At 56.0% G+C, this 138,269-nt stretch overlaps 6 protein-coding genes across 11 annotated transcripts; 3 read left to right on the top strand and 3 right to left on the bottom strand.

Moving 5' to 3' along the window:
• Window positions 1-66,376: 66,376 nt before the first annotated feature.
• On the bottom strand, window positions 66,377-76,963 carry SERINC2 (serine incorporator 2). Its single transcript, XM_068994384.1, has 10 exons — window positions 76,857-76,963; window positions 70,992-71,153; window positions 70,062-70,249; window positions 69,876-69,955; window positions 69,627-69,764; window positions 69,343-69,512; window positions 68,712-68,802; window positions 68,460-68,595; window positions 67,471-67,689; window positions 66,377-67,118 (listed from the first exon to the last, which is right to left on the bottom strand). Exons 1-10 carry the CDS (start codon window positions 76,893-76,895, stop codon window positions 66,980-66,982), a joined length of 1,362 nt encoding a protein of 453 aa, XP_068850485.1. The 5' UTR covers window positions 76,896-76,963; the 3' UTR covers window positions 66,377-66,979.
• Window positions 76,964-97,618: 20,655 nt separating this feature from the next.
• Window positions 97,619-100,576, top strand: LOC138098143 (cAMP-dependent protein kinase inhibitor beta-like). Its single transcript, XM_068994421.1, has 4 exons — window positions 97,619-97,699; window positions 99,421-99,522; window positions 99,784-99,935; window positions 100,494-100,576. The coding sequence occupies exons 3-4, from the start codon at window positions 99,791-99,793 to the stop codon at window positions 100,574-100,576; spliced, it is 228 nt and encodes a 75-aa protein (XP_068850522.1). The 5' UTR covers window positions 97,619-97,699; window positions 99,421-99,522; window positions 99,784-99,790.
• A 3,680-nt stretch (window positions 100,577-104,256) lies between these two features.
• FABP3 (fatty acid binding protein 3) lies at window positions 104,257-107,851 on the top strand. Its single transcript, XM_069035909.1, has 4 exons — window positions 104,257-104,365; window positions 105,071-105,243; window positions 107,326-107,427; window positions 107,554-107,851. The coding sequence occupies exons 1-4, from the start codon at window positions 104,293-104,295 to the stop codon at window positions 107,605-107,607; spliced, it is 402 nt and encodes a 133-aa protein (XP_068892010.1). The 5' UTR covers window positions 104,257-104,292; the 3' UTR covers window positions 107,608-107,851.
• A 781-nt stretch (window positions 107,852-108,632) lies between these two features.
• ZCCHC17 (zinc finger CCHC-type containing 17) lies at window positions 108,633-124,371 on the bottom strand. Of its 6 annotated transcripts, XR_011156300.1 has the most exons (9): window positions 124,115-124,367; window positions 123,886-123,993; window positions 123,085-123,142; window positions 120,172-120,272; window positions 119,999-120,090; window positions 119,417-119,517; window positions 117,334-117,482; window positions 112,841-112,929; window positions 112,343-112,731 (listed from the first exon to the last, which is right to left on the bottom strand). XR_011156300.1 is itself a non-coding variant. In XM_069035904.1 (8 exons), the coding sequence occupies exons 2-8, from the start codon at window positions 123,925-123,927 to the stop codon at window positions 109,192-109,194; spliced, it is 711 nt and encodes a 236-aa protein (XP_068892005.1). In that variant the 5' UTR covers window positions 123,928-123,993; window positions 124,115-124,369; the 3' UTR covers window positions 108,633-109,191. The 6 variants fall into 6 exon arrangements, 5 of the variants coding, with proteins under 5 accessions (XP_068892005.1, XP_068892008.1, XP_068892006.1 ...); XM_069035904.1 differs by lacking the exons at window positions 112,343-112,731; window positions 112,841-112,929 and adding an exon at window positions 108,633-109,359 and having other exon boundaries at window positions 124,115-124,369; XM_069035907.1 differs by having other exon boundaries at window positions 112,343-112,929.
• Window positions 111,355-112,819, bottom strand: LOC138098118 (uncharacterized). The gene is given in 4 exon segments (XM_068994385.1): window positions 111,355-111,557; window positions 111,560-112,430; window positions 112,682-112,731; window positions 112,810-112,819. Coding segments are annotated over 4 exon segments (1,008 nt in total). The 3' UTR covers window positions 111,355-111,480.
• Window positions 124,372-124,518: 147 nt separating the features above from the next.
• SNRNP40 (small nuclear ribonucleoprotein U5 subunit 40) lies at window positions 124,519-137,506 on the top strand. Its single transcript, XM_068994388.1, has 10 exons — window positions 124,519-124,740; window positions 125,469-125,598; window positions 126,024-126,117; window positions 127,213-127,378; window positions 127,927-128,049; window positions 129,301-129,421; window positions 131,047-131,129; window positions 131,523-131,584; window positions 134,467-134,570; window positions 137,096-137,506. Exons 1-10 carry the CDS (start codon window positions 124,519-124,521, stop codon window positions 137,143-137,145), a joined length of 1,155 nt encoding a protein of 384 aa, XP_068850489.1. The 3' UTR covers window positions 137,146-137,506.
• Window positions 137,507-138,269: the final 763 nt, after the last annotated feature.

Genomic DNA, 138,269 nt, shown 5'->3' with positions numbered 1-138,269 from the left:
TTTGTAAGAGGTAAAAATAGAGTTAAAATGTGGCTTGTAAGAGGTGAAAAGTGAGTTAAATGTGGGTTTGTAAGAGGTAAAAATAGAGTTAAAATATGGCTTGTTAGAGGTGAAAAGCAGGGTTAAAATGTGGATTTGTAAGAAGCGAAAATAGAGTTAAAATGTAGTTAATAAAAGGTGAAAACAGAGGTAAAACCCGGTTTGTAGGAGGTGAAAAGCAGGGTTAAAATGCAGATTTGTACCTCTGATGGGTTTTTGAGCTGAACATGGCCGATCAGCAAAGTTTCCGATGCAAACCAGGGTTTCACAACCCCGATTCTGCTCTTCCCGGTGGAACTAAACCCAAAACAGGTGTTCAAAGCCCCGGGAATTGTTGGTTCACAGAGCAGGCTCAAAATCCAGGGGAAAACCATGTTCGGGATGGTGGAGGTGCCCCAAAAGTCATCCCCCAAAAGTGGCAAAGGCCGGGAATGCGAAGCCCTCCTGAAGGAATTTTTCCTGATACCCTTGGAGAAGAGGGCGAGCCCGAAATTTCCTCTGTCTGCAAAAACCACGTTGCTAAACCAGAAAATCCCTCCCGGAGCAAAACCAGCGGAAATTCAGCTTCTGCCGTGGTTTTGGGATGAGGGGAAGAGAGGCAGGGAAGTTTTAGGAACACTGAGAGCTTGTTCAAACCGTTCCTATGGACAGAGGAATAAAAATAATAAATTCCAACCCTATGACAATTATTATATTTTATTGTCTGGGCGACCAAGATTTTTCTGTTTGTATTTTAATATTGGTGTAAATGGTTTATTTAATATTGGTGTAAATGATATAATTAATATTGGTGTAAATTATATAATTAATATTGGTGTAAATGCTTTGTTTAATATTGGTGCAAGTGGTATAATTAATATTGGTGTAAGTGGTATAATTAACATTGGTGTAAATGCTTTATTTAATATTGGTGTAAGTGATTCAATTAATATTGGTGTAAATGCTTTATTTAATATTGGTGCAAGTGTTATAATTAATATTGGTGTAAGTGGTATAATTAATATTGGTGTAAATGCTTTATTTAATATTGGTGTAAATGCTTTATTTAATATTGGTGTAAATGATATAATTAATATTGGTGTAAATGGTATAATTAATATTGGTGCAAGTGGTATAATTAATATTGGTGTAAATGCTTTATTTAATATTGGTGTAAATGATATAATTAATATTGGTGTAAATCGTATAATTAATATTGGTGTAAATGGTATCATTAATATTGGTGCAAGTGGTATAATTAATAATGGTGTAAATGCTATACTTAATATTAGTGTAAAATATTGATATAAATGGTGTCATTAATATTCGTATAAATGTTATCTTTAATATCAGTGCCTTATATTTAATGTTGGTGTAAAATATTGGTATAAATGGTGTAATTAACATTCATTTAAATGTTATAATTAACATTGGTGTAAATGTCATATTTAATACTGGTATAAATCTTACAACTAATATTGGTGTAAGTGGTATAATGAATATTGATATAAATGGTGTCATTAATATTCGTATAAATGTTATCTTTAATATCGGTGCAAACTTTATATTCAATATTGGTGCAAATGGTACAATTAGTTAATTACAGATAATATAAATGTTCTATTTAATATGAGTATAAATGGTACATTTAATATCGCTGCAAACATCATGGCTGACCTTCAGGGCCCAAAAATAACCCCCCATTTTGCTGCTTATTCTGAAAATCTCCCCTTTTTTAATTCTCCATACCAGAAAATCCTGGAATCGTTACGTCGGGAAAGGCCTTTAGCCCCATCACGTCCAGTTTCATCCTGTCTTTCCTGCTACAGGAGATATTTTCTCTTTAAAGCCATCAGAATATTTCATTTTTAGCTTTACAGCCTCAGTTTCCTCCCTGCACTGGAGTCCATCTCCCACCGTGCTCACCGTTTTACCAGCACGGCAAAACCAAGGTGTCCAGAGGTTGGGAATGTAAAATAAGAGGGATTTCCCCTCACTTTAAATACACTTTGTTGCCCATATAAATTTTGCTGCATCCCTCTGAGGTGACTCCTTCCCGCCCAGGCTCCGAGGAGCAGCAGAGAGCTGAGGGCAGAGCGAGGTTTGTGCTTTATTTCCCTGAATTATTTCAACATCTGCTCTGGACAGAGGAATTCGCTCCCATCCTCGGAGGCTTTGCTGTGGCGCTGTGCTAGTCTGAAAACAAACCAGTGGGAGGCACCAAGTCAGAATAACAATTTAATGGAGATTAAAGGAAAGGAAAAGAAATTAAAAGAAAACACTGACAGAGTCAAGATACAACATGAGTCCCTGTTAGGCAGGGTGGTGGTAGCAGTCTGGTGGAATGGTGGCTGCAGTCCTCTGAAGCCATGATCCTGTGGTAGAAGGGGTCTGCTCTTCCTCAGAAGGTCCAGTGGTGGCTGTGTAGCTCCTGTCCTCTGGAAATCCAGTGGAAGGGGTCTCTCTGGTGTTCAGAGCCCCAGATTGTATCCACGATGAGATACTTGGTTCCTCCCTCTGGGTGGAGCATCTCACAATGGAGTAATGAGTCATGAGGCCAAGTGTTGATTAGGCTCGTTAACAGCAGATGGTCCGGAGGGAGTTATCTGGGAGTCATTAACAGCAGATAGTCCGGAGGGAGTTATCTGGGAGTCATGGGGCAGGACAATGATGGGCCATTAACAGCAAGATGGTCTGGGGGGAGGAGGCAAGGAAACACTGCCCCACCTGATTTCCACAGCTCATGAGGATGGGAATAGAACACACTGCAACCCAGGACAGGCGCTCAGCCCCACGGGCTTTGAGTGCTTTATAAAATATTCACGGATTTCTGGGCTTTTCCTTCTGCTGCCGGCTCTGGGTTCCAGGCGGGGAATTCTGGCTGGTCTGTGAAATCGGGAAGCAGTGAAACGGTGAAAGTGGGAAATTTGGAATGGTGAAATGGTTGAAATTGTTGAAGTGGTTGAAATGGGTTAAATGGTGAAATGGTGAAAGGGTTAAATGGCAAAATCGGGAGATTTTAAGTGGTTAAATGGTGAAACTGTGAAATTGTGAAAGGGTTAAATGGTGAAATCGGGAAATTTTAAGTGGTTAAATGGCAAAATTGGGAAATTATTGAGTCGTTAAAGTGTTTAACTGGGAAGTTGTGGATTTTTTCCTGGGCTTCTCTCTTTTTCATGATCTTCAAGTTCATTGAGAGTTTCATCAACACGAGGTAAATCAAAACAAAACACAGAACACCCAACCCAAGCCAGCCCAAAGTTATTTATCTCGTCTATTCCAGGTTGTTCTTTCCCAATTCGAGTTTTCTCCCCAGTGTTGTCCATTATCACAGGATGTCCTGACTGGAATGGGACCCACCAGGATCACTGATCCAACCCCAGGCCCTGCCCAGACACCCCAACAATCCCAGCCCGGGCATCCCTGGCAGCGCTGTCCAAACATTTATTGGACTAATTAATAAAAATTAATTTGCGATTTATTAATAATGATGGGCACTGGGCTGCAGCTGATCCTTCAGCAGTGGCATTCTCAAGTCCTGTCCTTGGGACAGGCCTAAATTAAGGCACAGATTAATTTAGAACTGCCCAAATATTTAATTTGACCCCAAAGGAGCCAGCTCAGTTATTTCCCCCTTCCCACTGTGCCAAACCTGTTCTGTTCCCTCTGGAGCAAGAAAGTTTGAGCAGAAAAACGTGGAAAGTGAATCAGGAATATGAAATTTCCAGTTGAAATCTTGACCCTTGGGACAGGCCTAAATTAAGAGGCAGATTAACTTAGAACTGCCCGAATATTCAGCTTGACCCCAAAGGAGCCAGCTCAGTGATTTCCCCCTTCCCACTGTGCCGAACCTGTTCTGTCCCCTCTGGCAAGGAGCAAGAAAAGCTGAATTTTTTTTTTTTTTTTTTTTTTTTACGTAGCTTCAGCTTGGAAATGCAATCAGAAATATGAAAATTCCAGTTGAAATCCTGACCCACTGGGCAGGAGAATCCCCGAGTTAATTCCTCTCTGCGGTCCCTTCCAGCCTCACCCTCCCTGTGATTCTGTGATCTCCATTCCAGCCTTTCAAGCTCCAAAATGGGCGAAATTAAACTTTCAAAAAGGATCGTCCCGGCCCCAATTCCTGCAGCTGCCGCAGGGAACAAAGCTCCTGATGATTCAGGAGCCGAGGCAGATCCAGCTCTTGGCTTTTGGGGAGAGGGGAGGGAAAAAAGGAAAACCGAACTGTTTGAAGCAGTGAAATCAGCAGGGCCCGGCTGTCAGCGTTTTTGTTTGTTTTCCGTGCAGATTTTGGGGCTGTGAATATCTCAGGAAGCTGCTGGCATCTGGGAATTTTGGGATAAGCTGGAGCTGATGGGGCTGGTTTTGCTTCCTGCCCTCAGTGGGGCTGAAAGCTGCGGGGTCCTGCTGCTCCCAGGGAACAAGGATGGGCTCACCCCTCAAATTCCCCCGGCTCAGCACCCGCCCGCTCCCAGAAACCCCATGAAAACCCCTGGATGGGGAAGAACAACCCCACAAACCCCAGGAAATAAAAGGATGCCCCCTCCCAGCTCTGGGGACGCTCCAGGGGGCTGGAGAAGGGCCAAAATCAGCAGAGGAAAGCAGGAGAGGAGCTGGGGGTGGGAATGATGCTCTGGGATTCCCAATGCCGAGGCAGGAAACGCTTTTGGGTTCTGGTTCCTCACAGGGTCGGCGTTAGAGGGGAAAAGAAATCCCGGTTGTCTGCAGGATGATATTCCCCACGTGCCTGGGGGAGCTGGGAATGGCTGGGAAAGTCGTAAAAGTCACAAAATTATATAAAAAACACCCCTCGGGATCTGGTGCCTTTTATTTGGTGAGGATGGGCAGGAGGGAGCAGGGAGAGGAGGAGGAAGAGCAGGAGGAGGGGACAGGACCCTGCAGTGACCTCATCCCGAAAATGACCGGGACAGAGACAAAAACAGGCGGAGAACTCAGCCCAAAGCCTTTCCTGGGAATTGTCACCCCAGGGCAGCACGGGAATGACCAGAGAGGGGCCGGAGCCTCCCCACCGGGAGATGCCAGGAAAAGCCTCCAAAGTCAGGGGCACGGGGAAGGCTCGGGTTTTGCTGCTGGTTTGAATTTTGTGCTCCTTTGGGGGAGACGGGAGCGTTTTTCTACAGGTATTTGTCACTTTTTTATCACTATTTTTTAAACCGCTGCCACTGCGAGGGAGTTCTTTTATACATATATTTATATTTTTTTATATATATTTATATCTATCTATAGGTATAAATATATATATTTACATATAAAAATATATTTATTACGTATTTTTATGTATTTATATGTTATATATTCAATATATTAATTTATTTTTGATATTTACTTATATACTATATATATAGGTATATATCAAAAATATATAAAAATATATTTTTAAATATATTATGTATATTAAAATATATATATATTACATATTATATCTTATATCTTATATCTTATATATCTTCATATATATTATATATTATATATTATATATTATATATTATATATATTTGCATATATTTGCTATATATTTATATTATATACTATATATAATATATTTTAATATATATCTATATATTTATTTTATACTTTTATATATATAATATGTTCACATTATATGTTATATGCTATATGTTATATATTGTATGTTATATATTGTATGTTATATATTATATGTTATATATTATATGTTATATATTATATTATATATTATATATTATATATTATATATTATATATTATATATTATATATTATATATTATATATTATATATTATATATTATATATTATATATTATATATTATATATTATATATTATATATTATATATTATATATTATTATATTATATATATTCATATATTACATATATTTGTATGTATTTATTATATGTTATATGTTATATATTATATATTATATATCATATATTATTATACTATATATTTCTATTTTTGTCTATTTTTGCCTATTTTTATATATATATATATATTTCTATATTTTATACATAGTTCTATCTTTTTTATATCCAGCCCTGCTCTGCTGCCAGGTCCTGGTCCCAGGGCATGGGGACAGCAGAGCCCAGTCCTTGCCCAGGTCCCAGCTGAGGGCTGGGATGGGTTTCCCTGCTGTCCCCTCACTTCCCCGTGCCCAAGGTGGGCCGTTATTCCATGTTTTCCCTGGATGCTCCATAGCTCTGTCCCCGGGGAGGGTTTTTCTCTGTCTTTCATTTTTCTCTGTGATTTTTTTCTCCTCCCTCCTGTCCTAAATGACCGAGGAGCCACCAGCTGCCAGCCCGTGCTGGTGGCACCTGCCAGAGCTTCTGCTCCCTGAGGGTCTCTGATGCCCCTGAGCAGAAAAATAAAGAGGATTTTGGGTGCTTTTGCTGTCTGGGAGAGCTGAAATGATCAGAATTCCCATTTTCCCAGCCCCTGAAGGTCACGATAGAGATGTTTTTGGGGGATGGCCTCGGGGTGACCTTCCCTACAAATGAAACCCTCCCAGGTCCTTTTGATCATCTTCATTTATTTTATCATTTCTATTTTATCATTTCTATTTATCATTTCTAAACTTTATCATTTTATATTAATTTCTTTTGTCATCTTCATTTATTTTATCATCTTCATTTATTGCCTTTTCTTCCTAAAATGCTTTTAAATGAGGAAGTGTTAATAAATATTTGGATTTCCCTTCTTCCGGCCATGCAGGCTCCCACTAAAACCCTTTCCTTTCCTTTCCTTTCCTTTCCTTTCCTTTCCTTTCCTTTCCTTTCCTTTCCTTTCCTTTCCTTTCCTTTCCTTTCCTTTCCTTTCCTTTCCTTTCCTTTCCTTTCCTTTCCTTTCCTTTCCTTTCCTTTCCTTTCCTTTCCTTTCCTTTCCTTCCTTTCCTTTCCTTTCCTTTCCTTTCCTTTCCTTTCCTTTCCTTCCTTCCTTTCCTTTCCTTTCCTTTCCTTTCCTTTCCTTTCCTTTCCTTTCCTTTCCTTTCCTTTCCTTTCCTTTCCTTTCCTTTCCTTTCCTTTCCTTTCCTTTCCTTTCCTTTCCTTTCCTTTCCTTTCCTTCCTTTCCTTTCCTTTCCTTTCCTTTCCTTTCCTTTCCTTTCCTTTCCTTTCCTTTCCTTTCCTTTCCTTCCTTTCCTTCCCTTCCCTTCCTTCCCTTCCCTTCCCTTCCCTTCCCTTCCCTTCCCTTCCCTTCCCTTCCCTTCCCTTCCCTTCCCTTCCTCCTTCCTTCCCTTCCCTTCCCTTCCCTTCCCTTCCCTTCCCTTCCCCTTCCCTTCCCTTCCCTTCCCTTCCTTCCCTTCCCTTCCTTCCCTTCCCTTCCTTCCCTTCCCTTCCCTTCCCTTCCCTTCCCTTCCCTTCCCTTCCCTTCCCTTCCCTTCCCTTTCCCCTATCCCCTATCCCCTATCCCCTATCCCCTATCCCCTATCCCCTATCCCCTTTCCCCTTCCCCTTCCCCTTCCCCTAAAATCATTCGATTTAAGTGCAAAATCCACAAACTTTGGGCTGAACCTCCCTGGTTTTGGCTGATGTGAGGCTGTGCCAGCCCCAGGCCACGAGTGGAGACTCTCAGATTTCATGACACAACCCCAGCAGTGACTTTTGGCAATTTTTTGGTGGTTTTCCAGCCCCAATCCCACAGGAAAATCCCAGAAAAGGATTTTACAGGAGGTAAACCCCACCAGGTCTCTTTGGCCGTGTCCCTTCTGTTCCCACCTTGGCTGGAGAACCTACCCATTAAATAGAACGTAATCAATATCTATTTAATTAGACTCTAAATAGTGTGAGGCAACCCCAGCTCTGTGCAAAAATCAATGGATTAAAGCCAGGTCTAATTTGAACAGCTCAAAATCAAGCTTTGTGAAGGAAATTCGACTTTTGGGGGGGGGTTTTTTGAGTATCATCAGTGAGGTTTTAGAGTGATCCTCTCAGGGGAGCAGGGCAAGCCAGGAACTGATGGCTGAAATTCGAGTTGTGGCAGCAAAACCCCAGAGCTCAGCCCAGGAAAGTCCCCTCAAATCTTAGAAAAAAACCCTTAAAACGAGGCAGTTTTACAGAACCAGCGAAAGGGTTGAGCAAACCCTGGGTGATTTATTCCTCCTTGCACCATTCCCTTGCTGTTTGAATCAAAGCCCAATTTTCCTGCTGCCCCACGAATAAAGAGCGGTCGGAAAAGAAGAGTGGCTGAATGACCGGGGCAAAGGCCCTGATTAGAATATCCGTGAGCAGAAATTGGGGTGTTCTGGTGGCCCCACTGTGCCAAATCTGCAGCTGCATTCATCCCTTCCACCCTTTCCAGCCGCTAAATGAGGTTACCTGGAGCATCTGTTGAGCAAACGGTGAAAGCGGGAGGGTTTGGCAATTCTCGTTATTTATTTTGTGGTTTAAATCATTTCTTTGTGTGCTCGGCAGCAAATCCAGCATTTAAACACAGAGTGGGGGGAATTGGATGGTGGGAAAATTGCCTTTTTAACTCGAATTCCTCCTCCCTCCGTCTGCTCCGCTGCCAGATTTGCAACTTTTGTGTTGAGCTGAGAGATTTAAAATGGGGAAAAAAAACAACATTTCCATGCTCTGCCTGCTCGGATCAATGCTGACAGCTCGGCTTCCTTGGGATGAGTTAATGCATTCCTCCACCTGCTCACCCAGAGAGGAGCTCGACCCCACAAAATCTGTGAGAAAACCTCCTTAAAATCATTTCCAACTCTTGGGGAAATGTGGATTTCAGTCCTGCTGGTGGCACACACCTCCAGAGGGTGGGAGATCCGAGCTGGCACTGCCGGGGCTGGGGTGGAGGGCTGCTGGCTGGGCTGGAAGGGGTGAAACCCCTCTGGAATCACCCCGGATTTATCGGGATCATGGAATAGGTCAGGCTGGAAGGGACCCCCGTGTGTCACTGCTCCAGCAGGGCCATCCCTTGGTGGCCCAGGACCAAGAGCTGACCGCTCTGGATGTATAAAAGATAGAAATATATATAAAATATATCAACAGATATAAACCAGATAAATATTAAAAATATATTTATATGTCTAAAACATATAAATATATAAAAACTAAAAATAGGTAATATGGAAATAGATACAAAATATATCAATATATAAAACAGACAATTACATAATATATATAATATATATACTATCAAATATAAAAATATATAGAGGTATATAAAATATATATATATAAAAGGTATAGAAATATACAAACTATATCAATATATATAAAATATATACATATATATTAAAAATATATCTATAATAAATGCTTAAATATATATATAATAGATATAATTTATCTATTTTAATATAATTATATTTTATATTTTATATAGAATATAGAATATAGAATATAGAATATAGAATATAGAATATAATAAGTATATGTAATATGTAATATGCAATATATAATATATATAAAATAAAATATATATAAAACATACACACAGATATAAAATATATAAATAGATAAAAAGACATCTATAGATATAAAATACATCAATATATATAAAATACATCAACATATATGAAATACATCAATATATATGAAATATACACACATATATAAAATAAATCAATATCTATAAAAGACTTCCCTTGCAGCAGCAGTGATTTAAAAAACAGTGAGAAAAAAGTCATAAAACCTATCAAAATATGGTCCCATCTCCCCCAAAGAGCATCAAATCCAAACCAGCAAGAAAACCCGACCCTCTGCTCTGAATTTATTGCTGTTTATAGACCATCCCGGGCTTTAATTCCTGCTTTTATTCCCTTTTCTCCCTGATGTTTTTCCCCCTCCTTATTCTGAGGAGGCTTTGGTTTGCCTGGCACCGTTTCACCACCCACCAGCTCCTGCCCTCTCACCCAGGGGAGTTTATTTAAACCCCAAACACCACAGAAGCACTTCAGGGAGTTATTGAAGGTGTTTACTCAGCAAAAAATCGATCACGAGCTCGCGTGGCTGGGCCAGGTGAGAGCAACAACCAGGGCAGGACCTCGGGGGGCTCTCCCATGGGTTTGGGGTAGGGCTGGTGCTGAAATGGTGCCCCAAAATCCAGGTGAGCTCCCCCACATCCGCCAGCAGCAGTGCCCAGCTGAAACACGGCCCAAGAGCTGCACCTCACATGGAGGAGGCTGAGTCTTCCCTCTTCTTAAGAGATCTCAGGTAATTAATTGTCCATAAAACCCACCCTGAAGTGGCTGTGGGACAAAGGGAGGTTTGCACCGAGCCTTGGGCTGCTCTGTCCTGCTGCTTTGCTTCTGGAAAAGTCCCAAGGCAGAACCTGTGGGTGCTCTCTGAGGGACCCATCCCTGGGTTTGGGACAGGGGCAGGGTTGGTGCTGAAATGGTGCCCCAAAATCCAGGTGAGCTCCCCCACACCAGTCCCCAGCTGGAACACGGCCTGAGAGCTGCACATCAGGTGGAGGAGGCTGAGCCTCATCTCTTCTTAAGAGATTTGGTGTAATTAAGTGTCCATAAAACACAGCCTGAAGTGGGTTAGGATTGGAAAAGGGTTGGGGTTGGAAAAGTCCCAAGGCAGAACCTGTGGGTGCTCTCTGAGGGACCCGTCCCTGAGTTTGAGGTAGGGGCGGGGTTGGTGCTGAAATGGTGCCCCAAAATCCAGGTGAGCTCCCCAACACCAGTCCCCAGCTGGAACACGGCCTGAGAGCTGCACATCAGACTGAGCCTTGCCTCTTCTTAAGAGATCTCAGGTAATTAATTGTCCCTAAAACCCACCCTGAAGTGGCTGTGGGACCAGGGGAGGTTTGCACTGAGCCTTGGGCTGCTCTCTCCTGCTGCTTTTCCTCTGGAAAAGGCCAAACATTTTCTTTTCCCCTTACAAAGCCCAGCCAAAAAGGCAAAAAAAAAACCCAGAAAAATTGCTGAGAAGTTAAATAGGGACAGCAGCAGCCCACCAGTGGCTGCACTATTTCTTGCAACGTGTTATTTTCTCGTCTGATTTGTCACAGAGTTTCCTGTTCAATGCAGAAACATCGAATTTAAGTCTGGCTTCTGCCTCCCTTCCCAGGGAGAAGGGAGAGACGGTGGAGAAATATCAACAGAGCCTCCACCAACCCTCGTGGGCACCACCCCACTTCTCTCCACCAAAAAATTCCTTAAACATCAGGAAGAATCAGCCCCATCCTTATGGAAATGATGGGAAGTAAAGAGCATAAAGATGCCCAGGTTTCCCCAAAGGTTGGCCAGAGCCAGAGCAGGAATCAGGGATTCCCCAGCGCAGCACAACTGACTCATTCTCACTTCTAGAAGTTCAAAGGGACACCAAAATTAAATCACTTTTCTGTCTGTGGTGACAGGAAACCATCGGAGCACGAATGACCTGGATTGGGGAAGTTCATCCCAGGAAATGGAAGTCAAGGCTTTGAGTGTTCCACTTCTCTCTTGGAAACAACCACAGCAAATATTGAATGGTGCTTCCTCGTGGAGTTTTCCTCTCAGAGCAGAGCAGATCCCAGGAATCAGAGCCAGGAAAGGCTGGGATCCAGGAGGACGGCAGTGATGCGTGAGGAGGAGGGTTTTTAAATCCCAAATCCGTTGGGACAGCAATTATCCAAAGTTACAACCCACGAGCAGCACACAAAGGAGTTTGCAGACGGATTGGGGGGGTTGGTACCATTCCCACGGCCATGAGAGACCCGGACCCCGAATTTTGCCCAGGGTTCCAGAGAGATTTTTCCATAATTTTTCTATAAATATGCATTTTTCCCACTCAAACACCGCCCTCTGCTGCAGGCAGGGCTGGATGCTCGGGAACAGATTCCCGAGCGTTGCCCTTGGCAACGCAGTTGTTGAAGGCGATAAAAATTCTGATGTCTCGGTGGTTTAGAAAATGCCAGAGCATCAAAATGCAAATGATTCAGCCTCCTGCAAAGGGCATCTGAGGTAAGGGATATGTTTAACTCCGGGAGGAGCAGAGCGCTGAGAGCTGAGCCCCAGCTCCTCGTGGCACCTCGGGCAGCTGGTGTGTTGGCACCTCCTGCCCACTCCTGCCACGTTTGGGAGCTTTTTGCTTCCAGAACCAGGGCAAGCTCACCCCAAACCGGTATTTTTAATCCCTCTTTGTGCACATTCCCTCTTTTCCCTGGAGCTGAGCGCTGCTCCAGCTCAGCGAAAGGCTCTTTATAATCAGCTATAATTGCCCCAAGCTGGCAGGGGAGAAGCGAGGCTGAGCCAGCTGCTGGGGCTGGGATCCGCATTTACCCCTCGCCACTCTCTGCTCCAGGCCGGAGCTGCTCAGGCGTGGCCCGAGAATTTCACAACCAGCTGCAAGAAACTCATCCTGCCCACAGCAAAAATCCTGATTTCACCCTGCCAGCCTGGGTGAACTCCCAGCGAGTTCTGCCCACGCTTGAGCCACAGGGAAGCGTTTTTGTTGGGAACAGCCCTTCCCAAAGCCTGGCTGAGGCAGGAGCAGCGAGAATTGAATTTGCGGTTCCCTGGGTAGACCTGGTGTCCCTGGGGGGCCACTCCAGCTCAGCATGAGGCCCTGAAAATTTGTGAATTCGTGGAATTGGTCCTTTCAAATTCCCTGAGGGAAAATACCGATTTCTGCTCGTCTGCTCTGCCTCCAAATGGATTTAGAGGAAAACACCTGAGCTGGGTTAACATTGGGGGTTGTGTGTTTTATTCAGGATGAGAAAAACGTGGGGTGAGCGCTGCAAAGGGTGCGGGCAGGCCCCGGGATCTCCATTCTTCAGCTGATCTGCCAAAAACGAGTTTTAATGGACTCCTGGAGCTGCTGCTGCTGTGCCTTCCCTCCAGGAATTCCAGGGGGTGCTGGATAAATCCAGATCCTTCTCTGGGATGGGGAATTTGGGGGAACCTCAGCAGCACCACTCCCTGCCAAGCTGTGGCTGCAGAAAGCGAAGCAGAGCCTTCCCAGGAGAGAGCAGAGTCCATAAACTCACAGCAAATCCAGGATTCCCTCCTAGGAGAGGAGCTAAGGAACATTTCAGCTCCAGGGTATCCAGACACAACAGATCCAGAGATTTAAAGTCATCACAGCAGGAAGGGGTTGAAATCCCACTGGAGAAAAGGGGCTTGGTCAGGAAAACATCCCACATTTTCTTTGCTGTTGCTCCTATTTCCTGGCTCCCAAAATTCCACAGCAAGAAAAGTTGTCAGGATGTACCTTCACCAGCAGCCCCCAGCGGGAAATCCAGGGAATCCAATTTTCCAGCATCGGCCCCATGTGCCCAAAGCTCTGCTCCACCTCCCGCTCCATGGGACGTGTCCTAGCACAGAACCCCTGGAAGTGCTTCCCAACTTAGCCCAGCCCAGGGAAAATTGCTCTGAGAGTGGCTGAGGGGAGAGAAAACAGGGAAAGCTTTGTTCTCCCGGGAAAAGGGGTTTTGGAATTCCCGTGCAGCCTTTCCTCCAAGCACTTCCATGGATGGGGAAGCAGCGAAAGCTTTGCCTTGGGACGTTCCCGGCCACCCCAAATCCCAGCAACCCCGAGGCTCCCAGGATGTCCAGGTGTGAGCCTGGCCTGGCAGAAAATGCTTCCTCGAACTCCCAAAATTCCACAACTACAGGAATTATCCTGATGTGCCTTCACCAACAACCACACAGAGGGAAATCCAGGGAAACCAACTTTCCATTTTTAAAAATTTTAACACAATTTTTTCTTCACTCTGAGCACTGTTTGTCCTCTTCCCTATCCGACACTTTTCTCCAAGTTGTTCCATCTTCCAGTGTCTCCTCAATTCCTTTTATCCAGACAAAAAACAGCAAGGAAAAAAGACCCTCAAAAGCCCTCAATCCACGGCTACCGTGTTTTTCCCAAAGTGATCAAATTCCTGCTAAAAATTTGATTGAAATATCCCTGGAAAACCCTCCAGAGCAAAGATATTCCCCACAAACGAACGATTCCAACACACTCTTCCCTCACCGTGGTGAAATCCTGGGTATGTTTTACCCTCTGTGAGATTCTCTCCTCACTCCATGTTCATCTTTAACAGGAATTTCTGTAGGAATAATCTCATGGAATTCCAGTTTAGTCTGGGGCAGGGAAAAAATATTCCCCTCTTTTTGAACACGGAGCGTTTTCCCTTGGAATAACCAACTTATTTCGGGGAAAGGAGAGACAGAGCATATTTTGGCTGGAATTTTATCTTCAACTCCCGATTTAAATTGGCCAAAAAATGTCCGTAACTCGGAACAAGCTTTTAAAAAGGAAAAACAACGAGCCCTGATAGCTGCCCGAGCCTCCAGCACAGTGAGATTTCAAATTCTTGTGGTCTGAAAGCCGCTCAAAGATGAAGATTCCGGACAGGTTTTACGATGTGAGGCTGCCCCATAAATTTGTGGTGGCTCTGCGAGTGCTCCAGGAATTGCTGGAGGCTGAGGGGGAACAGAACAGTGAGAACTTCCCTGTTTATTGCAGGAAGAGGATGCAGGAATAGCTCAGCATCCTTGGAACAGCTGTTTGGGGGTGAAATAAGCTGAGGGAACATTTCCAGTAAAACACTCATGGAATGGTTTGGGTTGGGATGGATCCTAAATCCCATCCCTCCCCCTGCCATGGACAGGGACACCTCCCACTGTCCCAGGCTGCTCTCAGCCCCAATGTCCAGCCTGGCCTTGGGCACTGCCAGGGATCCAGGGGCAGCCCCAGCTGCTCTGGCAATTCCATGCCAGCCCCTGCCCACCCTGCCAGGGAACAATTCCTGCCCAAGATCCCATCCAGCCCTGCCCTCTGGCACTGGGAAGCCATTCCCTGGCTCCTGGCCCTGAATCCCTTGGCCCCAGTCCCTCTGCAGCTTTCCTGGAGCCCCTTTAGGTCCTGCAAGGGGCTCGGAGCTCTCCCTGGAGCCTTCTCCTCTCCAGCTGAGCACCCCCAGCTCTCCCAGCCCTGGAGCAGCTCTGGGGCCTCCTCTGGACTCTCTCCAGCAGCTCCAGGTCCTTTGGATGTTGCATCCCAGTTCTGCAGGTGGGGAATCACCTGGGCAGGGTGAATATCCTCAGGTGAAGGAATCAGGCATCACTTCTGGGACATCACCTGTAACAGTGGCCCCAAGAAATTGCTGCAAAAATCCTTATTAACAACCATGAAAACCAAAGCAAAGCTGCTGCGTTCTCCAGAGACATTGGAATTTTATGGACAGGGTGGGAAAACACTTCTGGAAGCAGCTGGGGCGGGAGTCACCAGGGCAGGGTTGCCTCATTCTTGTGCTCAGCACAGCAATAGGATTTTGCTCTGGGCTGCAGCAGGATTTCATCTGCTTGCGTTTGGGGTTTTGCACAAATCCAGCTCGCTGCGCCCCGAGGGCTGCGCCAAGATTTCCGGGAGCAGCCTTTGCTGGGTTTATGGGATCCACAGAACCTCACAAAGATTTACGTGATGTCTTTTCTTGGTCTTAAAATCAAGACTCAAACACGGTTAGAAGGGAAAAGGGATTTTACCTTGGGATTTATTTTAAGGATCCTTAGGTGCACACGTCCAGGTTGAATGCACCTCAGTGCCCCCCGCAATGCCCACCCCGATAGATCGGGTATATCGTTATAGGTGTTACTAATTAGCAGATCTATCAAAGATTCCCCAATGAGAGGCTCAAGTGAGCCCCCCCTCCCCAAGGAACCTTCCCGGGATGGTTCTATCTGAGTTTACAGAATGTGTTCTGGAGAGGACCTTGGGCTCTGGGGCACACTGATCCCCAGCTACGAAGCTTCTAAAATGTTTAATCTCTCAGCTTGACTAACAAGGCCAAGAATGGAGGCAAAAAGGACTGAAAATACAGGAGCTGTAAAAAGGTATAAAAGGGGTTTAAAAGAACTTCATGGCATCATAGGGAGCTGCTGTCAGGGATAGGATCTGCTCAGCAGCACACAGGGCAAAACCCCAAAGCCATCAATGAATGGGGCAGAAATCTGGGACACCCCTGGGACACCGACGGGGCCAGCAGGGAGAGCTTCCCCCTGCCCTGGCACACATGGAGCGTGAGAGAAACCCCCTGGAGTGAGGGAGAAACCCCCTATGGCAGGGATGTGCCCGGCAGTGCCCGGCACCCCTGGGTGTCCTGGCACCCCTGTGGGGGAAAGCAGGGATGGCCCATCCATGTGGGATTGGGGATGGAAGTTCCCCACAGAGCACAGCAAACCCCATTCCCTGTGGGGGAAAGCAGGGATGGCCCATCCATGTGGGGTTGGGGATGGAAGTTCCCCACAGAGCACAGCAAACCCCATTCCCTGTGGGGGAAAGCAGGGATGGCCCAGGATGTGGGACTGGGGATGGAAGTCCCCCACAGAGCTGTCAAAGCTGTCCCAGAGCCCAGGGCAGCTCTGCCCACACAAATCCTTGGGAATTGCACAGGTGCTCCTGTGCCCATGGGAGCCTCGGGCTGTGTTTGCTCCTCCTGGCAATGGGAACACCTAATCCAGGGATTAGGAAAGGTGGGGGCTGGTACATTGAGATCCCACAGTCTCAGGCCACAAATCCTGGTTGGGGATGGGTGGGACCAACATTTCACCCGGAATTCTCCTGAATCCCTTCCCAGTGCCGGCCTTCCCTGTCAGTCCCACACCGGAGTGCCCGTGCAGAGCCCCTGGAATGGAGCCCTGGGTATTCCTGGGTTATGTGATATTTGTTTAATCTCTGTTTTGAAAACTGACTTTTTTTTTTTAGGTTTGAAAGCCTAATTGGAGCCTCTTCTGGAAATATTTCAGCATTTTCCCTCCTGAGGAATCCATCTCAAATTCTCCAAAGGTGGCTTTGAGGCACCGGGAAAATCGAGGTCATTGAGGTGGGGACAGAAGAGGGGACAATGCCCAAACGTGGTCTCTGCCTTCCTGCTCCTTCCCAGATCCCAGTCCTTCACTTCCTTGGGTTTTGTTCTGCTCAGAATGTGCCACCAGCTCAGCAGGAGAAAGACAAGTCCACAAAAATGCCCATTTTCTCCAGGAATTCTCTGGATCGTTGTCCCCTTGGTGCTTTTCAAGATGGAAAAAAAAAAACAGCTGTTAACAAAAAACAAAACAAAAACAAAACCAAGGACAACAACAAAAAGACCCAAAACAAAACAAAAAAAACCAAAACCAACCAAACAAACCTCCTCCCCAAAAAACAACAAATAAACAAACAAACAAAAAGCCCCAACTTTTAAAAACAAAAAAAAATCCAAATCAAATGAAAAAACCCCAAAACAAAACAACAACAACAAAAACCCAACCAAAAGCCAAAAAAAATCCAGGATAAAGCTTTTAATGAAGACGAGAAAGGCAATTTCCAGTCCAAAATTCCCTTTGCCCAAAGATCAGGGCATCTCAAAACTGCAGAACCATCGAGGGGCTGATCTGGGCCACTCCCCACTTCCCACCAGCTCAAATCAAAACCAGGGATTCAAAACCAAAAGCCCAACAATATTCCGTGACCTCAAAAACCTCCCGGCTCCAAAACACGACCCCAGAGTGAGGAGGGGAGGGTGCTGAGGATGCAGATCCCAAATCTTTGGGGAGAAAATCATTCAAAGGTGGAGGAAATGGGGCTCTTCTTGTGCCTCCCCGCCCAGGATCTGCACAAAATTGATTTGTGGGAGCCTCAGATTTGCAAAGAGTTGTTGAAAAATGGCCCCGTTCCCCAAAGCCCCACTATTATTTGAGAGCGTAAATAAAACCAGCGGCGTTTCCTGATGCTGGAGACCCCTAAAACTCCAGCGGGGGAAGGACAAAATCCTCTTCTGCAGCCCAAAAATGATGATTGACGGGGTTTTTCCCACCTTCTGTGACAGAAAATGGGAGCCTGAGCGTTTGTTTTTCATTTAAAAGGTCTCATTAAGGCCAAACCCAAGCTGCTCCAGCCCCATAATGGCCCTAATATGTCAAACCTAACAGACCCTCCGACCGTGGGGAGCCTTTGGAGGATGTGGAGACATCTGAAGGATCCTGCTGCTTTCCCAGCCCAGTATCCCTCTTTTCTTCCAGGAGCATCATTCCAAGGCCACCGTTGCGCCGAGGAATTAAGGCCGACTCGCATCCCTTTATCTGCTGGGGACACTCCACGATGTGCTGATGTCCTGCTGACGTGAGACCGTTGAAATCCAGGAAAATTAAGGATTTCTTAGCTCATTCCTGCTGCAGGATCAGCGTCCCCTCCCCTGTCCTTAATTAAAAGGTTCTTTCCTTTCACTGATGCTGCATCAGGCTGGGTTTTGATTTCGGGGTCCTTTTGTTGGTTAACGGCGCTTTGGGGATCCCTGACGTCACTTTTCCTACGGATACAGCCCATAATAATGCATCAAAGGTGTGCTCACGCCCGTTTATCAGGGACAGAGCTGGTGGCATCCCCGTGGCTGGAATTGTAAAGCTCTGCCTGTTGGAACTCCCCCAAAATGCTGCTGCTCCACCTGAAATTCCAATCGGGAATTCTGGGAGGAGGAGGCAGGGCTGGATTTGTTTAAGAAGAGAGCTGCTCACACTGAGGGGCTGGGACAGGGGACACTGAGGGGACATGGAGGGGACATGGAGGGGACTTCGTGTGTCCCTGTGTGCAGGGCCCAGCAATGGCACTTGAGGGATGGGCAGGGACTGATCCCAGCAATTCCCCCTGGAAATGAGGGAAAACTTCTTCCCTGGGCAGTGCCTGAGCCCTGGACAGATCCCAGGGAGGCTGGGGAGTCTCCTCACGGGGTAGTCCAGAGCCACATGGACACAATCTTGTGCCCTGTGCTCCTTCTGGAGCAGGGAGGTGACACCAGTGACCCACTGGGGTCCTCCCAGTCCAGCCCATTCCGTGATGAAAAACTGAGAAGGGAACAGCAAATTCGCATTTTAATGCTGCCTCCGTCCATGGAAAGCCCCATTCAGTGAAAAACCCAATGGGAAAAAGCTGGCCTGGAAAAAAATTGGGAATTTTTGACTTTGTTTTGCCCCCGGCTCAACACCACTGAACTGTTTTAAAGGAGCGAGTTTTTGGTCAGGGCGACAGCAAATATCAGCCCTGTCTTCAGCAGCGAAGCCTCTACACATTTCTCCAGTTGGAAATGCTCCATTTTTCCCTTTCCTGGCCTGTCTTCCCACAGCAGCTCCTGCTTGGAATTCCCATTTGTCAATTGTGCCGTTCCTGGCTGCAAAACCTCGGAGGTTTCAAGCTGAGGATGGGAAACTTTGGTGGTTTGGGGTGTTTGGATGTGAAAACCAGGGGATTTTCACTCTGCCCCAGAGTCCTGCAGCATTCCAGCTCTGCTGAGCAGGATTTATGTTGGAATTGAGCCACCAAATACCAGGATAACTCCTTTTTTTAAAAAATTTATTTTTATTTTCTGGCTGCTCCTGCTGCCCACCAGATCCTGCAGGATCAGAGTTGAAGACAGCAACGCTCGAGAGCAAATGCGGGGTAATTCCACAGCAATTCAGCCCTCACACCGCTTGTAAACGTCATCAGCTGGCACTTTTATACTGGATTTCTAACCCAGGGAAAATGCCTGACTAGAGAGAAAAACCCAGGAGTTCCTCACTGGGCAATTATGGGAATGAGGGGGATGAGGGATTTCCAAGAAATGCTTCCGGTTTTCCCCCTTCTGCAGAGATTTCATTGGGGGAGTTGCATTTCTTGCCCTCCCTTTATCAGTTTTATTGAAGGAAAATGTCAGTTTTGGGGTAAAAAATGGGAGCTGATGAAGCCTGATCCAAACACCCCGCTTGGAATTCAGCACCTTTCCCGTTGTCCCACGGAATTCCTCCTTTCCGAGACACCCAGGGCATCATTACCCCGTTCCTTCGATGCCAGCAGCCTGGCATTTGGAATCTGGGACGATGATTCAGGCAGGATATGGGTGAAGTTATTTTCCAGAAGCTGCTCAGGCTGTTTCCCACCCCACAGAAGTGCTAATGAGGGGCTCGGTTACCGAGCTAATTACTCCTAATTGCTCCCGCCTCCCAGATGGGATCTTGGAAATGAGGAAGGAAAGAAGGGACAGATCCGAAGGGGCAGAACCTGGGACATTTCTCAGAGGAGAAATCCCACACGCAAATAGGGATGATATTTTAAGGGCTCTTGAGGTGGGAACACAAATTTGTGTCCCGAGCCAAACCACATCCTGTGCCCGTATCCCACTGAGTCACATCCAAGGTGGGATTTTCCTGTAGCCCGGGTGGTTGGGAGCTCAGATTTTGGCAGGGGAGGTTCTGGTTGTGATATCCACTCTTAAAGAAGGGTCTGGGAGGGGCTGGGAGAATTTGGGTTGTTCAGCCTGGAGAAGTTTTGGGGCAAAATAATTGTGGCCTGAAAGGCAACAGGAAAGATGGAGAGGGAGTGGGGACAAGGGATTCAGGGCCAGGACCCAGGGAATGGCTTCCCAGTGCCAGAGGGCAGGGCTGGGTGGGATCTTGGGAAGGAATTGTTCCCTGGCAGGGTGGGCAGGGGCTGGCATGGAATTGCCAGAGCAGCTGGGGCTGCCCCTGGATCCCTGGCAGTGCCCAAGGCCAGGCTGGACACTGGGGCTGGGAGCAGCCTGGCACAGTGGGAGGTGCCCGTGGGAGTGTCCCTGGGTGATCTTTAAGTTCCCTTCCAACCCAAACCATTCCATGATACCATAAAAGCCCCCAGCGATGAAACAAGGCGGGGTTTGAGCTTTCCTGAGTCTGGGATAAATTTCTCTGCCACATTTGGGCTCCAGCCACATCTGGGCCAAGGCTGCACCCCCAGGTCGGGGTCTGACCGTGACACCGGCTGGGACAGCTCCAGTCCCAGGTTTAAAATCCCCCTTGGTGCCAGGCTCTGCCTCTCTTAGGAAGCTTTGGGCACCTCTCAGGGTTCCGATTTCAGCCCAAGGCTCTGGGCTGGGGCCTGCAGAGCTGCTGCCATCAGGATTTTGGACCATCTGCCTCTTCCCAGCTGGGGACACTTCCTGCTGCAGGAACCAGAGCCCAACCTGGGCTGGTTTCAAGGTTTCCAGATGCTTCTTTGCATTTCCATGGCAATAAAAGCCTTCTCTGTGCTCCTGAGCTCTGTCAGGTGCATCCTGTTCAAGGTTCAGCCTTGATCCAGCGTGTGGATGACACCAAAATCCTTGGATCAAGCTCCAAGAGGAGCATCCTGGAGCTCAAAGGGTGGGAGCCTGGCTGAGCCCAGATGAAAAAGGGGCAGGGGGATACCTGGCGTCATTCCTGTCCAATTAAAGTTGATTTATGGTCCATTTTTCTCCTCGTTGCTGCTCTGTTATTAATTGTTAATGCAGCGGTGCAGTCGCTGCTGGCTGCTGGGAACGGCTGAGGGAAAACAAACGGGAAGGAGAAAGGAACAGGGAAAAGCTGGGTCTGGAAAGGCGGAATCTGTGCAAAAACTGGGAGTGCTCGCGGCTGGCTGGGCTCTGCAGGCGCTGGCAGGAAATTCCTGCTCTGGAGCAAGAGGGCAAAAGGATGGCAAGGAAAAGAAAATGTGTGGGGTCACCGGGTTCCCGGATTGTCGGGCTGTGTCCGTGTGAAATGCCGGAGGGAAGGAGAACCTCAATTCCTGGAAATGTGAATTTGCCAAACCCCATTTAGGAACTGCGCGGTTTTCCCTATAAATAGAAACAGTTCCCTGCTTCACATTGAAACCCAAAAATGCTGCACCTTTGGGTAATCTCCGGGTGCTTTTCCATCCTCAGCCTGGTCATATCAATGCCCTGGGAATTTTTTGATAAAACCCAGCGCTGAGTACCTGGAATCAGAGAGTCTGAGCTCTCAGGAGATGGACAGAACCGAACAAAGAGAGATGAAGGGAGGAAAAAAAGAGTATTTGAACTGGAGCCTTGAGATGATGCTTCTCCTCCTGTGGACCAGCCCTCTCTGTTGCCAGTTTTCCAGAGGGATAAGCTGCTAAAATCCCAGTGGATTGGGAAGGGGAACCCAGGCTCTGTCAGCCCAGCAAGCGCTGCCTGCGTGCTCACACTCACGGGAGGGCTCCGGGCTGGGATTTCAAGAGAAGTGAGAGGAACTGAACTCTTCATCTCCTCTGAGCCGAGCATTCCCACAGCTCCCAAAAACCTCCCAGGCCACGGAGCCCAGAGCTCTGCAGGCTGGAGCTTGACTGAAGGAAACGCCAACATCCAGAGCTGAGGCCCGGCTGCAATCCCGCGGTTGCGTAACTCGGGCTCAGCTTACAGAGCTCCCGCAGCTCCCTGGACTCCTGGAAGCAGCCCCGAGCTCAGTCCTGCAGCTCCAGCTCCAGCAGGGCTCCCACTGCAGCTCCAGGGCGAGAGAAAAGCTCCAGGTGAAGGAGTGCAAGAGGTTCCAACCCAACGGAGCTGAGCGAAGGCGGCTCTGGCGGGTTCAGCACAAAACGTGGGGGTCCAAAGCCTCTCCTGCAAACCAAAGTATTTTCGAATTCAGAAAGACAGCAGAATTCATCCACATTCATCCACAGAATTCATCTGTGCTGCATATCAGAGCAAAGCCAGAGCTGCTCCTGACAACATCTGGCCTGACAACATCTGGCCTCCTGCCACAGCCTCCCAAAACCGCATCCGAGGCTCGGAGAGGTGACTCCGGATGCCTTGTTTTCATTTAGGGGCTGCCCCAGGCCGTGCTGTACATTAAGGTTCCATTTATAGACATTTTACAGAGTGTTAATAAATTTACAGGGTGTTAACAAGTGGGGGGGAATTCTTCATTGGTGTTTCTGATGGAATCCAACGGGGCCAAACCTCCCCATAAAGGATCCCTGAGGCCGTGCTCAGGTGGGCACCTCAAACACATCCAAAGCAGACACATCTGTGAGGGGGGCAGCACATCCCTGAGCCATTAACTCCTCATAACTTTGAAAAACAGGGCTTAAATATGGGAGGGAGGGAGGGAGGGAGGAAGGAAGGAAGGAAGGAAGGAAGGAAGGAAGGAAGGAAGGAAGGAAGGAAGGAAGGAAGGAAGGAAGGAAGGAAGGAAGGAAGGAAAGAAGGAAGGAAGGAAGGAAGGAAGGAAGGAAGGAAGGAAGGAAGGAAGGAAGGAAGGAAGGAAGGAAGGAAGGAAGGAAGGAAGGAAGGAAGGAAGGAAGGAAGGAAGGAAGGAAGGAAGGAAGGAAGGAAGGAAGGAAGGAAGGGAGGGAGGAAGGGAGGGAGGGAGGGAGGGAGGAAGGAATTCGGAAGGAAGGAAGGAAGGAATTCGGAATTCGGAATTCGGAATTCGGAAGGAAGGAAGGAAGGAAGGAAGGGAGGAAGGAAGGAAGGGAGGGAGGAAGGGAGGGAGGAAGGGAGGGAGGGAGGGAGGAAGGAATTCGGAAGGAAGGAATTCGGAATTCGGAAGGAAGGAATTCGGAAGGAAGGAATTCGGAAGGAAGGAATGAAGGAAGGAATTCGGAAGGAAGGAATTCGGAAGGAAGGAATTCGGAAGGAAGGAAGGAATTCGGAAGGAAGGAATTCGGAAGGAAGGAATTCGGAAGGAAGGAAGGAAGGAATTCGGAAGGAAGGAATTTGGAAGGAATTCGGAAGGAATTCGGAAGGAAGGAAGGAATTCGGAAGGAATTCGAAAGGAATTCGGAAGGAATTCGGAAGGAATTCGGAAGGAAGGAAGGAATTCGGAAGGAAGGAATTCGGAAGGAAGGAAGGAAGGAAGGAAGGAAGGAAGGAAGGGAGGGAGGGAGGGAGGGAGGGAGGAAGGAAGGGAGGGAGGGAGGAAGGGAGGAAGGGAGGGAGGGAGGGCCCTGAGGAGGCTGGAGAGCGGCTCCTCATGAGCAGCTCCTCAGTGCGGATGAAACGAGGAATTCCGCGTACATCCATGGAAAAACAGTCCAAAGCCTCTCCTCAGCTTCCATGGCTTTTTCAGGCAATCCCTGACTCCACGTGGTGCTGTGCCTGTGCCTATCCCACTCAGGAGGGCTGGGACCGTGCCCTATTTCAGGTCCCAAGCTGCTGCTTGGAAATCCTGGCAGCTCCCAAACTCCAACAGCTCCAGCTTCGAAACCCCAAATAGCTCCAGCAGCTCCCAAACTCCCACTGCTCCAGCTTCGAAACCCCAAATAGCTCCAGCAGCTCCCAAACTCCCACAGCTCCAGCTTCAAAACCCCAAATAACTCCAACAGCTCCCAAATTCCCACCGCTCCAGCTTCGAAACCCCAAATAGCTCCAGCAGCTCCCAAACTCCAACAGCTCCAGCAGCTCCCAAACTCCCACAGCTCCAGCTTCAAAACCCCAAATAGCTCCAGCAGCTCCCAAATTCCCACCGCTCCAGCTTCGAAACCCCAAATAACTCCAACAGCTCCCAAACTCCCACAGCTCCATCTTCAAAACCCCAAATAACTCCAGCAGCTCCCAAATTCCCACCGCTCCAGCTTCAAAACCCCAAATAGCTCCAGCAGCTCCCAAACTCCAGCAGCTCCAGCTTCAAAACCCCAAATAGCTCCAGCAGCTCCCAAACTCCAACAGCTCCAGCTCCAAAACTCCAGTAACTCGAGCAGTTTTCAGAGGGATGGAGCACCCCAGCATCCCCAGGCAGCACCGTCCCTCCTGCTCCAGGGAAATGTGGTCCCAGGGAAAAACAGCTGCCTTTAGCAGGGAAAGGGAACAGCCAAAGGTCAGGAGATCTCGGGGAGTCTCGGTGCTGCTGCTCACTCAGGGCTGGGGCAGCTCGGGGTGTCACTGGTGGGGTGCTGGGGGTGACACAGAGCAGCTGGGGACAGTCCTGGCCACCCTGAGCATCCTGTTGGATAACTCCATGGCTGCAATTCCATGGCTGCAATTCCATGGCTGCAATTCCATGGCTGCAATTCCACGGCTGTAGTTCATTCTATGGATGTAACTCAATGATTTTAACTCATTCCATGACCATAATCCCATGGCTGTAACTCCATGGTTGTAATTCCACGGCCATAACTCCATGGCTGTAACTCATTCCATGGCAGTAATTCCATGGCTGCAATTCCATGGTTGCAATTCCATGGTTGCAATTCCATGGCTGCAATTCCATGGCCGTAGTTCATTCTATGGCTATAACTCAATGATTTTAACTCATTCCATGGCCATAATCCCATGGCTGTAATTCCATGGCTGTAACCACTCCATGGCTGTAACTCCATGGTTGTAGTTCCACAGCTCTAACTCCATGGTTGTAATTCCACGGCCATAACTCCATGGCTGTAACTCATTCCATGGCAGTAATTCCATGGCTGCAATTCCATGGCCGTAGTTCATTCTATGGCTATAACTCAATGATTTTAACTCATTCCATGGCCATAATTCCATGGCTGTAATTCCATGGCTGTAACCACTCCACGGCTGTAACTCCATGGTTGTAATTCCACGGCCGTAACTCCGTGACTGTAACTCCATGGCTGTAACTCATTCCATGGCAGTAATTCCATGGTTGTAGCAACTCCATGGCTGTAATTCCACGGGTGTAATTCCATGGCTGTAACAAGTCCATGGCTGTAATTCCATGGCAATAATTCAATGGCTGCAACTCATTCCATGGCTGTAACTCCATGGTTTTAACTCACTCCACGGCTGTATCTCCATGTCTGTAATTCCACCGCTGTAACTCAATTATTTTAACTCATTCCATGGCTGTAATTCCATGGCGGCAAGAACTCCATGGCTGTAACTCATTCCATGGCCATAATTCCATGGCTGTTACTCCATGGCTGTAACTCATTCCATGGCCATAATTCCATGGCTGTTACTCCATGGCTGTAACTCATTCCATGGCCAAAATTCCATGGGTGTAACTCCATGGCTGTAACTCATTCCATGGCCATAATTCCATGGCTGTAACTCCATGGCTTTAACCATTCCATGACTAAAATTCCATGGGTGTAACTCCATGGCTGTAACAACTCCATGGCTGTAATTCCATGGTTGTAACTCCATGGCTGTAAGTCCATGGCTGTAACTCATTCCATGCCCATCATTCCATGGCCATAATCCCATGGCTGTAACTCTGTGGTTCTAGCAGTGGGTGTAAATCCACGGCTGTAACTCATTCCATGGCTGTAACTCCATGGCTGTAACTCCATGGCTGTAACTCATTCCATGGCTGTAACTCTATGGCTGTAACTCCATGGCTGTTACTCCATGCCTGTAACTCCATGGCTGTAACTCATTCCATGGCTGTAACTCCATGGCTGTTACTCCATGGCTGTAACTCATTCCATCGCTGTAACTCCATGGCTGTTACTCCATGGCTGTAACTCATTCCATCGCTGTAACTCCATGGCTGTTACTCCATGGCTGTAACTCATTCCATGGCCATAATTCCATGGCTGTTACTCCATGGCTTTAACCATTCCATGACTAAAATTCCATGGTTGTAACTCCATGGCTGTAACAACTCCATGGCTGTAACTCATTCCATGGCTGTAACTCACTCCATGGCTGTAACTCCATGGCTGTAACTCATTCCATCGCTGTAACTCCATGGCTGTTACTCCATGGCTGTAACTCATTCCATGGCCATAATTCCATGGCTGTTACTCCATGGCTTTAACCATTCTGTGACTAAAATTCCATGGTTGTAACTCCATGGCTGTAACTCATTCCATGGCTGTAACTCCATGGCTGTAACTCCATGGCTGTAACTCATTCCATGGCTGTAACTCATTCCATGGCTGTAACTCTATGGCTGTAACTCCATGGCTGTAACTCATTCCATGGCTGTAACTCTATGGCTGTAACTCCATGGCTGTAACTCATTCCATGGCTGTAACTCTATGGCTGTAACTCCATGGCTGTAACTCACTCCATGGCTGTAACTCCACAGCTGTAACTCATTCCATCGCCATCATTCCATGGCTGTCCTGCCTCCTTCCTGCCCAGCACAGAGTTTCCTCGGAGCCGGTGATGTCATGGCAGCTAATGGGCTTTAATTGTGCCTCTGCCCTCAGGAACAATCAGCTGAAAGCTCATTAGGCACCAGCCTGTGGCTGCTGAGGGCAGCGCTGGCTCCTCTCAAACTCTCCGCTGGGTGGAATTTTCCTTCGGAGCACAGCAACAGCGGTTTGGGGTCAGCTCAAGGGTCCTGCAGCAGGGTGCTGAGCCAGATCCAGCATTTATGGACTGCAGGAGGTTTTCCATGACTGGAATTCATCCCAGGCAGCTGTGGGTGCTTGGTGGGTGAACAGGGACAGGAGGGAGCTGGTTCCAGATTCATTTCCCCGCTGGTTTGTGCCTCTGGGATTTGCTGGGATAGAATCAGAGAATGATTTAGGTTGGAAAAGACCTCCAAGGTTGACCAAACACCACTTGTCAGCTAAACCAGAGCCCTGAGTGCCACGTCCAGGTGTTTCTTAAGGTTTTTCCAAGTTGAAGGAGGAGTTTAGCAATCAGCAACCCTAAAAACCTTTTCTTTTTGAGAATTTTTTCAGTTGCCCTCTGAATCCCTGCAAATTTTCAGCATCCCACTCGTGCTTAGAGCTTTCCCAGCCGCTCCTGGCTCAGGCTGGGAGCTTTTCCCCTTTATTTCCCTCTGCTGTCATCACCTGAAGGATCCTCTTTGAGAGGAAGAGGGTCAGAGGAAGGACTGCAGGGACGCCGGACTGAGGCAGGGAAATGTGGAGCATCTGATGCCAACCCCAGCAAAGGGGCGTGGGGGATCCCAGGGAATATGGGAAGGGCAGGAAAGCCCTGGGACAAGTTAAAAACAGGGAAACTCAGGTGGGGAAAATGTCTTGTGCTGCTTCCTCGTCCCCCTTCAGTGCCTGGGGTTGTTTCTGGTGTGAGATCCCTGGAAAAGGCCCTGGGAAGCCTCAGAGGGCTGGGATGTGCCCCTGGAGCAGCCCCATGGACCAGATCCAGCATTTATGGGCTGCAGGATGTTTTCCTTGGCTGGAATTCATACCAGGGCAACCATTCCCCTGCTGAGGGCTGCGGGAGAATTCCGGGAAGGGCTTGGGACACCCCCCTGATGCTGGGCCAGCCTTTGAGGTGCTTCAGCCTGGACTTTGGGGTACCCCCAAGGGGGTTTGGAGCTCCCTGCTGGCGCAGGAGGATGGAGAAAGTCCCGAGCTGCCTCTCCAGCCTGGTTCCCACGAGTTCCGATGGTTCCCAGCCAGAGCTGTGGGATTTGATCCCCTCTCTGAGCTCCTGGACATGCTGTCCCACCCTGCTGACCTCACAGGTGCCTTACAAGCTCGACAAAAATGTGGTGTTCGCCTCTTGACCAGACAGAAGAGGAGAAAAATCCTTGGAAGTGGAGAAAACATGGAATTCCTGACAAATGACCTGGATCTTTAAGGTGGTGCCATGGCATCAACAGCTCCCCGTTTGCCTGCCCCTCCCCAGGGATGCTCTGGACACCAGGAAATGGATACGGAGCCTCCTGCTCAAGTATCCCACGGATTGCTCCATGCTTTTGTGGCTAATTGGATTAGAGAGAAATAATTGAATGATCTGGAAGTGACGAGGGACGAGATGGCTGATCCTGTGGTGGCACTGTGCCAAGGGGAGCACGTTCAGCCAGAGAAATCCTGCTTGGAGCTTGACAGGGAAGCAGGGATGAGCCTGGGGCAGGGCAGGGAGCTCCAGGGCTGGTTCTGATCTCATTTCACGCCTTCAGAGCTCCCGATTTGCACAGATCTCACTGAGGCTCCGGGAATTTAATTGTTCATCCAGCTTTTCCCAGAGCTCCGGAGCCCTTCTGTGCCTGTTCCACCGATAAAGATGGATCAGGAATCTCTGCCCCAGGAATATCTTGGTTTCTTCTTGCCTGAATTTCACCCTGAGGTTTTTTTGAACCGACACTCCTGAATTTGATGTATTATGCTGAGATGTGAGGCATTTGGAAGTGAAAAGGGAATTTTTAGGCCATATTCCTGGGAAAAGGGCTTGGATACCTGGAGTGGTTCTTTCTCACCTTGCAGGTGCCTCCCTGCAGCTCTGCAGGGAGCCCAAGGATTTCTTGGCATTCAGGGCTCTCCCAGCCTGCACAGCCACTCATTTCTTGCTATTCCTGCATCTGACAACCTTCAATTCCATGGAAATCTGAATTTCTGTTGTGATTTTTGATGGGTTTCCTCATCCAAGCTGGATTTGTGCACAGCAAGAGGCGCCCTGGCTTGCTGAGACGAAACATGGGGTTGAGCTGCGTGGGAAAAAATCCTTGTAAAGTCCAAGAAAAGGGGATTGACCCCACTGGGGGACTGGAGAACCAGGGAAGAACCCAAAATCCTTGGGCTGGGCTGTTGCCTGGATCAGTAACTGCAGATAGAGCTCCCAGGACAGGTTTCCTCGTTGCCACAAAGAAAGAGTTGCTGTTATCCACCAAATAAGGTAAAACAACGATCAATTCCCTCCAGGGCTATAATTAACTGCGTTCCCTGGGTTGTGCCAAAACCAGGGAATAACAGACAACCAAGGACAACAAGTCTGGAAATGTCATTTCCTTCATCCACCCCTCCGAGCGGGGTCAGCTGGGAATTTCTGAGACCTCTGTCCTTGGAATCCTGTGAGACGGGGCTTCCATGGCCGCCCCAAGCAATTCCCTGTGCCCAGAAATACTCTGTCATTGGATTGTTTTCCCAAATCTCCACTCCAGCCACCCCTCTGCAGGATTGTCAGCTCTTGTCCTGCCTGCCCTGCTCATGGAGCATCTGCTCCACCCTTCCTGTTCCCGGAAATTCTCCTTGTGCTTCCCTCAATCTTCTCATTTTTGGATATCTCAACCTTCCCTCAACCTCCTCATTTTTGGATCTCTCAGCCTGTGGTCCTTCTTGCTCTCTCCCATGCTCTTTCCCATCAGCATTATATTTTTTTGGGGACATTTTTCCAGTTGACCAAGGTCACTGGAAGCTCGTTTTGCTGCCTCCATGGAGTTATTCCCTGGATGCCTGGCTGTGGTTGTCCCTGGAATTTAGGTAGGAACTTGTGCCCTTTGCTTGGGAAGCTGCTCACACGGAAACTTCACAAGGAAACTCAGGGCAGAAACCAAAAGGTCCTGGAAGAGCCATGGTTTCTCCAGGGTTGCAAATTCCAAGGAATCTTGATTATAAACAAAATTTGCATCAATGAGAGAAAAAAAGAGAAAAATCTGTGAATGAACTCCACCCCTCCTTGGGGGGTGCAGCTGCCGGATTGTCCCAGGAATGTTCTCCTGGAAGGAAATTCAAACTTGTTCTAAAGAAGTTGCTTGGAAGGCCTGGATTTGGGAATGCTGCTGAGTCCTCAGCCCTGTCCTGGTGGTTTTGGCCATATGAGGAGCATCAAATTCCTTGGAGCTGCCCCAGGGACGCTGCGTCCGTGCCCTGCTGCATCTCCTTGCACAGCAGGAGCCACCTGATTCCCATTCATGCACCACTTATGGAACCCTGAAAATGTCACCAGAGAGAGGCAAAGCAAAGCTCAGCACCACGTTTGGGCCAGGATTGTGTGGGCTGAGCCTGAGCCAGGCTTGGGACAGCCCTGGGATAACCCTGGGAGCCACAGGAAAGCCAAGCACAGCACACATTCGGAGCGGCCAATTTCAGAAGTCTTAAACTTCTCCATGATGGCACATCCAGCTGGCGGAAAATCCGGGAAAACCGACCCAAAAGGAGAAGAATGGAGAGGAAAGAGGAGAAGGGAACAACAGAGCAAATGTGCTCTTGGGCCCAGGCCCTGGGGAGTGACAGGAGGAGCTTGACGGGGCGAGAGCAGGACACTCCCAGGACTCGGTGTCCTCCTGCTTTATCTCTCGGGAATGCTTTATCTTCGGGAAGTGTTGTCTCCTCTGGGAATGCCATTTCCAAGAGTGCAAGCAGGAACTTTCTGTGCCTTCAAACAACCCTTCTGGTTACCATCTCAAAACTCAAGTTCCACTTCCATTAATTTTAGAGGGGTGGGAGAACTCCCCATTCGGTTTTCCTCCTTGTGATTTCCAGGGAAGAAAGCGGAGTCAGGAGCTCTGTGCTCTTGGATCTCCTCCATGGCCTCGTGCGCATCATGGTGCAACTTCCCAGTGCAGGAATTAATGAGGAGAGACTCAGTTGTGGAGTCCCAGGAGGGCCATTCCCTGCCTGGGGAGCTGCTGGCACGTTTATCCATGGATGCACACTCAGCTCAGGAAAACAGGATGTGCTCTGGCCCTGCGTTTGGAGAGGCTTTGGATGCACAGTTCGGGATCAGGGCTCGGCACAGACTCATTCCCCGCGCTCCTGGAGCAAACTCCTCCATGGGCTCCATGTGTGGAGCACAGAAATGCTCTGGTTTTTCACTCAATACCAAGGGAAGGGGCCAGGATTGCTCCTTGTGGCTGGACCCAAACAGAACCTGGCAGGAGAAGGGTTTTCCTCACCTGAACCCAGAATTTCTGCTGATTTAAAGCAAATTAACCCAGTGGAAGACTGGAATTCACCCTAAAATGGGGGCTGAAGCAAGGGAAAACACGATTTTTGATATCCCTGGATTTGCACCAAGCCTTTACCCAACAGCACGAATGATTCACCCTCTGAACACAGATTTGTGCTATTTGCTGTTTACCTTCACCTACCAAAGAGCTGAGCTGGTGATGCTCGAGGTCTGTTCCTGCTCTGGACTTGCCGGAAGCTGTTTTGACTGAGTTTTTCAAAGCTGTTCAGCGAGCCTTTCATGTCAAATGAACAAATTAAGCAAGTTTTTAACTACGCTGCTGCATCAGCTCTCGTCGCGCTGGGAGAGCCAAAACTTTACAGCTTGGCCTGGTTGGTGGATTAAAGGATTCCTGCTCGTTAATTCCTGCTCTGATGAGCTCCGAGGTCTTTTCTAACCTAAATTATTCTAGGATTCCACAAATATTTCACTTTGGGGGCCGAGGGAAGGCCTGGGACCATCTTCACCCTGCCCTGGTGGTTTCAAAACACGACTCTCACTTTTAACATCTCCTCATCCTTAAATTGCATGAAAATACCAGAGTTCCGCCCCCTTAGGAATTCATCCCTTCATTCAGGGCATCAATGGGGTGGGGAATCTTTGGGAAGGGACTTTCTGGATTGTCACTTGAGCACTTGGGTGCTATCAGCTGAGCATCTGTGTGTCTGCAGCTTCTTCCTGGAGGAAAATCGACCCAAATTGTCATTCAAGAATAACCCCCAGGAGCAGCTCTCTGGCTTCTCATCATCCCTAGGATCAGAACAGCTGAAGTTCAGAACATTCCTGCACCCTCAGCAGCACTGGGGTAAATTCAGGCATCTTCACTCCCAGTTCAAAAATATCTCTGAAGGAAACTGCAGAGAGCTGAGTTCCCCTAGAGGTGTTTTCTCCCACATGACAGGGCCAATTTCAGAAGTCTTGAACTTCTCCATGATGGCACATCCAGCTGGTGGAAAATCTGGGAAAACTGACCCAAAAGGAGAAGAATGGAGAGGAAAGAGGAGAAGGGAACAACAGAGCAAATGTGCTCTTGGGCCCAGGCCCTGGGGAGTGACAGGAGGAGCTTGACGGGGCGAGAGCAGGATGGGTGCTCCAAACCTCCCTGGGCAATTCCAATCCCTGAGCACCCTTTCCATGAGGAAATTCCTCCTGATGTCCAACCTGAGCCTCCCCTGGCCCAGCCTGAGTTCGTTCCCTCCTGTCCTGTCAACAAAACCGCCTTTCCCAAGGCAGCTGGAGAGTTCCTGCGCCTCAGGCATTCCCATTTCATCCCTTCTTCTCCCACCCTGATGGATTCGGCTCTCCGGAGCATCCCGGAGAAGAAAAGCTCTCCATCACATTGAAATGCGGAGCTTCCTCATTAGAATTTAATTTGCAGCGATAGAGAGGAAATTATCCTGTCAGTGCCGAGAAAAGAAACAGACACTGAGGGCAGGAGCTGGTTGATAAATCACACCGAGGGCTTTCAGAGGCTTAAAAAAAAGATTTGGCTGGTGGAGGTTGGAGCGGGGCTTCGAAATGACCCCCCATGGAAGGGACAGATGGCCCCAGCGACAGTGGGAGCCTTCCCGATTCGTTCTGAGTAGCTGGAGTGGTTGCCATGGCAACCCCCACCGCACCAAACCCCAGAAATGTCTTTGCAATTAATTCCTGAAAAACCTGCGGAGTGGGACGCGTTTCTTGAGGAGACCGAGACTCCTGCGTTGGCATTTTCCTGGTGGGCGTTGTTCTCCTGCCAGACGCTCCACGAGAGCTGTCCCGAGCTCTGAAACGTCTCAGGAATGGGGAATTTGTCAGCTGGGAATGCTGTTAACCCTTTCCCAGCCCTCCTAGTGGGAGATGCACATCCCACATTCCACAAACACCTCGGGAGTGGAAAATCTCCATCCCCACCGCCCTCCAGAGGGACAGAGGCAGCACTTCCTTAGCAGAGGTGCCAGGGAGGCCAAACACTGAGCCAAAAAGGCGTTTTGGTGCCTGGTTCCCACCTGGAAGCTCTGGAATGCCACAATCCCACGTCCTTTGGCTGTGAGTGTCCCAGAGGTTGAGGGGAAGGCACCTCCACAGGCAGCCGAAGCTTGGGCTGGAGCTCTGACTCATTCCAGGCTGTGGGAAACCATCTCCCCTTGGGATTTTCCATCTTTCCCACCTGGATTTCTGCAGTGCCATGTCCAGACCTGAACTTTTCGCTCAGTGCGACTGCATTTTGCATATTAATTTCTTTTTAGTCATTTCCTTCTCTTTTTCAAATCCTCCGCTGCCTTTGAACCTCTGATTCCTCCTTGGGGATGCTTCACAATTTTTCCACATCTTCCCAAAGTTTCCTCCTTGCACTGCTCCTGTCCTCCTCCATCTTTTTGGAGATGGAATTTTTCCTGTTTTCCCTGAGCCTGAATTCCAGAGCTCCCTCACTTTGATGTCTCTCTGGGCTTTGTTTCCCCACCGGGAAAGGATTATCTCATCCGAGGGGTGGGGATGTGGAATGTTGGGGAAGGAATTTTGGAGTTTTTGAAGAAAAAAGTGCAATTAGTGGTGAGAGAGCTCCCTGGGGTGAATCAGAGCACTTTGATGTTGTGGCTGTCCACACTGGGCACCTCCGAATTCCCAAATCCCGAGTGCAGGTCAGGACTGGACCGAGGCGTGTCCCGCTCCACGCCCACATCCCCACGGATCATGAGGAGCCTCAGGTGGCCTGGATTATCCACACCTGGAAAGGGATGGTGCAGGTGGCCTGGAGATGCTCTTCAGCCACCAGGAAATGGTGGCATCAGGGATGAGGGCATCATTCCTGGGATGAAACCCTCGGCCAACCTAAAACCTGGAAGAATTTCAACATTCCTCGTGCTAAACCACCCAGCACCACCAGCAACCCCCAAAACCCTGCTGGGGGAGGCTGTGGGTGGCTTGTGGGAGATTTGGTGGATCTGGAGCCCGACTCCAAAGGAGGAGTGGATGCTGGAATGCTGATGGAAGCAGGAGAACCTCGTGGAGGGTGAAGGTGGCCCAGTTTTGACCAATGTCCCACAGCTCCAGGGCTTCTTCTTCCAGAGGAACTCCAGCCTCACCTGCTGCCACCTTCCAGCCACCATTCCGAACCCCTTCCGTCTATTATTCCTTTTCCTTGATAACAAGATATTAAAAATATTCCATCCAGGAAAAAAATTAAATTTCCTTGCCCTTCTTGGACTTACTCATTCCCGAGGGTTTTGTCCCAGAATAAACATAGCCGTGGTTTGGGGCTTGTTGTGGAAGGAGATTAGCTCCAAAATCTGCTTCAAAATCCACTTCCTGCCTTTGAAGTCCGCAGCCCAGCGTGGATTTCATTGGGAATTCTTCCTTAGGCTGAGTGACACACGGGAGGAATTGTTGCTTGCCTGAAAAACATTCTTTAAGAAGGAAAATATTTGGTTTTCCAAACAAAGCGATCCCAGGGTTGGGGTTGAGCTCGCTCTCTGGGATTTGGGAATGTGGGAGGCTGGAGCAGCTCCGGTCCCACCACTGTGGCCGCATCCCTGGGCTGGGCAGAGTCCCTGGGAGGTGGAGAGAACCCGGGAGGAATTCCATGGGAGCATGGTGGGGTGATCCCAGCAGGAATTCCACGGGAGCAGGCTGGGGGTTGGAAGAAGCTGCAGGAAGCAGGTTCAGCCTGACTAAAATCCACAGGAGTAAAAACGTGTGGAAAATGAGGATCTGGAAGAGTGGCCAAGCCAAGCCCTTCACTCAACAGAGCTGCATTAAGGATCCCAGAAAGGAAATAAGGGGTGATAGCCATGAAACTCCTCTGGAAATCAATATTAGATCCCTTTAAATTTAAAATAATTATTATATTGCATTTTAAGTTTAAAATAATTATTATATTGCCTTTTAAATTTAAAATTATTAAGTTGTATTTTAATTTAAAATAATCATTATATTGACTTTCAGGCTTTATTATTATATTGCCTTCTACATTTAAAATAATTATTAGATTGCCTTTAAATTGAAAATTATTATTGCATTGCCTTTTAAATTTAAAATAATCATAATATTGCTTTTTAAATTTAATCTTTTTGGTCTTCCTTTAAGTTCCCATTCAAAAAAAAGGAAAAGCTTTTCTGATCCATCCTTTTCTACTTCCCAAGGCCCACGTGCCTCGATTCATCCCAAGTTGTTTTCCCAGTTCAAACCATCCCAATCTTTGTTCTCCTCCCAGGTGGTGCCATTTCCACCTGACAGACGGGAGGTTGTCTTTGAGCTGAGCCCTTTTTGTAGATCCTGAGCACACTGAGTCCTTCCAGCCTCCAAAAAAACCAAATCCCTGGAGGAATTCGCTGCAGTTGCTCAGCACCACGTTGCTGATGAAGTGCCTATAAACAGATCCACAGCATTCCTGGCGAGCAGAAGGAGCTGGGAAACAACGGGAACGCTGCAGCTCCGAGCTCTGCCCCAAGGGCTGGGATTATCCACGGCCATTCCCACTAAAGCTGGGCAAAGGTCCAACATCCCTGTCCCGACAGAGGTTCCCATATGGATTCTGTATGGACAGGGAAGGGATGGAAATCATCCCCTACGTGGCCACCTTTTTTTGGTGGCCCTGGGGCTGAAAGTCCACTCACTGCCACATCCAACAGGGACAACTTTTCCCTGGATCTGGATCAAGCTCCCAGCAAGCTCCTTTGCTCCATGGGGTGACACTTTAAGTCTGGTTTGCAGCACTCGCCCTGGTGTTGGAGTGACAGTGCCACTGTTGCCATGACAGCTGCTCCCCATCCAGGGATGGCACATGGAACAGAGCCTTTGGTTTCTCCCATGGCAACCACGGGAACAGAATTCCCTGTGTGATCCCATCAACTGCAGGGTCCATCCAGAACAGAATCCCAGAATCCCAGAATCCCAGAATCCCAGAATCCCAGACTGGTTTGGATTGGAAAAGACCTTAAATCCCATCCAGTTCCTGTCCAGCAACACCTCCCACTGTGCCAGGCTGCTCCAGTCCCAATGTCCAGCCTGGCCTTGGGCACTGCCAGGGATCCAGGGGCAGCCCCAGCTGCTCTGGCAATTCCATGCCAGCCCCTGCCCACCCTGCCAGGGAACAATTCCTGCCCAAGATCCCATCCAGCCCTGCCCTCTGGCAGTTTAAAATGGGAACGGGAACGACTCAACCCATCTTTACACATCTCCTAGCATGAGGAATGAGCTGGTTTGGAAAGGGTCACATCCTGTGGCTGGGCAGGGCAGTGTGGCCGTGCCCCCTGGCAGGGTCCCCGCATGTTTTTAGGATGCCCAGTGTTGCTGCAGGGCAGCGGTGCCAGGCTGGGCTCGTGTCCAGGGGTGGGGAATCCACATCCTCCCCGGGCAAGCTGTGCCAGCGCCTCCCTATCCTTATATTCAGGAAGGATCTTGAAGGCACAAGCGTTGAGGTGACGGGATTTGTGAAAACCCAAACATTTTCCACTGGAACGCCTCCCCTTTCCCAGCAGAGGTTTGTTTTGGACGGCCCCGGCTCTGAGGCTGCTGCATTTCTGCCGCTGCCTTTGCCTGCAGTGATGTAATGCTGGAGCCAGCACACGTTCCCAGACATCTGCAGCCGCAGCTCGGGGACACGTGCGGGGACAGCGGGGGGTGAACGCCTCGGAGAGGGCTCAGCCACCTTCACCTCGCTGTTCCTGCAGCCCCGTCCCCGGGGACTGCGGATCTCAGCCTGTGACGCACAGAAATCAGGAGGGTTTGGAGCCTGGAAACTGCTAAAAATGGGGTTTTAGCCCGAGGTGGAGCAGGCTCATGGAGGGTGAAGTGGTTCAGCTCTCAGGGCATGGTTTGGCTCAGCTCTGCTGAAAACATTCCCTGATTCTGTCAGACTCCCTGCTGTGGATGTGCCCCTCCCTCCCCACTCTGTGGGTCTGCAGGAGGGACCTGCAGCTTCTCCCTGCCACCCTTCTCTCCCGTCCCACCCCGCTGAAGGGCTGGGGGAGTCCTGTCCCCCCTTCCCTGTGGCTTTGGTGTCCCTTCTCTGCCCTTCCCTCTCAAGGTCAGGCCCCCACCGCTCCTTCCCCCTCCTCTGCCTTCATTTTCCTCAGAGGTTTGGGGTCTCCCCCTGGCCCAGGCCCTCTCCACCCCATCCAGATATCACCTGACACCTTCCCTCTTCCTTTCCACCACCTTCCCCCCTGCACGGCTGCTCCTCCAGGGTGGATTCCATCCCTTCCCTGCATCCTGCCTCTCTCCCAGGGGTAGGGCTGGGAGGGAAAGATGCAGGGATGGAGGGAAGGATGCAGGGATGGGAGGGAAAGATGCAGGGATGGAGGGAAGGATGCAGGGATGGGAGGGAAAGATGCAGGGATGGAGGGAAGGATGCAGGGATGGAAGGAAGGATGCAGGGATGGAGAGAAGGAGGCAGGGATGGAGGGAAGGATGCAGGATAGAGGGAAGGATGCAGGGATGGGAGGGAAAGATGCAGGGATGGAGGGAAGGATGCAGGGATGGAAGGAAGGAGGCAGGGATGGAAGGAAGGATGCAGGGATGGGAGGAAAGGATGCAGGCATGGAAGGAATGATGCAGGGATGGAGAGAAGGATGCAGGGATGGAGGGAAGGATGCAGGGATGGAAGGAAGGATGCAGGGATGGGAGGGAAGGATGCAGGGATGGAGGGAAGGATGCAGGGATGGAAGAAAGGAGGCAGGGATGGAAGGAAGGATGCAGGGATGGGAGGAAAGGATGCAGGGATGGGAGGAAAGGATGCAGGCATGGAAGGAAGGATGCAGGGATGGAGGGAAGGATGCAGGGATGGAGGGAAGGATGCAGGGATGGAAGGAAGGAGGCAGGGATGGGAGGAAGGAGGCAGGGATGGGAGGGAAGGATGCAGAGATGGAGAGAAGGATGCAGGATAGAGGGAAGGATGCAGGAATGGGAAGGATGCAGAGATGGAGAGAAGGATGCAGGGATGGCTCAACTTCAGGGGAATAAACTTCAGGCCAGGCAGGAATTCCTGCAGCAGCCTTCAAACAGGTTTATGTCAGGAAAGACAGAGCTTGGCAGTGCCTGATCCACAAGGATCCAGCCTAGGAGAGGGATGCAGCTCTGTTGCCACTCCAGGAAATAAAAAGCAGTGCCTTTTATCATTTTAAGTGGCTCGTTTTTCATCTGGAGGAATGTGGGATTCCAACAGGGCAATAAACTCCAGTGCCCTTTAAAACGCATTTTTAGGCAGCTTAAAGAAACCAGGTCCAGACCCAGCTTGTGCTGAGAGGAACAGGCACGAATCAGGGAGAGAATCCACTCAAAATCCAAGAGGATTTCATGGATTCAGCACAGATTTCACCCTGCCCCATCCCTTCCCTGCAGGATTTATTCCCCACAAAGTTCTGAAGCAGAAATCTGCTGAGATTTCCAGCAAAAGACCCATGAAAATAATTAAAAGCCAGAGGAAGGCACTGTTAATTTGGGGGAGAAGGGGGATTATTTATAGTTTGGGATCAACAATTATAAAACCCATGAGGGTCAGGGAGTAGGGAATGGGTTGGTGAGGGGTGGAAGCGACACCCAGCACTGGGATTGATCCTGCTTTTTCGGTGGGATTGCAGATCCTCTGGGAATCGGTGCAGGATGGGAGATCCAGAGCTCAGCTCCAAATGGAAGCGTGTCCATGCTCATGAAGCCAAGTTTTCCAGCAGAAAACACAGGGATGGTGAATTCCCTGTAACCTTTCAGTGTTATCCCCTCTGCCTCTGCACCTCCCTGCCCTCATCCCACTGCTTTTCCTGCTCTCATCCCACTGCTCTCCCTGCCCTCATCCCATTGCACCTCCCTGCCCTCATCCCATTGCACCTCCCTGCCCTCATCCCATTGCTCTCCCTGCCCTCATCCCATTGCTCTCCCTGCCCTCATCCCACTGCTCTCCCTGCCCTCATCCCACTGCTCTCCCTGCCCTCATCCCATTGCTCTCCCTGCCCTCATCCCACTGCTTTCCCTGCCCTCATCCCACTGCTCTCCCTGCCCTCATCCCATTGCACCTCCCTGCCCTCATCCCATTGCTCTCCCTGCTCTCATCCCACTGCTCTCTCTGTCCTCATCCCACTGCTCTCCCTGCCCTCATCCCATTGCTTTTCCTCCTCAGGACACTCTGCTGCAAAGCCACGTTGCTGCTTTAGCCCGTTGTAATTAACCAGCAGGACTTTTTAATCTATTAATTTGTAATTGAAAACTAATGACAGCCTGTGCTGGGGTTTGGCTGCCATTTCAGATCAGGCCAACACCGGGACCAGGTGGAAAATAGGATCTCCTCCTAATCCCATGCAGTTCACTGCCATCCCAGGCACCCAGGCAGCGCTGGAAAATTACCTCAGAGTTCCAGAAGTGATCCCTCCAAAATCCCTTCCACGCAGGTGAAGGGCAGCTGGGTGCACCAGGCTCTGGGACCCTTAATTAGGAAACTTTATCTGCACAGCCTGAGGCAGTTTACAAAGTGTTTTTCTTTTAGTTCCTGGTATCAGAGGCAATTCCGTGGTGGCTGGGAGGGGAGGGAGAGGGGCTTGGCACGGGGAGCAGGGAATGAGGGTGCTGGAGAAGCTCCTGGGGAAAGCAAAACCACATCAAGGCTGTCTGATCTGCCTTCCCCATCCTAAATCACAGCACCCGGAGAGGGACCTGCCAGGGGCTGGGTGAGAGCAATTCCAGCTCGGCTTGGAATATTTTTCTTTGCCTTGGGTGAGTAAATAACAACCTGGCTTGGAAAATGTGTTCAGAGCTGAGTGAGGAAAGCTGAGAGTGTTTGTCAGGATAGAGGCACAGACACGGTCATGGAATCATGGAATCATGGAATCATGGAATCATGGAATCATGGAATGGTTTGGGTTGGGAGGGACCTTAAAGCCCACCCAGTGCCACCCCTGCCATGGCTCCCCCTGTGCCAGGCTGCTCCCAGCCCCAATGTCCAGCCTGGCCTTGGGCACTGCCAGGGATCCAGGGGCAGCCCCAGCTGCTCTGGCAATTCCATGCCAGCCCCTGCCCACCCTGCCAGGGAACAATTCCTGCCCAAGATCCCACCCAGCCCTGCCCTCTGGCACTGGGAAGCCATTCCCGGTGTCCCAGTCCCTCTCCATATTTCTAGCAGGATCCTTCAGGTTTTGAGCTCAGCTTCAAGAAGAGCTGAGGGACGGAGAGCTGGGGGGCCGGGATCTGGGCCAAGGCAGGCTCAGGCTGGAGAGCAGGGAAAGGTTCTTCCCCCAGAGGCTGCTGGGCACTGCCCAGGCTCCCCAGGGAATGGGCACGGCCCCGAGGCTGCCAGAGCTCCAGGAGCGTTTGGGCAGCGCTGCCAGGGATGCCCAGGGTGGGGTTGTTGGAGTGTCTCTGCAGGGATAGGAGCTGGGCTGGATGGTCCTGGTGGATCCCTCCCAACTCAGGATAATCTGGGATTCTGTGAAACACCTGAGGTGGGTGCTGCATTCCTGCTTTTCCTCTCACAACAGGATGGTTTTCCAGCCAAAATCCAGCTGCTGCTGGAACATGGATGAGCTGAGAACACCCCAGAGCCTGGATGGGCTGAGGACACCCTGGAGTCTGAGCACATGTCCAGGGGCTCCCTGGACTTCAAAGGCCCAGAGGCCCAGGCCACCCTCCCTCCCTCCAGCCAAACCAAGCTCTCCAACAGCTCAGAGCTCAGAGGCCAATCCAGAATCGCTGCCAGCCCCTGACAGGAGGTGATCTATGAGCAGTTCTGTGTTTGATGGCTCACAGCAGAGAGAATCCAGCTGAAGGCAAGAAGGGAAACATCGGGAAAAGCAGAGGAGCCCTGCAGGAGGCAGCTCCATGAGGAACGCTGCCTTCTGAGTAAACCTCCAACTGCTGCAGAAACAACAATAAATCCAGTCCCACTTCATCCAGAGGACGGAGCAGAGCCCACTTGGCCTGGCCAAGACAGAGCTCAGTGTCTAGCCACAAGAAAAGCCTCCTGGAGGTTCGTTATTGAGGCCTGGGAGAGTCCCTCGGCGAGGAAATGGCTCCTGGATTTACGGCACGAGGGCTGGATGGGCCTTTTCCTGCTGGGTTGTGTTTGGGAAGTGGGGCAGGATGAGGTGCTGGGTGGGACTGGGAGATGTTTCTGTCTGAGCTTGTCCCCACTCCTGTCCCGCTCACCTTTCCTGAAGCTCCTTGGATGAGTGCAAAGCTGACACCCCCAGTTCTCCGTTCACCCCTCATGATAAGAGGGGCTGGAGCGAGTCCAGGGAAGGGGCTGGAGCCCCAGGAGAGGCTGAGGGAGCTGGGAAAGGGGCTCAGCCTGGAGCAAAGGAGGCTCAGGGGGGCCCTTGTGGCTCTGCACAAGTCCCTGACAGGAGGGGGCAGCCGGGGGGGTCGGGCTCTGCTGGCAGGGAACAGGGACAGGAGGAGAGGGAACGGCCTCAGGCTGGGCCAGGGGAGGTTTAGGGACCCCTTTGGGATGCTGTGGGCTTGGTTTGGGTCACAGATTCATTTTTCTGTTCAAAAAGGGATGATTTTTGGGCAAAAATGGCATCTCTGGGGGTCAGACCCTCCCTGCTGGAACAGCAAGGTCGGGTGAAGATGGAGGTGCAGTGACCTGGAGGATGGGTCTGGCTGGAGAATGAGAGGAAGGTCCAGAAGAATGCAGGAGGCACTGAAGAGAATTTCTAGAATTAAAAAAAATCAAAGCAAAATGAAACAAAAAAAACCACAAAACCAAAACAAAATGAAACAAAAAGAAAAGGAGAAAGAAAACAAAAAGGGAAACAAAAACAAAAAGGAAATGAAGAATAAAGGAAAAAAGGGAAAGAAAAGGAAATGGAGAAAGAAAAGGGAATGGGAAAAGGAAAAGAAAAAAAAACGGAAAAAAAGGAAAAAAGGAAAAAAGTAAAAAAGGAAGGAAGGAAAAAAGGAAACAAGGAAAAAGAAAAAGGAAAAAAGGAAAAAGAAAAGAAAGAAAAGAAAGAAAAGGAAAAAAGGAAAAGGGAAAAAGAAAAAGGAAAAGGAAAAGGAAAAGAAAAAGAAAAAGAAAAAGAAAAAGAAAAAGAAAAAGAAAAAGAAAAAGAAAAAGAAAAAGAAAAAGAAAAAGAAAAAGAAAAAGAAAAAGAAAAAGAAAAAGAAAAAGAAAAAGAAAAAGAAAAAGAAAAAGAAAAAGAGGAAAAAAAACCCTATTGGTTTTCATCCCAGAATTCTCAGAATTTTGATTTTCTCTGGGAAAAAAACATTGAATTGCTCCCGACCCTTGCCCAGGGAACAGGGATTCTCATTTTTCTGCCTGTCTCTGCCATCCCAGCATTTGCAGTCTCTCCCTGCTGGGGGAGGTCTGGGCCTCCCACCCTTCCCAGGTGCAGGGAACGCCAGAACAGCCAAACCCAGCGGGTCCTGGGGCTGCAGAATCAGGGAGAAAATTCCTAAAACTCCGTGTCCGGTTGGATTTTGGGAGCCATAACTGGGTGATCGGTGGAGCTGCCGAGCAGAGCTTGGCTTCCTCCCCTCTCCTCCACTGGGAGCCGTAAATCCAACTCCGGCCAGGAGAAATGCCAAAGAATCCCTCTGCTTCCCATCCCGGCCAGGGAACTGCATCCAGCGGGCACTGCCTTGGGAGAGAGGAGGATCAGCCAGGCCAGGACTGGTCAGAGGTCCCAAAAACACGACCTGGGCCTGTTTAGTCTGGAAGGGCTGGAGGGGAGACGTGATAACAGCTCTGAGCTATGCGTGAGAGCAGGCAGTGCAGGGAGAGAGACAAAGCGCTCTCCACGTCATGGGAAGGGTGATTTAGGGTCATTCTGGGTGGTTTAGGGTAATTTAGGAAGAAAACCCTGGTGGGAGAGTTGGGAAATCCCAGCTTTGCCAGTGGAGGGTGGTTGGGTTCTTACCAGGGGTTGAGGGGTCTGCCCAGGGTGGTACCCACAAAAGACGAGGGCAGGGGATGGCTGATGCCCCCCCCTGGGGCAGACCCTACTGTTCCTCCTCAGAAATTTTAGGGGGGAACCCCACGAGTGCCACAGTGATGCCCCCGAATTCCAGGACACGGATCCCTGAGCTCCTCAGAGTTATGGGGATGGAGAGGAGCAGCAGGGACAGGCCCCTGGGGAGCCCCACCCCGTGTCCTGACAGGGGAAAGGAAGCAGGAGGTGCAGGGGTCCCGACGTCACAATGTCACAGCGTCCCAGCAGGCACAGCTGCCTGTGCACCCTGCAGGGTGCCAGCAAGAAAAGCCCTCCAAAAAAGTCTGGAAAGGGAAAATCCTGGCATTTCTAATTCCTGCTGTGTCCCTCTCACTCCCAGCCATGCAGGGCATCCCTTGGGGGTCAGCACTTCCCACTGGAGAAAGGATCAAGGTGTGGCAGCAGCACAGAAAATCCGTGTTTGGAGGCCGTGTGGGTTTGATGTGAAAGTGCTTTGGGAGGGTGAGGTCCTTAAAATCGGGGAAAAACAAGGGAGAGCACGAGATAATACAGCCAATAAAACCCGGAGTAATTACTGCTCGCTGGGGACACGGGCAGGACAGGGGGACACCGCCTGCAACAGCCACTCAGGGCTCTGTGGCACTGGGGACAAAGCGTCGCCAGCCGCTCCATTTCAGAGCCGCGTGGGTTTGATGTGGAAGAGCTTGGGGAGCAAGAGGTCCTTAAAATCTGGGGAAAACGATGGAGAGCACAAGATAACACATCCAGGGGTCCCACCACAGGGTGACACCCACTCGTGGGCCAGCCATGTCACAGCCACTCGTGGGCCTCCGCTTCCTGGGCCAGCAAACTCCTTCCCCGAGCTGCTGTCCCCCTCCCCGTGCTCAGGGCAGCGATTTGGAGCGTGTTCCCTCATCTCTGCTGCTCCCAAATCCCGGCCACGAGCGCCAACGTCCATCTGCAGCCGTCACTGGTAGCCCAGGATGTCACCAGGGGGGAGCTGGCTGCCCTCGCAGCCCCGGGCACACGAGGAGCCAAGGGTTGCTCCGGTTCTGAGCAGGGCTGCACAAACCATCCGGCACCTCGTTAATCTCGTGGTTAATTCTCTGCAGGAGGCTGCCTGGAACGAGGAGTAAATTCTGTTTTAATGACAGGGGGAATAACGAGAGTGGCCTTTCCAGCTCCTTTGCACGCCTTGCTGGTGGCAGCCAGTTGTCAAAGTTGTTGTCCCTTGGTGGTTTTCCCTTTTTTTTGAGCCAGGCAGCACAGGCCAGCCCTGATCCCAGCACCACTGGCTCCCAAATCCTGGAGAAACCCAGGAAAAACCCCTGGACGCGAGCTCAGCCTCCTCCTCCAGCTCCTCACCGCCACCAGGCATCCCTGAGGCTGCACATGCTCCAAACCCCATCTCTGCCCTCTCCTCCCTCACGGGGAGCTGGGAATGGCTCGAGGAGCTCAGGCTGAAGCAAATCCCAGCGCTCTGACTGGGACTCACTGGGACTTGCTCGGTGCCAAATTCCGCTCCTCTGGGCTAGCCCCGTGTCAAAAACGCTCCCTCTGCCCGGCCTGCCCAACCCTCCCTGTTCTCACACCCCCCAAAGCTCAATTCAAAGGGGAAACCCCAAAAAGCTGCACATTTTTCGGAGTGCAACCCCCCCTTCCCACTCTCTTTCTGCCACACGTGTGTGCCTGGGTGTGCAGGATGAGCTGCTGGGTTTTTAAATGATTTCTGGGCAAACCAAGCAGAGGAACCTCCCCCTGCTGTGCCTGATTTTACAGTGTCCCTGCTGCTCCCAGCACCCCGGAGATGGAAGCAGGAAACTCCGGCCTTGAGGACAAACAGCACCCAAAATCCTGGGAGGAGAATTTACTGCTGGGTTTTCCCCCTCTCCGTGTGGCTCGGGGCACACACGATGCTCCCAAACCCCTTTTGCTCCTCAAATATCAGCAGGAACAAGGCTCAGCAGTGAAATCCCTGGAGGTTTTTCCCCCTCCTGCAGCACACGGGAGATGCACAAGGCAGAGGTGGAACACCAGGCACAGGTTTTGGCAGAGAAAAGGGAAACAGTTTTCTTTTTCCAGGGTTTTTTTCCACTGCTCTGGATCCACTACGTTAATGATGAGGCTCTGTGGCCGCTGCAAGTCTCAGCAGCGCGGGGAAAGCGTCTCACACACGTCTGGAAAGGGGGAGGTTGGAGTTCTCCTGCGCTCTGTGTCCACAGACACCTCATTTCTGAACACCACGGGGTTTTCTGGCCACGCTGGGCCTTGGGCCGCTGCCTCCTCGCCTCATCCCAGGGAAGCAGGTGACGATGATGCGCTGATCCCGAGCTCCAGTGGAAAAGGCAATGATTTGTTTTGGAGCAAACACGGAAAACTTGAGCCGTGCAGCCTCAAAGCCCAGCGGGCAAACACCGGGAGAGCAGCAAACAGAGGGCTGGTTTTGGGGCTTGTTTTTGCCAGGTTTTCTTGCACAATCGCTGTTTTCTCCCAGACTGGGCTTGCAGGACTCGGGTGCCGCCGTTGGACGCTTCCAAACTTCCCGATGAGCTGGGACTTGGCTGGGGCTCACCCCCGGAGCAATTCCTGTCACTTCATCAGCTATTTTTAACAGCAGCCGAGATCTTGGCTTTTGAGTTGGCTTTACAATATTTCAGGAGGAGGTGTGTGGGGGGGTGTCATTCATTACTTCTGAATTTTTGGCTTTAAAAATCGGGGCTTTTGCTTCTTTCTCCCCTCACAAAGGCAAGGAGAGGACAATTTTCCTACCTCCCCTCCTGGTGTGAATTTCCTGCAGGGTTCAGTGCTTTGCCCAGGGCTTTAGAAAGTCAGCGAGAGAGCCGAGGGCTGGATTTTGGGCGAGTGTTCTGTGCTGGGGTGGGAAGGAGGGGGTGATGCCTGGTTTGGGGTTGTCACTGTGCCATGGCCGCCAGCCCAGCCTGGCACTGCCTGTGTTTAACACGTGCAGGAGCCCTGCACAGCCACGGGATGAGGCCTTGGTGACCTGAGCTGTCCTGGAGCCGGGAGGGACATCCCTGTCCTGGGGGACACCAGGAAGAGCCAGGCCAGGTCAGGCCAGGCAGAGATTGTCCCACTCTGCTTTGGGCTGGGGTGGCCTCACCTCGAGTGCTGGGGGCACTTTGGGTGCCTCAGTATAAAACTGAGCCCTTAGAGATTGTCCAGAGGATGGGGAAGGGTCTGGAGGAGCAGCTGAGGGCACTTGGAATGTTCAGCTGGAGCAGAGAACTCTGGGTTCTGTGGCTCCTCCCGAGGGGCAGCTCCGATCTCTGCTCCTGGGACAGGGACAGCACCCAGGGAGCGGCTGGAGCTGGGCCAGGGCAGGCTCAGGCTGGAGAGCAGGGAAAGGTTCTTCCCCCAGAGGCTGCTGGGCACTGCCCAGGCTCCCCAGGGAATGGGCACGGCCCCGAGGCTGCCAGAGCTCCAGGAGCGTTTGGGCAGCGCTGCCAGGGATGCCCAGGGTGGGGTTTGGGGTGTCTGTGCAGGGCCTGGGGCTGGAATTGATGATCCTTGTGGGTTCCTTCCCACTCAGGGACATTCTCTGACTCCGAGTGGCTCTGGGGGGTGACAGTGGCACTGTCCCTGCAGGAGTCAGGGATACCAAAACCGGGTTCTCGAGGATGTTCTCAAGGATTTCTTTCCTCCCTGGTTGATTTCTTGAGCTGTTTTCAGGAACTCAACACCCTCGGTCTTCCCTGGTGCTCCAGGCTGCAGAGGGGAGAGCAGAAAGCAGTTCCAGCTCTGTGCAAACCCCTCCAGGGGCTTCAGCATCACTTCCATCCCATCTGCCCAATCCCTGGGCTCTGAGATGATCCCTGGCAGTGCCCAAGGCCAGGCTGGACATTGGGGCTTGGAGCAGCCTGGCACAGTGGGAGGTGTCCCTGCCCATGGCAGGGGTGGGATGGGATGAATTTTAAGGTCCCTTCCAACCCAAATCACCCTGGAATTCCATGAAGCAACAGCAATTCCTGGCTCAGGTCATCCCATGTTGATCCAGCTGTGCCTTTCCCTGGATATCTGCAGCTAAATGGATGCTGGAGCCTCCAAATCCAGATGCCGACTCCAAGATCTGCCTTTCAAACCCTCCTCCCCCTCACTTCCCCAGGGCTCGTTCGTCACCTTCCTCAGAAAATGAAATTAAAAGGTTGATTTTTAATGGAACCCAATTTTGATGGAAAAAAGTGAATTTCCTCAGGCACTCTGGGGCTTCTGGAGCTGCCCCACAAATCTGCTGCTGCCCTGAGGCTGTCACCCAGCCACTGAGAGAGTGGCACCAAAGGAGAGAAACACCTTCCGAAGAAATTCCCAAATTCTTTGTCTACAGGTCATGGATTAAATACAGATGGGGATTTTGGACCTGAGAGGAAAATCAGCCATTCTTGCTCTTTTTTTTCGTTTTTTTTCCCACTCCTCTGTGCTCAGGGAAGGGTTTAAAGACACTGAAAAATTCACTTTTTGATGGGACTCTTCTCCTCTGTTTTATTCCCACCTCTCTGCACATGAGGACAGTGAAGTCCTTTGTTTCCCAGATCTAAAAGAATTCCAATCAGAACCTTTTCTTCACAGAAATATCATTTTTTTAACTGCCTAGTTAGAGTTTCTTTTGCTTCCTCAAAGGCTGCAAGAGAAAGGAAAGGTACTGGAGGATGCTCAGAACTGGAACTCTTAAAATTCTTCAAAAAAATATAAAATGTATCATTAAAAAAACACCCAAAATGACTTTTCCAAGCCGGAAGAAATCCGCGATTATCCCAGATTTTTCATTTTTGCTTTTATCTTTAGGGTTGAACCAATGGTGCTTTAGCTCTTCCCAAGGAAAAAAAAAAAGAGAAAAATGCCAGAGGAAGGTGGCTGGAAATCAGGAATTCCTCGGAGCTGCCCTGAACGGGTGGAATTCTGCTCGGCTCCGTTGGTTTCTGTGCTGCTCCAATTAGTGCTGGCTGAGGATCTTTCCCTGAGTTTCTCCCCTCTCCGATTTTTTCTTTAATTGCTGTTTCTGGCTGTAATTGTGCAGAGAGGCCCATTAATATTCCCAGCAAATCAGGGATTCACTGGAGCAGCTGGAGAGCCCTGGCCTATTAAGGAGCCCTGAAACTCCCCTTGGAAAGCTCTGCTTGGAGTTATAATTTTAATTCCCATCATTTATGCTGAGATTTTCTCTAATGGAGCCTCCACCTCGGGCTGGTTTTATTTTTTAAGGGACGAGGGAGGCAGGAAATTCAGCCAAAACAATTCAGCAGTTCCAAAGAACAAAGTTAGAAGGGAAAAAATTCCCTTTTTTTCCCCAGCCTGGTAATTCCGGCCGACTTCTGTTCCAAATTTGTGACCTCCCCGTGCTTCCCGTGGGGGCTGCGGGGGGATTTCGTTCCTATCAGAGGGGTCCAGATCCCACAGCTCCAACAGCAGAGCCGTGGCTTCCTCCTGCCCTCGAGGATTTGTCAGTCTGGGGTCTTGAAGGTGAAAATTTTGGAGTTAAATGCACTGGGAACAAGGGGCAGAGTGGAGCACGGGAAGTGGGAACAGAGTTATAGGAACATCCACAGGGATTTGGGATTGGGGAAGGGGCCGGGGATGGACACAGAGCTGCTGGGGTGGAAGATGTGATTCCAGACCGGGATCAGCTGCACAAAGGGATGGGAAGGGAAAAACTCCTGGAATGGGAGCCAGGGCATGGGGAGGGAGCATCCAGGGAAAGAGAAGGGTGTGAACAGTGCCAGGGATTATGGGATGCTCCAGCATGGGGCGGAGAGGGCAGGGAAGAGGCTGCAGCCTCATAGGATCATTGAGGGGGAAACTGGGGGGATTCCCCTACAGGAACAAAGCCAGCAGAGATCCAACCCCTGCTCCTTTCCCTCTTTTTAGGACCGTTTAACCTCATTGTAGGACCATTTCCCCTCATTTTAGGACCATTTCCCTCTTTTTAGGACCATTTCCCTCTTTTTAGGACCATTTCCCTCTTTTTAGGACCATTTTCCCTCTTTTTAGGACCATTTTCCCTCTTTTTAGGACTGTTTAACCTCTTTTTAGGACCTTTTAACCTCTTTTTAGGACCATTTTCCCTCTTTTTGGGACAGCTGGGGATAGGCTGGATGCCACTTCCATGATTCTGTGCTGTTCATCTGCATTTTATTCTGTTATCAGTCAATAAATCCCCTTTGTTCACAGTTGAGGCTTGTGAGGCAAAAATCTTCAAAGTCATAAAAATAACTGGGGGGGGGGGGGGGGGGGGGAATCATAAAAGATGAAGCAATATTTGAGAATTCCATGCTCGGATATTCAGGTTTTCCAACAACAAATCTGCTCGGAGAGGATTTTTTTCCAAGAGCTGTTGCAATCCGTACTTCTGGCATTCGCAAAAAGCGTTCCAGGAACAAAGTCCCCAGATTGTAAATGGGAAACTGAGACCTGGGGATGGGGAGTCTCCCATGGTCCATGAGCCCAGAATTCCCGCTGTTATCCCAGTAAAACCAGTTTAAATGGAATAAAACCCCAGTAGAGGTGAGCACTGCCTTTTATCTCCCATCGGATGCTAAATGTCCTTTTTCAAACCCTTTCCAAACCCATTCCTTGCTCCTATTTCGCTTGGGGAGAAATGGGAATTCTCACGGATCGTGGAGGAAATTGCTTTCCCTTTTGTTAGGAATAATTAGGAATGCAATTTATCCCCCTCTTTGTTAATTATGAGTGCAGGAGGATCCATTTGCCTCGTTAAATATTTATTGTTCCGACCTAGGTAGGAAGGAGCAAAGGCCTGGAAGTGCAGCCTTGGAAATCCATCCCTGTTTTCCAGAGCAATAATTTCATCTCAGATCACTTTTCCCATTCAACCTGCAGCCCAAATCCACCGGGATTTTATAAACTTTTACTGCTCCTGGCTTTGGGACTGCAAAAACCTGGAATTTCAGCCGCTTGGCTTGGAGATCAAGAGTGAAACCGAAGTGCGGAAGATCCCGGCGCAAGGCTGGGATTAATTTTGTGGGGTTGTCCATAAATCGAAGACGATTTAATGTCCATCCTGCTCATTCCTGTCTGGAGTTTCTGGTGGAGCCATCCAGGATTTGAGTCATGTGTGAAATATTTCTGTCCATCTGCTCCAACAGCAGAAGAACAACTCTTCCAAGAGCTGCTTTTGTCCATAATAAATCTCCAGGGAAAGCCCAGCAGATGTGGAGGGTGGGTGCTCCACGTCCTGCATTGTTCATCCAGGACCTCGACTCTGAGGAAGATTCCCAGAATTCTTGGATTGCTTCAGCTTTGAAGCAACCGAGAAAACATCTTGGGCTGTCTGACCCGTTGGGTCGTGAAAATAAATATTTGGAGGGAAGGAATTTCTGTGGAATATCTCCAGAATCCAAGGGCTTGAGTGGTGCTCTGGCTCATGAGGGGACAGGTCCGTGGTGTGTCCATGACGGGGCGGGGACCTGGGGACATGACCACTGGTGGCTTTTTTAGCACTTGCTGTTCCTCAAGAGGAGCTCCAGGGCAGGGAGCTCGGGATCATCCCAAGGAGGTTGTTGGGAATGAGGTGAAGGAGGGAATTTTATGGATAAAGCACCGATGGCTGCTGCAGGAGCTCCCAGCCATGCGACCCCACAAAAACAACATTTCTGTGGGCTTGGGTTGGGTTTGGAGCCGGATCCTGCTGACAGGGCCTGGAGAGCTCTGCAAGGCCACCCCGAGGGTGTCCTGCTGCCCATCCCTGGGACCTCTGCTTGTGAAAAGGGATCTTTCCCAAGGTCATTTCCAAATTCCCCCTCTCCCCTCTTTGGCAGGGGCAGTTGATTGTCAATAAAATCAAAGTCTCGGCATTCTGCTCACGGCCGGTTCCGCAGCCGGTCCTGAGAAACCATGAGGGGTTTTTTTTTTTGGCATCTGTTTGTTCGTGGGCAGTTTCTCCCTGTACCCACCTGGTTTGGGGCTGGGGGGACCCAGCCTCGAGGCCTCCTCAATCCCTGTCCCCTCCTGCTGACCTGAGGGATGGGATCCAAACAAAACACGAGGAGGAGGCGCAGCTTTTTTGGGAGCGCAGCTGTTGGCACCTGCCCTGCAAACACACCTCAAAGGCCTGGCAAGGCCTCAGCGCCTCTTGAAACCTGCCCCTGCTTTCTCCTGGCTCCGACAGCCGCTTCCTCCTCCCTGGCCAGGTGACAATTTCCCTCCAGGACCTGTTTTTGGGTGAAACAGCAAGATTTTATCAGCTCCCCCTGCGCTTCCCAGGTGTGGCAGGCACAGCTGGCTTGGCTCTGCAGCTCCCAGAACACTTTCTAAGCACTCCTAATTTAATTTCCCGACGGTTGTTATCTCTCATCTGCAAACACCTCCAGTCTGACACTTGGTATCCTGCGGGTGAGGGGAGCAGCAGTGAAATCAGCAGGGCTAAAGTGGAAGTTTCCTGCCAGAGCTGCAAATGAAGCTGCATCCACAGCCAGGGCTGCTGTCCTGATGTGACTCCAGATACCAAATCCTTCTGGCAACTCGGGAAGCTGTTCAGAGCCCGACATGAGATATTCCTCCTCCAGGTGACTCTTTCCAGCTGTGCTATCCCAGTCCTCACTGCCTCCAGGTTTTGCTGCTTTTCCCTGTGATTGGTAGCAGTTAATGGAGTTCTTTCACATTTTCCACATCCCCGGAGGTGCCCAAGGCCAGGTTGGATGGGGTTGGGAGCAGCCTGGGACAGTGGGAGGTGTCCCTGCCCATGGCAGGGGCTGGAATGGGATGGGATTTAAGGTCACTCCCAACCGAAACCAGTCTGGAATTCTGGGGTTCACCGAGGCTGTTTTCAGCCCACGCTGCTGGAATGTGCTGCAGTCCTGTGAGGAGCGGCTGAGGGGGCTGGGAAGGGGCTGGAGAATTCCTGAGGGAGCTGGGAAAGGGGCTCAGGCTGGAGCAAAGGAGGCTCAGGGGGGCCCTTGTGGCTCTGCACAAGTCCCTGACAGGAGGGGGCAGCCGGGGGGGTCGGGCTCTGCTGGCAGGGAACAGGGACAGGAGGAGAGGGAACGGCCTCAGGCTGGGCCAGGGGAGGCTCAGGGTGGGCAGCAGCAGGAATTTCCCCATGGAAAGGGTGCTCAGGGATTGGCAGGGGCTGCCCAGGGAGGTTTGGAGTGCCCAGCCCTGGAGGTGCCCAAGGGAGGGCTGGAGGTGGCACTGAGTGCTCTGGGCTGAGGACAAGGTGGGGATCAGGCACAGCTTGGATTTGGTGATCCCAAAGGTCTTTTCCAGCCCAGCTGATTCAGGGATTCTGTGATTCTGTGAGGTCCCTGCTGGCAGCAGCTGCCTGAGGCAGAGCTGAGAGACAGCCTGGGCTTTGCTTCCCGACATGGAACACACTGTGCGAGACAGATCCTGGTGGGACTGAGGTTCACACATTCCTGAAGGAGTTTGGATGGAAGATCCAAGCGAGATGACACTTCAACTGGAAATAACAGCAGCAGAGAAATCAACAAACTCCAGGCCTTGGAGCCTGTTCCTTCATTTCCATCAAATCCAGCATATTCCTCTCAAACTGCCTGGAGCAGAGCATTGTTGGTTTTTTTTTAATCCCAGAAGACACCACCAGCAGTTTCTGGTTCAAATTATGAGGTAATAAAACAAAACCCCACCACGCTGCTGTTTGTTACTAATTATGGGACTTGTGTTTTGGTGTCAGCAGCTCCCAGCTTCAATCCACTGGCAATAATAATAATAATCGGAAAGCCATTCAGGTCGGATTTTACGAGCCTTTAAACACATTATCTCTGATTCCAGTCAAATCATCGCTCCTGGGTGATATTCCTATAAGACAGCAGCTGTTCCTGAGTGTGAATCCAGCTGTTTTCTCTGCTGATGTATGGGCAGCTGTGGCTTCATCATTAATACAATCCCACGTCCAGGGCTGGGATTCCAGTTTTGGGAGGCAGGATGGCAGCAGAGGTGGACCTGGCAGGGTGTTTAGAGGCAAGAAATGGCTCATCTCACCTGAGGGAACTGGGGATGTTGCCAAGGATAAAATGCCCTGGAGCCCTCAGGCACCCGAGGTGGCTTTGGGGGGGTCACGGAGCCCTGCTGGATGCTGGACATGGGTCAGAAGGGCCAGGCTCTGATGCCTTTAGAGAATTATAAAACCAAGGTTGGAAAAGCCCTCTGAGATCAGAGTCCCACCTTTAACCCAGCCCTGCCAAGGCCACCACTGAGCCCTGTCCCCAAGTGCCACATCCACAGGGCTTTTAAACCCCTCCAGGGATGGGGACCCCACCCCTGCCCTGGGCAGCTGTGCCAGGGCTGGGCAGCCCTTTCCAGGAAGAATTGTTCCCAGATATCCAACCTGAATCTCCACTGATGCAACTTGAGGCCGTTCCCTCTCCTCCTGTCCCTGTTCCCTGCTGGCAGAGCCCGACCCCCCCGGCTGCCCCCTCCTGTCAGGGACTTGTGCAGAGCCACAAGGGCCCCCCTGAGCCTCCTTTGCTCCAGGCTGAGCCCCTTTCCCAGCTCCCTCAGGAATTCTCCAGTCCCTTCCCAGCTCCCTCAGCCGCTCCTGGAGCTCCAGCCCCTCCCCGGGACACGCTCCAGCCCCTCCGTGTCCTTCCTGAGCTGAGGGACCCAGAACTGAGCCCAGGATTGGAGGTTCCGGCCTTGGCAGTGCTGGGTTAACGGCTGGACTCGATGATCTCAGAGGGATTTTCCGACCTCAATGATTTTGTTATTCCAGCCACGGACACAAAGGGTTGTGCAGATGGATTTGGGGTTCAGGGCTATGAGGGGCTCCTCAGGGAATGTTGTCCCTGGGGTCCCAGACCTTCTGCCAGGAGGGTTTGGCTCTGCAGGATGAAGTAGCTGAAACCCAGCAGCTCATGCCGGGAGGTACCAGGGGACAGAGGATTGGGCAGAATCCGTTTTTTGATTCCAGAAATCGTCCTCGCCATCACTCCACCCTGGAAAGGTTTAACAATATCAACCTCCCTGGTGTATCCACAAAACAAATCAACCCATGAATGCTTCCAGGGCTTGTCTGGAAGCCATGGCCTGGTTTCACACCTTGGTTTTCCCTCTCAGATGGCCCCAGTTGCTCCACCAGCCCCCCCACAGCTCCTCAGGGGGTTCTTCAAGGCGCTCCTTGGGGTAGGAACAGATTTCCTGGAAATCTTCCAGCCCTTGTGGCTGTGGGCACAAATGAGGCCCTGCAGGTGTCCATGGGCAAGGAGAACCCTCCCAGCTGCTCCCAGGACACGCCTGCTCCGAGGCCTGGGTGTCGAAGGTGGGGATAGCAGGGGACACAACCCAAAGGGAAACCTTCAAGTTTTTCCTCTCCAGGTTTGTCCTGACCTTGCTGGCAGCACCACAGGCCACCATCCCCGCCTCCATCTGGCCTGGAAAAGGCTCCTTTGAGCACAGAATCCTGGGATTTGCTGCCAAGCCCCGTGCGGGGCCAGCTGGTCCTGCTGGGCTGAGCTGCTGGAGCAGAGGAGAGGATGGAGTATCCGTGTCCTGAGCCTCCATCCGTGTCCTGAGCCTCCATCTCAGAGGGAAGGGAAGGGAAGGGAAGGGAAGGGAAGGGAAGGGAAGGGAAGGGAAGGGAAGGGAAGGGAAGGGAAGGGAAGGGAAGGGAAGGGAAGGGAAGGGAAGGGAAGGGAAGGGAAGGGAAGGGAAGGGAAGGGAAGGGAAGGGAAGGGAAGGGAAGGGAAGGGAAGGGAAGGGAAGGGAAGGGAAGGGAAGGGAAGGGAAGGGAAGGGAAGGGAAGGGAAGGGAAGGGAAGGGAATGCCCACGTGTTTGCCATTAGGCAGCCCCAGCCTTTCCAGGGCTGGATCCACAGATCCCAGCCAAGCAGAGCTCCCAGCAGCATCACCAGGAATGAGTTCAGCCCCCTCTGGCAGCCAAGTCCTGCTGCCTCTGGAGGGTTCCTTGGCTTTCCAGCTCAGTGCTGGTGGTTTGAAGGAGCTGAGCAGCTCTGCAGGGAGCTGATGTGCTGCTGGCTCCTAGCCTTCGCTGGGGGGTTGGAAAATCCCAGGGTGGGCCCCTCAGGATGGATCCTGGGGAATTTTATTTGCAAAAAACCTTGGTCCTCAGTGTTCAGGACAAAACCTCTCTTTTCTGAGAGCTGAGAGCTCCACGTTTTTATTTGCTGAGAGAAAAGGCACCTTCTATGGAAATAACATTTTCTGCTGGGAAGATAAGAAGTGATTTCAGGTCAGGAAAGTGTTTAGGTGGAAAATTCCTCCCCCCTTGGAAAGGTTCCCCCAATCTCCCTGGAGACCGGGGCGAGTTGGGAAGGGAAAAGGAGCAGCAGAGATTCGAACCCAGCTCTAAAAGAGGCTCCCAAAGTGGAGCAGCTCCCTCCCCATCGCCCCGGGGGCTTCACGGAAACCCGGCTCGCTGCGGAGCAGCAGATTGCATGTGGGAAGAGCAGGATGGGGAGAGGAAGATAAATGTGGAGATGGACTGTGGAGAGACACAGCGAGCTGTTGGTTCATCTTCTGGCCCAACAGCTCCGTGCTTCCTTCCCTGGCCTTCCCACGGTGGGAATTGGGCCCAGGGTGACCGAAATGAGGGTGGTATGGCACGGGACACAGCAAAATCACCTTTCCAGGGACCCTGTGCCAAACCACGGCTGCTTTCTGCCACACCTGCTGTTCCAGGGCTGCTGACAGGGGAGGGGAAGGTGCAAAAAGTTACTCAAATCTGCGTTTTCTCCCCATTTTCTGCGCAGGAGCAGCATCTGCTGCAGAGCTCTGAGGAGCAGGGAGGAACCTTTCCCACCCACCACTCCTTCCGCTGACCTGCGGAGAAGGAGGATTTTTAGGAAGATTTGCCCTGTTTGGGGCACGAAGGGTTTGCAGAGGTGCTCCAGTGCCTCCTCCCACAGGAGCAGGGCTGGCCCCATCCCTAGAGGATGCCTGAGACCTCCGGCCATGAGCCTCTCACCTCCTCCAAGACTCCACTGGAGAAACTTCCCTGACTCCAAGGCCAGCTCTCCAAACCTTTTTTTTTATGGCCTGGAAAGTGTTGGGACATTTTGGATTGGAGGAAAGGAGGAAAGGCCACCAAAGCCCCCAGGGTGAGGCATCACCCAGCTCTTCCCAGCACTCCCAGCACAGCATCCTGAGGGAAAAGCAGGAAAACAACGAGGTGAGGGTGGGATCTGCAGCAGGGAAAGGCGAGATTCCCTTTTTTTCCACAAATGATCCCCCCAGTCCGTCCCTCTGGCAGATGAGGAGGTGACTTTTATTGTCCCGCTGTGACAGTGCTGTGACAGCTCCGCCGGGAGAGGATGGAAGGGAGGCAGGGCTGACTCACAAACATCTTTAGATTCAACAGGATAGAGAGAAAAAATTGGTTTTTCCACACTCTCCACTGTCCATGGCCGAACTCCGAGCTGTGGTTAAAAGCCAGTCGTTATTTTCCAGCTCTATAATTTGATTTAATAAAAACCTTCATTTCTTCCCCTCAAACGTTGCCTCTTTCATGATCTCTTCCTCAATAAAGCGCTCCTTGGGAATTTCAGGATAATTATTGGCTGCTTTATTCCTTCTGAGCACTGCTCAATCACAGGAGTCACACAGTCGGTGACAAACACGTCCTCGAGGGTGGAAGGAGCTTTATTTAAAGCAAGGATATGATTCACCCTCCATTTTTATATTCCCAGTGCTTCGGAACATGGAAATACGTGGGGAGCAACGATCCTGCAGCCAGATTTCCTCGGAAGCAAAAGAAAAAAGGGCAAAATACTGAAATTATTTTGATTTCAGCTTGAGATGGACCAGAGGAAAGCCAGGCAGGTTGTCCTTGTGCCCTCAGGATGGACAGTGAAGCCACGGGACTTGTCCTGAGGGATTCAGGGTGTTCCTGGGAAGAGGAACAGCTCCTGAGGGATTCAGGGTGTTCCTGGGAACAGCTCCTGAGAGATTTGGGGTGTTCCTGGGAACAGCTCAGGGATTCAGGGTGTTCCTGGGAACAGCTCCTGAGGGGTTCAGGGTGTCCCTGGGAACAGCTCCTGAGGGATTCGGGGTGTTCCTGGGAACAGCTTAGGGATTCAGGGTGTCCCTGGGAATGGGAACAGCTCCTGAGGGATTCAGGATGTTCCTGGGAAGGGGAGCAGCTCCTGAGGGATTTGGGGTGTTCCTGGGAAGGGGAATATTTCAGGGATTCAGGGTGTTCCTGGGAAGAGGAACAGCTCCTGAGGGATTCAGGGTGTTCCTGGGAACAGCTCAGGGATTCAGGGTGTTCCTGGGAAGAGGAACAGCTCCTGATTCAGGGTGTCCCTGGGAACAGTGCAGGGATTCAGGGTGTCCCTGGGAAGAGCTCAGGGGTTCAGGGTGTTCCTGGGAGTAGGAATATTTCAGGGATTCAGGTTGTTCCTGGGAACAGCTCAGGGATTTCGGGTGTGCCTGGGAACAGGAACAGCTCAGCTGTGGCCACATCCACGTTCCTTTCCCAGTGTCCACAGTTAGAAATAAGCTCCAGCAATCCTTCCTGCCCGCTTGCATCATCTTTCAGAATCAAATTAGGGTCTATCTCATCCTCTCTCCAAAGTAATGCCGATCAGGAATATCGGAGCTGGGTACTGCCGGGCTGTGGCTGATGCTCAGAGCTCCAGGAGGTTCCTTCTGGGGCTGGATGTTGTGATTTGCTTCACTGAGACTGTGCCTTTGGGAAAGGGAAAGAATCAGGGAATCCCAGAATGGTTTGGGGTTGGAAGGGATCTTAAAGCTCATCCCATTCCAGCCCCTGCCATGGGCAGGGACACCTCCCACTGTCCCAGGCTGCTCCAAGCCCCATCCAACCTGGCCTTGGGCACTGCCAGGGATGTGGAAGATGTGAAAGAACTCCATTAACTGCTACCAATCACAGGGAAAAGCAGCAAAACCTGGAGGCAGTGAGGACTGGGATAGCACAGCTGGAAAGAGTCACCTGGAGGACATCGCTGGGGGGTTTATGGAGTCATTGTGTTGGAAGGGACCTTAAATCCCACCCAGTGCCACCCCTGCCATGGCAGGGACACCTCCCACTGTCCCAGGCTGCTCCCAGCCCCAATGTCCAGCCTGGCCTTGGGCACTGCCAGGGATCCAGGGGCAGCCCCAGCTGCTCTGGCAATTCCATGCCAGCCCCTGCCCACGCTGCCAGGGAACAATTCCTGCCCAAAATCCCATCGATTCCTGCCCCGGTGGGACAAATCCAGCGCACAAGGAGCCGGTGGAGCTCAGGAGCAGCAGCGCCGGGGTTGGAGCCGATCACACGCCGAGCGTGAGTCAGATCCGATCAGCTGTCGCAGGAGAGAAACGGGGCTTGGGGACCTGGAAACAGCGAAATCACTGGAAGACACGGGAAGGCGCCAGGCTGCTCCGCGCTGGGTGCTGGGGACGCGGCAGAGGCGCCCACGGAGCTGGGAATGGTCCCTGCAGGGAAGGACAGGCGGGACACAGCTCCAGCAGCGGAGGGTTTGCCTGAGGGGATGCAGCATCCCCGGGGCTGCAGGGATTTAACTCTTCTCGGGGGGATTTAATGCCCAGAGAGGGAAAGGTCGGTCAGGAGTGATTTATTCGGGGCCATCCTGGGCTCGGTGGGTTATAGATCCTGCGGGAAGCTCCAGGAAAATCCAGGACAGCACAAACAGGAGGGGAGCGGCCCGTCCTGCGCCTTCTGCAGCGCTGGTGCGAGCCGGGCACGCTCCAGAAGCAGCTCCAGCCGCGGAACCTCTGTCCCAGGGCCGTGGGTGTGCTCAGGGTGCTCCTTCCCACGCAGGGATGCTCCCGCTGGCTGGGCCGCACCGGTGGCCGGAGGGACGGAATGTGACCACGGCCGCGTCCAGGCTGCAGCTCCCCCGGCGACAGCCTGAGCTGCTCGTTTCTTCCTGATAGCGCGGTGACATCCCCAGCGCAGGGCTGTGAGAACGGGGGAGGCTCCTGAGCAGCTGCTGTCCCCGGGGAGCCGCGGGGCCACGACCCGGGCACCCTGCGCACGGAGAAGCCTCTTCCAGCAGACTCCTTTCCGTGCTCAGGTGCCTCTCGGAAACATCCAGCTCAATGAAGCACCTTCCCCAACACCTCCTCAGCCTTTACCTCCTGGAAAAAGGAATTTCTGCTCCTTTCCCAGCCCCGGCAGCCGCGCTGGCAGCGGGGGATGCGCAGCCGAGCCACGCTCGCCCCGGTCCCCGCGCCCGCGGGCGCTGCTCGCCGTCAGCTGAGCCTCGCTCATGCAGCCCCAGATGGTTGGGCGTGGGTGGGGAGGCACCCCCAGCACCCCCAGCACCCTGCCCGGGGCTGCAGCAGGGGACAGCAGGAGGCTGGGACACCGAGAGTGTCCCTCAGCCATCGGTGTCCTCGGGACTCGCCCGGGCTGGGCCCAGCAGAGGAGGTTTGGGGCTCTGGTGGTGTCTCACACTCAAATCTGTGTTTGCAGCGCTTCCAGGAATTTGGCAAAGAGTTCTCCTCCCCCGAAATCCGGGAGGAAAAGCGATGTGGCACCGAGGGAGAAGGGCAAAGCTGGCACCAGCAGCTTCCAGGTCACCCCAGGAAGGATCCTGGGCACCTCTGCAGTGGGGTCAGGGGGCAGGAGCTCGGGGCATCCCTGCCAGGGGAGAACCAACACTCGGCTCTCCTCAATTCCCAGCTGTTTCCACCAGAAGCAACAAAACGAAGCTTGTAAATCCTCCAGCCCTGAAATCCCGCAAATGCAGGCTGCAGCCTTGCAGAGGGGCAGCGACTGCAGTGGCACCAAGGTCCATCCTCCCGTGCCCAGGAGGGCACAGCCCGGAGATTTCCCTCTGCAGAGCCCCGGTGAGGATGTCAGGGCACAAAGGGACATTTGTTGACAGAAACGGACAGGGATCAATCTGCATTCGTGCCCCACCCCACTGCGTTGGTCTCCAAATCCTTCTGCAGGGCTGGAAGGAGATGAGCTTTAAAGCCCCTTCTAACCCAAACCAGTTTGTGACTCGGTGACTCCGTGATTCTCTGGTTTAGTGGCATTGCTTTGGACTGGGAAATGTCCCTAAAGCCACGGAGCTGCTCCAGGGCTGGAGCCCCTCTGGAGCCAGGATGGGAGAGCTGGGGGTGCTCAGCTGGAGAGGAGAAGGCTCCAGGGAGAGCCCCGAGCCCCTTGCAGGGCCTAAAGGGGCTCCAGGAGAGCTGCAGAGGGACTTTTTACACCGGCAGATCGTGATAGGTAAAGGAGGAACAGTTTCGAACTAAAAGAGGAGAGATTTAAATCAGATATTAGGGAGAAAAATCTTCCTGGCACAGGGTGCCCAGAGCAGCTGGGGCTGCCCCTGGATCCCTGGCAGTGCCCAAGGCCAGGCTGGACATTGGGGCTGGGAGCAGCCTGGGACAGTGGGAGGTGTCCCTGCCCATGGCAGGGGTGGGATGGGATTTAAGGTCCCTCCAACCCAAACCACTCCATGACTCTCTGTGACCCTGTGAGTGATTCCATGATTTTTTCATTCTATTTTTCTCTGATTCAGAGGCTGGGATGGGACTGGAGCCCTGCGCAGCGACGACCCCACATGTTCAGTGAAGGGTTCAGTGCCTTCCCACCCCTCCAGGGTGAGCCACAGCACAGCGAGGGGTGTCCAGCGTGGCTTTGGGTGCCACAAATACCAGTTTGTCACCGGGCTGGGTCCCTCTGTGGCAGTGGCCACTGCTCCAGGCTCTTAAACCCCCTTTAATGGGGCGCCGAGTGCCCTTAACGGGGCTGGGCGGGGATGCTGGGATTAGGGGTGGGGCTGGGGTGTGACACCTGAAGAGGGGTCAGTGACTGGATCTGTGGATCAAGGGGGTGTGGATGGAACGGGCTGGTGGCTTTCGTTCCTCACTGTTTTTCTGGAGTACAACTGTCCCCAGAGGGCTCTGGGGACAGCGACAGGACTGGCAGCCCCCAGGAGCCCTGCAGGTCCCTGAGAGGGGTGGGGCACGGCTGGCACGGGTGGCTGCCATGTGGCAGCACTGCTGCGTTTGGGGGACAAACCCCGGGGCTCAGGGAGCCACCTCCATCCCAGCAGGAGCCAAACCCTCTCGCAGCCCAGCGGGGACAGCGGGACGGGGGTGACCCCACCCTGTCCCCTCCCCAGACACCAACAGGGACGGCCCAGAGTGGTGCTGGAGCAGCCCCTGACCAGCCTGTCCTCACTGCGTCCAGCACGGAATGGCTTAGCTCGGAAAAGGCCACCCCGTCCATCCATGAGGATCCACGAAAGCCCCACTGCCGCGGGGTGCGGGGATTCTGCCTCTGAACCCCTCGGAGAGGAGCTGTTTGTGTCTGGCGCTGGAATTCCCGGCTGGAATTAGCACAAAAGGGAAGGAAATGTTCCCTGAGCCGCGTTCAGTCCCTCGCCGTCCCCTGGCCCGGGATCGCCCCTCCCGCGGGACGTGGGGATCGGCACATCCCGGCTGGAAGGACAGCGGGAATGAGTCAGGGAGGCAAAGAGGGGGAGGGAGGCGGCTCGTGAAAAGTCCTGGTTGTTACAGGGAGACGGGGGGAAGAAAAAAGGCAGAAAAAGGGAAAAACAACGCGGCTCTGGCGCGGTGCTCGGGAGGAGACCCCGGGGAGGAGGGGGACGTGCGGGCAGCCCGCGCTTCCCACACCTCTGCCTTCGGAGCCGATCCCAAGGGTTTCCCATCTGCCCGGGCCCTACGTGCCGGGAGGGAGGATGCTCCTGGCACGGGAATCTCCGGGACCTGGGATGCGCTGAGTCCTCGCAAAGCTGCGACAGTGGCGTGTCCCAGGAGCCGGCTGCTGGCTGCAGCCGCTGGAGCTGCAGCATCCCAACAATGGGAATAAAACCACCCCGCAGGCCCCGACTGGGAGCACGGGGAGGAATTTTGGGAGGAGAGAAGCCAGAAAAAATGGGGAAAACTGGGGGGAAGAGCCAGAGGTCTGTCAGAGAAAGGTTTGCACTCCTCGCTCGGTCCTCAGGGATCTTCGGAGCTGGGGAGCTCCAGGCCCCCCTTCCTTGAGGCAAATGAGGGAATCCTTGAGGATTTATGGCCCTGATCCAAAGGAAGGATAAGGATGGGATTCACTTCAGGGGACTCTGAGCAGTGTGGGGGGACCCTGTGTGCTGAGCAGCTCTGGGGTGCCCTGCATGTCCCCCCTGTCCCAAACCATGATATGGGATTGGGATGTGGGGTTGGGATGCAGGGTTGGGATGCGGGGTTGGGATGCGGGACTGGGATGCGGGACTGGGATGCGGGACTGGGATGCGGGACTGGGATGCCGGGTTGGGATGCGGGGTTGGGGATGCGGGGTTGGGATGCGGGGTTGGGATGCGGGGTTGGGGATACGGGGTTGGGATACGGGATTGGGATACGGGATTGGGATGCAGGGTTGGGATGTGGGATTGGGATGCAGGGTTGGGATGTGGGATTGGGATGCAGGGTTGGGGTATGGGTTTCTCTGAGCACATGTGCTCCAGGCTGGAGGGGTGGACGAGGTCACGGCCGGGGTGGCAGCGCAGTGGGACAGCAGCAGGACATCGTGTCCCAGCAAGGACAGCCCCACCGCCCCAGAGAGCCCCAGTGGCCCCAGGGCCGCCGCTCGCCCTCGCTGGGCACGCGCTGCAAACACGAACACAACCCTGCTTTATTCCCTGGTTTATCAAAGACCAGCTTGGGGGTTTTATCCCTAAAATCTCCTGCCGGGCTGCGGGGCCTGGAGCGTGTTCCAGTGCTGGAGCGGCAGCGGGGTGAGCTGGGGCTGCTGCTGCCTCGGGAGCTGCTGCAGATACAGACACAGCCTGTTCCCACTCCAGCACGGATATTTATAGATGCAGATGTTCCTCCAGCAGCAGGGTTCAAGCTGGAGGTTTTTCAATTTTTTTTCCTTCTCTTTTCCCTCCCTGTCTTCCTTCCCATCCCTCCTTTGCTCTTGAAAGCGGTGCTGAGGGTAGAGGCAGCAGCTCTGAGAGCAGCGGGGAGGCTGAGGAGTCAATCCCAGCTGCAGGGGGTGGAAATGAAAGGGTTCGGTGGGTTGAGGTGTCCCCGTGTCCCTGGGCAGGGCCGGGGGCTCCTCAGAGCCCCCCAAAGCACCCCCCGGATCAGGGCCAGGTTTGGAGCTGGAGCTGCCTCCGGGTGCCGCAGCTGGAGCACCCCAGGGAGGGATTCCAGCCCCTGTGGGATGCACAGGGAGAGATTCCCGAGGGCAGGAGGGGCCTGAGTGTGGGGCAGGGTGCTCGGGGTACTCCCGATGTCCCACAGACCCCCTCCTCTTGGTGCCTGATCCTACAAAACCGGGATGTTTGGGGTTAACTGGGGCAGGGCCCTTTGCTCCCCGCTGCAGGGGGGTTTGTCCCTCCCCTCCGAGGAGTCCCTGTATCCCCTCCGAGAGGTCCCTGTGTCCCCTCCGAGGGATCCCTGAGTCCCCTCCCCGCTGCAGGGGGGGTTTGTCCCCTCCGAGGGGTCCCTGAGACCCCTCCAAGGGATCCCTGAGTCCCCTCCCCGCTGCAGGGGGGGTTTGTCCCCTCCTGTCCCCCCTCCCCAGGCCAGGGCTCGGCCCTGGCACTGCCACCGCCCCCCAGAGCCCTCGAAGGGCTCCTCCTCCCCACAAACCCCCCCAGGCAGGGATTTTCCAGCCCAGCCCGGCTCATTCCTCCCCTGGCTTCAACCCCACCACTCCCCAGCATCTTCCTGGCCCCAGGAACATTTTGGGAAGGAGAAAAAGCTCGGGAGAAACAAATCCGCAGGCCAGGGGAGGAGCGCTGGGCGTCCCTGTGCCCCCGAGCGTTCTCTCGAAGGCTGGGCAAGGGCTCTGCTGCACAATTAATTAATTATCCATGGCCTGTGCTCCGCCTGGGAGGCATTAATGGCTCCAGCTGCGGATGGTGGAGCTCTGCGTGGCTCTGTAAACACGCTGCAAGTCCAATTCGGGTTTCCTCGGGTGCCTCATTTCAATGAATTATGTAAACGCCTTCCCCTCCTCTTTTGAGCAGGAGCCAGTCCGGCTGCTGCCCGATGTGTTAATCCCAGGAATAAAATAAAAACCAAGGGAGGCCGTGCATTAAAGGGAATAAAATGATGCCGGGGAGCCCCTGGAAGGAGCGGGATCGCCGGGGGCCAGGGTGGGAGCTCTGTCCCCACCGCCCCGACCTGGGAGTCACTGGGGGATCCTCCCTTCCCATGGTCCCAAGCCCTTGGTGACCCCATGAGGGTCCTGTGCCCACCCCTGGGGTTAAATCCCGATTAATTTGGGAACAGAGTGGTCACAGTCACCTTCTGTGATGGCTGCGTGGCTTTACCTGGAGTCCCCAAAGTCCCACCCAACCCTAAACCCCTCCCCCCCCATTCATCACTCCGGGGTGGCCCCCCAGGGAGAGTAATTAGAGCAATTAATGGGGAGATAATGAGTGTGGGGGGGGGGGGGTCCCAGCATGCCCCTGGTGTGATCCCGCTCTCCAGGCTGGAGCTGTGACTCGGGGCAGGGACAGGCAGGGAGGGGAGCGGGCCCAGGGCTGTGTTTTCTGCTGAGCTGGAGGTGGCAGATGTTCGCTGATGAATTATTCACCCTGCAAATTATCATGGAAACGGAATGGGTTGGGTTGGAAGGGAACTTAAAGCTCCTCCAGTTTTACTCCTTGCCATGGGCAGGGACACCTCCCACTGTGCCAGGCTGCTCCCAGCCCCAATGTCCAGCCTGGCCTTGGGCACTGCCAGGGATCCAGGGGCAGCCCCAGCTGCTCTGGCAATTCCATGCCAGCCCCTGCCCACCCTGCCAGGGAACAATTCCTGCCCAAGATCCCACCCAGCCCTGCCCTCTGGCACTGGGAAGCCATTCCCTGGCTCCTGGCCCTGAATCCCTTGGCCCCAGTCCCTCTGCAGCTCTCCTGGAGCCCCTTTAGGCCCTACAAGGGGCTCGGAGCTCTCCCTGGAGCTTCTCCTCTCCAGCTGAGCACCCCCAGCTCTCCCAGAAATGAAGCTGCTGCTGAGCATGAAGGGTGCAGGGTGGTGAAGGGTTAAAGATGAGTGTGCAGGGTGAAAGGTGAGGGGTGCTGGGTGCAGGATGAAGGGTGCAGGATGAGGGTTACAGAGTGCTGGGGGCAGGGTAAGGGTTATAGGGTGCTGGGTGAACTATGTAGGGTGCAGGATGAGTGCAGGACGCTGAGTGCCAGCTGCAGATGAGAGTCATTGGGAGCAGGATTGGTGCCGGATGGGGGTCACTGGGTGCGGGATCGGTGTCGGGTGCGGGATGGGGGTCACTGGGTGCGGGATGGGGGTCACTGGGTGCGGGATCGGTGCTGGGTGCCGGATGGGGGTCAGTGGGTGCGGGATGGGGGTCAGTGGGTGCAGGATGGGTGCAGGATGGTGTCGGGTGCGGGATGGGTGCCGGGTGCGGGATGGGTGCAGGATCGGTGCCGGGTGCCGGATGGGGGTCAGTGGGTGCGGGATGGGGGTCAGTGGGTGCGGGATGGGGGTCAGTGGGTGCAGGATGGGTACAGGATGGTGTCGGGTGCGGGATGGGGATCACTGGGTGCGGGATGGGTGCGGGATCGGTGCCGGGTGCCGGATGGGGGTCACTGGGTGCGGGATCGGTGCCGGGTGCGGGATGGGGGTCAGTGGGTGCGGGTGGGGGTCACCGGGTACCGGATCGGTGCCGGTGCGGGGCGCAGGAGCCGCACTGCGGGCTCGCAGCGCCATCGCGTGGCTGGAGCCGCCCCGCACGGGAATGGGAATGGGAATGGGAACAGGAATGGAAATGGGAACGGGAACAGAAATGGGAATGGAAACGGGAACGGGAATGGAAACGGGAACGGGAATGGAAACGGGAACGGGAATGGAAATGGGAACGGGAATGGGAATGGAAACGGGAATGGGAACGGGAACGGGAATGGGAACGGGACTGAAGTGCATGGCCGGGAACCCAGGGGTGAGCTCACGGGTGGGCAGCGGGCACCGCCCGGCCCCGCGGCCGCCGCAGTGCAGGGACCTCCTGCCAGGGAGAGCTCCCAGCCGGGACCTCCCTCTGCTCTGTGCCCCCCCGGCACTGGGTGTGCCCCGCCGCGGGGCCCACCCCATCCCCGGGTGCCTCTGGGCACGGTCAGCGCCCCACATCGTGCACCCCACATCGTGCACCCCCCTTTGCTGACCGCCACCACGGCTCTCGGGCTGTCACAGGCTGGCAATGGGGTCCAGGACTCCAAGTTTCCACGCCCCGAAGTGATGCCACCCCTGCCTGCACCCCCGGGCCGCCAGCTGTGCCCGCACCCCGCTGTCGGGTCAGTTTTAAACACCCCCCTCCCTCTGCCTCCTGGGCACCCACACGTCAGGAAAGACTCCAAATGCACAAATCCACCGCGTTTATTCCAAATGAGATTTTATTAACGAGGCAAAGTGCTGGGGCCAGGCCGGCGCAGCCTGGGGGAAACCTGACCTGTGCTCCGGAGAGGACAGGGACGTGTCCTCCTGCCGGGACAGCCCCGAGGAGCTGCGGCCACCATCGAGGCTGGGGCTGCAGCGGGACCTCTGCCTCCAGCCACAAGTCCCCGGGATTCGTTTTCCTCCGGGCTGTTTGGGGACACGACACCGGCCGGGTCCTGGGTCCTGGTACCCGGCCAGAGCCCAGAGACCCCAAAAGGCACCACGGTCCCGGGGCACCACCAGCTGGTGAGAACCAAACCCTCCCAAGGCAAGGCAGTGGGGTCTGCGGGGTGCAGAGGGTCTGGAGGCACTGCCAAAGGCACTACACGAACACGGAGATGATGAGAGCTTTGAAGACACCCTCAGGTCTCTCTCTCAGCCCTTCATTTTCTCTGCTTGGCACTTCATCCCTTTCAAATTAAAACAAAAGAGCTGCAAGAAGGCACAACCCAGCACAGCAGAACCGAGGCTGAGGCAGAGCTGGGGCTGTCCCCAGCCTCCAAGGACAAAGCCACGATGGCAGCAGCACTTCCAGGGCCACCTCAGCTGAAGTCCCGGTCCGGCAGCACCAGCGGAGCCACCAAGGTCCAGAGGTAGAGCAGGAGCCCGGCCCAGCTGGAGCTGATCTTCACCCACACGGCGGTCCAGGGGCTCCTCAGCACCTGCAAGCTCTCATCCGGCCTGAAACAGCGAACAGGAGGGTGGCACCATCACCGTGACACCCTGCCAGCACCCCGGGAGGGACGGGTGCCACCAGGGAACACGGGGGAGCCCCATGGCTGTGGCCACTCAGGAGATGTGACCCCACAAGGGCCTCGGTCCCTTCTCCCCCCTCATCCCAAGGGATCCCGGGCTGCAGCAGAGGATGCTGGCAAGCCCGAGCACAACCCTAAATACAATTAACCTGATAAGGGAGCACACCCGGCGGCCTCGCACAGCTCAGCCGTGCCCAGCACGGGAGCACCAGCACCCCAGGAGGAGGGGACGGGGAGGAACGGGGCCAGCCCTGGGTGTCCGCGGCAGCTCTGCCCACCTGTACCAGTTGGTGAGGGTCATCATGATGTAGAGCGCGGCGAGGAGGAGGCAGAGGTGGAAGAAGGTGTAGCTGTAGGAGACGCCGTCCTGCTCGTTGTCGTAGGCGCGGCGCACCCCGCCCTCCTCGGCCGCCCCGCCCGGCCCGGCCCCGGCGCCGGCCCCGCTCTCCTCCGTCAGCATCAGCTTGTTCACCTGCGGGTGGTCCGAGGAGCGGAGGCTGCGGGCGGAGGGACGGGGGGATCAGCACCGCTTGGTCACTGCCCCCATGGCCGGGCTTTTGTCCTTGGGGCCGGCCCGGGGGCAGTCTGAGGGATGCAGGCTGCGGGAAAACCCTAAAAGCTGTGACTGTGGCCCTTGTCCAAAGTCCCTCTCCAGCTCGCCTGGAGCCCCTTTAGGTGTGGGACAGTCAGGGCAGTTTAGGGCACAGAGACTGTGGGGAAACCCTAAAATCTCTGTCCTTGTCCCCAGTCCCTCCCCAGCTCTCCTGGAGCCCCTTTAGGTCCTGGGAGCCTGACTGGAACCTCAGGAAGCTCAACAGGGAGAATGAATGGCAAAGGTTTGGCCCTGGGGAGAACAATCCCAGTTTCCAATGTGGAATGAGGGCCACTCAGCTGGAAAACAGCTCTGGGAAAGGCCCTGGGGCTGCTGCAGGCACCGGGGAACACGAGGCAGCAACGAGAACATCTGCAGAAAGCCAAGGATGCAGCAGGCAAAGCACTGCCAGCAGGCTTGAGGGACGGGATCCAGTGCCCAGCTCTGATAAGGCCATGCCATGGCAGGGGTTTTGTCCTTGGGGCCATCCCCAGGACAGGCAGAGCAATCTGGGGCTGTGGGAAAACCCTAAAAACAGTGACTGTGCTCACCCTGGGCAGCTGGGATGGCTGGGCAAGGAGCCTTCAGTGGCAAAACCCCCGGACCAAGGTGTGACCTCCCCCCCACAGACCCCTCCCGTGGCTCTGTGCTCAGGGACACGAGCCACGAGCTCACCTGATGAAGAGGGTGCAGAGGATGAAGATCACCAGCCCCACGATGCTCGGGGCGTCCCACCAGGCTGTCGGCGGCTCGGTGGCCGTGGCCGGGCCAGTGCTGTTCCTCACCAGCAGCGTGGGGTTACAGCGCTGGGCTGAGGGGACACACGGAGGGTCAGCCCCCAAGGACACGGAGGGACAAACTCCCATCCCAGTGAGCCTTCCTGCCCCATCCTCCCCTCTCCCAAACCCAAGGCTGTGTCTGGCTTACTTGGCACGTTGGCCAGGGCGGACCAGGTGACGTAGATGGTGTAGAGGGTGATGAGGGACGCCTGCAGCAGCCCCGAGTGCGGCTGAGCCTCCTGCAAACACAACAGTGGGTGCTCAGGGTGCTCCTGTACCCCGGGGTGACAGCCCCGGCCTCCTGGGTGCTCCTGTACCCTGGGGTGACACAGCCCCTCCTGCGTGCTCCTGTACCCCGGGGTGACACAGCCCCTCCTGGGTGCCCCTGTACCCCAGGGTGACACAGCCCCTCCTGGGTGCCCCTGTAACCCTGGGGTGACACAGCCCCAGCCTCCTGGGTGCCCCTGTACCCCAGGGTGACACAGCCCCTCCTGGGTGCCCCTGTACCCCAGGGTGACACAGCCCCGGCCTCCTGGGTGCTCCTGTACCCCGGGGTGACAGCCCCTCCTGGGTGCTCCTGTACCCTGGGGTGACACAGCCCCTCCTGGGTGCTCCTGTACCCCAGGGTGACACAGCCCTGGCCTCCTGGGTGCCCCTGTACCCCAGGGTGACACAGCCCCTCCTGGGTGCTCCTGTACCCCGGGGTGACACAGCCCCTCCTGGGTGCTCCTGTACCCTGGGGTGACACAGCCCCTCCTGGGTGCTCCCCACCACCTCACCTGGATCTTGGGCAGGATGGACACAATGGAGACGATGAGGCAGAGGATGAGGTTGATGCTGATGAAGGCCTTGCCCTCCGTGCAGCCCTCGGGCTTGGTGTAGTAGACGTAGAGCAGCGCAACGGCCGCGATGGAGGCGGCGTAGAAGATGAAGGTGACGGTGCAGAGGGCTGGGGGAGGACACCAAAGAGGCTGAGCAGAGCCCCCAGTCACAGCCAGCTCAGCCTCACCGGGCCCTGGGATGAGCTGAGCCCCAAAGCCACGGGCGCTGCCACCACACCCACCTGTGTACCAGCCCTTGGCGTTGCTCTCGCCCGCGTTGCGCAGCCACCGCTGGCTCCAGGAGTGCGCGAAGTCGATGAGGAGCACGAGCTGGATGAGGATGAAGAGGAAGGAGCCGACCACACCGAAGTAAAACCAGACTTGAGAGGAGGAGAAAAACCAGCTGAGAGCCGGGCAAGTGAGACTCGGGGGCACAGGCCTGGGTTTAACCCCATGCAGAGGTGCCCAGGAGAGCACGGGCAGCTCCTCACCTGTGGTGAAGGCACCGTCGGGGATGTAGAAGGCCCCCACCGTGATCCCCACCAGCACCAGGAACTTGAAGAACCAGAAGCTGTGGGAGGAGAGAGGAGGCACGGTGTGCACCCAGCGGGGACAGGGATGGGGGGTCCTGCCCGCCCCCACCCCAGCAGCCCGCGGACCAAAGGGACCACACGCACCCGTTCTGCAGGGCGGCCCGCGGGTCCTTGCTGCTGCGCACGCACACCATGAGCACGGCGAAGAGGCAGAAGAAGGCGGCCATGGCGAAGCCCATGCGATACACGGCCTTGTGGCCCAGGAAGCTGCTGCAGTCCAGGTGGGGCTGGACCCCCAGCACCGAGCCGCTGCCTTCACAGAAACCGGGGAGCTGGAATTGTGGTGAGGGAGTGAGCATCGCCTCAGCACATCCTGCTGGGGATTGGTGGTTGTGGGAAGGTCTTGGATTGAGCTGATTGAAGATCAGCTCCTGGATTGGGAAGCCCCAGAGCAGCTGTAGTTGTCCCTGGATCCCTGGAAGTGTCCAAGGCCAGGCTGGACATTGGGGCTGGGAGCAGCCTGGCACAGTGGGAGGTGTCACTGCCCATGGCTTTGAGCTGGGCTTTGAGATTCCTTTCAACACAACCCCTTCTGTGATTCCACACCCTTCACAAGCCCTGGTGCCACTAAAGATGGGCCAGACCATGACTGCTCCAACGCCACTTGCCTGGGGACAGTGGTGGGGTGACACAGCTAAAGCCACCCAGCTGGTCAGTGGAAAGCTGGGATGAAAATGGCCTTTCCCTAAAGCCCAGCTCAGCTGGCACAGCTCTGCTCCCTCCTCCTCAAGTCCCACCTCCTTGATGTGCAAGTCATCAGCTGAACCCCAAAAAACGGGATGTAGGAAACTTTCCAGGGAGACACCTGGGAAAACTAAAAATTGCACAAAATGATCCCACTGCATTCTCCCCTCTGTGGAAAACCAGGGCTAAAAACGCCTTCTCCCAGTGAGATGCTCAGAAAAAAAGGAACAGGAGCACATCGTGACCCAAAAATTCACTTTTTTGATTGAGCTTCACGTCCCCACCATGAGCTGGGTCGTTTCTTCCCAGCGACCTCCAGGAGTTCTTTACCTTGTGCAACTCCTTCTCCACGCCGGGGATTATCATAATGATGGACACGAGGGTGCCGAGGAAGAGGAAGAAGGTGAAGAGGAGGCGGGAGATGGTGGAGTTCTTGGTCGAGGGGCAGCAGCCACAGAGCAGGCACGGGGCAGAGCCGCAGAGACACGACACCTGCAAGGAGACCAGCCCGTGCTGAGGGGGAGAAATGGGCCCCAAAATATGTGCCCAAGGCAATCCTTAAGGAGATCCCACTGGGAATCCACACCGTTGCTTAGAGCTACTCACACCACAGCTCACAGGACCTCATGGAAACGGCACCAAATCCCCCCCAAAAAAGTTGCTGAAAACCAAAAGAGCCACAGGAGCAGCCAGCGTGGAAAATGCCACTGAGAGTCTGGAGACACCCTCATGCGTTTCACATCGTGCAGAGATCCGGTCAAACCAAGCCCTGCCCTGCAGGAGCCTCCTTTTTGTACAGAAGCAAGGTCCCCAAAATAATTTCAGGCTGTCCTTTCAGTCAAATCCAGGCTGAGGAGACACTGAGATCACCATCATGGGGGAAGCAACTCCTGCTGTCCTTCCCCCTCTGCGACGGCCACTTTACGGGTGGGGAAACTGAGGCACAGCACCCCCGAGAGTCCCCGGTGGGTCCCCAAATCCAGCATGGGCAGTGCTGCCAGGTGCACCCCGTTCCAGAGGCTCCCGTTGCTGGGGAACCGGGGAAATCCTGGCTGAGGAAACCCAACCTCAGTGATACCAAAACACGGGTGCAAGTTTCCCGCACAAGGACGGTGCGGAACGAACCCCGCTCCCGTGGAACTGCTCCTCCTCTCCTGCACTTTAGCACAGCAGCCAGACACCCCTGCAGGCAGGAGAAGGGCTCTGCTCTCTCCTGCTTTTCGGGGATGTGCATGGGTGGTGTGTTTATTACGGCCACGTGCCCCCACATCAGGCCCTGCCATCGGTATTAATTACAGACGGCTCGGCATCGAGTCGAAGGTGTGTTTCTCATTGTTGAAATCAGAGTAAAAAACGGACATGGCAGAACACACAACCAGGGGTGGAGCTGCTGTGTGAGCAGGAGCCCAGGCTCGTGGCTCCCTTTGCAAAGTGACCACTTTGATGTCCCCAAATCACCAAAGGTGGCTTCGAATCTTTTTTAAACATAAGCACACCGTTATTGGAGAAAAATCCCCTCCTTCCTACTTATTCCTCTTATCCCCATCCCAGCCCCACATCCCTGCCCCATTAAGAGCTGATGGTACGCACAGGGTGAGAGACCCCAGGTATCCCATGGAAACCCTCATCCTGCCTCTCCAGGAGCTTCTCGAAGGGCCTCACTTCATGTTTCCAACCTGGAAGCACGGGAAAATGGCTTTCAATTAGAGACTGCTTCATTTCAGCCTCATTAAATGCACCACATGCATCAGAGTGCATTAAAATGTGCTGGCGTTGCTGTATTTCCCTTCAAATTAAAAAAAAAAAACAAACCATGGAACAACAACAAAAATCTCTTTAAATGCAGAATTCCTGCATTATTCCTCCTGATGTAGCAAAGCACCTCAGTGCTCCATCCACACCTCCAGCTCCTCCTCCTTCAGTGCCAACTGAAACAAAAAGCACCAGTCCCAAAATCACTGGTGCTGGATGGGAAAATCTTGAGGTTTGGTGTTCTTTAGGAAGTTGTGGTTTGGGGGTTCAGACCATCCCATCCCACCCCTGCCCTGGCAGGGACACCTCCCACTTTCCCAGGCTGCTCCAGCCCCAATGTCCAGCCTGGCCTTGGGCACTGCCAGGGATCCAGGGGCAGCCCCAGCTGCTCTGGCAATTCCATGCCAGCCCCTGCCCACCCTGCCAGGGAACAATTCCTGCCCAAGATCCCACCCAGCCCTGCCCTCTGGCACTGGGAAGCCATTCCCTGGCTCCTGGCCCTGAATCCCTTGGCCCCAGTCCCTCTGCAGCTCTCCTGGAGCCCCTTTAGGCCCTGCAAGGGGCTCGGAGCTCTCCCTGGAGCTTCTCCTCTCCAGCTGAGCACCCCCAGCTCTCCCAGCCTGGCCCTGGAGCAGCTCTGGGGCCTCCTGTGGACTCGCTTGAACAGGCACAAGGTTTTTAGGAGCCCTCAGCATCACTGGAGATGGATTTTGCAGGGCTCTTAGGCAGCCAAACTCCGTGGTTGTAGCTCAGGTTTCACAGCCCCTTGCAGCCGCTGAGGTAACGGGATACAACATCCCCATTCCACTGCTCTGCCCCGTAACACAGGAATCCTGTGGATTCCTTTTAGGGTCTCCTTTTAGGATAACTCCCTGAAAGCTCCTTCGCAGTGAAGCAAAGGAACCCTTTGTGCCACACACTGACCCCTCCAGCTGCCTGGGCACTCCTGATTTCAGCCTTTTTCTCTAAAAAACAATGGTTAACAGCAAGGAAGAGCCTCCCAGGTTTTTTTATCCCAGGAAGTGTCCCTGGACACTCTGATTCTCCTTCCAAAGACTTTTAAAATTACCCAAAAACTGTGAACACGACCAAGAGACAAAGAGAAGGATGGAAAAAGCCAGCGAGGGAAGTGGCTGCAGCAGCAGGAGAGCCGGGGGTTAATGAGGAAGTGTCGGTTTTCAGCTGCTGGTGGATGATTAAACTCTCCAGTTTCACTATCGACTTCCTCATGAAGGTGAGTCCAGCTCACCTCCAGTGAGACCCAGGCGTCAGGGCTGCTCCATCCCTCCCCTGCCCAGGGGCCGGGAGAGCATGGCCAGACCACAGGAACCCCAAATACACCCATACAGCAACAGCACCCCAAAAATAACAGCCCAAATATTTCACCCCAACAGTTTCACCCCAACAACAGCATCACAACAACAGCCCAACTACGCCAACACCAGCCCAACACGACTGACCAAACTACATCAGCCCAACACCACCATCCCAAAAACATCATCCCAACATCAACCCAACTCCCCCGGCCCAATTACATCATCCCGACTACACCAATACAGCAACAGCCCAACTACACCAACACCAGCCAAACATGACCAACCAAACTACACCAGTCCACACCACCAGCCCAACAATGTCACCCCAAAAACACCAACACAACTACACCACCCCAGTTACAGCATCCCACCTCCACCACCCCAACACCAGCCCAACACGACCAACTGAACTACACCAGGCCAACAACACCAACCCAAAAACACCACCTCAACATCACCCCAACAACACCAACCCCACTACACCACCCCAATTACATCATCCCAACTACACCACCCCAACAACAACAGCCCAACTACACCACCCCAACAACAACAGCCCAACCACACCAGCCCAACACAGCTGACCAAACGACACCAGCCCAACATCACGCCAACAACACCGACCCAAAAACACCCAGCCAATGTCAGCCCAACTATACCATCCAACAACATCACCCCAATAACATCACCCCAACAACGCCAACTACACCACCCCAATCACATCTTCCCAACTGCACCACCCCAACCACACCAACACCAGCCCAACAACATCACCCCAACGATTCCAACCCAACAACACCAGCCCAATATCACCCCAACAATACCAGCCCAAAACCACCCACCCAACATCACCCCAACAGCGCTGACCCACACCACCAACCCCACTACACCGCCCCAATTACATCATCCCAACTACACCACCCCAACAACAGCCCAACTACACAAACCAAACTACACCAGCCCAACAACATCACCCCAACAACTCCAACCCAAGAACACCCACCCAAGTGTCACCCCAACAACACTGACCCACGCCACCACCCCAACAACATCACCCCAACAACACCAGCCCAGCATGACTGAGTGAACTACACCAGCCCAACTACACCCATCCAAGAACACCCACCCAACATCACCCCAACACCACCAGCCCGATCACACCACCCCAGCTACACCACCCCAACACCACATCTGTGAGCTGCCTTCACCCCGGCAGTCCCAGGAACACCGGCAGTGAGTCAACCCAAAGCAATGCCGAGCAACCGGTGTTTCTCTGCTGCCAAGTTAACGAGCGGGCAGCTTAATCAGCACCAAACCCACCGTGACAGGCACAGGCTTGGGGAGCTGGTGGCTTTCCTACCCAGCAGGCGGCTTTGGATCGGTACCACGAGGTTGAGTGTCCCCAGGAGGTGCCTAAGGGCTGCCCGAGCCCCTGGGGTTTGCTTTGGCTGGGGCAGCCTTCTGCTGGCACCCCCAAGCCCAAGAAGGCAGCTCGGAATGACCACACTGCTCACGGCAGCCATGGGCAGAGCCTGGAAAACCACGGGAGGCAGGGAAAGAGGAATTCTCCATTTGTGATGCAAGGTTTCACCGAGGAGCAGCTTGCAGGGTTTTAACGGGAAAGTGCTGAAGAAAGAGCTTGGCAATCTCGTGGTGCTGTGACTCAAGGGATGCAGGCGGAGCAGAAGGAGTTAGTCAGGATGTTCTCGTTAAAATTAATAATAATAAAAAAGGATTGCACAGACTTGGGGAGTTGTTCAGCTTGGTTTGGGGTTTTTTCAGTGTTGTGGTTCTTCAGCTCAGACCTGTGCAAAAACAGGCCTTTTGTCAAGGAGATAATTAAACAAAAGCTTGTGAAAAATAATAATTTTTAAAAACTACATAGACTAGGCATTGTTTGGTTCAGCTTTGGGGTTTTTCGGTGTTGTGGTCCTTCAGCTCAGGCCGGTGCTAAAACAGCCCCTTCGTCAACGACTTCCACCAGAAGGAACAAGAAAATTAAACCCACACAGTGACTCTACTCTGTTACCACAGTCTGAGCCACAACAGTTTTTTGGGGGAAAAAAACACCAAGAATTCATCCAGAAACCTGCACAGCGCTGCTCTGGGTAGCTCCCTGCTTTCCCAATACCTGCCCACGAGGAAAAGTACAGGAATGTGTCACAGAGGGGGGGCCTTTCAGACCACCCTCCCTCCGACCCCTCATTTCTAAACATCCTGTTCCTTAAACCTCCAGCATTTGGAGGACAAGTTGCAAAAGAGGTCCCATTTCCAGGTTTCCAGGCCAGCAGCTCCCAGGCTGGTTCCACGGCCCTGCCCTGGCGCCGTGCCCGCAGGTGAGGCACCAGCAGGGAAGGGAGTGCTGGTGTGAGCAGGTGCCTGCGTCACCCAAACCACACACCCCACGTCATAGGGCACAACACCCTGAATTGCACACCCTGAGCCTGCCCCGGGCCCCCCGAATCACCACTCCCTGCACCTGCCGTGGGCCAGGCCACCCCACACACAGCCCCCAGCTCCTTCTCTTACTCCATCCCCACTTTGGGGCTCGGCAGTGAGAACCAGGCAGGATCCCCAGCCCCTCATTGCCTGGCGGGGTCAGGACCCCCCAACTCCTCCAGGTGCAGCAGGACATCGCTCCTCTGGCTTCTCACATCCCCCAGGTGCCCTGGGGTGCACCACCCACCCCATTCCCCACCCCATTCCCCTCCACCACGAGCCCCAGAGTTCTCTGGAGTGAACGCTCTGTGTCTCCCATGGATACCCCGAAGGCAGTGGGACGCCCCGCTCCGGGAATCCCCCACATCTCTCCAGCCACTGAGGGACGCACCCCCTGAATCCCCCCCCATACACAGAGGCGCATCCCCCGGGCGTGCCCCACATCCCCCATGTACACAGGGGTGCATCCCCCGGGGGTCACCTGCATCACCCTCCTGGAATCCCTTGGACCCCCCCCCCCGCGTCCCGGTGTAGCGGGGCACATCCCCGGGGTGTCCCTCAGCCCTCCCCGGGCCTCCCTGGACCCTCCTCCGGCCGCGCAGCAGCCGCGACCCGCCCGCCCCGGGCCGCGCCCGCCGCTGCGGCACCGCAACGTCGCGGCTCCCCCTCGCTCCGGGCGGGCACTCACGCAGCTGAGCAGGGAGCAGACCCCGAGACAGGCCCCCATCGTGCTGCCGCCGCTCCCGGATCCCGCTCCCGGCTCCCGGTTCCCTCCGCCGCCGCCGCCGCGTTAGCTCCGCCCGGACCGGGGAGCTCGGGGCGGCCGCTCCCGCCGCGCCTCCCCCGGGGCGGCCCCTACGGCGGCGGAGCGGGGAGCGAGGGATGGTCCGGGCCCCTCCCGGCCGCAGGGGAGTCCCTCCATTGCTCCTCCATCCCCCTCTCCGTCCCTCTCCATCCCCCTCCCTCTCTCTTTCATCCTCCTCCATTCCCCTCCGTCCCCGGTTACCGCCGAGGGGACCCCACCCACCCCATGAGGACGGGCCGGGGTGGGGGCTCTGGGACATCCTCAGGGCTGGGGGGAATGGCCGGGAACCCTGTCTGGGCTAGAAGCAGCCCGCGGGAAGGAGTCATGGAATTCCAGGGTGGTTTGGGTTGGATCCTGAGGCCCATCCAGTGCCACCCCTGCCCTGGCAGGGACACCTCCCACTGTCCCAGGTCGGTCCAGCCTGGCCTTGGGCACTGCCAGGGATCCAGGGGCAGCCCCAGCTGCTCTGGCAATTCCATGCCAGCCCCTGCCCACCCTGCCAGGGAACAATTCCTGCCCAAGATCCCACCCAGCCCTGCCCTCTGGCACTGGGAAGCCATTCCCGGGGTCCTGGCCCTGAATCCCTTGGCCCCAGTCCCTCTGCAGCTCTCCTGGAGCCCCTTTAGGCCCTGCAAGGAGCCTGACTGGAACCTCAGGAAGCTCAACAGGGAGAATGAATGGCAAAGTTTTGGCCCTGGGGAGAACAGTCCCAGTTTCCAGTATGTGCTGGGGGCCTCTCAGCTGGAAAACAGCTCTGGGAAGGGCCCTGGGGGTGCCGGGGGGCACCGGGGGGAACACGAGGCAGCAATGAGAGCAGTGCAGGAGGTGAGAGGTGTCCTGGGCTGCATCAGGCAGCACTGAAGTACAGCCGGTGTGCTGAAGCATCCCCTCCTCCACCAAGGGTCTGAATTCCTTGCTCCTGCCTTCGCCCATGGGATCTCTGGATCCCGTTTTCTCCTCCAGGAGCCCTTCTTGCTGGATTTCACATCACACCGTCCAGCACCTGCACTCCCAGCACTCCCAGCAGACCCACCAGCCTGAACCCACTCCCCTGCAGGGCCAGACCCCGGGTCAGGGGGGCTGAGGGTGGCACACCACAGGATTTCCCTGCCCTTCCTGCCCAGCTGGAGCCCGGCACCACCTCCCAGGGCAGTGAGTGCTGCTGCCATGCAAAATTCAGGGGCTGGGATAAACCGGGAGGTGCCAGCCCACTTCCAGACCCTAAATTTAGACAGAGGAGAAAGTACATGAGTATGTGACAGCAGCAGACCTGGGGGAACAGGGCTGGGGCCACGTGTCCCCTGTGTCCTTGAGGAAGAGGAGGGTGGCACACTTCTTGCTCCAGAGGTAAAGCTCCGGGGTTCGGCCCCTGATCAGCAGCTGGCAGAAATTAATAAACGATTGTCTGAGCCTCTGTTGGCCCCCAAAAGCTGCTGGCAGGGCTCAGCCCTGCAACAGGAGAAGTCAGAACCCGAAAACTGCGCTCTGATCTCAGCTGGGCTCAGGTTTCTCCTTTCCGGAGGCGCTGGGGCGTGTGCGGGGACATCCTGCCACGGGCACGGGTCTGGCAGCGCCCCGCGGCCTCGGGACACTCTGGGCTGGCTCTGACACAGCCCCCCGGGAGGGGCGGGGGCGGTCTGGCAGCTCCATCTCCTCCTGGCCGGGTGTCGGAGCCCTGTGACATCCGCAGCGGGAATGTCCTTCAGTCCCTGTCCTCTCAGGAAGGACAAAGCGGCCGGGCAGGTGTTTGTCCCCTTGCTCGGGCTGTGAGCCCGCTGGCACGCCAGCAGCAGGAATCCTTCCACGCACCCTGGAGGGCCCAGTCCCCCCGCCACGGGCACTGTCCCGTGGTCCCTTTGATGATGCCACCAGATGGCAGCGCCGGAGTGAGGCACTGCCGGACACCGGGGACGGTCACCGGGCCCGGTCCCTGCCGCTCCCGAAGCGCCACGGGCACGGCTGGCAGCAGGGAGAGGGTCCCCACCCTCCTGGCAGAGGTGTCCCCCACCAGAGCCCACCCCACTGCCAGCACCCCCAGCAGCAGCCCCTCGGTGTCCTCTTCTCGGTGTCCCCTTCTCGGTGTCCCCCTCTCGGTGTCCCCCTCTCGGTGTCCCCTTCTCCGTGTCCCCTTCTCCATGTCCCCTTCTCCGTGTCCCCTTCTCCGTGTCCCCCTCTCCATGTCCCCTTCTCCATGTCCCCCTCTCGGTGTCCCCCTCTCCATGTCCCACTCTCCATGTCCCCTTCTCCGTGTCCCCCTCTCCATGTCCCCTTCTCCATGTCCCCCTCTCGGTGTCCCCCTCTCCATGTCCCCCTCTCCATGTCCCCCTCTCGGTGTCCCCCTCTTGGTGTCCCCCTCTCCATGTCCCCCTCTCCGTCCCCTTCTCGGTGTCCCCTTCTCGGGGCCCCCCTCTCGATGTCCCCCTCTCCGTGTCCCCCTCTCCATGTCCCCCTCTCCGTGTCCCCTTCTCCATGTCCCCCTCTCCATGTCCCCCTCTCGGTGTCCCCCTCTCGATGCCCCCTCCCGGTGTCCCTCTCTCGGGAGGGGCTGTGGGCAGCGGGGGCTGTCCCGGGCCGGGCGGGACGCAGCGCTGTGGCAGCCGAGTGGCAGCAGTGTCACCAGTGACAGAGCTGTGACGGGCCCGGACAGACCAGTTTCACCTCACGCTACGCACAGGGGGATGAGGACCGGGCACTGGGGGATGTTACCAGAGCTCAGGGACGCGGGGCTGCCTCCAGCCACCCCAGCCCGTGTCCCACTGCTGGGAGCATCCCTGTATTCCAAGAAAACATCTTTTTTTTCCCCCTCTGCCTCCTCTCTGCTTCTTCTCCTGCATCCCTCAGCATCCTCCGGGCATCTTTTCCCCTGGCATGGTTCATTAGGGGTCAGGGCACCTAAAACCTAAAATATGGTTCATTTCCTACCCCATTTCTGCCCCCGCAGGGGATTACAGGGCTGGGGGAGCAGGGCCAGGAGCAGCTTGCCAGGGATGCCCTCGGCCCGGGAAAACAAACGCTCTCATGTGACCGTATCTGGGACAATACCAGCTTAGCCGTGGGTGCAGCCAGCAGGAATCCTGCTGCTCCCGAGCCCTGCTCGGCATGGATAAACCTACGTTAGAGCAATTAATGATAATTAATAACTGGGTCTGTATTTGGGAAAGCAGCAAAACCCAGCGATGCTCTTCAGAGCATTGTCTAGACAGGGAAATGCAGCCATGGCACCAGGTACAGTTTTGGGGTGATGGGTTTGGGTTTGATAAACCCCTGATCTGTGGGGTTGTCCTGTCTTTGGCATCCTGGGGGCTCCTGGGTGGGATTTAGGGCACACAGGACCCTTCCCCTCAGCCCCAAGCTGCAATCAGGCACATCCCAGCCGGGTGTTTGGGGTGCTTTGGGAGGTGTGGGGGTCCCCTTGCCTACCCTGTGCTGCCGGGAGGGGCAGGAATGGAGCCCCCAAAGTGCCTTTGCTCAGCTCTGCTGCCTCCCTCAGGGTCTGCAGCTCCAGGGTGAGGATGGGGAGAGGCACAAAGCCAGCCTGGGAAGGGAAGGACGGATGCAAAAGGGCTGAGATGGAAGCATCTCCCTTCCCCCGGTCCGAGGATGCCCCTGAGGCAGGCGGGGAATTAGTTTTCCACTAAGCTCCTCTGTAATAAACAGAGACACAGAGCGACGGGCAATTGCTCGGCCTTTAATTACAGCTGGTCAGGGTGTTCAGGGTCACGGGAGCCGGGATTCAGAGCCGGGGGAAATGAGGGGGACGATCTCCAGGAGGAACATGGCAGGAATCTGCAGAACCTTCCGAGCCTGAGCTCCTTTGTTGTCCCTTTCGTTCACCAGGACCCTCCCAGGCCAGAAGGTCTCAAATCCCAGAATCACGGATAACAGAATGTTCTGAGCTGGACAGGATCCACAGGGATCACCAATCCCAGCTCCTGGCCCTGCCCAGACACCCCAACAATCCCATCCTGTGCACCCCGGGGAGCGGTGTCCCCATGCTCCTGGAGCTCCGGCAGCCTTGGGAATGTCACCATTCCCTGGGGCTCCTGTGAGCAGCCCAGCACAGGAGCCTGATGGAGCCCCAGAAAACCCTCTGAGCTTCCTGATGGGCTTCCCACGCTCTGGCATTGCTCCTGGGAACCTCACTGAGCAACTGGGACCCTCTTCAAGGACCTTTGGCCAGTTTGAGATGTCTTAAAGGCCACTGGGGTGTCCCAGAGCTGCCATGGCTGAGGGGCCATCACCAAACCTATCCCTTGTCATGCTGGGCTCTTCTCCCCACAGCCTCTCCCTTCCAGGAGGGTGAAGGGCTGCGAGGGCAGGAAACGCTGTCCTTGAATCCTGGTTTATCCCAGGCTCGCAGGCACAGGGACGGGCTGGGAAAGCTGCGGCATTTCCCTGCTGAGCTCAGACAGATGCTGTTTGTCTTTCTCCTGGCAGTGCCCAGACGCCTGGCTAGTGATGGATGGTGGTGTCACAGCAGAGGTTCTGTGCTGTCACAACTGCTGGCTCCCTCATGGGGTGGAAAATTTGGGGGGTTACTCCACCGTGAGCTGCACTTTTTCCCCAAGGGCCTGAGCCCCAGAGGTGGCGGCACAGGGAGGGAACCTGCAGGAGGAAGCAGCAGCGTGAGACCTTGCTCTGAAGGTGTCCTTGGTCCACCCGGCAGGAGGAGCTGGTTCCTCCCTTCCCTTCTGGGTGCTCCTGCTTGGATCCTCAGCCCAGCTCTGGATTTGAGCCCCTCAATTGTCTTTCCTGGTGTCCAAAGTCACCCAAAGGCTCCAGCCTTCCTCCAAACTCCATCACGAGCCCCCCCGAGCCCCTCCACACATCCCCCATGTCCCCTGGTTGGCAGGACATCCCCCGTGCCGGCTGGATGCGCAGGACTCAGGGCAATGCCGTGGGGATGGCAAATTTGGGAGAGCTGCCCAAGGCACGTGAGGTTTTCGAGCCTCCCCATTTGCAGCCTTAGCGATTCTCCCTCGCCGAGAATGGCTAATGAGCCGTGGGGATCCAATTAGACTCCTCTGCTCGGCCTTTCACCTCGTTCTTGCCAGTTAAAACCAAAGAGAGAGAAAAAAACCCCGACAACCCACAAGTGGCGGCGTGGAGACAATTAGATCAGTGTCTGCTTAATGAGTTCATGGCTCCGGCGGAAATGTCCCTCGTCGACAGGACAGACAGGAGCCGAGCTGAGCCCTTCCCCGAGGCCTGTCCCCGCTCTGCAGAGCCTTTGTGGGGTGCCCACGAGCCCTCCACGGATTTGGGGCTCGCTCCCTGCACCCCGCGGCCTCCCAGAGCCGCTCAGCTGTTCTTTGCTCGGCCCAGCAGCCAGCCGGGCTTTCACACCGCGCTCTCCCAGGATCAGGGATCCTAACAAACTCCAGATGCTCCAGATGGGTGCGAGAACCCCAGAAAACCTCGGGATAGGAGCAGAACTGGCGCTCCAAGGCGGGGAGGAGCGATTGGGAGCATCAGCGCTCACCTGCCCGGCGCTGAGGCACCGCGGGGTGACAGATGCCACCAGCAGGGAGCTGGCGGTGCCCCCCCGGTGCTGGCAGCCCCCCCGGGCCGGCGTGGCTGCTGCGGCGCTGCCGAGCCCCACGTGGCCGTGCCGAGCAGATTTTTGCTTGGCTGCCTGGGCTATATTTAGCCGCCTGTAAAAGGGGTTAGCGAGCAGCGCTGGAGCCAGTGGCACAGCTCAGAATGTCAACGTAAGAGCAGCCAGGGATAAAAAAAGCCCAGCCCGGGCTCTGGGAGCTTTGCACAAATCCCCGCGGCTGCGGGAGGTGGAGGCGGGCAGGGCTGCAGGCAGTGCCCGCATCCCCCGGTAGCACCGGGCCGTGGCCGCTCCCTGTCCGCCCACCTGGAGCTTTGGCACGGTTTTGGGGATGGTTTGCAGCATCCCCGCACTCAGCTGGGCAGTGCTGGGCTGAAATGTGGTGGGTTCGGTGAAATCCCCGAGTTCTGGGGGCGGCTGTGCCCCTCTGCGCACAGGGGACAGTGGCAGGCGGGAGGGACACCGCGCTCGCCCGAGCTGGGAGGTGTTTGTGAGGCTCCACATCCCCACCCAGGCATCCGGAAGTTACTGGAGCGTGGAGAATAGATTTGAGCGCTTCTTTTTTTGCCCGTGAACACATTTTTTTGGGACGCTGGCTTTCTGCTCGGGTAACTCCAGCACACCTTTCCTCCCAGCGCTCCTCTCGCCGCCCTGATCTGGCCCCTTAAAGCAAGAACTGGGCAAATCCCAGCACATCCCGCCTCTTCCCAGCACATCCCAGCTCTTTCCAAGCCTTCCCGTGCTGCTCTTTGCTGTCCTGACCTTGCCTGGGCTCTCTCCTGCCTGTGGCTGCTGCCCAGAAATGTGGGATTCCAGCCAATATCAGGGCCCATGCACAGGCAAGGTGGTTTCCTGAACTAATTCCCAGAACCAATTTGCACGTTCTGCTGGTCCACTGGAGCAGGGGATGAATATTTTGGTGGCTGAGCCCCAGGAGAGGCACTTTAGGTCATTCAATGCCCCTTTTTTCCACAGCTCCTGCCATGAACTGGCAGCAGGATGAGCCTCAGGCTGGGATTGCATCTGGCTGCGGGATCCACCTCACCTTTGGGTCAGGAAGGAGCTTCTGCTGCTGCAAAAACAGCAGCAAATCATCCCTTTGCTTGAAATTTTCCATTCCGCCGGGGACGGCGAGGCTGCAGACGAGTTGCAAAGACCCGTGCAACTCGCTGCAGGTATTCCAGCTGCCCTGACAGCTCGGAATAGGGGATAAAACCAGGAAAAGCAGCTCGTGTGCTGTCCCCCTCCAGGGCAGAATGCTCTGGGCTGGGCACACGCCGCGGGGGGAAGATCTCCAAAAGCTCCCAGGTGTCCTGGGGGCAGATGGAGCTGCAGAATCCTGGTGCCCGGTGAAGGACGGGGCGGAGCGGCACACCGGGGTCCAGATGGCAGAGTCCTGGAGCACGGAGGATGCCCGGGAAGGGCACTGCTGCAGCACGGAGATGTCCAGACTCTCGGCTCAGCGTGACACTCCAGCCTGCCTGGTGACAAATCTCCTCCCTGGGAGCCGTTTGCTGGCATTTTCCCTCCGCTTTGAAATCCCCCAGGCGAGGAAACGCTCTCGCTGCCTGTGGCCCCCGGGATCTCACAGGCAGGAAGGTTTTCCCCGAGGGCCGAGCGCGTTTCCTGTGGATCCAGGATGGATCCTCCATCACTCCAGGGCAGCCTCCAGGACGTGTCCTGCTGGAGCTCATGGAAACTCCCAGCCCCCAGCCAGGGAACAACCTGCAGGTCCCCAAACCCTGTGACCCACGTCCCGAAATAGCACCTTAACTGCGGCACTGACGCAGCCCCTGAGCTCAGGAATAACCTTCCCTGGGCGTCACCTGCGTCCCCAGCGGGGAAGCAGGGGCTCAACCGGGCTGGAAATCGGAAAGATGCATCTAAAAGTGGAACAGCAAAGGGCTGCTGTCCCCCAGCTGTGACTTTTAGCCCAGATCAGAGCCCGCAGTGCTGGGCAGGGGAGTGGAAAACAGCTCTGCTCCCTCCCTGCTGCCTCCACCCCAAAAACTGCCCCAGACCTGAGGCGGCTCGGGGGTCATTGGGGGGTTTATTGGCCCTCCTGCCCCAGGGGATAAAGCAGCTGGGCAGCAGCAGCAGCAGCATGAGGAGAATAAACCCTCCCAGACCCATTTTCTCCCAGTTCTGGATCCTGGCTTTTTAGGGGAAAATAGGATTTAGAGCAGGTGGCAGAGCAGGGAGAGGTCTGAGCCCATCCTCGCTGCCCTCACATCCCTGATGGGTCAACCAGGGACTCTCCCAAAGCTCTGGAGGGCACAAATGACGTGTTTTAGACCCTGCACCAGCAGAGAAGCTGATCCTGCTGGGAGCATCCTGGGAAGAGGATTCCAAGGTCTGCAGAGCCCCAGAGCAGGAGCAGAAGGAGCAGAGGAAGCTCAGAGCAGCCTTTGTCCCCACACTGGTGCAGCACCAGGAACCACGGCCCTGCCCCGGACCAGCTCCCAGTGGGGGCTGCCTGAGCAGGGAAGAAGTTTGGAATAATTTTCCCTTCCCAGCTGCTGTGCTGAGCCCCTGGGGTTTGTACCCGAGAGTTCTGGGGCTCCGGGCTGCTGCTGCTCAGCATGCCCTGGATGCAGGCGGGTTGGGAGAGGTTTTTCCGTGTCAGCGCCGCACTGGTGGGATGTGGAGGGACTCACACACCTCTGCTGTGCCTCAGTTTCCCCAGCTCCCCCCAGCCCAGCCATCCCCGAAGGATCCCACTGGGAATTGTTGAGCCTTGGAGGAAACGGGGACGTGGTGTGGCTGCCCTTCCACAGAGCATCCCCTGGGGCCGCCCGGGAGCTCGAGAAAGGGAGAACTCTCCAAGGTGCTCCGAATCACGCCGGGCTCCCCTCCGGTCCCTCCCCGTCCCCACCGCACCCCGTCCCTCGCTCCCAGCCGTGCCCTCGGCCCGCGACAGCCGTGTCACATCCGATCGGGTGCCAGGCAGGATAAACATCGCCGCTGCTCGGCCCGAGACTGCTCCGGAGAGGGGAGACAGTCAAGGAGAAAGCGGAGCGTGAGGAGCTAAAAATAGCGGCTGGCGAAGGCTCCGCTCCCCGCCGGCCGCGCGGGAGCTGCCACTCGCCCGTCACCACGCGTGAGCGAGCAGCGGCACCAAGGTCCCTCCCCCGGCTGCCGGGGACGGCGGCTGCAGCCCCTCCCGAGATTTTGGGGCGCGGGGGTACCGGGGATGAGCAGCGGCCGTGTCCTGGGCGCGTCCCCGTCCCCTGGCACAGGCGGGGCTGTCCCGCTGTGGGTGCGGGGGTGTCCGGGCAGCATCGCCCGTCCCGGGTCAGCAGCACCCGGCTGGAGCAGCCACCGCGGTGTCCCCAAGGCCCACGAGCTCCAGGGGAAGGGACGGGATGGACGCCTTGGTCCAGGTGCCATCAGCAGGGAGAGGAGCTTGGCCAGAGCCAGGAATTTGGGAATTCCGGGGGGAGCAGCGTCCCCGTGCAGGGATGGGGAGCAGGCACCCCGTCCCCCACGGGGCTCCCTCCCAAAAGCACAGCTCGCTCCCCCAGCCCTGGGCACAGCCACCTGCAGGACCAGGAGGGACATTTTGAAGCCTCTCACCAGCCCCACAGGGTTTCCCGGTTGCGGGGCGCCGATGGAAGCCTTGGGAGGTGGTTACTGCTCCTGTGTGGAATTCCAGGCGATTTTAATTCCCCCTCTGCCTCCCCCAGCTCGCTGCCCTGACCCAGCTCAGGGTGGGGGTGGGAACCCCCATCTCACACCCTCGGCGTTGGCCGTGTCCCCCCCTGAAGGTGACACCGGTGTCAGGCCAGGAGCAGCCGGTGGCATCCGCTCCGCGCCCAGGCTGTGCCCGGTGTCCTCCGGCGGGGACAGTCCCCGTGCAGGGCACAGCCCGGGGCTGTGCCGCGATCCGCTGGATTCGCCAGCCGCGTTCAGGGTCTCCCAGCCCCCCGCCCCCTCCCCCATCCCCCACATCCCACGCAGGTGCAGCCACAGATTTTTTTAATTCTCTTTTTTCCCCCCAAAGATTTGGAGCCCGACATTGGTTTTGGCTGCACTAAATGGAGCTGTGCGGGCTGGGGGCAAATTGTCCTGGTGGGCGAGCAGAGCCCCCTCAGCCCACCCCCCCTGGAGCCAGCTCACCCCTCCTGCAGCCGGGGAGCCGAATCCAGAGGAAATTTGAGGGAAAATTCCCCATTTCCCCGAGCAGGGCTGGTGGCCACGCCGACCTGGGAGCCCCCGCCCGGGCTGGGGGGTCCAAGCGGGGCAGAGTCACACGGAGCCGGGGGGAAGATGGGACCGGGGGGATGTCGCAGCCCCCTCCTTGTGTCAGCGCGGGGGGACGCGGGGACACAGAAGCCCGGGGGGGACCGAGGGGCGGCCCCTGCGGCGGGGGGAGCGGGGGGGCGGCGGGCGGGGCCGGCGCTGGGTCCCCCCCGCGCCGAGCGGGGGCCGGGCCGGGCGGGAGCGGCGGCGCTGGGCGGGCGGCGGCGGCGGCGGCTCGGCCCCGGGTGCCCCAGGGCCGCCTGGAGCCGGAGGCTTCCCCGCGGCTCCTGCCGAGCGCGGAGCATCCTTCCCTCCCCCGGCAGCCGGGCTGGGACCGGCACCGGCACCGGCAACACCATCGGCGTCGGCACTGACAACGGAATCAGCATCAACATCGGCACCGGCATCACCCCCGGCACCGACATCCCCACCACCCCCGGCACCGGCATCACCCCCGGCACCGACATCCCCACCACCTCCGGCACCGACATCACCCCCGGCACCGACATCACCCCCGGCACCGACATCACCCCCGGCACCGGCGGCAGCATCAACACCGGCACCGGCAGCAACGCCGGCATCGGCATCGGCATCACCTTCGGTGTCACCATCACCCCCGGCCTCGGCACCGGCACCGGGATCGCCGCTGGCACCAGGTGAGCGGCTGGCGGCTGCTGGGTGCAGGTGACGTGGTGGCACCGAGGCCCTGGGCCACCGCGGAGGGTGCCCTGTGCTCACCGGGGCGGGGGACCAGGTGCCCACCCCGGGGCCTGGGTGCCCTGGGCACCTCCCTGGGAAGGTGGAGAGGCCGGAGGGTCGGGGGCTGGCGGTGGCCTCGGGGGCAGATGGGGGGAGGAAAGTTGGCAGCAGCTGCGGTGGGGTCTCTCTTGAGGGCTTGGGGTGTCTGTGCCCACCACCCCCCCAGGAGCAGGGGGCTGCGGGGAGGATTTGGGGGAGCAGCGCTCAGGCACCGAGCGAGGCTCGTCCGTCTCAGGGTGGGCACTTCAGATCAACCCCCGTGGTGGCACCTCTGTCGCACCCCGGCACCCACCCCCCGCCTGTCCCGGGTCACCAGTGCCCCCTCCACCTTTCCCCCTGCCCTGTCCTCCTCTCAGCTACCACGACACTTCTCCCCCACCCCCAGCTCCAGCCCTCAGCTTCCCGGATTGGAGCTTCCCGGATGATTTGGGCCCGGGGAACTGCGGGGGTCCCCAGGCACGGAGAGCCCGCCAGGGCTGAGCACCCCCCGCGCAGGGGACACTCCTCTGGTGCTCCCTCCCGGGAGGAAAGGGCTTCCCCCAGGGACAGTCCCTCCTCCCCGCCTTCAGGGCATCATTTTGGCAGGTTGCCCCTGCAGATGCTTGGATCGGGTCCCTTTGGTCCCCGGAGCTGGCTGCTGTCCCCTGGCTGGGTGGCAGTGCCACCGAGGAGGTGGCAGAGGCAGGACGGCCCGTGCTCACCCCGAATGCTCCCAGCCCGTGACCTTGGGGTGTCCACCAAGGGACATCTCAGTCCTTGCTGTCACAGACAGGCACGGCCCTGCTGCTGTCCCCCTGTCCCCACCCTTCACCTGCTCAGCGCCATCTCCTCCCAAAAAGCGGGAGGTCGGGGAGGGGGAAGGTGGTGGCACAGCCACATTCTCACTTCTTTCAACTGAGGGAATCCCAGCATTTCTGCCCGGACTGGGATGCTGCGAGGCAGAGTGGGGGTGCTCTGGGGGTGCTCTGGGGGTTTGGCTGCAGGAGGAGACCTTGGGGTTCAGCTCCTGGGGCAGCTGAGGAGCTCTGACACCCATTCCTGACCTGGCCAGGGTGCTCTGGGCGCTGGGGGGACCTGGCACCATGAACAGGATGGGGACCCAGCCCTGCTCTGCCCTTGGCCCCTGGGCCAGGCAATTCCAGCCTCTGGCTCAGCCCTGGGCTGTTGGATCTGGTTCTGCTCCATCACGGATTTCCAGCCGTGCCTCTGATCCCAGCGTGCCTGCCCAGATTTCTTCCCTCCTTGGCTTTTGGTCCCTTCCCTGGCAGCTTCCCCGGGGCCGGGGGTTTTGTCACAGGGAGGTGGTGACAGCCACCACGCTGGACAATCCTGCTGGTGCTCCCATCCGTGGTGCAGGGATGGAGGAAAACATCTGTATCACCTCCGTGCAAGGCCTCGCCACAGGGTGGGGGGTTCTGCCTCAGAGCTGGGTGTCCTGGAAGTTTTCCACCTCCCTCCTTGGCTGAGCTGAGTGGGAAGGAGAGGAGCCGCCGGCACCCAGGGGTCCGGGGGAGCACATTCCCAGGGCTCCCCGGGGAGCTGCCTCTGCTCCCCAGAATTCTGGGTGCCTGCACTCATCCCAGCGCTCTGGCAGGGCTGGCAGCCTCCTCCATTCCCAGCTGGACCAGGGTCCTCTCCAGGTGCCACCAGTGGCTGGTGGAGGAGAAGGACGCTGTGCTGGGAGGTGAGGGACCCGTGGTGCACGAGCTGCGGTGTCACCCAGCCCGTGGCATCCCGGCGTGGCACAGCCTGGGAAGGGCTTGGTGGCACCCAGCTGGCACCCTGTGACAGCCCGCAGCCCTCACCGCGGCTCCCTGGGTTTCCCCTGGCACCAATCCCTGTGCCACCCACGGCTCCACAGCCGGGAGAACCGAGGGTGTCCCCGGCCCCATCCCCGGCTGGTGCCCGCCGGCTCCACCCGGGATGCTCAGGCTGGAGCAGAGGATGAAAACCCTTAGGGGAGGAGGGAGCCTGAACCTGGCGAGGAATGGAACCGCTGTGGGTGTGGGTGACACGTTTATTATGCAAAATTACCCGGGTTTATGATGCGAAATTACAGTTTGTGGTGTGTCGGAGCGGGGAACTGAGGGTTCTGCTGGGAGCTCCATTACCCGGGGCTCAATCACCCTAATTACCCTCATTAGATCCCCTCCTTCCCCACGGAGACGCAGAGCTCCTGTTGTCTCCCCTGGCTCCCGGAGCAGGGCTGGGTTCTCCAGGTGCCAGGTTCCTCTCCGAGGGCTGGGGGCGGTTTCCATCCCCCTCACCCCAAAGCGGCCGTTCCGTTTCCCCCTTGGATTCTGAAAGCACCCGGATACAGCCAATGGGATTGAGGAGCGTGGGGAACTGGGGCTCACCCAGCACCTTTGTAGGGTCCCTGATGGGCACCCAAACCCCCCCAGGAGAAATTCCTGTGCTCCTCCCACCACAACTGATTGCCTTTAATCGGTTAATTAAAGGGAATTAACTGATGGGGGTGGGGGTTGGAATAGGAATAGCTCTGGAACAGGTCACAGCCCACAGGCTGGCAAAGGCCTGGGAGTGGCTGGAGCAGCTTCCAGCTCTTCCTGGGATGTGGGATCCGTCCTTCCTTCCTTCCTTCCTTCCTTCCTTCCTTCCTTCCTTCCTTCCTTCCTTCCTTCCTTCCTTCCTTCCTTCCTTTCCTTCCTTCCTTCCGAATTCCTCCCTCCCTCCCTTCCCTTCTTCCCTCCCTCTCTCCCTCCCTCCCTCCCTCCTCCCTTCCCCCCCCCAAGCTGGGTCCCGGGGCTCTCCCCTCCCCCTGGCACTGGGAAGAACGGAGCTGCCACCGCTGCCAGCCCTCGGGATGTGCCATGTTCCCACAGGGAATAGCCATGGCTGGAATACTGCTGGTGATTTCTGGGTGCTTTTCATGTCCCTGGTGCTGCAGAGGGACCCTTCCTGATGTCCCGGAGCTGCTCCTGCTCCCATGCTTTGCCCAGCCAGGGAGCTGATCCCTTCCCCAGGGATGCCCTCCTGCCAAGCAGCTCCACCCCTGCCAGCAGCAGCATTCCCAGAGCCCCAAGTGCCTCCTGGCAGAGGGATCTCTCCCCTCCCAGCCTCCAGGGAGCAGGAATCCTGCTCCACGCGATGGGAAAAGCCAGAAACCCTTGTTATGAGCACAAAGTGATGGAAACATTCCCCAGGGGAGAGCTGAGATCCCAGGGGAGAGCAGGAGGGATGGGAAGCAGTGACATGTGCTGGGCTGGGAGCCCCAGAGGATGGGGAAGAGGAGCTGGCATTTGGCCTTTCCCTCTCTGGGCACCACGGGCGGCACAGCTGAGGTTATCGAGGTTTTCCATGCCCTCTCCCGGGGGCTCGGGATGCAGGACAAGGCCCTGCAGTGCCAGCCCACGTCCTTGTGCCTCTGCCCGCTGAGCCTTTGGGGCTTTGCTCTCTAATTAGAGCAGCTCAGGCTTGTCCAGGGCTGGAATCCAGGTGGTCCAGAGGGAATCAGGCATCCCGGTTTGCCCGGTGCTTCTTTCCAGGATGCCCCGTGCGCTGCTCCCGGAGGAAAAACGCCTCCGTTTCATCCCGGTGTGGACTCAGAGGAGATGCTGAGCTCAGCAGGGCTGTGCCAGGATTAAACTGCTGAGTCCTCGGCAGCGCTTTTCCCTGGCCCAATCCAGGCCTGCGGGATCCAGAGGGGATTTCCTCTGGGGTCACCGCCCTTTGGGGGAGCCAAGGCCTGGTGTGGGATGTGGTGTGAGCACCTGCAGGGCTGGAAGCACCTGGATTTGGGTTGGCACAGTTTGGGTTTGCTCAGGAAAATTTAGGATTGGGATGTTAGGGAGCACAAGAGCCGGATTCACTCCCAGCCCGGAGCAGGACTCGCTCTGTTTGTGTTCCCAGCATTATACACCAAAGGGACAGTTTGTACGAACAGCCTGAAATCCCCTCTGGAGAGACTCAGGTTGGATTTCAGGATTTTTCCTGGTTTTTGTGGGATATCAAAGACGGCTGAACTCTGCCATCATCCCCCTGACTGCCGGAGAAATACCAGAGCCTCTGCTTCTCCCGGCGGCTCCATTCCGTGGATGTCAGCAGCAAACCCCTCCTCCCATGCTCGTCTCCCAGCTGGAAGCCGGGAATTACAGGGAATGGAGATTACCAGTGTCCCATTTCAGAGCACTTCCTTCTCCTTGCCTTGAACAGAAATTTAGGTCCCTGTATCCCACAAGCCCAGCTGAGCCCGTGAAGGGAAGGGTTTGTGCTCCGCCTAGGCCGATCTTAGCTGGGACACAGCTCAGGTTTTGTGTGGAAAAAAAATTCCAAGTCCTACAGCTGGAGGAAAAAAAAATCCTAAAAACACAAGTCATACAATTCCAGACTGGTTTGGGTTGGAAAGGACCTTAAATCCCACCCAGTGCCACCCCTGCCATGGCAGGGACATCTCCCACTGTCCCAGGCTGCTCCAGCCCCAATGTCCAGCCTGGCCTTGGGCACTGCCAGGGATCCAGGGGCAGCCACGGCTTCTCCAGGCAGTGAGACCCTGAAGTGTGCGAGAGGAAGCAGAGGATGAAGGCTGATCTTTAAAAGGATCCCTGGAATCCAGGGAGAGGTCTGGGTGGGATAATTCAGGATTGGGGTACGAGCAGGGCTGGGACTGGGCCTAAAGCTGGTCCTACCCATGTGAAGGGCAGCGATGGGGACCAGGCAGGGAGAAGGGAAAGGGGTGGGAGGATGGCGGAGGGGATGAAGAGACACTTCAGCATTCCCCAAATCCATGGATGAGGCAATCCAGGCACAAGCGGGAGAGGTGGAGAAGAGGGAACGTTGGTCTGGCGGTGAGGATGAGTGTGCAAGAGCAGGAGGAAGTCAGAGCTCAAGGCAGGACACAACGGGAAGGGGCTCAGGGAGCGATGGGAATTCCTCTGGAAGTGCGTTATCCTAACAAGGAGCATCTGCTGCTCCATGGAGAGGGAAGGAGTGGGAGCCACGTGTCCGATGCCTTTGGGATATGGGGTTTGCTGGGAAGGGAATCACAAGGAAGAGCCAATCCTGCAGGTCCCGGGATGTGCTGGAGCTTCTCAGGCTGGGCCCGAGCTTTGGGGAGCTGCCAGTGTCACCTCAGCTTCGAAATCCCACCAGGACAATTCCTCAGAGTTTTGGGAAAGAGCTGAGGCCACGCAGGAGGAGGAGCCAGGGGAAAATTGGGGAAAAACCGGTGTGAGACCTTGCTGGTGCTCCCAGCAGGATCCAGGATCCCTGCACCGCTTCACTCCACACCATCACTCCAAAGGTGCCCAGCAGGATCCGAGCCGGCCCAAATTCCTGCCTGGCCCACCTGGAATCCTGGGGATTTAGGGATAAAAGTGCCAGGCCATGGTTGGAGAGGTTCTGCTGCTGAGGGCAAGCAAGGGGGGTGCTGGAATCCCACGGGAATGGGTTCTGGAAGCTGCATCCCTGCCAGGAGGGATCATCCTCTCCAGACACCTCCTCGAGCAGAGCAAAACCTGTTCCCAAAGTCATTCTGCACCTCCACGTGCAATATTCCTGCAGCAGCCACGCCCCTGCGGCCTTCTCCCCCTTTCCCAGGCAGCGATGAGTTCGGGATTATGTTTATCCCCATCCTTCCCTCTCGCCGGGATCCTGGAGCCATCCCTGGGCAGGCGACACAGCCCATTCCCACCTGGCTCAGCATTCCCAGGGCTCCGGCACGGGAGCGCTGCTGCCTGCAGCCGCTTCCCTGGAGAGGAACCTGCCAGGACCAAAGCTGCCGGGACCAAACCTGCCAGGATCAAACCTGCCAGGACCAAACCTGTCAGGATCAAACCTGCCAGGACCAAACCTGCCAGGACCAAACCTGTCAGGATCAAACCTGCCAGGACCAAACCTGCCAGGACCAAACCTGCCAGGACCAAACCTGCCAGGACCAAACCTTCTGGGACCAAACCTGCCAGGACCAAACCTGCCGGGACCAAACCTGCCAGGACCAAACCTGCCAGGATCAAACCTGCCAGGACCAAACCTGCCAGGATCAAACCTTCTGGGACCAAACCTTCCAGGACCAAACCTGCCGGGACCAAACCTTCTGGGACCAAACCTTCCAGGACCAAACCTGCCAGGATCAAACCTGCCAGGACCAAACCTTCTGGGACCAAACCTGCCAGGACCAAACCTGCCGGGACCAAACCTGCCGGGATCAAACCTGCCGGGACCAAACCTGCCGGGACCAAACCTGCCAGGACCACACCTTCCAGGACCAAAGCTGCCGGGACCAAAGCTGCTGGGACCAAACCTGCCGGGACCAAACCTGCCAGGACCAAACCTGCCAGGACCAAACCTGTCAGGACCAAACCTTCCAGGACCAAACCTGCCGGGACCAAACCTTCCAGGACCAAACCTGCCAGGACCAAACCTGCCAGGACCAAACCTGCCGGGACCAAACCTGCCAGGACCAAACCTGCCAGGACCAAACCTGCCGGGACCAAACCTTCCAGGACCAAAGCTGCCAGGACCAAAGCTGCCGGGACCAAAGCTGCCGGGACCAAACCTGCCGGGACCAAACCTTCTGGGACCAAACCTTCTGGGACCAAACCTGCCGGGACCAAACCTGCTGCCTCCCCGGAGAGCTCCCCGCTCTCCAGATTCCATCCTGTGTTTAATTATTGCCATCTGCCGTTCCTGGCTACAGGGGCTGCTCGGGCTGTCTGGTGGCTGTCGGGTTCTGGTTAACCCAGCCCCGCTGGATTTCGTTCCCCTCGGGGCTCCTGGCTCATTTTCCTGGATGATGCTCCCGTTCCCTTCTGATCTGGGGCAGCTCTTCCCATTTCACTCAATTTTACGGTTTCATCTCGCTAAGTCCTTCCCAGTTTTCAGCGTGTTCATCAGCGTTGAGGGGTTGCTGGGGGATTTTCAGGGGGTTTGTTGCGGGCTGCAGCATTCCCAGCACAGATCCCATAAAATGTTGAATTAAACAAGCAGGAGGAACCCCCAAAATGCAGAAAGCCAAGAGCATCAAATGTCCCAAAACCCCTTTGAGAGGAGCTCGTGACCACCAACCACTCAGAAGCTGAAGAATGTGGTTAAATGGGATCCTCAGCATCCCTGTAAACACCACCTGGGTCCTGAATTCCTGCAGCATTCCTGGTTTGTTGTCCCTGGCAGGAGGAATGTGTTTGGCAAAGCTGTGGTGTGGCCGTGGTGGTCCCCAGGCTCCAGGTGCTGTTTGGGGTCCCTGTCACCCCCAGCACCCCAAAGAGTTGTGTTAGAGGGGCCATCCCGCTGCTGAGGGGATTCATGGATGTGCCCACGGATGTGTTTGACCCTGAGCTGGGTTTCTTGGACTGCTTCATGCCCAGGGTGGGTCACACCCCCTGTTCACACCTTCCTTCCCTCCTCCAGGGCTCTGCTGCTCCCAGGGAGCCTGACCAAGGAGCACATCCCTGTCCACCTCCTCCCTCCACCTCTCCCAGCACCTTCCCTGCCGCCCATCTCCGGCAGAATTAAGGTTTATTTCTGCCCTTCCCTCCTCTATCCCATTAGGGGCATTAAGGCAGGAGCCAGGGGCCCTGAGGACCTTCCATGTGACTCCAGGAGCTTTTTTAGGCTGCGACCAGGTTAAGCCACAGAAACTGTCCCTGCTTACAGGGGGAAATCCCCGCTCACTGCGTTTATCCAGCGGGATTTGTCCCGTTTGGGTTGGATTTGCCTGTGGGACCGGGAGGACGTGGCACGGAGCAGGTGTTGGTGGCTTGGCCGTTGTCCCCAGGGGCGCAGGGACAGCCCGATGGGCTCCTGGGACAGCGACGCTGCATTCCAGGGGTGCTCAGGGTGCTGACAACCCCCAGGTTTGGGTCCCCAGCCAGCAGCAGGGTCCTGATCCCTGATGTGGCAGGATCCAAGCCCATCCCCGCATCCCTGGGAGCGTTTTGCTGCGGGAAGGACACGGGCAGGATCCAGCAGGTCCTGGAGGATGATTATTCCTGGTTCTCCAGCGCTGGAGGCAGCGGGAGCCGCTGGGGCTGTCAGGAAGGAGCTTTGATCCGGCCGGCGGGGCTCCGGCTCCGCTGGGATGTGCAGGGAATCTGTGTGTGAGTGTGTGAGTGTGCACACGTGTGTGTGTGTGTGAGCGTGGGATCATGGATCCACAGGGATCCACAGGGATCCACAGGGATCCACAGAATCCTTCAGCTTGGAAAAACCATCTGAAATCAGAGCCCAACCATTCCCTCAGCCACCAACCCACGTCCCCAAGCGCCACATCCCCATGGCTGCGAAATCCCCGCAGGACTGGTGGCTCCGAGGGCTGGAGAGCCCTTTCCATGCGGGATTTCTCCCTAAAATCCGTGGAACCCCCTGGCACGTGTGTGCTCATAGCATCACACACAGGGGCGTGTTCCCGAACCGCCCCGGGGACACGGTGGGACACCCACAGGGTGTCAGGCGTGTCCCTGTGCCAGGCGTGTCCCTGTGCCAGGCTCGGGGCTCCCCCGGGCGCTGCCGTGGCACAGGCGGTGCCAGGTGAGGGACGGGACCGTGAGCGGGGGCGGAGTGAGGACAAACGCTGGGACAAGGAGGTGACACGGCCGCGGCACCGGGAGTCGGGAAGAGCCGCTTGTGCAGACACGGTGACAGCGGGTGTCACACGGTGACAGGGGTGTCACACAGTGTGCAGGGGGTGTCACACAGGCACAGGTGTGTCAGGGAGTGTCACACATGGATACACAGTGACAGGGGGTGTCACACAGTGTGCAGGGGTGTCACTCACACAGGTGTGTCAGGGAGTGCCACACGTGGACACACGGTGTGCAGGGGGTGTCACACGGTGACAGGGGTGTCACACTCACACAGGTGTGTCAGGGAGTGTCACACGTGGACACACGGTGTGCAGGGGGTGTCACACGGTGTGCAGGGGGTGTCACACACTCAGGTGTGTCACAGAATGTCACACGTGGACACGGTGACAGGGCGTGTCACACAGGTGTGGCAGGAGGTGTCACACAGGCACTGGTGTGTGTCAGGGAATGTCACACGTGTGCACACACAGTGACAGGGGTGTCACACAGGCACACACGTGTGGCAGGGAGTGTCACAAACACACGCACGTGTGACAGGGGCTGTCACACAGGTGTGGCAGGGAGTGTCACACACGCACACCTGTACAGTCACGTGGAACAGCCCAACCAGAGGTGACACACACAAACACACACGTGACAATGCACACGCATGACAATGCACACACAGATGTGACAATGTACACGTGTGACAATGCACATGTGTGTGACAATGACAATGCACACACACCTGTGACAATGCACACACACACGTGTGACAGTGACAATGAACACACAGAGTGACAATGCACACACACACGTGTGACAATGACAATGCACACACACGTGTGACAGTGACAGTGCACACACACCTGTGACAATGACAATGCACACATGTGTGACAATGACAATGCACATGCAGATGTGACAATGCACACACACACAGATGTGACAGAGGACAATGCACACACACCTGTGACAATGTGTGTCAGGGAACACACATTGTGTGTGACACACGTGTGACAGTGACAATGCACACACACGTGTGACAATGACAATGCAGACACACCTGTGATAATGCACACACGTGTGACAGTGACAGTGCACACACACACGTGTGACAATGACAATGCACACACACGTGTGACAATGCACACACACATGTGACAATGCACACACGTGTGACAGTGACAATGCACACACACGTGTGACAATGCACACACACACCTGTGACAATGCACACACGTGTGACAGTGACAGTGCACACACACACCTGTGACAATGACAATGCACTCACACCTGTGCTGGAGCAGTGCAGGTGGCTCCAGAGGGCCGTGCCCGTGTGCAGGGAACCTTTGTCACCATCCCTGCCCCTGTCACCCCCAGCCCCACCCATGCCTCAGTTTCCCCCCGAGCAGCCCCCGGGTCCTGCCCCTCACGGCACAGCCACCCCAGCACTGATCACTAATTAACTAATCACTGATCACCTCCCGGTTAATCATTTATTTCTCCCCCTCCCCGCAGCCACGGTCACCCCTCCCGTGCACACGGCACCTGCGCCCAAGGACCTTGGCTCGTCCTCCCTGTTCCCAGCAGGAATTCCCAGTGACTCCCAGCACCCATTCCCAGCAGGGATTCCCAGTGGGACAGCGGTGAGTTCACACCCCCACTGTCACCAGCTTGGGACACGGGTCCCAGCATTGCCACCGGCATCTGGCCTGGAGGGGACGGGGCTGCTGGGGTGGTGCTGTGGGGTCCCTGCGCCCTGTGAGGGGGTGGAGGGCATTGGGGGGGCAGAGGGCACCTCTGTCCCTGCCAGGTCCTGTGCCACCCCTGTGCCACCCCTGTGCCATCCCTGTGCCATTCCCACCTCCCACGGCAAAAGCCTGAAGTGTTTCCAGAGCTGAGCAAACACCTCGGGAAGGTCCCAGCAGCGCCAGCACCGAGATGGCCCCACGCCAGTGGGATTTTCCTGATTCCAGAGGTTTGCCAGGAGAGCCCCCACACCCACCCAGGGCAGCCCAGCATTGCTGCTGCCTGCCTGGCTCAGCAAGAGCCAAGGGACACGGCGATGTCCCCCAGCTGGGCACTCCACGGCCTTGTTCTCTGGCAGTGCTGGCTCAGCCTCCCTCCCTGTCACCTCTGCACCCCCATCCCTGCTCTCCATCCATCCATCATCCATCCATCCATCCATCCATCCATCCATCCATCCATCCCTCCATCCATCCATCCATCCATCCATCCATCCATCCATCCATCCATCCCTCCCTGCTCCATCCACCCATCCCTCCATCCATCCATCCATCCATCCATCCATCCATCCCTCCCTGCTCCATCCACCCATCCCTCCATCCATCCATCCATCCATCCATCCATCCATCCATCCATCCATCCATCCCTCCATCCATCCATCCCTCCATCCATCCATCCATCCATCCATCCATCCATCCATCCATCCATCCCTCCATCCATCCATCCCTCCATCCATCCACCCATCCCTCCATCCATCCATCCATCCATCCATCCATCCCTCCCTGCTCCATCCACCCATCCCTCCATCCATCCATCCATCCATCCATCCATCCATCCATCCATCCATCCCTCCATCCATCCATCCCTCCATCCATCCATCCATCCATCCCTCCATCCATCCATCCATCCATCCATCCATCCATCCCTCCATCCATCCATCCCTGCTCCATCCACCCATCCCTCCATCCATCCATCCATCCATCCCTCCCTGCTCCATCCACCCATCCCTCCATCCATCCATCCATCCATCCATCCATCCATCCATCCATCCCTCCCTGCTCCATCCACCCATCCCTCCATCCATCCATCCATCCATCCATCCATCCATCCATCCATCCATCCCTCCATCCATCCATCCCTCCATCCATCCATCCATCCATCCATCCATCCATCCATCCATCCATCCCTGCTCCATCCATCCATCCCTCCATCCATCCATCCATCCATCCATCCATCCATCCATCCATCCCTCCATCCCTCCATCCATCCATCCCTCCATCCATCCATCCATCCATCCATCCCTCCATCCATCCATCCCTGCTCCATCCACCCATCCCTCCATCCATCCATCCATCCATCCATCCATCCCTCCATCCATCCATCCATCCATCCCTCCATCCATCCCTCCATCCATCCCTGCTCCCCCCTCCTGCATCCCACCAGGAACGAGGGGTCCCCGCCTGTCCCAGCCCGGCTCAGAGCAGCCCCCCAGGGTGGGGGTGCTGTGGGTGCTCCCATGAGGACACAGCTGTGTCCCCCCGCTCCCAGACTCGCTCCCTGCTCCCTTTCCCCCCTCCTTGCCCCCAGCCCCACTGGTGACCCCCTGCTCTGCTTCCCCCAGGTCGGAGCCAGAGGGGACCCAGCCGGGACTGATCCCTGTCCCCCGTGGTGCTCACCCGGGTACGGGGCAGACGCGGTGCCAGGCCAGGCTGGAGGGTGCCCGGTAAGGCTGCCCGGGGTGGGGGTGATGGTGGGACCCCCGGGGACCCCCTTCCTCCATGCTGCAGTGACCGGCGGAGATCAGAGCACCCAAAGGTGCCAGGGTGGGGGTGGCGAGTGGGCAGGGTGGCCTCGCCTTTGCCCCCGAGGGAGCAGAGGCGGTGCGGGGGGAAGCAGAGGGCACCAGAGCACCCAGCCCAGAGCAGAGCCGGGTCCCTTTCGCTCCCTGTGCCCCGGGGGTGACAGAGGGGACATCTCTCCCCAGGGTTAGCATGACCGAGGTGGAACCCGTGCTGGACTTCGCATCCTCGGGCAGGACGGGCCGGCGCAATGCCCTGCCCGACATCCTGGGCTCGCCCGCCGGCGTCAGCCCCGCGGACCTGCCCCTCAAACTGGCCGAGATGTCCCTGAGCGCAGGTGGGTGACCAGGAGGAGGAGCAGGAGGATGTGGGGTGGGCAGGGACGGCGGTTCCTGTGTTCATCCCATGCTTTGGGTCCCTCAGGATGAGAAGGACATGGAGGGGCTGGAGCGAGTCCAGGGAAGGGAGCGGAGCTGGGAAGGGGCTGGGGAATTCCTGAGGGAGCTGGGAAAGGGGCTCAGGCTGGAGCAAAGGAGGCTCAGGGGGGCCCTTGTGGCTCTGCACAAGTCCCTGACAGGAGGGGGCAGCCGGGGGGGTCGGGCTCTGCTGGCAGGGAACAGGGACAGGAGGAGAGGGAACGGCCTCAAGCTGGGCCAGGGGAGGGGCAGGGTGGATTTCGGGGGAACAGTTCTCCAGGGAAAGGGCGCTCAGGGATTGGAATTGCCCAGGGAGGTTTGGAGTGCCCATCCCTGGAGGTGCCCAAGGGAGGCCTGGACGTGGCACTCAGGGTACAGGTTGGCTGCAATGCTCTTGGAGCTCTTTTCCAACCTCAACGATTCCGTGATTCCATGCTCTGGTCCCATCCCATGACCCTCTCCCCTCGTCTCTCCGGCAGGCAGTGCCCAGGACATGCAGTCGCCCTCGGCGGAGGTGCCCCCTCCGCAGCCCCCCAGCCCCGAGCTGAAGGACACGTCCTAACCCCGCCCGGGGGGGGACATTTGTGACCGGCGGAGGAAGGAGGAGGCTGTGGAGCACCAGCCCAGCTTTCCTGGCCCAGCCGGAATCCGCTGGGATTTCCTCGGTGCTGCCGCAGCGAGACCCTGGAGCGTCCCCCCGGCCATGGGGGAGCAGCGCGTGGCGGGGACGTGGCGGGGACATGGAGGGGACCTGCCGTGACCCAGGGGCGATTCCCACCCACGCCCTGGGCCAGGACTCGGGGGGGAGGGAATTTTTTTGCCTCCCCGGGGGGAGGAATATTTTTCTTCTGGAGCATTTGGCGGAGCCGAGCGCGGGGGGGGGGGCCCGGGGGGGCCCTCCTGGCCGCAGGAGCAGCCACGGGTGTATCTTGCTGAGTGTGGTGTTCACTGTGATGTTTTTGGGTACCACCTCGTCTCCTGGCCTTTCTTCTGCGTGACGCAGGAGCCATTCCCAAATTTTGGGGCGGTGCGGAAACACAATCCGAGAGCCCCCCAGCCCTTAAGCAAAGTCCCCGGGTTGCCAGGGGATCCCACGGAGGAGCAGAGCACCCCAGGGTGATCCTCGCTCCGGGAGATGGGGGATGCTGGTGGTTTTGGGGAGTGGGGAGCAGGGCGATGCTGTTCGGGGCACCCCCAGCCCCCCGAGCCAGGTCACCCTTGTCCCCACGCCGGATCCTCTCCCGCAGCCCCGGGGTCTGGGGTAGCGACGGGGCCAGCCGGGTCCTGCGGCGTTTGGGGACGCGGGCGACACGGAGTGGGGCTTTCCCAGGCTCTGGCCGTGCTCCCCAAATCCTCCGCTTCTGCCAGAGGGCGGGATGAAACCCTCCCGGCCGGGCACTGAGGGGCTGAGGGAGGACTCGTCTGCCCGCTCTGGGGGTCGCTGGCCGGTGGCCGGAGCCGGGCAGGATGGTTGGACGTGGAGCTGGAGCCACCCCATCCCTCCATCCATCCCATCCCGGATGGTCGCCTATAGCCGTCGCTGTGGGACCAGCAAAGGAATCCCGCAGGCCAGCTCCCCTCTGGCCACCGCCCGCGGACCGCGAGAGCCGCGCGGGGCCACAGGCAGGGCCACCGTGCCCAGCAGCCACCGTGCCCAGCAGCCCAGGCTACCCACGCCGCCCTCGGGCTCCCAGGCACCGCGTCCGTCCCTCGGCGTGGAGGTCAGTCCTGGATGGAAGGGAGGGCTGTGTGTGAGTGGGCGTGTGCAGGGGCATCCGTGTGCGTGGGTATCGGCGGGCGTGGGCATCCGTGGGCGTGGGCACACCTTTACACGGGCATTCGTGGGCATGGGAATCCCTGTGCGTGTGCACCCGTGCGCAGGGGCGCGCATTTCCGTGGGCACCCGTGTGCACGCGTGCATCCACGTGTAGGGTCACGGGCACCCACGTGCGTGGGAATTCGCGTGTGTGGGCATCTCTGCAGTCGTGGGCACTCATTTATATGGGCGTTCGTGGGCATGGAGTCGCGTGTGCACGCACATCCGTGTGTGTGTGCGGGCATCTGTGCGCACGGGCACCCACGTGCGTGGTTCTCCATGGCCATGGGTACCCGTGTGCGTGGTTCTCCATGGCCATGGGCATCTGTGCGTTTGGACATCCCTATGTGTGGGCATGGACACCGGAATGTGTGGGCATCCGCGTGCGTGGGCATCTGTGCGCGTGGGCAGGGGCATCTGTGTTTGTGTGCACGTGTTCATGGGCACCCATGCGCATCCGTGTGCGTGGCAGGGGCACCCGTGATCATCCACGGGCATCCGTGTGCGTAGGGATCTGCGTGTGCAGGGGCACGGACATCCACGTGTGTGGGCATCCATGGGCACTCGAGGGCACGGACACGCGTGTGCGTCTGTGTAGCCACGTGTATCCGTGTGTGTGCACCCGTGGGCACGTGAATCCAGGGGTGTGGGCACAGCCATCCATGGGCGTGGGCATCCAGGGGTTTCTGCGTGCATGGAGCACCCACACGTCCGTGGGTGTCCGCGTGAGTGGGTGACCGTGTTCGTGGGTGCTCCTGAGGGTGGGTGTGCAGGGGCAGCCGTGTGGATGTCCCTGTGTGTGGGTGTCCCTGTGGATGGGTGTCCCAGTGTGTGGGTGCTCCTCCGGGTGGGTGTCCCTCGGTTTGGATGTTCCTGTGGAGGGGTGTCCCGGTGGGCGGGTGACCCTGCACTGGGTGGATTGGTGATCCTGTGGATTGGTGTCCCTGTGGATTGGTGTCCCTGTGGGTGGGTGACCCTGTGGGTGGGTGTCACCATGCGTGGGTGTCCCTGTATGTGGATGCTCCCTGTGGATTGGTGTCCCTGTGGGTGGGTGACCCTGTGGATTGGTGTCCCTGTGGGTGGGTGGCCCTGCCCGCAGGTGCTCCCTGTGGATTGCTGTCCCTGTGGATTGCTGTCCCTGTGCCTGGGCAGCTGCTCCTGTCAATGTCCCCATCTCACGCTCCTGTTGGTGCAGGAGCACCCATGGGTGCACGGCTGTGCAGGTTTGGGACGCTGACACCCGGGTGAGGGGACAGAGGACAGTCCCCCCCAGAGGGACTGGCGTGTCCCCCCCAGGCCATGGGGGCTCTGTCTCTCTGGGGAGTAAATTGTCCTTGTGACCCTGGGGAGCCGAGCCGTGCCCGGTGTCCCAGCTGGGACAGGGGACACCCATCCCACAGGGACGGGTCCTGTCCCCCCAGGGCATGAGGTGAGGGGTCCTGCTCGGTGGCAGTGCCAGCAGGAGGAAGCTGAACACGAGCTCCGGCTATTTTTGGGTGTCTGCGATGTCACGCAGGGGCCAGAGACAGGGAGAAAACGCCCTCAAGTCCCTCATGGGGTCCCTTTGACGCCGAGGTCCCCAAGACAAGGGGACGCGCTGCAGCCACGGGGCTCAGGGACACCCGATCCCCCAGCTGGGCCCGTCCATGACCCGGGGATGGGGGCAGGAGTGGGCACCGTCCCCTGCGGTCCAGGCGACACCGAATCCCACGGCCAGGGGTGACCCCACCCACGCTGGGAAGGGGCCGGGGATGCGCTGGCCCCAAAGCAAGGGGAGATGGGGGCACCCACCGGCTGTGGGTCCCAGAGCCCCGTGCCCGTCCCTGTCCCCAGCGTCGCCCCGGCACCCAGAGCATCCCTGGTGGCACGCACTGGGCGGGGACAGGGTCACACAGGCACAGCAAGCAGGGCAGCGTCACGCGTCCCCCCACACACACGGGGTCGGGGGGATGTCACACACGTCCCCACACTCCCCTGGAGTCCCCTCGTGTGTCCCCACCCCCCCCGGTGCTCGCTGCTCCCCGTGCCTCAGCTCCCCCGCCCCCCAAGGGCATCGCCACCGTCGCTGTCCCCCCGCCCTGACGGTGCCCACGGGCAGCCCCCACGTTCCCATGGGACCACCTGGGCTGGGCACACACCCCCCGTGCCCACCTCAGCGCGCCCTTACCCCGCACCCACCGCCCCGCAGAGCCCGGGCACGGCTCAGGACACGAGTGCCCCTCTGCGCTGTCCCCATCCCTGCCCAGCCCGGGGGTCGGGGCGGGGGGCGGGGGCCGGGGGCGGGTGGCCGGGCCGGGCTGGCCGCTGGCAGCGCTGCCGGGGAGTATTTCTGGAGCGCGCCGCGCTCTTTCCAATCATGTGATGAGGACATTATTTAAGGCGGCTGCGGGGCCGGAGCAGCTGCAGGCGGTGCCACGCTCGCAGCCGGCCGGACCCCCGCGCCCCCCCCGCGCCCTCTCGCCATGGTCGACGCCTTCGTGGGCACCTGGAAGCTGGTGGACACCAACAATTTCGATGAGTACATGAAAGCTTTGGGTGAGTGGGCGCGGCTCAGAGCGGGCTTGGAGTCGCATCACCCCCTTTTTTTTTTACTACGCCCCCCCCAATTTGCTTGGGGAACCCCCACCACCCCCCCACGGGGTCTGGCTGGGGGGTGCAGGCGGTGGGGGGGTCGCTGCTGCCTGCGGGGGTGGTTTAGGGCGGCTCTGGGGTTTTGTGCACGTGGGGCTGGGCTGGGGAAGGGGGGTCTCGGGCTGGGTGAGGGGGTTCGGGCTGGGTGAGGGGGTCTCGTTCTTCCCGTGCCCCCCCCCGGGGCAGCCTCTGGCAGAGGGTGGAGGGATGAGATGCCCACTGTGGTTGCTGGGAGCCGCCCAGGACCCCCCCCCCCCCCAGCCTTCCCTAGCCCCCCACAGCCAGCCCCAGCACGGCCAGGGGGGAGCCCCCCACCCCAGAGCAGTGCGGGGAGGGGGGGACAGACACCAGTGCCCCCCCTCACCCAGCTCAGGGGCTGGTGGGTGCTGGTCCCGGAGCCATCCCTCAGCAAGGACAGCATTCCCTGGCCCCCCTTCTCTGTTCCTGCCCCGGGGGCGCACGGAAACCCCCAGGACCATGAGAGGGGAGCAGTTTTGGGGTTTCGGGGAGCAGTTTTGGGGCTCACCCTCCCACCAGCACGGGGAGGAAGAGCTCGGGGGTGATGCCGGGGCTGCGTGGCTGCATCGTGCCACTCCTCGCCCCCCCCAGGCGTGGGCTTCGCCACGCGGCAGGTGGCCAGCTTCACCAAGCCCACCACCATCATCGAGCTGGACGGCGACAAGGTCACCGTGAAGACCCAGAGCACCTTCAAGAACACCGAGATCACCTTCAAGCTGGGCGAGGAGTTCGACGAGACCACGGCGGACGACAGGCACGTCAAGGTGAGCCCCCAACCCTGCCCCGCCCCGGGGCACCCCCGACGGGCCCTGCGGGCTCCGGGGGATCGCTCCATCCACCCGCGGCTCCAGCCCGGCTGCCCGTGGGAGGGGAACACCTCTCTGCCCGCCGGGGCTGCTGCTCAAGCCTGGTCCCGTCCAGGCGGCCCCTCCCGAGCCCGTTTCGCCGCCGGGTTCCCCCGGGAGCAGGACGGAGCTGCCGGGAAGGTTGTGCAAGAGCCAGGCTGGCGAGTGCCAGCTTGCTCAAGAGGAGGCCGCCGTGGGGTGGGGAAGAGGGGCATCAAAGCTCTTTCTTGAGCCCCCTCTGTGGATGCAGGCAGGGACAGGGATGGAGCACCGGGACAATCCCGGCTGGTCGGTGCCTCTCCCCAGGGCTGGGGGGATACCTGGGGAGCTCAAAACTTCCCAGGCCAGGCTGCTCCTCCCTTTAAGAGCAAGGGAAAAAAACACCTGAGCGAGAGCAGTGTCGTTCCCGGCCTCTCGCACCCTGCAGGGACATTTTCCCTTGAAGGAGCGGCCCAGCTCCTGATTTTTCCTAGATTTCCGCTGCTGCTCCCATGCCCCACTAAACGCTCCATGCACGGAGCAGCTGGCAGCTCTGTGCCCCACACCCAGCCCGGGGGCACTTCAGGAGGGATCCGGGGGCTCTTGGGGCACAAAACCCTTTCCTGGCCCCAGAGCAGGAAGCACAAAGGGTTGGGCTCGGAGTGAGGCTGGGGGAAGGGGCTGAGTGCGAGGTCCGTCCCTGCCGGGCTCCCTCCCACCCCAGCTCCTGGAAGCCGTTCAAGCAGCAGGAACGTGTGACCGGCGCGGAGCCGCTGCCACAGCCCGGGACGTGCCCTTGGGGTGCCCCTCGGCCGGGGGCCAGAGGGCACATGATGGGTCAGCGGGGCCAGGACGGCTGACCGAGGCACGGGGCTGGACAGGATGGGGCAGGGGGGGTCAGCCATGGAGTGCAGGGAGTTGTGGGGCACCCAGCATTGCATGGAATGATTTGGGTTGGAAGGGACCTTAAATCCCATCCCATCCCATCCCACCCCTGCCATGGGCAGGAACACCTCCCACTGTGCCAGGCTGCTCCAGCCCCAATGTCCAGCCTGGCCTTGGGCACTGCCAGGGATCCAGGGGCAGCCACAGCTGCTCTGGCAATTCCATGCCAGCCCCTGCCCACCCTGCCAGGGAACAATTCCTGCCCAAGATCCCATCCAGCCCTGCCCTCTGGCACTGGGTTCCAGGCCTGTGGGGCACCCAAACCCTGCGGGTACCCAAACTTTTGGATACTTGAGCCGTGGGGGGACCCAGCTCTGGGGATCTGAGGGAGGACACAGAGCCCTGTGGGGACCTGGGGCTGGGGGACACCTGAGCTCTGGACAGCCCCAAGCCATGGGGGCAACCCGAGGCGCAGCCCCCGGCTCTGGAGGGGCTGGGTGGGGGGCACAGGGCAGGATGGGGACAGGCGGGCGGTGCCAGTGCTGGTGCCGGTGCCTGTCCCGGCACAGCCCTGGCCCGGCGCTGTCACAGCAGCCTTGGCACGGTCCGGGCTCTCGGGGCTGAGTCAGCAGCGGCGCTGTGCAAACAGCAGCGCGGCGAGCAGGGGCGTGTTCGCTGCACCAGCCCCTCCAAAAACCCTCTCCGGGCCCTGCAGGGCAGGGAAGCGTCGGTTCCAAGCCCCGATCCCTGCCCCGCCTCTCTGGTCCCCGCCGGAGCCGGCGAGCCGCGCTTGGGAGCGGCCGGGACAGGTCCCGGTGGCCCCGGAGCGGGACGTGGCCCTGGGCAGCGCTCCCTGTGCTGGCCCCGGGCACGGAGGGCAGGGTGACCGTGCCGGTGGCACTGCGGGGTCACAGGGGGGCAGCCGAGGCCGTGACCCAGCGCAGGATCCGCGCTGGGCTGAGCAGCACTGACCGAGCCCGGCGGGGATGGTGCCAGGTGGGGCATCCCCGCAGTGGCTCCCGCAGGCTGATCCCGAGCCCTGCCGGACCCCGGGGTCTCCTCTGAGGGATAAACCCTCTCCAGAGCCCAGAAACCCCGGGGAGGAGGGTAACCGTGGGTCTCAATCCCTCCCTGCAGTCCGTGGTCACGCTGGACGGAGGCAAACTCGTCCACGTGCAGAAGTGGGACGGGAAGGAGACATCGCTGGTGCGGGAGCTGAAGGATGGGAAGCTAATTCTGGTAAGGAAATGGCTTTGTTCTGAGGTTCCCACCTCAGGAATGGTTTGAAGTGGGAAGAGCTCAGCTCGAGACAGGGCTGGGGGCCGGGCACGGCAGCACTAACCCCCCCCACCCCTCTGTCCCCAGACTCTCACCATGGGCAACGTCGTCTGCACCCGCACCTACGAGAAGGCGACATAGACGCTGTCCCAGGTCCCCTGCCTGTCACCCGGTGCCACATCGACCCCACCTCCCGGCCCCGTGCCAGGCGCGGCTTCCCGTGGGCTCGGAGCCGCCGCCCTGCCAGGGCCACTCGTGCCCCCGCCCGGCGCCTGCAGGGGCTCGAGGGACTCGGGTGGTGGTCTCGTGGTTTGTTGTTGGGTTCTTTTTTAATTAACAGTGGGAAAAGTCACATGGAAAAATAATAAAGGTGTTGTTACAGCTCCGTGCGCGGTTTGCTCGGGAAAAGGCGCTTTTGGCACGGGAACCCACCCACGGGGCTGAGCCAGGCCGGGCTCTGCCGAGCAGCACCGGGGTTCAGCTGGCAGGGATGGGGTTAATGGCCAGTGATCCCAGATCCCATCTCAGCCTCTTCTCCAGGTTGTGGGAATCGGTTCTGGTTAGAAATGAGCTCTCCCGCCCAGCTCAGGATGCGGGAATGCCCCTCCCATGCCAGAGGCCGATGCAGCAGGGAGCCACAGCCTGAGCCAGAGGTGCAGGCTCACCTGGAATAAAGGTTCCCAGCACTTGGATTTGGGACGGGAAATGGTCCCCAAGGGCGATGCAGCCGTGGGGAGCTGGGGTGGGAAGCCCAGGGAAGGAAAAGGGATAAGGGGGAGGCTCCACCGGCAACCCCAACTCCTCCTGTGATGCCAAGGTGCCAACCCCACTCAGGCCCAGCTCCCTGCAGCGCCGGAGGCCACAGCGGCGACTCCTTCCCCGCATTCCCATCTGTCCCGGCAGGGCCGAGCTGCTCCTGGCACTCTCCCCCTGCCATCCCCGCCCGACCTTCAGCTCCAGTTACAAGATTTATGCTCCTTCCAGCAGCCTTCTCCTATGGGTTACCTCACCACACACCCCCTTCCCACCCACGGGAGCCTCGGGAAGCAGCCAGAACTTCCCAAAAAAACCCTTTCCTGTCCCCTCCACGCGGCCAACGCTGTTCTCCCCCTGCCCAAGATGAAGTGTGGAGGGTACAGAAGAAAGGAGCCGGTCCAAAGTCCAGCTGGAGAGAGCAGAGAATTATTTTCCATCCCTTCCCAAGGCAGCAAGCACTCCACAGTTCATGTTTACTCCCCGTATCTCCGCTCCCCCATTTGCTCCTTGCTCCTGCACTCCCAGTGTTTGCCAGAAACACCGAGGGAGCTGGGGCAGGTTTGCAGCCCCGAGCTCTGTGCCAGGGGTCTGTGGTCCCATCCCAGGGCCTAGCAACACCAAACCCTGTCCCCAGCACGGCGTGGGCCTGGCTGTGCCACCCCAACCCCGTGGACAGCGCTGGCGTCGCCCAGAGCTGGCAGCAGCTCCAGCAGAGCACGAGGCTGTGGGGCAGCAGAGCTGCCCTGCAGGGCCTCGTGAGCCTGGGCTGGCAGCAGCTGTGGCACCAAGGGGCAGCCTGTGCCCAAGGTGACAGGGGACAGCTCGTAGCAAGGTCGACACCTGCACCACCACGGGCCCGTGTGACTTTCAGAGGGAAACTCCGTGTCCCCGGAGCAGGAGAGGTGCTGATCCCTGCTGGCTGCTCGAGGTGTGCACCAGGGAGCCCGGCCTGCCCTGCTCAGCCCAGGGCTACTTCCTGTGCTTCTTGTGCTTTTTCTTCTTGGGAGCCTTGCTGGGCTTCCCGCAGTGCTTGGGCCTCTTGCTGCAGGGCTGGGCTCCGTCGCTGTCCGAGGCCGAGCTCTCCGAGCCCGACTCTGAGGACTGCTTGGCCTTGTGCTTCTTCCTCTTCTTCTTCTCCTAGGAAAACACAGGAAAAGCCTGGGAATGTGGGAACGCTGTCCCTGGTGCTCACCAGGGCAGCAAGGGCCTCTCTGGGCCTGTTCCTGCATGGAAAGGGCGCTGTGCCCCAGGGGCCAGGAGCTATCAGCACTGCCAGCCCCCGGCTGCAGGGGCAGGGCCCAGGGCACGGCAGAAATCAGAGCAGAGGGGCAGCAACATGGAAATCCAAGGCTGGGAAACCTTGGATTTTCCATGGAACGAGAGTCCTTGCCCTCACTCCATTATTTCGTTGTTCTTTATTAACACAAGTTGGAAGGATGAAGGTTTTTTTGCCCCCCCAAAAAATGGGTTTCTAAAATAGCCATGAGCAGCATCCCTGCAGCCCCAGCCCACCAGCAGCCCCCAGCCTGCCAGGACGAGAGCCCTGGAGCATCCCAACACTCCCTGCTCCTGCAGGAGAGCCCAGTGGAGCTCCTTGCACCAGGACGAGGTCAGTGCTCTTCTGCAAGATGTGGTTCTTTGCACAACCTCACAAAGATTTCACCACACGCCGTCCTGTTTCCCAACTTCCTCTGCACTCCCTCTGCTGCCCAACTTCCCACTGCACCCCGTCCTGCTCCCCAACTTCCCACTGCACCCCTTCCAGCTCCCCAACTTCCCCTGCACCCCTTCCTGCTCCCCAATTTCCCCTGCACCCCTTCCAGCTCCCCAACTTCCCACTGCACCCCTTCCAGCTCCCCAACTTCCCACTGCACCCTGTCCTGCTCCCCAACTTCCCACTGCACCCCTTCCTGCTCCCCAATTTCCCCTGCACCCCTTCCAGCTCCCCAACTTCCCCTGCACCCCTTCCTGCTCCCCAATTTCCCCTGCACCCCCTTCCAGCTCCCCAACTTCCCACTGCACCCCTTCCAGCTCCCCAATTTCCCCTGCACCCCCTTCCAGCTCCCCAACTTCCCACTGCACCCTGTCCTGCTCCCCAACTTCCCACTGCACCCCTTCCTGCTCCCCAATTTCCCCTGCACCCCTTCCAGCTCCCCAACTTCCCCTGCACCCCTTCCTGCTCCCCAATTTCCCCTGCACCCCCTTCCAGCTCCCCAACTTCCCACTGCACCCCTTCCTGCTCCCCAATTTCCCCTGCACCCCCTTCCAGCTCCCCAACTTCCCACTGCACCCTGTCCTGCTCCCCAATTTCCCCTGCACCCCTTCCTGCTCCCCAATTTCCCCTGCACCCCCTTCCAGCTCCCCAATTTCCCCTGCACCCTGTCCTGCTCCCCAATTTCCCCTGCACCCCCTTCCAGCTCCCCAATTTCCCCTGCACCCTGTCCTGCTCCCCAATTTCCCCTGCACCCCCTTCCAGCTCCCCAACTTCCCACTGCACCCCTTCCAGCTCCCCAATTTCCCCTGCACCCTGTCCTGGTTTCCCAGTTTCCTTGGCACACCCTCCTGCCCCCCAATTTCTCCTGAACCCCCTTCTGCCCCTCAACTTCCCCTGCACCCCTTTCTGCCCAGCTTCCCACTGCACCCCTTCCTGCTCCCCAATTTCTCCTGAGCCCCCTACTGCTCCCCAATTTCCTCTGCACCCCCTTCTGCCCCTCAACTTCCCACTGCACCCTGTCCTGCTCCCCAATTTCCTCTGTGCCCCCTCCTGCTCCCCAACCCCCCTGCACCTCCTCCTGCTCCCCAGCTTCCCACTGCACCCCCTTCTGCCCCTCAACTTCCCACTGCACCCTGTCCTGCTTCCCAACCTCCCTTGCACACCCTCCTGCTGATTCCTTTATACACTCTCCTGCTTCCCAGTTTTCTTTGCACACCCTCCTGTTCCCAAACTTCTCTTCCTCCCTCCTCTCCTGCTCCCCAACCTCCCTCGCACCCCCTCCTGCTCTCTCCCCCTTCAGAGCCCCCCATCCTGTGCTTCTGCACAAAACAAAGCTCCAGACCCGACCTTTGGATGCAGCACAAGGACAGGTGGTGCTGGAATGAAGCTCGGAAGGAACTTTGGAATGGATCTGAAGCCTCCAGTTTGAGGCGTGTGATGAAGCAGCGGGCAGAGACTGCCCTGAGGTCAGGCCCGGGGGCACTGGGATCACCCCAAGGCAGATGAGCACTCTTTAATGGTGCAGGATGGCAATTTGGGGATGTTCAGTCAGATCCCGGGCCTGGGGAGGGGAGCTGATGGATCCCGTGCTGCTGCATCCCCTTCCAGCAGGGAGCAGGACAGGAATGCTGCCGGCAGCTCCCGAGGGCCTGGCAAAGCCCATCCTGCAAAAGCTCAGGTGCTCCCTCGAACCCCCCCAGCTCTGGGAAGTAAAGGGACAGCGGGGAATGGGCCTCCAAAACCACTGCAGCACCTTGCACACGGTGAATGCAAAGCTCCAGCTCTGTCCAAGCACAGCAGCACCGGCCTCCAACGAGGATCCACCAATTCCATCCCTGGACACATCCACGCCTGAGAGACTTTCCTGGCAAAAGGCTCTCAGAGGATCAGGGAATGGTTTGGGCTGGAGGGACCTTAAATCCCACCCAGTGCCACCCCAGGGACACCTCCCACTGTGCCAGGCTGCTCCAGCCCCAATGTCCAGCCTGGCCTTGGGCACTGCCAGGGATCCAGGGGCAGCCCCAGCTGCTCTGGCAATTCCATGCCAGCCCCTGCCCACCCTGCCAGGGAACAATTCCTGCCCAAGACCCCATCCATCCCTGCCCTCTGGCACTGGGAAGCCATTCCCTGGCTCCTGGCCCTGAATCCCTTGGCCCCAGTCCCTCTGCAGCTCTCCTGGAGCCCCTTTAGGCCCTGCAAGGGGCTCGGAGCTCTCCTTGGAGCCTTCTCCTCTCCAGCTGAGCACCCCCAGCTCTCCCAGCCCGGCTCCAGAGGGGCTGATCAGAATTTTTGCTCTATTTGAGGACACAAGAAAAGAAGCCAAGGAGGGTTTCAGGGAGCAGAGATGTCCAGTGGGGCAACCAAAGCCCTGGAACAGGCTTGGACAGCCCCAGTGAGGAATGTGGCTCAGCAAGCTCAGCTCAGGGCTCTGACTAACCCAGCTTTTAAGCTCCTGTGCCCAAACTGGACTGGGTGTCCAAGCACCAGGCCCAGGCTGTCAGCTGGGGAAGAAGGAAAGGAGCTGGCAGCTTATTTTCAATCAAACAGAACAACTCTTCCAGGGAGCTGCAAGAGCCAAGACAACACTTGGAGCTGAGAATCAGAGTCCTCTGGGATCCCAGGGAAGGGAGCAGAGGATGGAGTCGCACCCACCACACCCCTGGCACTTTTTAGCTCCACAACAGCACTGCAAACACTGTCACCCAAAATGGGGTCTGTTTTCCTGTGAGGTAACAACAGACTCACCACAAAGGCCCTGACCCACAGAGGAGAGGCAGAAGCAAATCCTCCTGGTCCTGAGAAGAGGAGGGGAAGGAGTTAAATCTTCCCGAGAAGGGGATGCAGCAAGGAGAATTTTCTCAAGCTTTTCCAGCCTGTGCACATGGTGAGAAAGTCTGACAAGACCTTCACAAGCAACAGAGTTTCATTCCAGAGCTTGGGAAACTTTCTCAGGACGTGAGGGCTGAAGGCAGGACAGGATGTCACACACGCTCCTGGGGATGGAACAGGGGACATGAAAGCACACGAGGGCATTGTGCTGGCTGGAAAAAATCAACAAACCCTCTCTCTCCCCTTTTTGGGGGCTTCTAACAGCCAAGATCACTCCAAGAGAGACAAATTCCTGTTCTGGCACACAGTGGGGTTCTTGGGGTGTCCTGTGCAGGGCCAGGAGCTGGACTCAGAGATCCCTGTGCCTCTTCCAACCCTGGATATTCCATGACTCTCTGATTCTCTCAGTGCAGCAGTGCAGGCACCTCAGCAAGCGAGCACAGCCTGGGCTGGAAATGCCGCGGGAAGCAAGGAGAGCTGAGCATTCCCACAGCAGCTGGGGCTGCCCCTGCATCCCTGGCAGTGCCCAAGGCCAGGCTGGGCATTGGGGCTGGAGCAGCCTGGCACAGTGGGAGGTGTCCCAGGGGTGGCACTGGGTGGATTTAAGGTGCTTCCAACCCAAAGCATTCCACGGTTTCACGATTTTCGGTAGCAGGAGGCGGCGCTGCTGCAAAATCTCCTGCCCAAGCAGCATCCTGCTGCCAGAGCACAGCTCTCCCTGCATGCAGCATCCCAGCCCTGGGCTATCAGCACTCTGCAGCTCACCAGGGAACTCAGCGTGCAGGGGGAGCGTTTGCAGCTCAGGGACTGCCCAGCAGAGCCCAGGTTTGTGCCTGCAGGGACACAGCCCAGCCCTGACACAACCCTGAGCTGCCAAGTGCCCTCCAGCAGCGCTGGCTGGGGCTCAGCTCAGCTCTGGGCACACCCAGCACTCCAAACACGGCATTTTGGGGGAATATTTGGAGAGGATTTGGCTCAAGGAGCTCTCAGTGCCGAGAGGGCTCGCAGCACACAGAGCTGCACTTTATGGTTCCCTGCACATCCTGCCCCACCTAGGCAGCAAACACACCAGAACCCAACAAAAGCGCTCCAAAATCTCTCTCCCAAGCCCCTGCCGGAGCTGCCAGCACGACAGCAACAGGCTCCAGTGCTGATTTTCATGGAATTCCTTCCCTACTGCTCCAAAACCTGCTCCCCCCAGTACTCCAGGCTCCCTCCTGCCCTTGGTGAGGAAACTGCTCCAGGCTGTGCTCTGAGAATGCTACAACAGCTCATTCCTCCTGAAGGTATTCGGGCTTGAGATAAGAGGGGAGTGCCCAGAACTCTCCAAGAAGCTGAAATATCTTTCACCAGACCCTTCTGAGGAGTTATGATCCCATTCCCAAAGATTTTGTGCCTGTCCTTGTGAAAAGCCAGAATGGACTTCTAATGTCTGTCTGCATCTCCAAGGGCGTGCCAAGAATCCTTCCAGGCTTCTTCATTTTATCCTTTATCCTTATTCCACCACCCAACTTCATCCCAAACCAGATCCATTACATAAATCTAGAGGCATTTTTGCATCCTTTGTTGGAGGAGCAGGCAGGATGAAGCTGAGGAGAAGCACCCAGCCTATAGCCAGTAAATAAAGACAGCCAGATTTGGAAAAATTCGGATGAAGACAATGTGTGAAGGGCTGCGCCCTCTTAATGCCATGGAAGAACCAGTAAAACCAGTAAAACTGAGGATGGACCAAGGCTGGATGAGCCACAGGTCACAGAACAAACACCCTTAGGTGTGGTTTGCACATGAAGATCTGCAGGAAGATCTGGAAATCTTCCACAAGGTGGGGAAAAGAGCAGCAAAGCCTTAAAAAAGCCCCAATCCCAAAGGCCACCCAAAGCCACCTCAGACATGAGCTGTTCCATGTGGAATAAAGCCTGTAAGGAACTTAGAAACGGATCTAACCCCTCAAATTTGAGGTTGTGTGAGCAGAAGATGGGATAAATTTGGAGAATTTCACTCCCAGGGGTTATCCCTCGGTCAGCACTGCAGGTTTTTTCTTGGAAGGCAAAGACAGCAGGATCAGAAGGGCTCAGCCATTCCCAGCCTGCTGCCTCCCACACAACCCCAGCAGGGACACGGCTGTTCCCACAGCAGCTCCCTCACCCCGTGACCCCAGGAGGGAAGGGGACACAGAGCCTGTGCCTGCCCAGCTGTCCCAAACAGGCTCCAGGGCTCATGGCTGCCACGGCACCACGGAACTGTGGAATTGTTTAGGTCGGAAAAGCCCTCCAAGATCAGCCAGTCCAACCCAGCCCGGCCCCAAGTGCCACATCCACGTGGTTTATGAGCACTCCCAGGGATGGGGACTCCACCCCTGCCCTGGGCAGGTTTAGCAATTCTTTCCATGAAGGATTTTTCCCAATATCCAGTCTAAACCTCTCTCAGCACAATTTGAGGCCGTTCCCTCTCCTCCTGTCCCTGTTCCCTGCCAGCAGAGCCCGACCCCCCCGGCTGCCCCCTCCTGTCAGGGACTTGTGCAGAGCCACAAGGGCCCCCCTGAGCCTCCTTTGCTCCAGCCTGAGCCCCTTTCCAGCTCCCTCAGGAATTCCCCAGCCCCATTCCCTTCCCTGGACTCGCTCCAGCATCTCCCCTTGTCCCCCAAGTTCCCCATTTTCTCAGGGATTACAGGAGGCAGGAGAGGGCTCACACACCCAGTGCTGCCAGGGAGATCTGCCACCCCAGAGATGGGTCACTGTCACACCAGTGCCACCCCCGTGCAGGGGCCTGAATCTGGCTCCATCCTGTAAATGCTGTGGGGCTCAGGCAAGAGGGAAAAGAGAAGCTGGGAACCACTGGGAAGGCAAGGTGAGAAAAAAGGGGGTGAGGACCCTGGAGTATCTCAGGAGAGGAATCTCTGGGAAGAGGAAAAAAAACCCAGAAGCTGCAAGGAAACATCAGATCCAGGAAAGCACAAAATGCTGATCCTGAACAAGCACAAATGTCATTCTCATTGCTGTGACACTCAGTGGAAATGGGATCCCTTGGGAGCTGGCAGCTCCCTCCTCTCACTTAAAAATCCCAGCCCCACAGTGGTGTCACACGGATGGGATGGGATGGGATGGGATGGGATGGGTCAGCAAGGAGGCTGGCACTGAGGACACAGAGCTATTTCCACGAGCTGTAAATCCCCGGAGCTCCAGGGAAGCACATGGCAGCTCCCAGACAAGATCCCTGCAGGCACTCCAGACTACAAGGGAACTATTCATCTCCAGGATCCCACATCCTGCCTCCAAAAAAGCTCCAAGTTTTATTATTCCAGCTCTGGAAAACATCTGAAAACTTTTGATGTCATCCCTGAGAAGGGAGGGAGATCAAAGGGACAAGGGAGATTTCAAGGAAAGCTGTTAATCCAGCAACCCCCCAAGAAAATCAGGGACAAATTCAGGACAGTGACCCACATTTCCTGTAGTGTCAGCAGGGCAAGACCCCACTGGGAATCCCCATCCTGGTGGATGGGCAGGGGTAGGATAATGAGCTCTTTGTGCACCTCTAAATGCAATTTCTCCCCACAACATTGAAATAATTTGAGCCTTTTCTGCCTGGTGCCTCTCTCCAGTGATGCAGAACCACAGAGCTGGAAAGAGGAGGAAAAAAAAAGAAAAATAAAAAGAAAAAGGGCTTTGGAAGTGTAATTAAAAGTGGGACTGTGAAGGGGCTGATGGAAGAGTTGATTTATTGAAGCCTTGAACTGGATTGTGGCTGCCCCTGGCAGTGTGCCAGGCCAGGCTGGACGGGGCTTGGAGCAACCTGGGATAGGGGAAGGCGTCCCTGCCCATGGCAGGGCTGGGATGGGATTGAAGGTCCTCTCCACCCCAAACCACTCTGGGATTCTGTGAATACTCGTCACTGAATAAACCTGACCACCAAAAGCTCCTGGTTTGGGTTCAGGCCTCCTCTGTGTTTTATTTTATCCCATCCTGCTCCGAGGCAGAGGGCAAACACTGCCTGGAAAAGGTCTCTTATCTGGTGCCACTTTCACAGGGACAGGAATTGCTCTGGAGCCTGGGAACGCTCCCTGTGCAAACACAGCCTGGGGATTTCCCCCAGAGCGTGCAGATAAACCCCATTCCCACAGCTCTGGCTGGGTCAGGATACCCCTGGAGCCAGCAGGGCACTGAGCTCAGATCAAAGAAAGGTGTGAGGGCAGGAAAAGGGAGGAAAACAGGTCATTGGCAGCAATCACAGAAATTCAGGGCACTGAAGCAATTCCTATAGAGCCTCACAAAGACCAGGAGAAACAGTAATCATCCTCTCACTGTCAGAAATCTCTTCTGAGGGCTGGGTGCTGTAGCACAAAACCAGCTTAAAGACAGCTTGACAAGGATAAAAGGAGAAAACCGAAGAATTAGTAAGAAATCTGCAGAGGATGTTCCTGTTTTGCTACAGAATCTGCCCAAAACTGAGGCAGCTCCTCAGGCCAGACCTGGCTACTCACACCCACGTTGCTGTAGTAACTCAGTTGTAACCACAGAGCAAATACCCATCCCCCTCGTCCTTTTCCAGGCCAGCCTGAGCCCACCTCGTACCTTCTTCCTCTTTTTTGAAGACTCCTCAGCCTTGCTGATCTTTTTATCTCCTTCATGTCCTGCTGCTGCCACCTCCTCCTCCTCCTCCTCTGGAATGAGGCTGTATTTGGTGCCTCCAGGCTGCATGAAACACTCCTTGGCAAAGTGACCTGGAAAAAAGGTGTTTGAAGGAACAACCCATCCCCTTTTCCTTTAGTTTTATTCTCTTTTTAACAATTCACACACCTCAAGTGCTGCCAAGGCTCTTTTTGATTATTTTTAGTGACAAGGAGACAATCTCCACCGGACCTTTTTGATCCTGAAATTTCAGCTGGTTGAACGTGCCCTGATTAAACAGGACAAGGAACAAACATAACCCAGGTCATTCTGGAGGCCAAGAAGAAAATAAGTCTTGTCTCAACAAGCAAAAATGTGTCTCTGCAGGGGCTTAATCAGCCCAGAAGAGAGTGGGGGAAAGGTAAATTGGTGTGATTGGCACCCGGAAAATGAGCTAAAGCCACAAAGAAAGAGAAATTCAGCTCATCTGGTTCTTCCCTTTCTCCTCTGGAGACATCAAAGTTGACCTACTAAGAGCTGCAGTGGAAATGTGGAGAGCTGGCACCTGCTGTTAGGAGGAGACACCATTATTAAAAAGCACGTTGGAAATAGGCATAATCCCGGGTTTTGGGGTTCTTTCAAATAGTGTTTTATACAGAACAGTTCTTTAAATAGGAATAATTCTTTAAAATAGTATTTTAAGGATACTTATCTACCACTACAGAGCCCACACTGATCATTAACCTCCTCCAGAATAGCAGGAGCTCCGTTAACCATTCACTCCACATAACACAAGTAGGGCCACAGCAAAAACTCCTGCACAAAAAAAACCCACTTTGTGCCTCAGCAACTTGAATAAACCTGCTGGAAGGCACCCCAAAATCCATCTTCACGCTGCTGAACCAGGCAGGACACCCTTGCAGCAGGTTACAGACTTGGTTTTAGCTCTAAGACACAGCTCCAGCATCCCAGCAGCTGAGCTGGAGTTCTCAGTGGTGGCTGTTGGCAGTGAGGTGAGCTGGTCAAGGTTTGTTTGCTTCTTAAAAACCAACATCAGAGTAAGATCTCAGCCACGAGACACAGGAGCCAAACAGGGCAGGAAGGGAGCTTGTCCTGAACTGTGCCCAGCTGGAGGCACAGAACGGTTGGGGTTGAAGGGACCTCTGGAGATCACCTGGAGCAGGTGACACGGGGACAGCTCCAGGTGGGCTTGGGATGTCCCCACAGAGGGAGACTCCAACCCTCCCTGGGCAGCAGCTCCAGAGCTCTGCCCCCCTCATGGACAGCAGTTCTTCCTCACGGTGACGTGGAGCTCGCTGGGCAGCCACTGCCCTGGAGCTGCTCTGCTCAGCAGATTCACCTACTCAAGGCAAACATTGTTGGGATCCAGGTCCTTCCCCGTGCCTTGGTGAACGACCTTCATGGACAGGGAGAGCTTCAGTTTATGGCCATCACTCCAGTCCTGTCCCTGAGCAGAGCCTGGCACCATCCTCGGGCACCCCTGGGGGTATTTGTGTGGGGTGATGGGATTCCCCCTCCCTGTTTTCTTCTCCACAACAACCAGGCCCAGCTCCCTCAGTCTCTCCTCATCTCTCCAGTCCTTCATCATCTTTGTGGCCTCCACTTGCCCCTCACCAGGAGCCCAAGGGGTGTCATTTTAAGGAATAAACTCTTTTTTTTTTTTAAGGACTTGAACTAAGTCTTCTGTTTTTGCAGCAAGTGATAAAAAATGCCTCCTCTAAAGGAGAAACATGGCACAAAGATTCAGTCCCTTTGCACAACCACGTGTAACCACGTCAGCAGGCTGCCCAGAGCAGCTGGGGCTGCCCCTGGATCCCTGCAAGTGTCCAAGGCCAGGCTGCACACTGGGGCTGGGAGCAGCCTGGGATGGCAGAAGGTGTCCCCGGGGACTGGAATCAGATGAGCTTTGAGGTCCCTTCCAACCCAAACCATTTTGGGATTCTAACCATGAGACAGCCACTGATACAAGCCCACCAAGGGTCACTGCCTGCCTGGGACAGGGCAATAAGGAACCAGCAGCACCCACCTTTGCAGCCACATTTCTTGCACACCGTGTTCAGGACGGCCTCCAGGGTGATCTTCTGGCTCGTGTAGTCCCTGAAGGTGCGTTTCCTCCTCTCATCCTGGCTGGCAGGAGAAGGACAGAGCCATTTCCAATCCATTCTCATCTTTAACCTTTCGTTTTTATACCAACACAACCTGAGCACGAGGTTTAAAGGCTGCTCTCAAAGCAAAACGTTGTAAAAGCAAAGAGCAGAGCTGATCTGGCCTTGGGCACTGCCAGGGATCCAGGGGCAGCCCCAGCTGCTCTGGCAATTCCATGCCAGCCCCTGCCCACCCTGCCAGGGAACAATTCCTGCCCAAGATCCCACCCAGCCCTGCCCTCTGGCACTGGGAAGCCATTCCCTGGCTCCTGGCCCTGAATCCCTTGGCCCCAGTCCCTCTGCAGCTCTCCTGGAGCCCCTTTAGGCCCTGCAAGGGGCTCGGAGCTCTCCCTGGAGCCTTCTCCTCTCCAGCTGAGCACCCCCAGCTCTCCCAGCCCGGCTCCAGAGGGGCTCCAGGGGGAAGCCACTGCCCTGGAGCTGCTCTGCTCAGCAGATTCACCTACTCAAGGCAAACATTGTTGGGATCCAGGTCCTTCCCCGTGCCTTGGTGAACGACCTTCATGGACAGGGAGAGCTTCAGTTTGTCATCCTTCATCTGCAAAGCACGCAATTAGCAGAGAGCAAACGAGCAGGGTGCTAATGAACTCACAGCAGGTGCTCCTCGAGCTGAGGTTACCTCTTTGCCAATGAGCTTCACCCAGACTTTGTCCCCAACATCCACGATCTCGGAGGGTTTGTCCACACGGCAGGAGGACATGTGAGTCCTGTGGACGAGGCCTGCAGTGGGTTTGGGAGAGAAGAGAGAGAAGAAAATCCTCAGATTTGCCTTCCAGGCCAGCAGTTTCTAAAGTGGATGCAGATAATCCCTTGGGCTGTGGAAAGAATGCACTCTTATAGCATAATAAAATCAATTTTAACATTAACAGCATCTATTTCATCCTTAGCTGATCCTTTTTTCACTTCTATCCAGGCAATTCTTCACTGAACCTCGGATTTGTAGCTTCCAAAATGGTTTGGAGCAGATAGTCCTTTGTGGTGTGAGGAAAATGTATTTTTATACCACTAATAGGTAAAATATAATAAATTAAAATATATATTTTTAAGAAGTAAAACATGCATTAAAACATGAAAATATTTATATAGTAAAAATAAACTTATTTATATATCTATATAATAGGAATACAAATAAATATTAAAAAATACATTCTATATAGATATATGTATAAATAATAGAAATAAAACCAAACAAAACCACATAAGAAATAAAACAAAACATAACCATTTAAAAACCAGCACTGTTTATTTCATCTTCAAGTCATTCTTTTTTCCTTTCTATTTTTTGATTGCTGTTTATAATGTAGGTGCCACTACTAAAGCTGCTCTTGGAAACAATAAACATAAATAATAAACACAATTCTACATAAATACAGCTGCATTTTGGACATTTTTTTACCTGCTAAAACAGGTCACAGCGCCCCAAATTAGATTTGAATTTGGGTGATTGACGTGTGAGCAGCAGGGGAGCAGAAATCCAGGAACATTTTGCTGTTCCAGCTCCCATTCCAGGGCCACTTTCTGCCTCCAGGGGAAATCCCCCGGCACCAAATCGCTGCCCAAGGTCCTGCAGGGAGCAGGAACCTCAGGAGGGCAGCACAGAAGGGGCTCCCTGGGCTTTGCAGCTCTCCCTCAAACACAGGCACAGCTTTAAGTTGGATTTCCCAGGATTTTTTATTTGAGCTCCCATTCAGTCTTTTCTTTTTTGGTTTTTTGCTGATTTGCATTGGCCACGAGAAGAAGGGAATTGGGCAAACTTGCTAATTGCAGATTTCCTATGGTTCTGCCATTCTGTTCAGATGATTCTCTAAAAGAGACTGAGGTTATCAAAACCTCCACTAAAATATCCTGAATTTACCAAAAACCCACCCAAAATATCCCAAAGTTACCAAAAACATCCCCAAAATATCCCAAATTTACCCAAATCCCACCCAAAATATCCCAAAGTTACCAAAAACCCACCCAAAATATTCAGAATTTTCCAAAAACCCATCCCAAAATATCCTGAATTTACCCAAAACCCACCCAAAATATCCCAAATTTACAAAAAAATCCCCAAAATATCCCAAAGTTACCAAAAACCAGCCCAAAGTATTCAGAATTTTCCAAAAACCCACCCAAAATACCCCAAAGTTACCAAAAACCCACCCAAAATATTCAGAATTTTCCAAAAACCCACCCAAAATATTCAGAATTTTCCAAAACCCACCCAAAATATTCAGAATTTACCCCAAACCCACCCAAAATATCCCGAATTTACCAAAAAATCCCCAAAATATCCCAAAGTTACCAAAAACCAGCCCAAAATATCCTGAATTTACCCAAAACCCACCCAAAATATCCTGAATTTACCCAAAACCCACCCAAAATATCCCGAATTTACAAAAAAATCCCCAGAATATCCCAAAGTTACCAAAAACCCACCCAAAATATCCCGAATTTACAAAAAAATCCCCAAAATATCCCAAAGTTACCAAAAACCCACCCAAAATATTCAGAATTTTCCAAAAACCCATCCCAAAATATCCTGAATTTACCCAAAACCCACCCAAAATATTCAGAATTTACCCAAAACCCACCCAAAATATCCTGCATTTTCCAAAAACCCACCCAAAATATCCCGAAGTTACCAAAAACATCCCCAAAATATCCTAAATTTACCAAAAACCCATCCCAAAATATCCCAAAGTTACCAAAAACCCACCCAAAATATTCAGAATTTTCCAAAAACCCACCCAAAATATTCAGAATTTACCCAAAACCCATCCCAAAATATCCCAAAGTTATCCAAAACCCATCCCAAAATATTCAGAATTTTCCAAAAACCCACCCAAAATATTCAGAATTTTCCAAAACCCACCCAAAATATTCAGAATTTACCCCAAACCCACCCAAAATATCCCGAATTTACCAAAAAATCCCCAAAATATCCCAAAGTTACCAAAAACCAGCCCAAAATATCCTGAATTTACCCAAAACCCACCCAAAATATCCTGAATTTACCCAAAACCCACCCAAAATATCCCGAATTTACAAAAAAATCCCCAGAATATCCCAAAGTTACCAAAAACCAGCCCAAAGTATTCAGAATTTTCCAAAAACCCACCCAAAATAGTCATAATTTTCCAAAAACCCATCCCAAAATATCCCAAAGTTACCAAAAACCCACCCAAAATATTCTGAATTTTCCAAAACCCACCCAAAATATTCAGAATTTACCCAAAACCCATCCCAAAATATCCCAAAGTTACCCAAACCCATCCCAAAATATCCCAAAGTTACCCAAAACCCATCCCAAAATATCCTGAATTTTCCAAAAACCCACCCAAAATATCCTGAATTTTCCAAAAACCCACCCAAAAGCCCCGAACTCAAATTTCTCCCTAATTTAGGAAGTGTTTATTTCACCTTTAGCTCGTTCTTTCTCAATTTCTACTTTCTGATCGCTGTTTTTCAGAGCTTTTTCTAAAACCCTTTAATCCTGAGTGCCTGCACCAGCCTGGAATTGCAGCCCCAGCGAAGCAGAGACACAAACCTTGCTTCCTGCAGCCCGGGATTGTGACAAACGCCCCAAAATCTGTCACTGCAGCCACCTGGGAAGGAAACCCACACAGGAGCTGAAGGAAAGGCCTCAACCCACAGGGGAGAAAATGCACAACAAACCCACAGAGCTCGTCTGCTATGGGGAGAATCAGGGAATCAGGGAATGGTTTGGGGTGGAGGGACCTTAAATCCCATCCAGTGCCACCCCAGGGACACCTCCCACTGTGCCAGGCTGCTCCAGCCCCAATGTCCAGCCTGGCCTTGGGCACTGCCAGGGATCCAGGGGCAGCCCCAGCTGCTCTGGCAATTCCATGCCAGCCCCTGCCCACCCTGCCAGGGAACAATTCCTGCCCAAGATCCCACCCAGCCCTGCCCTCTGGCACTGGGAAGCCATTCCCTGGCTCCTGGCCCTGAATCCCTTGGCCCCAGTCCCTCTGCAGCTCTCCTGGAGCCCCTTTAGGCCCTGCAAGGGGCTCGGAGCTCTCCCTGGAGCTTCTCCTCTCCAGCTGAGCACCCCCAGCTCTCCCAGCCCGGCTCCAGAGGGGCTCCAGCCCTGGAGCAGCTCCGGGGGCTCCTCTGGACTTTCTCCATCCTCCTGGGGTTGGAATTCCCAGCTCTGCAGGTGGGGAATCACCCGAGGAGGGCGGAGGGGCGCAATGGCTGCTCACCCCCCTGCGCACGGACACGGGGCTGTGCAGCCGCTGCAGAGCCCTCAGCCCCCCGAAGCTCCCTGCGCTAGACCCGCACCAAAGCACCAGGAGGAATTCACGCAGCGCACGGGCCAGGCCCGCACCTCTCCCTGGAAGATCGAGTACAGCTCTGGCAGCGGCTCCATCGCCTCCAACGCTCCCGTGACAGGCAGCAGGATTCAGCCCGCGCTACCGCATCTCCCCTGGGGGTGCTGCGGAAAGGAACGTTCAATGAACGCCTGAAAAGCCGCGGAGAACCCTCAGGGTTCAGCGGCTTGGGGGGCGCGGGGATGGACCCGACAGGAACCCGCGGTGCCCCGGTGCAGGACTGACCCGGATGGGCGCGGTGGAACAAGACGGCTCTTCCCGAAACGCGCGGGGCGGTGAGGGCTCGTCAGTGCCCACGACAGCAGCACCAACGCGCTGCCATCGCCTCAACCACTCCGGCCGACCGCCGCCATGCCTCCCTCACCCTGAGAGGCCGCTGTGCGCGCCAATCACAGCGCGCAATGTTGCCGGGTGGCCACCCGCAGCCAATCAGTATTACTCATGCTAGCCAGCGCCCTCTCTCCACCAATCAGAGCGAGGCGCGCCAGAAGGCGCCGCGCTCCCCGCTCAGTCCCCGGCGCGCCGGTATCGTGTCGGGGGGCGGGACATCCCGGGCGCTCCGCCAATCAGCGCGGCGGGCGCGGCGGAGGCAGCCAATGGGGCGCGGGGGGCGGGGCCCTCGGCCCGCCATGATCGAGCAGCAGAAGCGGAAGGTGCCGGGCCCCGGCCCCGCTCCCGGCCCCGCTCCCGGGCCCCCCCCAGGCCCCGCCGCCCCCGGCGCCGCCCCCGCGCCCGGCCCCGACCTCCCGCTCGTCCCCGTGCCCGCCAAGCGGCCCCGCCATGATGTGCCGGGGGCGCCGGGCACGGGCGGTGCAGGGGGGCAGCCTCCGGCCGGAGCCCTGCTGCAGGCGGTAATGGCGGGAACGTGAGGGATGGGGTGGGAAGAGACCCGGGATGGGATGGAAAGGTGAGGGAAGAAGCCCGGGGGTGGTTCCGGTGGGAGGGAAGGGCCACGAGGATGTTGGGGCTGGGCACTGCTGAGGCACCTCCAGTGCTGCGTTCGGTTCTGGGCCCCTCGGAGGGACACGGGGGGGCTGGAGCGAGTCCAGGGAAGGGAGCGGAGCTGGGAAGGGGCTGGAGAATTCCTGAGGGAGCTGGGAAAGGGGCTCAGGCTGGAGCAAAGGAGGCTCGGGGGGGCCCTTGTGGCTCTGCACAAGTCCCTGACAGGAGGGGGCAGCCGGGGGGGTCGGGCTCTGCTCCCAGGGAACAGGGACAGGAGGAGAGGGAACGGCCTCAGGCTGGGCCAGGGGAGGCTCAGGGTGGGCAGCAGCAGGAATTTCCCCATGGAAAGGGTGCTCAGGGATTGGCAGGGGCTGCCCAGGGAGGTTTGGAGTGCCCATCCCTGGAGGTGCCCAAGGAATTCCCGGAGGTGGCACTGAGTGCTCTGGGCTGGGGACAAGGTGGGGATGGGGCACGGGTTGAACTCGATGCTCTGGGAGCTCTTTTCCCACCTCGGTGATCCTGGGATTGTGTAATTCTGGTGAGATGTGGTGTGGGAAGGTCGAGGTGCCAGGCAGGGCTGGCAGGGCACACCCTGGGCTCGTCCCTTGTCCCCTCACCGTGTCCGTGTGTCCCTCAGGGCCCCCCGCGCTGCTCCTCGCTGCAGGCCCCCATCATGCTGCTGTCAGGACACGAGGGGGAGGTTTATTGCTGCAAGTTCCATCCCAATGGCAACACCCTGGCCTCGGCTGGCTTCGACAGGCTCATCTGTGAGTGTCCCTGCTGCCCCCCAGGCTGGGCTCACACGGGCTCAGGCCCTGCTGCTGAGGGGTTTCAGCTCAGCCCTCCCCTGGCTGGGTCCTGAGCGTGAAGGGTTTCCCCAGGAGGGTGCAGGAAGCTTTTCCCAGCTCCTCTCCAGGTCCCATCCTGCTGGTGCTGGGAATGTGTCTTGCTGGGCATGTCACCCTCACACAGGCTGCAGAAGTGTGCAGAAATGCACTTTTTAATACTTAGGGTTGCTGAAGCAAAGATGATCCTTTTCCTAATAAATTCACCTTAATCCAGACCCCTAAATCATTTCTGCCCTGGAGCTCACACAGTGCTTCGTTACTGCTGTTAATTATCCCACACTGGACACAGCAGGGGGGTGTTCCCGTGTTTGTCCTGCACTCACCCCTCCCCTGCTGTCCCCCAGTGCTCTGGAACGTCTACGGGGACTGCGACAACTTCGCCACGCTGAAGGGACACAGCGGGGCCGTCATGGAGCTGCACTACAACACGGATGGCAGGTGGGGGCAGGGGCCTTCTGCTGCTCAGAGTCACCCAGGGACTCACTGAACCTCAGGGAATGGGGCTGGAGCCCCAGGAGAGGCTGAGGGAGCTGGGGAAGGGGCTGGAGAATTCCTGAGGGAGCTGGGAAAGGGGCTCAGCCTGGAGAAAAGGGGGATCCAGAAGGGAAAAGCTCTGCAGCAGAGCCTTCCCCAAACTTCCCTCACTTTCTTTTCCCCTCACGTTTTCTCCCACTTTTTTATTTTCCCCTCACAGCAAGGGAGACCCTGAGGGGCTGGAGCGAGTCCGGGGAAGGGAGCGGAGCTGGGAAGGGGCTGGAGAATTCCTGAGGGAGCTGGGAAAGGGGCTCAGGCTGGAGCAAAGGAGGCTCAGGGGGGCCCTTGTGGCTCTGCACAAGTCCCTGACAGGAGGGGGCAGCCGGGGGGGTCGGGCTCTGCTGGCAGGGAACAGGGACAGGAGGAGAGGGAACGGCCTCAGGCTGGGCCAGGGGAGGCTCAGGGTGGGCAGCAGCAGGAATTTCCCTATGGAAAGGGTGCTCAGGGACTGGAATTGCCCAGGGAGGTTTGGAGTGCCCATCCCTGGAGGTGCCCAAGGAATTCCTGGAGGTGGCACTGAGGCGGGGATGGGGCACAGCTCGGATTTGATGATCCTGGAGGGCTTTTCCAACCTCAGTGATCCTGGGATTGTTGCCCTTGCTCAGTCCATGGACACCCAGTCCCTGAAGTGTGGCTTTTCCAGCGTGCCCAAAGCATCTGGGGGCACCCGTGACCCACCAGTGCCATTGCTGCAGTTCTGGGGAACAGAGGGAAGCTTGTGTTGGGTGTCTGGGGGTTGCTGGAGAGGGAGAGAGAGAACAAGTGAGATACTGGTTAATTTAAGAGGCTGTTCCACCATTCCTGCTGAGCTTTTCATCCCAGAGAACATTTGAGGAGGCAGAAAAACAATTGATAACCGGGATTAGAGGGAGTTTGTGCTGCTCCAGTGTCAGTCAGGCTCCTCTGAAACACCAAACTGGGGAGACTCTTCCCTTGCTGGCTATTCCTGAAGGAGAGCTGGGGAGGGAAGGGAGCCCTCACAGTGGCTGTTGCCTGCAGCATGCTCTTCTCAGCATCCACGGACAAAACCGTGGCTGTGTGGGACAGCGAGACCGGCGAGAGGGTGAAGAGGCTCAAGGGCCACACGTCCTTCGTCAACTCCTGTTACCCGGCCCGGAGGGGACCCCAGCTCGTCTGCACCGGCAGCGACGATGGCACCGTCAAGGTCGGTGTGTTCCCGGGGGAAAAGGCTGGGGAAAAAAGGGGGAGGAGTTTTTGGGGTCTGAAATTGAGCCTTCTGTTGCTCGTTCTGCTATCTTAGCGCCGCGAGTTCAAAATCGAAAATGTGACACCAAATTTCGCTGCTCCTTTTTTTTTCCTGCGGTTCTCGGGGGGGTTGTGAAGGTTGAGCTGCTCAGTTGGATTTTTTTTTCTGCTGCTCTGGATTAGCAAAGCATGAGAAAACTATTCCTGAAATCTGTGCTGGTCCCTTTTTCCTTCTCCTGAAATCTGTGCTGGCCCCTTCTTCTCTTTCCTGGACTCTCCTGTGCTGGCCCCTTCTTCCCTCCCTTCATTCCTGTGCTCCAAACACACCAGGTTTAATGTTTTTTTGTAAAGATCTCTAGATTGAATCTTTTTTATCATGATCTCCCGAGACCTAAAGAGGGATTTTAGGAGAGCAGTCTGAGTCTCTGCCAATATCTGTGCAGCTCCCTGGGATTTTGGTGTTAAATATCCATGTCCACCTCTTACAACTGCCACGTTTCTTCCCAGCTGTGGGATATCAGGAAAAAAGCTGCTGTCCAGACATTCCAGAACACCTACCAGGTCCTGGCTGTCACCTTCAATGACACCAGTGACCAGATCATCTCTGGAGGCATCGACAATGACATCAAGGTAGGACCCTGCGTGTCCCCGTGTCCCCTTCCCACTGTGCCCCCCTTTTCCATCCTGTCGCTCCCCGTGTTGCTCAAGGGCACCCATGGGAGTCACCTGCTGAATTTTACATCCCAACCCCCCCTGCACCCGCTGTGTCCATCCCTGCTGGTGGCTAAAGAGGCAGGGAGCTGCTCCAGGCTGGCACGTGACAGCCTGGCATTCCCGGTGTCCCAGCTCTGCTGTCACCCAGTGTGGAATGCTGGCTGTGCTGGCAGCCTGTGACAGGGCAAATGTGAGCTCAGCTGAAGAAAATGTGGTGCCACGTCCCCCCTGTCCCCTCTGTGCCCTTTGCTCCAGTTTGCAGCTCGCTCTGGCACCTGCTGGTGTGGAAAGTTCTTATTTAAGAGCGAGCTCAGCGTTTCATTCAGCTGATTTCCCTGGTGGCTGCAGGGCCCTGTGCCCTCAGTCCCTGCTCCAGCCTGTCCCCAGCCTGGCACAGCCAGGGCTCGGTGTGGCACTGCCCCCAGAGCTGTCCCCAGCCTGGCACAGCCAGGGCTCAGCCTGGCACTGCCCCCAGAGCTGTTCCCACTGCCCCTCGTTGGGAAGAACAGCCTGAAACTGTGCAGATTGGGACTGGCTGCTCTGTGCCACCAGGCAGTGGGATTTGGGGATTTTGTGGCCAGTTCAGGAGTGCTGACATTGAACTCTTTGAAGGTTGAACATCTTCACTTAGGAATCTTCTGAAAGGCAAATTCTGTCTTCCTCCAGCACACACAAAGTTCCAGCCTCATATTTTCATAGAATCATGCAATGGTTTGTGTGGGAAACACCTGAAAGCCCAGCTCACTCCAAACCCCCCCATGGGCAGGGACACCTCCCACTGTCCCAGGCTGCTCCAGCCCCAATGTCCAGCCTGGCCTTGGGCACTGCCAGGGATCCAGGGGCAGCCCCAGCTGCTCTGGCAATTCCATGCCAGCCCCTGCCCACCCTGCCAGGGAACAATTCCTGCCCAGTATCCCACCCAGCCCTGCCCTCTGGCACTGGGAAGCCATTCCCTGGCTCCTGCACGTGTGGGGCTGCTGCCGTGTGACTCCTTGGGGGTTGAATACGTTCAGTCAGGAATCTTCTAAGGCACAAATCCCATTTTCCTACAACACCCCTCAAGCTCCAGCCCCCAGCAGCTGGAGCCCAGAGCTGGCTTGGCAGTAGCTGTGTGGGATGCTCTGGGAGCTGCAGCTCCAGCATTCCTGGCTGTGTTTGCTGTGCCAGGTGTGGGACCTGCGGCAGAACAAGCTCACCTACACCATGCGGGGCCACGCCGACTCCGTGACGGGCCTGAGCCTCAGCTCCGAGGGCTCCTACCTGCTCTCCAACGCCATGGACAACACAGGTACACCCTGCTGAGGCTCCTGGGACACCTCTGGGTGCTCATCCTGGGGAAAAAAGCACCCAGAGGTGGGGTGGGCTGCAGGGAGTTTGGCTCCGGAGTTAAACCGTGGATTTGTGTCCTTGGCGGGGGGAGCAGCTCCCTCAGGGGGGTTTGTGCCCGCTCCTGCAGGGCTCTGGGGACACGAGCCATGGCACAGCTTATCTGTGACCTCTGGGCCTGGCTCATGGCAGGGTGGTTTGGCTGTGTCCCCTGAGTAGTGACAGCCCAGCTCCTGCAGGGCACTGGGGACACAGGACAAGGGCCATGGCACAGGTTTGTCCCCTCATGGGAGTGACATCCCAGCTCCTGCAGGGCACTGGGGGCACGGGACATGGCACAGGTTTGTCCCTGAGCAGCAGTGACATCCCAGCTCCTGCAGGGCACTGGGGACACAGGACATGGCACAGGTTTGTCCCCTCACAGCAGTGACAGCCCAGCTCCTGCAGGGCACTGGGGACAAGAGCCATGGCACAGGTTTGTCCCCTCACAGCAGTGACATCCCAGCTCCTGCAGGGCACTGGGGACAAGAGCCATGGCACAGGTTTGTCCCCTCATGGGAGTGACATCCCAGCTCCTGCAGGGCACTGAGGACAAGAGCCATGGCACAGGTTTGTCCCCTCACAGCAGTGACATCCCAGCTCCTGCAGGGCACTGAGGACAAGAGCCATGGCACAGGTTTGTCCCCTCCCAGCAGTGACATCCCAGCTCCTGCAGGGCACTGGGGACACAGGACATGGCACAGGTTTGTCCCCTCATGGGAGTGACATCCCAGCTCCTGCAGGGCACTGGGGGCACAGGACAAGAGCCATGGCACAGGTTTGTCCCCTCACAGCAGTGACATCCCAGCTCCTGCAGGGCACTGAGGACAAGAGCCATGGCACAGGTTTGTCCCCTCATGGGAGTGACATCCCAGCTCCTGCAGGGCACTGGGGACACAGGACATGGCACAGGTTTGTCCCCTCACAGCAGTGGCAGCCCAGCTCCTGCAGGGCACTGGGGACAAGAGCCATGGCACAGGTTTGTCCCCTCACAGCAGTGACAGCCCAGCTCCTGCAGGGCACTGGGGACAAGAGCCATGGCACAGGTTTGTCCCCTCATGGGAGTGACATCCCAGCTCCTGCAGGGCACTGGGGGCACAGGACAAGAGCCATGGCACAGGTTTGTCCCCTCATGGGAGTGACATCCCAGCTCCTGCAGGGCACTGGGGACACGGGACATGGCACAGGTTTGTCCCCTCACAGCAGTGACAGCCCAGCTCCTGCCCTGCCTGTCCCATCGAGGTGCCCAGTGAGGCTGAGCCCATCAGGACCGTGCCCATGGGATGTGTCAGGATAAAGCAAATCCTCCTGTAAGGAGGTGGTGGCTGAATTCTGGGGTAACTGGTTTGGATTTTCCCGCTCTGGGTGTAATTACACGTTGCTGCTTTTGTCCTGCCAGAGCAAAGCTTCCTGCAGGGAAAGCTGCTGGTTCCCTTTGGCTTTTGGGGACATGAAGGGGACAGGGAGCACATCCTGGGCACGGGGAAAGGTTTTCCAGGGCTGCCCTTTCCCTGGCACCCTCAGCTGCTGGCTCTGACTCTGTTGCAGTTCGGATCTGGGACGTGAGGCCCTTCGCCCCCAAGGAGAGATGTGTGAAGATTTTCCAGGGGAATGTCCATAATTTTGAGAAGGTGAGTGTGCTCCACTCCTTGTTCAATTCCCCCTGCTATTAACTTCTCTCTAAATTGTTTCTTTCACTTCAAGTTTAGGCCAGAAAGGGCCTTAATAAGAACTCAAAGAAAGATGAATACTCAAAGTGGGATTCCAATTAAAGCCTCAGTAACAAGATTTCTTTGCTCAGTTCAGCTGTAATTAGCTGTAAATTAAGTGTTTTCTACACTTACCATCTACTTTGTGTGAAATAACAAGGCACTGGCTGTTTGCAGCAATAAAATAAAATCTGTAATTACCACCTCCTCTTCCAAGGGAGATCATTAAAGTGGTGCTGGTTAAAGTCTCCTGGCGATTTTAATTCAAGGAGAAGGGGAAAACTGAACAGATCTGTGTGTGTTCTTTCATTTTAGAACCTTCTGAGGTGCTCCTGGTCCCCAGATGGCAGTAAAATTGCAGGGGGGTCGGCTGACAGGTGAGTTGCCACTGCATCCCTCTGTCCCCATGGATTTGCAGCATTCCTGGATCCAACTCTGAAGGTTCAGGGTTGGGTGTGGGGGTGTGAGATCCCAAACAACCCTCAGGAGTTTTCCTGATTTCCTCAGGGATGCGTTTCTGTTGCTTTGGTGTCTGTGGAGGAGCTTCTGACTGTTGTAAAATCTGATTATTAGTGTCAAAAACTAGCTGGGGATCTGCTCAGGATCCCCCAGCAGGGCCAGCAGGTGACAGTGACATCTTTGCCACTGGGTTGGACCCCTGGGTGTCCTGGCAGAAGCTTGGGAGGGTCTTTGAGAGCAGGGTCTGTGTGTGGGGTTAGAGGATGAGGAGCACAAATCCCAGTTACATCCCTGCATGCTGGGATTCCAGGGATCATTAATGATCCCTCCTTAACTGAGGAGAGATAAAGATTAATTAGCACCCATCAGACTCGGAAATGAGAGATTCTCTAGACTAAAGTCAGCCGAGGAGCAAAAGGGGCAGAGGGAGAGAAGCAGCACAGGGGCTGAAGGTCCCTGTGAAGGACACCAATGTCCCCTGGAGCAAATCCAGGCCCAAATGCAGTGCCAGGGAGACAGAATTCCTGCAGGCTGGGGGCCAGGGCATGGAGCAGCAGTAATCAGCAGATTAATGAGTTTCTGGTAGCAGAGAGGCAGAACTCGAGCTCTCCCTGCCCACTTTTGGTGGGGCAGCTGTCCCAGCATAAACCTGAGCTGGGGCTCTGCCCCCAGCCCTGCCAGGCAGGGATGTGGGCAGGGTTCCTGCCTGGCAGAGGAATTCCTGCCTGGATCCCTGCATCAGGAGCAGGCTGAGCCCTGCTCTGGGCAGCTGTGCCAGGAGTTTGGGTCAGTGGGTTCGTTCTGCAGGTGCTGATGGAGCTCCTGGGGCAGGTCAGACCAGGCCACTCCAATCTTTCTGCTATCAGAGAGCTTTCAATTTATTTTTATTATTATTTTATTTCCGTTTTTGTTATTTTTTAATTAATTATTTTTTAATTAATTTTTAAATTTTTTTTGTTGTTTTTATTGTTATTTTAATTTTTTTAGGATTCTTTTCAGGAAAAGCAAAGCAAGATTAAACAAACATTTTGTTTTGAGTACAAAACAGTCCCCCAGTGATTTCTCTCTCCTTCTGCACTGTGCCTGTGTTGGAGGGACAATTACCTGAATGTTTTTTGGGGTTGAGCCCTTCAGAAGTGTTGTAGTAAAATCAGCCACTTTGCCTGCCTTCCAACACCAAATTAAAAACCACAACAGCAGAGTGCTTTGAGAAAGCAACAGGGACAATTCCTGCCTGCTGGATAAGGGCTGGCCTTGAAATAATCCTCATTCAAGGCTTACATTGCAGGCCTGGGGGCTTCCCTCGAGAAAATAAATCACAGAATGGCACCAGCCTGCAAAGTTCCTAAGGAGGAGGAGGAGTACCTGGTGCTGGTACCCAGTGTCCTGTCTGGGCAGCCAGCAGGGGTTATAAATCATTCAGGGCTTTTTCTGGGGGTGAAAAGCAGCATTTCAGTGAAAATCCAGGCTGATTGTACAAACAAATCATCTTTTTGTGTCTGGTGTGCAAATCCCTGCCGTGGAAAGGAAGGGGGAAACTGAGGAGCCCCAAAGAAGCCTGGAAGGGTCCAGCCTTGGTGTTGAGGGCTGAGGGAGGGGCCACCCATCCCCAGCAGGTTTGAATCCCTGTGGGAGAACCCTGGGATGCACAGTGACCTTCCCTGGGAGCAGGGGATTGCTTTTCCAAGTGTCCAGGGGCTGTCCCCCTCCCTCAGCCTCTGGAAGCCCAGGGATGCCCTGGGGGGCGACTGCAGAGCTGCTCTTCCCACCAAACCCAACTGCTGCCCTTTCCTGCTCCAGGAATTCCTTCTGAGCTGTCCATCACCTCCCCAGGGAGCAGGGTGGGAGGGCAGGGTGAGCATCACCCAGCTGCAGCTCTCCCCAGCCACTCATTTCTCTTCTGTTGTCGCAGAGCTGAGAGCCTTGGGCCCAATTCCCTTCCCTCGTGCTGGGAAGGGAGGGAGGGAGGGAGGGGTGTGGGATACCTGTGCAGGTGAGCTGCAGCACCACCTCCCCTGGGCCTGCAGGGTGTTCATCTTGTGATGCATCCAGACCTCCCTGGCCAGGCCAGGGCATGGCTCTGCTTCCCTGTGGAGCTCCCCACAGCACACACAGGGATTTGGGGCTCTGTCTCCCTGACTCTGAGGCCGTTTGTAGGAGCAGTGTGAAAGCTGAGCTGGGCCTGCTGCCAGCCATTCCTTCCTGAGCTCCCCGGGAAGGATCCTGGCGGGTTCTGCCCCTCAGCTCAGGTGGGGGCTCAGGCCTGAGGGAGGGTGATGAGAGGGCTCAGCGGGATCCCATCACTCCCTGGTAACTGCTGGGAAGTGGATCATGTGGCACAGCAGGAGGAAATCCATCTCTGGAGCTGCTGGCTGTGAGGGATTGCCCTGCAGCAGGGGCTGGGGGGCTCTGGGCCCCTCCTCACTGCCGACCCAAGGTGATGCCTGGACATGCAGAGAGTGTTTGGGGGTGTTTGTGAGGTGAGACCCCCTCCTCCCCATTCCCAGTGCTGATTTTCTCCCTGTGCCTGCACTATCAGGGATTCCTTTGGCCTCACAGCTTTCAAATCCAAATCCCCTGTGCCCTGAGGGATGAAATGCAGTTCTGGCAGTGAGGTTTTTGCCTCTTGACCTTTTGATTCCTACCTGCTCGGGCCTCTGCTCTTCTGAATCAGTCAGGGCAGCATTTTTCTCCTGAGAAGTTCCTGTTTATCCACACATTGAGCTGTTCCAGCCAGCTCAGAACCACCTGGGGGTGCTTTCTTTCCCCGCTTCCTGCCCTCATCAGGCCTCTGTTGCAGGTTTGTGTACGTGTGGGACACCACCTCCAGGAGGATCCTCTACAAGCTGCCCGGCCACGCCGGCTCCGTGAACGAACTGGCTTTCCACCCCGAGGAGCCCATCAGTAAGTGCTCCCCTCCTCCCCAGGAGGCAGCTCCGGGGCTCACTGAACTGCTGATCCTCTGGGAAGCAGCCCCCAAAATTGCCAGAGTGGCTCAGAGTCCCGTTATCAGATTTAGGGGTGGCAGGGTCTTGTTCGCTCATCTCCAGTTGGGTGGGGGCAGCCTGGGCTGAGCACAGGGACTCTGGGACTGGGGTGGGGACACCCAGAGGGCAGCAGGGTGGCTCTGGGGGTGGCTGCCACTGCCCAGGGCTTGTCCAGCCTTCCCAGGGGCCACGAGGAAAGGGTTTGGGATGTCTGGGACACAGGGATAGAACCGTGTTTGGGGATTCTGTGAGGATGTGGATCACCTGCAGCGTCCTGACTTCCCCAAAAGCTGTAGGAAGCAAATCAGAGAATCACAAAATCACAGAATCATGGAATGGGTTGAGTTGGAAGGGGCCTTAAATCCCACCCAATGCCACCCCTGCCCTGGCAGGGACATCTCCCACTGTCCCAGGCTGCTCCAGCCCCAATGTCCAGCCTGGCCTTGGGCACTGCCAGGGATCCAGGGGCAGCCCCAGCTGCTCTGGCAATTCCATGCCAGCCCCTGCCCACCCTGCCAGGGAACAATTCCTGCCCAAGATCCCACGCAAAGGAAGCTCTTGGTGCAGTGGAGGTGCCTCACACGTGGCACCACAGTCAGAGCTGGGTGATGCGGGACTTGTGGTGGCTTTTCAGAGCCATTTTTACCACTCAGCAGGAGCTGGGACCAGGATCCATCCCCATTTCCTGGTCCAGCATGGGCTGGGCAGGGCTGCAAGGTGCTGTGTTTCCATGGAAATGCTCACCTTGGCCAGGGCAGCAGCCAAAACTTGCCAGCAGTCCGCCCCAAAGCCAAGCTAAGAGCTCGGTCATGCCAAGGGGCAGGGAGAGAGTTCTGGATTCATTCCTGGTTCTTCATGGCTCTTCCTGAGGCTGGGGCCGTGCTGGAGGAGCAGAGCCAGCTCCTCTCTGGGTGTGGGATCGTGCTGAGCTTCTCTTGGGTCATCAATCACTGGGTTTCAAATAAAAATTAAAAAGCTATTATTAAGAACCTGTCGAGTCGTGCAGCTGTTGGCTGTGAAGGCCTGGGAATGTTGATCCTATAAACCACTGCAGGATGCTCAGCTGCACGGGGAGCCAGGCTGTGGCAGGGTGACACACACCGGGCTGGAGCTGCTGTGGAAACCCCCAGAGCTCTCCTGGACAGGGATTAAACCACAGTTGGTGTCAAACCCAACTCTTCTGGGTCATTCCTGTGACTCTGTGCCTTGGATTCCCTGAAGAGGGGAAGGGGCTGGAGAGGGAATCCTGTGAGGAGAGGCTGAGGGGGCTGGGATGGGGCTGGAGAGGGAATCCTGTGAGGAGAGGCTGAGGGGGCTGGGATGGGGCTGGAGAGGGAATCCTGTGAGGAGAGGCTGAGGGGGCTGGGATGGGGCTGGAGAGGGAATCCTGTGAGGAGAGGCTGAGCGGGCTGGGATGGGGCTGGAGAGTTCCTGAGGGAGCTGGGAAAGGGGCTCAGCCTGGAGCAAAGGAGGGTTCAGAAGGGAAAAGCTCTGCAGCAGAGCCTTCCCCAAACTTCCCTCACTTTCTTTTCCCCTCATATTTTCTCCCACTTTTTATTTTCCCCTCAAAGCAAGGGAGACTCTGAGGGGCTGGAGCGAGTCCAGGGAAGGGAGCGGAGCTGGGAAGGGGCTGGAGAATTCCTGAGGGAGCTGGGAAAGGGGCCCAGGCTGGAGCAAAGGAGGCTCAGGGGGGCCCTTGTGGCTCTGCACAAGTCCCTGACAGGAGGGGGCAGCCGGGGGGGTCGGGCTCTGCTGGCAGGGAACAGGGACAGGAGGAGAGGGAACGGCCTCAGGGTGGATTTTGGGAACATTTCCTCATGGAAAGGGCTGTCCAGCCCTGGTGGTGGAGTCCCCATCCCTGGGAGTGCTCTGAAAACCTGTGGGTGTTGGTGGCACTTGGGGACGTGGTCAGGGGTGACCCTGGGGCTGGTGCTGGGCTCGGAGGTGCTCCCCAGCACTCAGGGCGCCTCCGGGCCTGTGGGAGCTGGGTGCCCGTGGGGTTTTCCCTGTTCCCAGGGCATGGAGTGTCCTGGGGCCGCTTTCCTGGCCCGATGGGCCCTCTAGTGGCACTCGGCGCTGGCAGAGCCTCGGCGCTCCCGGGGTGAAACTCGGGAGCCTTTCCAGAGGTGTTTATCCACCTCTCCCTCCACTTCCCGGCTCAGCCGTTCCCGCCTGCGCTTTGGGACACCTCGGGACAGGGGATGGCAGCGGCCAGCACGGCCTGGGATCGGTGTCATAGCACTCGTTCCATGGCTTTTTTGGGAAGCAGCTGAAGTTTGGCTTCCAGCAAAATGAGGAGTTCAGTGCTGTGGCCTTCGGGAGGTCTCAAACCACTGGGAGAATTTTTATGTTCTCTTCTAACTGTTATGTTCTATTCTCATTTTTATGTTCTATTCTCATTTTTATGTTTGATTTGTCTTCCTTTCTTCCTCCCCCCCTCAGTTCTCTCTGCATCCAGTGACAAAAGGCTCTACATGGGGGAGATCCAGTGAGGCCCACGAGGAGCTGGTGGGATCCGTGCCCTCGGGATCCTGGATCTGCAGGAGCTGGATGGATTTGCTCCAGTGGAGAAGGTCACAGCAGCTCGGTGTGGCAGCCCAGCCCACCCTGTCCCTTCTCCACATCTCACTGTGCAGCTTTTTCCACCTCCCCTTTTGTTTGGGGAGGCAGGAAAATTTGAGATTGACAGGAATTCCGTTTTGGCCGTGCCACTGACAGTGAAACCCTTCCCCAGATCCCTTGAAATTGAGGAGTTTTGTTTCAGTTCCACCCGTGGCCTGTAAATTCCCTGTCCTGTTTCTCTTGGGTTTTTTTGATACAGTTAAAACTGCAATAAATGGCTTTTTACACAGCTCAGTGCCTGGCCTTTATTGCTCTGGTTCCTTTTCTGTTCTCCAATATTAAATCCAAGTCCTCACCTGTGGGTAACCAGGGAAATCATCGAGGTTGAACTCAGGGAATGGTTTGGGTTGGAAGGGAATTTAAATCCCACCCAGTGCCACCCCTGCCATGGGCAGGGACATCTCCCACTGTCCCAGGCTGCTCCAGCCCCAATGTCCAGCCTGGCCTTGGGCACTGCCAGGGATCCAGGGGCAGCCCCAGCTGCTCTGGCAATTCCATGCCAGCCCCTGCCCACCCTGCCAGGGAACAATTCCTTCCCAAGATCCCACCCAGCCCTGCCTTCTGGCACTGGGAAGCCATTCCCTGGCTCCTGGCCCTGAATCCCTTGGCCCCAGTCCCTCTCCCAAATCCAGGGAGCATCAGCTTCAGCAGGGTCCTGTCAGCTGCTCACATCCACCTCCCGTCATTACCGTGACTCCCAGCAGGAATGGCAGGCAGGATCCCATGGGAATGGCTGCTGCAGCCCTGGGCTTGTCCCTGGGCTTGTCCCTGGTCCCCTGGCGTGTCCCAGTGTCCCTGCCCTCAGTGGGTGAGTGACAGGAGCCCTCGGGGCCGTGCTGCTCAGGCCCGGGCAGATCCAGCTCCGGATCCCGATGGATGAATGGCTCTGAGCGGACAAACCCTCCCTGGAGAGGAGCAGGCAGGGCTGGAGGCACGGGAGGTTTCTTTTTAACTGCAGAGGGTTAAGGAGCCCTGAAACACACGGGAAGAGGGG

This window comes from Aphelocoma coerulescens, chromosome 23, assembly GCF_041296385.1.
Source record: "Aphelocoma coerulescens isolate FSJ_1873_10779 chromosome 23, UR_Acoe_1.0, whole genome shotgun sequence".
NCBI lineage: Eukaryota > Metazoa > Chordata > Aves > Passeriformes > Corvidae > Aphelocoma > Aphelocoma coerulescens.
The sequence above is the reverse complement of the archived record's forward strand: the minus strand, read 5'-3'. Positions and strand labels throughout refer to the sequence as shown.

Excerpts from the sequence above, each read along its gene's own strand:
- LOC138098143 (XM_068994421.1), top strand. The coding sequence starts at position 99,791 with ATGACCGAGGTGGAACCCGTGCTGGACTTCGCATCCTCGGGCAGGACG. Across the intron at positions 99,936-100,493 it reads CGAGATGTCCCTGAGCGCAG|GCAGTGCCCAGGACATGCAG; the intron begins GTGGGTGACCAG and ends TCTCTCCGGCAG.
- SNRNP40 (XM_068994388.1), top strand. The coding sequence starts at position 124,519 with ATGATCGAGCAGCAGAAGCGGAAGGTGCCGGGCCCCGGCCCCGCTCCC. Across the intron at positions 129,422-131,046 it reads CAACGCCATGGACAACACAG|TTCGGATCTGGGACGTGAGG; the intron begins GTACACCCTGCT and ends ACTCTGTTGCAG. Across the intron at positions 131,130-131,522 it reads ATGTCCATAATTTTGAGAAG|AACCTTCTGAGGTGCTCCTG; the intron begins GTGAGTGTGCTC and ends CTTTCATTTTAG.
- ZCCHC17 (XM_069035903.1), bottom strand. The coding sequence starts at position 123,927 with ATGGAGCCGCTGCCAGAGCTGTACTCGATCTTCCAGGGAGAG. Across the intron at positions 123,143-123,885 it reads ACTCGATCTTCCAGGGAGAG|GTGGCTGCAGTGACAGATTT; the intron begins GTGCGGGCCTGG and ends TTTCCTTCCCAG. Across the intron at positions 120,273-123,084 it reads CCCGGGCTGCAGGAAGCAAG|GCCTCGTCCACAGGACTCAC; the intron begins GTTTGTGTCTCT and ends AACCCACTGCAG.
- SERINC2 (XM_068994384.1), bottom strand. The coding sequence starts at position 76,895 with ATGGGGGCCTGTCTCGGGGTCTGCTCCCTGCTCAGCTGC. Across the intron at positions 68,803-69,342 it reads CCATCCTGCCCAAGATCCAG|GAGGCTCAGCCGCACTCGGG; the intron begins GTGAGGTGGTGG and ends TTGTGTTTGCAG. Across the intron at positions 68,596-68,711 it reads CGCCCTGGCCAACGTGCCAA|CCCAGCGCTGTAACCCCACG; the intron begins GTAAGCCAGACA and ends GTGTCCCCTCAG.
- FABP3 (XM_069035909.1), top strand. The coding sequence starts at position 104,293 with ATGGTCGACGCCTTCGTGGGCACCTGGAAGCTGGTGGACACCAACAAT. Across the intron at positions 104,366-105,070 it reads TGAGTACATGAAAGCTTTGG|GCGTGGGCTTCGCCACGCGG; the intron begins GTGAGTGGGCGC and ends CGCCCCCCCCAG. Across the intron at positions 107,428-107,553 it reads AGGATGGGAAGCTAATTCTG|ACTCTCACCATGGGCAACGT; the intron begins GTAAGGAAATGG and ends CTCTGTCCCCAG.